We start from the raw sequence: 121,693 nt of genomic DNA, 5'->3' as shown, positions 1-121,693 counted from the left end.
CTACTATAATACTGCTCCTATGTACAAGAATATAACTACTATAATACTGCCCTCTATGTACAAGAATATAACTACTATAATACTGCTCCTATGTACAAGAATATAACTACTATAATACTGCCCTCTATGTACAAGAATATAACTACTATAATACTGCTCCTATATACAAGAATATAATTACTATAATACTGCTCCTATGTACAAGAATATAACTACTATAATACTGCCCCTATGTACAAGAATATAACTACTATAATACTGCTCCTATGTACAAGAATATAACTACTATAATACTGCCCCTATGTACAAGAATATACTACTATAATACTGCTCCTATGTATAAGAATATAACTACTATAATACTGCCCCTATGTACAAGAATATAACTACTATAATACTGCTCCTATGTACAAGAATATAACTACTATAATACTGCTCCTATGTACAAGAATATAACTACTATAATACTGCCCCTATGTACAAGAATATAACTACTATAATACTGCTCCTATGTACAAGAATATAACTACTATAATACTGCTCCTATGTACAAGAATATAACTACTATAATACTGCCCCTATGTACAAGAATATACTACTATAATACTGCTCCTATGTATAAGAATATAACTACTATAATACTGCTCCTATGTACAAGAATATAACTACTATAATACTGCCCCTATGTATAAGAATATAACTACTATAATACCGCTCCTATGTACAAGAATATAACTACTATAATACTACTCCTATATATAAGAATATAACTACTATAATACTGCTCCTATGTACAAGAATAAAACTACTATAATACTGCTCCTATGTACAAGAATATAACTACTATAATACTGCCCCTATGTATAAGAATATAACTGCTATAATACTGCCCCTATGTATAAGAATATAACTGCTATAATACTGCCCCTATGTACAAGAATATAACTACTATAATACTGCTCCTATGTATAAGAATATAAATACTATAATACTGTCCGCTATGTACAAGAATATAACTGCTATAATACTGCTCCTATGTACAAGAATATAACTACTATAATACTGCCCCTATGTACAAGAATATAACTACTATAATACTGCCCCTATGTACAAGAATATAATATAACTACTATAATACTGCCCCCTATGTACAAGAATATAACTACTATAATACTGCCCCCTATGTACAAGAATATAACTACTATAATACTGCTCCTATGTACAAGAATATAACTACTATAATACTGCCCCTATGTACAAGAATATCACTATAATACTGCTCCTATGTACAAGAATATAACTACTATAATACTGCCCCTATGTACAAAATAACTACTATAACACTGTTCCTATGTACAAGAATATAACTACTATAATACTGCTCCTATGTACAAGAATATCACTATAATACTGCTCCTATGTACAAGAATATAACTACTATAATACTGCCCCTATGTACAAGAATATAACTACTATAATACTGCCCCTATGTACAACAATATAATATAACTACTATAATACTGCCCCCTATGTACAAGAATATAACTACTATAATACTGCCCCCTATGTACAAGAATATAACTACTATAATACTGCTCCTATGTACAAGAATATAACTACTATAATACTGCCCCTATGTACAAGAATATCACTATAATACTGCTCCTATGTACAAGAATATAACTACTATAATACTGCCCCTATGTACAAGAATATAACTACTATAATACTGCCCCTATGTACAAGAATATAACTACTATAATACTGCTCCTATGTACAAGAATATAACTACTATAATACTACTCCTATATATAAGAATATAACTACTATAATACTGCCCCTATGTACAAGAATAAAACTACTATAATACTGCTCCTATGTACAAGAATATAACTACTATAATACTGCCCCTATGTATAAGAATATAACTGCTATAATACTGCCCCTATGTATAAGAATATAACTGCTATAATACTGCCCCTATGTACAAGAATATAACTACTATAATACTGCTCCTATGTATAAGAATATAAATACTATAATACTGTCCGCTATGTACAAGAATATAACTGCTATAATACTGCTCCTATGTACAAGAATATAACTACTATAATACTGCCCCTATGTACAAGAATATAACTACTATAATACTGCCCCCTATGTACAAGAATATAACTACTATAATACTGCTCCTATGTACAAGAATATAACTACTATAATACTGCCCCTATGTACAAGAATATCACTATAATACTGCTCCTATGTACAAGAATATAACTACTATAATACTGCCCCTATGTACAAAATAACTACTATAACACTGTTCCTATGTACAAGAATATAACTACTATAATACTGCTCCTATGTACAAGAATATCACTATAATACTGCTCCTATGTACAAGAATATAACTACTATAATACTGCCCCTATGTACAAGAATATAACTACTATAATACTGCCCCTATGTACAAGAATATAACTACTATAATACTGCTCCCTATGTACAAGAATATAACTACTGTAATACTGCTCCTATGTACAAGAATATAACTACTATAATACTGCTCCTATGTACAAGGATATAACTACTATAATACTGCCCCTATGTACAATATAACTACTATAATACTGCCCCTATGTACAAGGATATAACTACTATAATACTGCCCCTATGTACAATATAACTGCTATAATACTGCCCCTATGTACAAGAATATAACTACTATAATACTGCTCCTATGTACAAGAATATAACTACTATAATACTACTCCTATATATAAGAATATAACTACCATAATACTGCCCCTATGTACAAGAATAAAACTACTATAATACTGCTCCTATGTACAAGAATATAACTACTATAATACTGCCCCTATGTATAAGAATATAACTGCTATAATACTGCCCCTATGTATAAGAATATAACTGCTATAATACTGCCCCTATGTACAAGAATATAACTACTATAAAACTGTTCCTATGTGTAAGAATATAAATACTATAATACTGTCCGCTACGTACAAGAATATAACTGCTATAATACTGCTCCTATGTACAAGAATATAACTACTATAATACTGCCCCCTATGTACAAGAATATAACTACTATAATACTGCCCCTATGTACAAGAATATAATATAACTACTATAATACTGCCCCCTATGTACAAGAATATAACTACTATAATACTGCCCCCTATGTACAAGAATATAACTACTATAATACTGCTCCTATGTACAAGAATATAACTACTATAATACTGCCCCTATGTACAAGAATATCACTATAATACTTCTCCTATGTACAAGAATATAACTACTATAATACTGCCCCTATGTACAAAATAACTACTATAACACTGTTCCTATGTACAAGAATATAACTACTATAATACTGCTCCTATGTACAAGAATATCACTATCTTACTGCTCCTATGTACAAGAATATAACTACTATAGTACAAGAATATAACTACTATAATACTGCCCCTATGTACAAGAATATAACTACTATAATACTGCTCCTATGTACAAGAATATAACTACTATAATACTGCCCCCTATGTACAAGAATATCACTATAATACTGCTCCTATGTACAAGAATATAACTACTATAATACTGCCCCTATGTACAAGAATATAACTACTATAATACTGCCCCTATGTACAAGAATATAACTACTATAATACTGCTCCCTATGTACAAGAATATAAATACTATAATACTGTCCCCTATGTACAAGAATATAACTACTATAATACTGCCCCTATGTACAAGAATATAACTACTATAATACTGTCCCTATGTACAAGAATATAACTACTATAATACTGCTCCTATGTACAAGAATATAACTACTATAATACTGCTCCTATGTACAAGAATATAACTACTATAATACTGCTCCTATGTACAAGAATATAACTACTATAATACTGCCTCCCATGTACAAGAATATAACTACTATAATACTGCTCCTATGTACAAGAATATAACTGCTTTAATACTGCCCCCTATGTACAAGGATATAACTACTATAATACTGCCCATATGTACAAGAATATAACTACTATAATACTGCTCCTATGTACAAGAATATAACTACTATAATACTGCCCCCTATGTACAGGAATATAACTGCATTAATACTGCTCCCTATGTACAAGAATATAGCTACTATAATACTGCCCCTATGTACAAGAATATAACTACTATAATACTGCTCCTATGAACAAGAATATAACTACTATACACTACAATACACACCAGTACTCTGTATCTCCCTCACCTCATTGTAGATTGTAAGCTCTCACGAGCAGGGTCGTCTTATTTCGTCTTATTTTGCTTTAATTATTGTATTGTTAGCGTTGTTACTTATGACTTGTGTTTTGAAACTGTTAAACTGTAAAGCGCTGCGGAATATGTTGGCGCTATATAAATAAAGATTATTATTATTATTACTATAATACTGCCCGCTATGTACAAGAATATAACTACTATAATACTGCCCCCTATGTACAAGAATATAACTACTATAATACTGCCCCTATGTATAAGAATATAACTACCATAATACTGTCCGCTATGTACAAGAATATAACTACTATAATACTGCCCCTATGTACAAGAATATAACTACTATAATACTGCTCCTATGAACAAGAATATAACTACTATAATACTGCCCCTATGTACAAGAATATAACTACTATAATACTGCTTCTATGTGCAAGAATATAACTACTATAATACTGCCCCTATGTACAAGAATATAAATACTATAATACTGTTCCTATGTATAAGAATATAACTACTATAATACTGCCTCCCATGTACAAGAATATAACTACTATAATACTTCTCCCATGTACAAGAATATAACTACTATAATTCTGCTCCTATGTACAAGAATATAAATACTATAATACTGTCCCCTATGTACAAGAATATAACTACTATAATACTGCCCCTATGTACAAGAATATAACTACTATAATACTGTCCCTATGTACAAGAATATAACTACTATAATACTGCTCCTATGTACAAGAATATAACTACTATAATACTGCTCCTATGTACAAGAATATAACTACTATAATACTGCTCCTATGTACAAGAATATAACTACTATAATACTGCCTCCCATGTACAAGAATATAACTACTATAATACTGCTCCTATGTACAATAATATAACTACTATAATACTGCCTCCCATGTACAAGAATATAACTACTATAATACTGCTCCTATGTACAAGAATATAACTACTATAATACTGCCCCCTATGTACAAGAATGTAACTACTATAATACTGCCCCCTATGTACAAGAATATAGCTTCTATAATACTGCCTCTATGTACAAGAATATAACTACTATAATACTGCCTCTATGTACAAGAATATAACTACTATAATACTGCTCCTATGTACAAGAATATAACTACTATAATACTGCCTCTATGTACAAGAATATAACTACTATAATACTGCCTCTATGTACAAGAATATAACTACTATAATACTGCCTCTATGTACAAGAATATAACTACTATAATACTGCTCCTATGTGCAAGAATATAACTACTATAATACTGCCCCTATGTACAAGAATATAAATACTATAATACTGTTCCTATGTACAAGAATATAACTACTATAATACTGCTCCTATGTACAATAATATAACTACTATAATACTGCCTCCCATGTACAAGAATATAACTACTATAATACTGCTCCTATGTACAAGAATATAACTACTATAATACTGCCCCCTATGTACAAGAATGTAACTACTATAATACTGCCCCCTATGTACAAGAATATAGCTTCTATAATACTGCCTCTATGTACAAGAATATAACTACTATAATACTGCCTCTATGTACAAGAATATAGCTACTATAATACTGCTTCTATGAACAAGAATATAACTACTATAATACTGCCTCTATGTACAAGAATATAACTACTATAATACTACCCCTATGCACAAGAATATAACTACTATAATACTGCTCCTATGAACAAGAATATAACTACTATAATACTGCTCCTGTTATGATTGAGTCACCGAGGAGGAAAAAACAAAACACAAGCTCAGCCCAGAAAATCAGAGGTTGGAAACTAGCGGATTGCAGACCCCTAATCCTATCACACAACTAGCAGTAGCCGTGGAGTGTTCCTACGGTGATCCTAGACACCTCGTCACAGCCGGAGATCTAAATAAGCCTAAAGAGAGAAAAGAGGAAAACTGACTGCCCCAGAGCAGACCCCAAAGCAATAGACAGCACCCAACATATAATGACGGTGAAACAAGATGAAAACACTAACACAGATAGAAAGATAGGTTGAGCAAACGATGGGGCCCAAGCTAACTAAAAAGGACAGGACAGAAAAGCTGCTGTCTGCAATCCGAGAAAACCCTGCTAAAAATATTACCAACACAACTGATAAGCAAAAAGGACCCTGAAGACACTAGACTTCAAACCCTATATCAGCACTCAGAATATTCTGAAAGCAGAGCAAAAGAGAACACCGATCAAGGAATAAGAATCCAGCACACCCCCGGCCGGGGATGGCTGAACTAAAAAAAAACAAGGTAAACAAAACCTAAACTAATAAGTTCAATAGCAGAGCAAAAACTTATCTTTGGGAAGCAGGAATCAGACTGGTCTCCAAGAATCCAGCAGAGAAATCACCAGCCACTCAGAAGGGCGTCGGCTGCCTTATATCCAGTCTGAAGTTCCTGTTACCCAGTCACAATCCACCTGTTCAGGTGTTTGGTTTCTTTCATCCAAATCAGCCTCCCTACCTTCCTTCACCAGAAGAGGGAGATCCTCGGACACAAAAGGTGAATGAACAGATGAGCTCACAACATGCTCCTATGTACAAGAATATAACTACTATAATACTGCCTCCCATGTACAAGAATATAACTACTATAATACTGCTCCTATGTACAAGAATATAACTACTATAATACTGCCTCCCATGTACAAGAATATAACTACTATAATACTGCTCCCTATGTACAAGAATATAACTACTATAATACTGCCCCCTATGTACAAGAATATAACTACTATAATACTGCCCCTATGTACAAGAATATAACTACTATAATACTGCTCCTATGTATAAGAATATAACTACTATAATACTGCCCCTATGTACAAGAATATAACTACTATAATACTGCCCCTATGTACAAGAATATAACTACTATAATACTGCCCCTATGTATAAGAATATAACTACTATAATACTGCCCCCTATGCACAAGAATATAACTACTATAATACTGCCCCTATGTACAAGAATATAACTACTATAATACTGCCCCTATGTACAAGAATATAACTACTATAATACTGCCCCTATGTACAAGAATATAACTACTATAATACTGCTCCCTATTTACAAGAATATAACTACTATAATACTGCTCCTATGTATAAGAATATAACTACTATAATACTGCCCCCTATGCACAAGAATATAACTACTATAATACTGCCCCTATGTACAAGAATATAACTACTATAATACTGCCCCTATGTACAAGAATATAACTACTATAATACTGCCCCTATGTACAAGAATATAACTACTATAATACTGCTCCCTATTTACAAGAATATAACTACTATAATACTGCCCCTATATACAAGAATATAACTACTATAATACTGCCCCCTATGTACAAGAATATAACTACTATAATACTGCCCCTATGTACAAGAATATAACTACTATAATACTGCCCCCTATATACAAGAATATGACTATTACAATACTACTCCTAGGTTCACATTAGCATCTCAGTGCGCAGCATTTCGTGCGGACCTAAAAACGCATGCAAAAACGCATGTAAACGCACACTTTTTTAGACGCATGCGCTTAACGCATGCGCATAAAATTGCTGCGTTTGCGTTTTTTTGCACATGCATTCGATTGAAAAAAAAAATTTCCAGAAGAAATTCTATGATAACAAACACCACCAATGGGACACAAGTGAGCGTGTCTCATGGGATTTCTGTATATATACCCTTGCAGCGATGAAATCCTCCCATTTTGCTCCTGTATCCTGCATCAAGATGGATCTTCGGATGGACAGTTTGTACCGCAATCTGGATTTGGATGTCGGCTTGTTTCTTGCTTTCATGGTCTCCTCTTGCAGCTTGCCTTACAATTGTCTGTAGAGAAGTGAACTAGCAATGCCCACCCCTATTTTTATATATCTTTTTTTGGGGGATGGCTTTAAACAAGTTCCTGGATTTGTTTAATCAGACAACTCATGCGCACGCTAAAGCAGTCGAACGCATGTGCTTGCGCACATATGCGTTCCCATAGACTGTAATGCGTTCTTTTGGCGCATTCTGTGTGCAAGTGTGCGCATGCGTGTTTTGTTGGAAATTCAGCTCCAGAAAAATGCAACATGTTGCGCTATGCCGGTTTCACATTTGCATCTTTGTGCGCTGCGTTTGCGGCACATCCATGCGCATGCGTCATGCGCCCCTATCTTTAACATGGGGGCGCATGGATATGCGTATATATGCGTTCGCATGCGTTTTCGAACGTATGCATCGTCTGGGCTTGTGCGCCGGGGCGCGGCTAATGCAAGATGTTGCATTTTTCTGGTGCAAAATTTCCGTCAAAAACGGCTCTGTCAGAACATCATGCTCCACCACTTGCGTATGTCCCGTCTACTCCGAGAACAGGTCACGGTTTCCTGCAGCAGTTCTCAACACTATTTCTTATGGGCTGGCAATAGCATCTCTGCAATTGTGACATCCTCCACTTTTGCTTCGGGAACGGACTCCCAGCCAAGGAGCTTCCACCGGTTCACGATCCCGCCACGGCTTTAGAAAATACATGTGGTATACTTGGTGAGCCTTCCTCTGTCCTGGCTGGTGGACCTTGTAATTAACCTCGCTCAGTTTTTTCACCACTTCCTATAGGCTTTGCCAATTGGCTAGGAACTTGCTCTCGACTGTGGGGATAAGCACCAGTACGCGGTCTCCAGAACTGCTTCAGCCTGGCTGATCAGTTATACACCCTTGCCTGTGCCTCCTGTGCCTGGAGGAGATGCGCTTCACGATAGCCAACACTTTCGACATTCTATCCTACATCTGGGCGATGTGCTCAATTATGCTCCTGGTGGGCGCAACCTCCCAGATTTCCTTGGCGATATCCAGGAGCCCTTGTGTATGTCGACCATACAGGAGCTCGAATGGAGAGAAGCCAATGGAGGCTTGAGGAACTTCACTGACAGAGAAGAGCAGAAATGGAAGCAGATAGTCCAAGTCTCGGCCATCCTTCTCAATTACCTTATTGAGCATAGCTTTTAAGGTCTTATTGATGTGCTCCACTAGGCCGTCCATCTGTGGATGGTATACTGAGGAATGCAGCTGGGCAATCTGGAGGACCTCACACAGCTCCTTCATCACCTTGTTCATGAAGGATGTCCTTTGGTCCATCAAGATCTCCTTGGGCAGTGAGGTCCTAGAAAAAATATGGACAAGCTCTTAGGCTATACACTTGGTGGATGAGTTCCTTAGGCCTGTTTCACATTTCCGTTTTTTGCCATCAGTCAAAATCCGCCGTTTTGCAAACAAAATGGATCCGCCATTTTCCGTTCTGGCAGCAGAAAAAAATCTCTCTCTCTCCCTCTCCCTCCCCTTATTGCTGGCTCATGTTCCTTTAAATTTCCACCACTAGCTGATAATGCGGATCCGTCAAAAAAGAAAGTTCTTAGGCCCTAGTGGTGACATCAGTGATTTGAACTGAGTTCATCAGCTAAGAACTCTGCTCACTTATTCACAGCACAGCATGACACTGATGATGCGCTATCACGCGCAGCTCAGTGTCTCTGCTGACCGCTCGCATTATGCCAACATTAAGCATGGCATTTAGATGTAGCAGAGCTAGATTCGTTGTGGGACAACTGGATTGTCATCTCGTCGGACAGGTGAGGAAAATGGTGGTTTATTATTTTTGGTCTTTCAGAGGAGACATGGGCTTCAGTGGATTAGATGTCAAGGTGAGTATAATTATGTTTTATTAATTTTTATTTCAAATAAAGTTGTCAGTGTCTTTATTTCAATGAAAGAACTTTATTCTGGGAGTTGTTTATTTACAATATGACTATAGGGTTAGTAGTAGGGGCGCAGCTTCTAGTTTCCCATGGAAACTATTGAAGCAGGCAAAAAGTAAAAAAAAAATGTTTAAAAAAAAAAATAAATAAATAAAAAAATTATGAAAGTTCAAATTACCTCCCATTTGCCCTATTCAAAATAAAACAATAAAAAAACCCACATATCTGGTGTCGCCGCGTTCAGAATCCCCCAATCTATCAATATATAAAAACAATGAATCCGATCGGTAATGGCGTAATTAGAAAAAAAAATAAAAACGCCAGCATTATGTTTTTTTTTATATGCGCAACATCGCATTAAAATGCAATAGCGGCCTCGTAATGACCTGGAGAATCATAATGGCAGGTCAGTTTTAGCATTTAGTGAACATGGTAAAAAAGCCAAACAAAAAACTATTGCACTTTTTTGCAATCTCACAGAACTTTGATTTTTTTTGCCGTTTTCCAGTACACAATATGGCAAAACCAAGTACAATTTGTCCTGCAAAAATACAAGCCCTCACATGGCCATATTCATGGAAAAATAAAAAAGTTATGGCTCTGAGAAGAAGGGGAGTGTAAAACGGAAAAACCCAAGGTTGCAAAGCGGTTAATAGCCTGGAAAGCTGCATGGGTATTACCCCATTTTCCAGGCTATAAACATCTATCCACAGCTGTTTGCTTTACCTCAGCTGGTTAACAAAATTTCAGGGGAACCCCACACCATTTTTCTTTTAAATTTATTGATTTATTAATTAAATACATGTACAGAAAGCTACACACGCACGGCTCTAATTATATAAATGTCACTGGCATCTTTCTATCTATCTATTCTATTCTGTCGGGTCACACAATGAATTTACTGTAGGCGGCTGATGAATTGTTGGGTTTTCTAGGAGATGGGTGTGTAAAAATTGGACGGCACATGCATGGTCCGTGTGCTGTGCGATTTTTTTTCTCGCTCCCATTGACTTGCATTGGCTATATGCACGGCCAATTGAAGAATGTTTTTTTTCCCAGTCTGGTCTGAGCCTGAGAAAAAAAAAATTGCAGATGAGCAGGGACTCATAGAATAACATTAGTCAGCGTGCAATCTGATTTTTTATTGGATAGCACTTGTCCGTTTTTCTCGCAAATGAGTATGAATCAGACAGCCGTATAACACGGACGATTGTCCCATCGCAATGCTCGGACTGACCGGCGGCTCTCCTGACCTGACAGCTTGTATTTCTGTCACGGTCATGGCAGGAAAGCTGCCGGCCAGTCCGTGCACTGCGATGCGCTTGTAATCAGTCGGTCATCTGACTGTGCACTTAGGCGCCATCCACACATCTGTTTTTTCATGTCCAAGTTTTATTCGTGTTTTTCATGGAGAGAATATTCACCCATTATTATCTATGGTGCGGTTTACATGTCTGTGCTTTTTGTGGGCTGACTGCAAAAAAATAAAAATGGAGACATGTCAAATTTATACTGGATTGAAATCAATGGATCCGTGAATAAAAAGCAGACAATCCCTGTGTGCGATCCATCTGTCATGCAAGTACATTCATACTATTTAATAGGTAGGAGAAGCTTGGAATTTTTTTCTGATTGCATAGCAGAAAAAAAACTCAGAAACAGATTTATGAGGCAAAAATGGCTGAAAATTGGTTCCAACATGCTGCCGAAAAATGTTTTTGTTTTTTTTTCTCATATGTAAAGAAAAAATAAAACACCCAAACGAGTGCTTAAGGGCAAACTTGTGTTCCTATAGATCAGGGTTTTACAAACTCCAGACCTCACGGCCCCCAACATGTCAGGGTACGTGCACACGCTGCGGAATGGGGTGCGGATTTGGCGGCGTGGATTTTGTAAAATCCGCAGGTAAATCTGCAGGTCAAAAGACCTGCGGTTTATCTGCGGATTAGCCTGCTGTTCTGCCCTGCGGTTTTTCATCTCCACAATGGAGGAGATGGCAAACCGCAGCGGAATCCGCAGAAAGAACTGACATGTCAGTTCTTTCTGCGGTTTCAAAACCGCGGAAAATTCCGCACCGTCTGCACTGCGGTTTTTTATTCCCATAGGGAATAATGGTACTGTACACCGCAGCAAAAACTGCTGCGGACCCGCAGCGGCCAAATCCGCTGCAGAACCGCAGCAGAATCCGCAGTGTGTGCACACACCCTCATGGTTTAAGGCTTTTTTTTAGTATTGCACAGGTGGTGGAATTATAAGTCATCATATTCTGGAAGATCTGCTGAGACCATGAGGACTAGAGATTGGGACACACTGCCAGAGATGGCCTGTATACAGTCTGCCAATACATTCCAGATTCAGTGTTGATGATTGTGGGACTTTACCAGGACTGAAGCAGGTGGAAGTGATTATTAAATGTCTGCAGGGTGCGGCACCCGGTGATGGGTCTATGGGACGAGGCGCTATATAAACCCCGGCAGGAAGGTCCTTGGTAGTGTCACTCCTGGGAAGGCTTTGTGTAAGAGACAGGTGAAAGGTGGGGTTGGGTGAGTTGTTAGTCTGCTCCAGGGTTGCATGGTTTCTGATGGCTAATGTTCATTATTTACCTGGTTGTCTGCTCCTATAGAGAAGGGTGGCTATGGTTAGTTTAGTATGAATGTGGGTCTTTAGTCCTTGTTGGCTGTGTATCTGTTGTGCATGTTAAAGTGGTGATTCTTATCTAATCATTTACTTAAAAAAATGTTTCCACTCACACTTTGTACCATTAATTGCACAATGCTTCCCAGACCTTATTTCCACTGTCGCCATTGGGGCTCACAAGTTATAACCCCTATCATGATGTGTGTGAGGAAACCCATGCAAACATGGGGAGAACATACAAAATCCTCGCAGATTACGCTTTTGTGAGGATTTGACCCCAGTAACATTGCTAACCACTGATCCATCATGCTGCCTATAGTTCTTAAAATAGAAACTCTCCAGGCCTCCCTCCAAAAACAGCAGTATTGTCTGACTCTCTGCTTCAGAAAAAAAAATTCAAAAAGCCCTGTGGCCACATCAGTCATGTTCCAGCAATCCTTGTGCTTCTGGATATTTCCTTTCCTTGCAGAATCTTAATCTTGTAGTGAAACCAGCAGCACCGTTCTCATAGGACGAGTACAGAATCCTCCACAAACTGCTGTAATTGTTTTTTTTTGAAAACATGGGGCCTGTGGTTTCTGTATCTAATTTTGGCTGTCTTCAAAATGGTGCACATGAGTCTCTTACGAGTGTGTGGGTGTGGTTTTTTTTTTTTTAAAGGGAAAATGCAAAAGCCTAGTAAAGAACTGGGTTATTTTTGGAGAAATGCACCCCTGTAGATTTTTTGAAGTGGGGGGGGGGGGGGGGGGATGCACACTAAAGTCTTCATGTGAACATATCTTTAGTAAAGAAGACTGTACCCACTTGACCGTCATCCACACTATAGCTCTCGCCTAGTCTCTGGTGACCAGTATGTCTTTGACCTCTTCAGGCTCTGTTAATTAACCATTATGAAGTTCTCCACCGCTGCTGTTGGCAAAATGGAAGCTGGGAGCCAAAGTTCTGCAGAGAGGAAACGCCGTGGGAAGTTTGAGAACTACTCCAGGTTCATGTATAGGGCCTTTAAACAGGTTAGTGATGGTCAAAGGGCAACAAAGTCTTATTTACGCATAAACCCACTATACCTCCAATGAAGCCATATTGGTTTAATCCCCCAGCTTTACTAGACCCCGGCAAGCAGGGCTGGTTTTAGGCAAAATGGGGCCGCAAATGCTAACATACTGCATTTCGGTTGTAGTTATGTGTGCTGAGTTCAGGACGCTAAATGAGTGTGATTGACAATATTGAAATCGTTCAACACTTGTTTCCCGACCTCTTTACACCATCTGAGAAAGAATGATGGGGACAGAATAATTGCTAATAGATCACCATACAGTATCATGTTATCAGCAGCACATCTACAATTTACACCACATAGTCCTCCATATAATGTGCACCCCAGTCCTCCATATTGTACAATGCACACCCCATAGTCCACCATATGGTATAATAAAATACACTGCTCAGTCCTCCACATAGCATAATGCACTCCTCATAGTGCTCCACATAGTATAATGCACCACCATAGTCATCCATGTAGTATAATGCACCCCATAGTTCTTCATATAGTATAATGTATTCCCCATAGTCCTCAATACGGTGTAATGTAGCCCCGTCAGAGTATGATGCAATCACCCCCTCATAGAATATAATACAGCCCACCTCCCCATAGAACATAATGTAGTCCCATCAAAGAGTATGATGCAGTCCTCCCGCATTAAGTCTAATACATAGAATATAATGTAGCCTACATGGTATATAGCACATCCCCCTCCCTCCCCGAATGGCCCCACAGTCCAGTACTCACTGTTATATTAAAAAAAGCCACAATCCTCTCCTCATTCCCGCACTGCTCCTGTCTTGGTGGCTGCACACAGTGAGTGCGCGATGACATCACCGCTCACCTGTAGAGTGGGGAATGATGGGAGAGGGAGTGTCGGCTGATGCTCTCTCCTCCATCATTGCTTTGTACTGTACCAGCAGATGCTGGTATACTTCAATGGTGGGGGGGCCCCCTGCCTCATAGGGGCTGTGTGATGTGCCACTAGCTGGGGGAGCGGCGGCCCCAGGCAGCTGTCTGGTCTGGCTGCCCCTAACTCCGGCCATGGCAGCCCTGCCTGTTTGTATCCCTTGTGATGGCCACCTAGGGTTATCAAACATGGGACAGTGTTAATTACAACTTTTGAGAATGTATTTTCCTAACTATTTGTGGATGAGTGAGGCGAGGTCTGACTGAAGTCTGTATGTACACTCACTCAGGAGCTGTGTGCTTGTAAGGGGGGGGGGGGGGGGGTCTCTTTTGAGCATCTACTAGGGTTGTTTGGCCCATAAATTCCCTCCAACAATCTGCACAGAATTAAAGGGTCTACAACAAGTACTAGTTCTTAAAGTGTAAACTTTGCTTGAAGTGTCTAACAAGATGACACAAATGGAAAGGATCCTGTCTGCATTTACAGAATAAATGCGCAGTGTTGGAGAATGAGGCCCTATATTGTACTGATAACACGATGTCCATCAAGACTGTGGCCACCAATCCATTGTCAATAACTTTCTGGTGTCTGGAGTTACTGGCTACAACGTCTGCTGCTCCTCATGTACTTCTGACCTTGTACTGATGTGGGATTTGCTGTATGAAACGGCCTAATACAAATGTTCCTACAGCTTCACAGAGCTGCTCGTGTGGCCCAGAGCTGTCCCTTACAAAGTGGTATGGGACTGACTTTTGGGTTTTTCCATTTCTGACATAACTTGGTGGCTTTCATGCAGAAATAACATGTAGGCGACAGATCTGCTTTTACTTGTTAATTGCTGGTAATGGCCCTAATCCCCTTATCTAGTTCTTACAAGCCATTCTCACGGTTCAAAAGCAAATTGTTCCCTCCTCAGGCTGGCAAAGGTGCGACAATGGGTGACCTGAGGTACCTTGTTTTGACATGTGCCCATCACTACAGACCAGAAAGATCATCTTTCAACAGGTTTGGTGATGGCTAACTGTAAGAGCCCCCAACTCTAAGGGTCCTCAGTGCGAATTCCATCCATGATTATGGTAGAGATGGCAAAGTACAATCCCACAGGTGGTGATGAGTCTGGGGGACCCACTTATCAATGGGGTTGTGCACTTAATACCATCATACAATTGCTTGGCCTGTGGCTAACTATTTTTTTTGTAGATCTGACTCCTATGGATATGATGCAGATGTGGTGATTAGCAGGCAAACTGGCTGAAAAGTCTAGTATGAAGCACAAGAGGTCCTTGGTGCCAGCTGATATCTACTCGACAGGGGGAAGGCCCTTGTTAATGGCATCAGGTAATCCACCTTTGACTTTATTTATTTATTTTTTCTCTCCCGGCCCCCCAGGGATCTCGGGAGCAGAGTATCTGCCTTTCTAAGGAATCTGACCTGATCTTGTCCATCGCTTCTGAGGCTGCCAGACTGTCACTATATAACAAGAGGAGGACCATCACCAGGCGGGAGGTTGAGTCTGCCGTGAAGAACATTCACAAGGGCAGGAAGGTCTGAACATCACCTTGGACCTGCTGCCACAGAGTGAAAATCTTGTGTAATATGTATTTGTTTGTCTGTAACTTTTTAATTTATTCAAATAAAAGCTTATTTTAAGGAAAAACCTGAAGTCAAAGCAAATGAGCCGTAAGTTAGTGACTGAAGTACAGTGGGCCCACCAGTAGTCCCCAGCAACCAAGCTGTACAATGCCCCCACATTAGCTGCAGCACTATACTATGCCCCCACAATTTGGGGTGGGTGCTTCATCCAATGTTCATGATGCGTGCCCCCCCCCCCCCCCCAACATCAAAAGTTCTAGTTCAAATATGAAGCCTCATACACTCTGGTCCAGAAGAGTCCTCCTGCAAACAGCCATGTGTGTAGGATGTCAGAGGCATGGTGACACTGCGCTGGGAAGCAGACATGCTGCATGGCTCCAGGCACTGGCTCGTCCTGCCCTCTGTACCCCACAGACTTAAAGCAACCTATGGCGAGAGGAAGTGCAGGGACAATGTCTCCCTCTTCTACTGTGGGCTTATGTCAGCAAGCTGCACACACTGATGGTTGAGGGTAGCGCCTCCCCGGGTGGGCCCTTCTGGGGTGACTGCACCCTGTGACACTGCCTGGCAGCTACTGGTGATGTCTTGAGATTATCACAGCATGTTGAATTACTATGGGGCCTCATTAGGGTCACAGTTCTTGGGATAATGTGTCCACACACTGACAAGCATGCCAAAAGCAAAACCACTGTAGGCCTCAAAACTGTAAAGTCTGTTGCCCTTAGCAACCAACCAGAGTACAGCTTTCATGTCATAAAATGAGAGCTGCACAGTGTCTCCAGGGGCAACAGAATTCTTTTTAGAAGGCTTTGATGAATCTGCACTTGTGTATGGAGACTTTAAATTCACTGCAGCAATTTTTGACAAATAAAAACCCTATTACACTAGTGAAAAAAGTAAGCAGATGGCATGCTAGGGTCACATTCAGACATCTGGTTTTCAAGCATAGGACATGTTCCCATTAAATGTCTAAGGGCTATTCACATATCCTAATGACTTGTGCAAATAAAGTGGAGACCTTTCCTTTTAATCAGTCATACAAAACAAGCCTACAACCTGCAGTAACCACCCAAAGTGCTGCACGACCAGCTCTGCCCTCACCTACTGGATCCTCAACCCTCCCTTATAGCGGGGGTGGGGAACATGCTGGCTGTATACAGCCCGTGATATCTGGTGCGACCCACAGCCACTTCGCCTGGTTTTTTTTTTTTTTTTTTTTTTTTTTGCTACAAGGACTCTAATTCTTCAGAGGTGTATGGCCCAGTGCCACCTCCATTGCACATTCAACTTATTGGCATATTTGCTGATACAGTTGAAAGCAGTGATGGAGGAGAGAGCGTCAGACACTCCCTCTCCCATCACTCGCCCTTGTGACTCAGTGGGCGTTTGCTGTCACATCATTGTGTACCAGCAATGGAGCCAGTAAGAGCAGAGCCTGGGGAACAAGGAGGGGTGAGTGCAGGAGCTGCACTATACTGTGTTGGGGGGGGGGGGGGGAGCTGCACTACACTGTGTGTGTGTGTGGGGGGGGGGGGATGAAGCTGCAAGTTATTCAAATGTTTGAATATAGTTGCCAAAATCACCAGTCAAGTTAATAGGCAGGAGCAGTGCAGCCTTGTAACATGCAACTCTCGCAATCTCTCCAGTTTTATGATCCATATTTGCCTGCAAACTTGTTTGTCTCTACATTTGTCTCCTGCTGTCTTAATTTAGTTGTCTTGTTAAGACAAATTAGTGATAGAAGAACAGACATATGAGAGCTTTGGGGTAGCATTTATGCACATTTTATTCCAAGTGCATTTTTTTTTTTTTTTTTTTTCCCCAAAATGCCTGGCAGCTAAATATGGTAGTAAGACATTCAAAGAAACCTACTTCGAGAAAATTTGCATTACAACAATAATTCATCCTATGTATTTGTATAATTTGTATTCTGGCTGCTGCAATCACTCACATGCACCATCCTTACACAAACTCTTTGCACTCCATCAATATCAGCCCCTCTCCTTTGTACAGCACACATGCTCTTTACACAATCCTAAATTGCTCAGATCCACTCCCACCATACAACACAAGAGACGCTCTCACAAATCACATGCTCACTCAATTTATCCTTCTCCTAGTCACGGGAGACATCTCTCCGAACCTTAGCCCTTCTTGTAATAGTAAATCAAACCCCTAATCTACTTCACTCAGAAACCCTGTGAATCTCATTAATATCCCCTGCTTGCCTTCTGTCTCTTTTAGTTGTACCCTCTGGAATTCACACTCAGTATGTAATAAACTCTCCTACATCCCTTAACCTTCTGGCACTTATAGAAACCTGGATCCAGCAGTCAGACACCACTGCTGCTCTGTCGTATGGTGACTATTTTTTCCCACATACGTCCAGACCAGAGAGCAGGCATGGTGGTGTTGGTCTTCTAGTAACCAAATGTACTTTTCAGGTTATTCCCCCAGTAACCTCACTGATCTTCCTTTCTTTTGAGGTCCACGCTGTCAGTCTACCGGCCCTTCTACCTGCACGTGGCAGTTGTGTATCGCCCTCCTCCTGTCAGTTGTTTGATCACTTTGCCTTACACATTTTCAATCCTGTGACGACATCACCCTCATAATGGAGGACTGTAACATAACCATTGGTGATCCCATCTCCCACTCACCTTTTATCTCTAACCACCTCCATCAGCCTTTCTCAGTTTACTAACTCTCCTACACATGAAGACGGGAATACTCTGGACCTGATCTTCTCTCGGCACTGCTCAGTGCATGATTTTACCAACTCCCCTCTCCCGCTATCTGACCACAACCTTCTTTCATTCTCTAAGAACTGTCATTCCGCTCAGCACACCCCCACTTTCCATAATTATAGAAATATACATGCCATTAACACCCAGAAACTTATGAAGTTGCAGTGATCATCGACCACAATCTCCTCCCTCTCATGTCCTGACTTTGCACTGAAACATCCTGAAACAAGGATACACTGCAGAGCACCCTGGGTGAAGCTGCACCTCCTACACATAGAACTTGGCACAGATCGACAACCCTGGCACACGCAGCAAACACGTTTCCTATAGCAGTGCTTCAGGTGTGCCGAATGTCTGTGGAGAAAATCAAAACTGACCAAAGACTCATCATAATGGCAGGTCAGTTTTAGCATTTAGTGAACATGAAAAAACAACAACTGAGGAATTGCACTTTTTATGCAATTTCACCACACTCTCTGTCTTTGAATCAGTTACAGAAGAGATCACGCTCTTTGCATCTTCTCGCCCTACTATCTGCAGTAGTGTCCCTATTCCCTCGCATTTCCAGATTTGGTGTTCGGTACATTCTCTATGCTGGTGGCACCAATTATACACCCTTACTCCTGACATCGCACCTGCATTATTTCAAAACCCCAGTGATTGTCTTACTGAGGTGTCCAACATCATGTCCTCCTATCTGACAAAAACGGATTTATGTAATTATTGTTATTCTGTAATGTCTTTATATTTTAGATCAGACTAGTACAAAGTGCTGCGGCATATGTTGGCACTATAGAAATACAATTATTATTAAGAACAATGGCTCTGGTGCATGGGTTGATAGTGTGCTGTCCTGTAGATGGACCATAATTTGAGAATAAGGCAGTGAATTCATTAAGACCTGACGCAGCGGAGTCTCATGAGTCACTCAGTGAATGGGCCATCACCGCTAATCTGTGGCAATAAAGCCCTTACTATGGGCGCTCTGGGTTGTGTAAGAGGAAGCTGTGGGCTGGTGAGTAGCTGAGATGGATGGTGTCAGGGGTTATCTGCTGGGTAATGTGTGGGTTCCCACCCCACTCATGAACTGACTCCAGCTTTGACATGCGCTCTATTCTGCATATGTCACTGGCCAAAGTAGTCAGGGTGTCATTTATAGGGGTCTGCCATTGTGCCCCACAACTGCATGCAGCATCACGCTTTCTTCCAAAAGCAACAATTGCACCTATAACCTGCTGGTTACTCAGCACTGAATTTGTATTGACTTGTTACATTTTATTCCAGGGTGTTCTGGACTAATACTACAATGTGACACTTGAATTTCCTCCAAACTATTATAGAAACTAAAATGGTCCTTAGAGTAAACAGAATGTGGATGTTTCCCTTTCCGAGACACAAAGTGAAATCCTTATGTAATGCATGCCAACGAAGGTGTAGCTCTGCTGCAGCAAATATTGCATGCAGTCACCATACAGTCGGCCATTGTGGCCATGCACATTAGATGGCTGAATGATGATTGATGCACATAAGGCTACGTGCAGACGTTGCAGATTCTGCTGCGGATCTGGCCCTGCGGACCCGCAGCGGTGTACAGTACCATATTAGCCTATGCAAAACAAAAACCGCTGTGCAGATGCTGCGGATTTTTCCGTGGATTAAATCCGCAGCATGTCAATTGTTTGTGTGGAATCCGCAGCGGTTTCACACCTTATCCTTATGAGGTGTGAAACCGCAGGCATCCGCGCGGAAAAATCCGCAGATCAATCCACAGCGTGTGCACATAGCCGTAGACTTCTTGAATTATTAAATGCAACATTTACGATATATGCCCCCAGACTGAACTCGTGTGGCAGTGTGTAATGTAGGGATGCACGCTTCTTATATTGTACACCTCTATCCACACTTTAGCACTTGGGTTATTTTTGTTATCAGAATGAAGCCAACTGTGAAGGTGAAGTGTGGCTGCAGGACCAGAAGAAAGCAGAAGGGACTGCAGAAACCCAAAAATGATTATAGACATCACCTGGATGAAGTTCTGGGTCAGGTAAAATCACAATGACCGCCTCGTGCATGGGTGGTGCCGATGTATTTCATGGGCTCGATATGTAAAGGGGCATTTAAAAGATTCGTTCAGAATTTTCTTTCAAAAACTGCACAACCCAGATGTGCAGGTTGTGATATTGCAGCTTGGCCCCACTCACTTCAATGGAGTGGAGCTACAGTACCAAACCCGAGTCATGTCTCTTTAATCCTGTGCCCCCCATATTACATAGTTGGAGGGTGGTGGTGCTATTGTTACAGGCAAATCTGCTCAGAGGGGCCCACCCAAATGTCAGCTGTAAGTAAATATATAGAACCCATTACATGTTCTGCAGCACTACCAGTATATGGTCACCATGTGGTGGTAATATCAGTGTTGGTCTTTGTGTAGACATTTGTTTTCAGTAACAGTGCGGTAATTTGCTGAGATTTTCCTATACCCACTATTGGGGTACGCCAGCATAGTTATAATCAGAGTTTTTCTCCCACTCTGAACCCCACCCACAGAGATGAACCCCCAGCTAAGCCTTCGCTTATGGACCATGAATGGTTTTTATGGCAGACTATTGCAGTGGAGAATATTACCACCATAACTTGTGCCTGCTCTGTCCTAGACGAGGCAGCAGTTGTGGGTTCTGGAGGTCTTCACCAGAGAAGTTGACCGTGGTGATATTTACCCGATTGCAGCATAAGCTGCACGACTCATTACAAACCCAAGAGAGCAATCACCGGCCTGGAGATCAGGGGCAGCAAATTCTAAGACTGGTCATATCAGGATTTGTAATGTCTGTTTTATTAAGAACTTATAAATAATTAAAATGTTATATAGTTGGGTTATTTGTATATTTACTATAACCCGAGGGGAGATACATTTGTCATGGGGGGGGGGGGGATGCCCTGCTGATTTTGTCATAATCATAACAATGTAATGTGTTATCCCCCCCAAGCTGAATTTGTGCACATGGGGAAAAAAAGCACATAAAACATCAGTCATTTCAATAATTTGTTTATTCACACAAGTCTCAGGTCAGCACCTTATTATGCACAAGGAAACACATGATGGTTCACATAAGCTAAATGTGACATTCAGATAATCCGGAACACTCGACAGTCCAGATCATATTTCCAGCAGAAAATTGAAAAATCCTCTGAAAATAAAAGATTCTACAATTTTATGTAAATGAAGATCAATGATCACATAATGAAAAGTTCTGCAACTTTCTAATGACCGAGTGCACTTCACCATTTTCAGGATCCTTGATTGCGGCCAGTGAATGAAAAACAGTATTGCAACAAACCTGTCCTGATTCAATTCTTTTCACAGCTGAGGGTTTGCTACAATTGTATCCAGTCTTGATTTGTCTATTACTTTGTAACAAGTTTAAAGTCTCAGCTGTGAGAGATTTGATCTATAAAAGAGCTTTCAGTTTCTATATCTACACAGAAATAATTCTAGTCACCGACAGCAAGCGGAGCTCTTAAAAATATTGGAGAACGAAAGTAGAATAAAAAATTGTCACCATTATAATGTCAAAGCTTTATTTAGACAACACCAGTCAAATAATTCAGATCATCTGATAATCTGGCTCCTGTCTGGGTTCACAGTTTCCGGATGATTAGAATTTTAGTGTTACTTTTGGGATTTTGATTTACTATGAATACAATTACAGTTGTGGCCAAAAGTATTGACACCCCTGCAATTCTGTCAGGTAATACTCAGTTTCTTCCTGAAAATGATTGCAAACACAAATTCTTTGGTATTATCTTCATTTAATTTGTCACTTCAAAAAGCACTAGAAAATGGTTTGAGAGAAAGCACTGGAGACTTCTAAGGTGGCCAGCAATGAGTCCAGACCTGAATCCCATAGAACACCTGTGGAGAGATCTAAAAATGGCAGTTTGGAGAAGGCACCCTTCAAATATCAGGGACCTGGAGCAGTTTGCCAAAGAAGAATGGTCTAAAATTCCAGCAGAGCATTGTAAGAAACTCATTGATGGTTACCGGAAGCGGTTGGTCGCAGTTATTTTGGCTAAGGCTGAGTTCACACGTGGCGTTTTTTTCGCGTTTCCGCGGCAGTTTTAACCGCGCGATTTTGCCGCGAAAACGCGAAAAATAAGCATCCCATGCATTCCTATGGGATTCCGCAATGCTGTGCTAATGCTGCGGTTTTTACCGCGGCGGAATCGCTTCGCGGTAAAAACCGCAGCATGCTCATTAATTTGCGGAATCGCGGCGATCCCGCACCCATAGGAATGCATTGTTCCGCTTACTTTCCGCATGTGGCTGTGCACAACATGCGGAAAGTAAGCAGAACATTTGCGGATGGTACCCACGGTCCGGAGGAGAGGAGACTGTCCTCCGGGCTTTGGGTACCATATCCCTGTAAAAAAAAGAATTTAAAAATAAAAAATATTGTTATTCTCACCCTCCGGCGTCCCGCGCAGCCTTTCCGCTTCTCTTCACGCTCCGTTCCCAGTAATCCTTTGCGAAAATGCCCGCGATGGCGTCCGATCTCACGGGATCGCGAAGTCTCGCGGTCATCGCGAATGACCGCGAGAACTGACGTCATCGCGGGCATTTTCGCAAAGGATTACTGGGAACGGATGCGCGGGACGTCGGAGGGTAAGAATAACACCATTTTTTATTTTTTTTTACATTTTATCTTTTACTACTGATGCTGCATAGGCGGCCTCAGTAGTAAAAAGTTGGTCACACTCGTCAAACACTATGTTTGACGAGTGTGACCAACCTGTCAATCAGTTCTCCAGGCGATGCTACAGATCGCTTGGAAAACGCTAGCATTTTGCAAGCTAATTACGCTTGCAAAATGCTAGTTTTTCCACGGGAAAATCGCGGGAATTTAAATTGCGATTTTCCCGCGGACTGGAATTCCGAAATTCTCGCGGTAATTTCCGCGAGAGTTCCGGTACGTGTGCACTTAGCAAAGGTTGTGCAACCAAGTATTAGGCTGAGGGTGCCAATACTTTTGTCTGGCCCATTTTTGGAGTTTTGTGTGAAATGATTAATGTTTTGCTTTTTGCTTCATTCTCTTTTGTGTTTTTTCATTTAAGACAAATTAAATGAAGATAATAATACCAAAGAATTTGTGTTTGCAATCATTTTCAGGAAGAAACTGAGTATTATCTGACAGAATTGCAGGGGTGTCAATACTTTTGGCCACAACTGTATGTGGGTCAGTACCTTAGATAAGCCACAAATCTACAACAGTAATATACCAGGAGCAGCACCTTTTCAGGGGTCTGAGCTGCCATTTTTCATTACAAACATACCTACTTTTAAGAATTCTTTTTGAAGGATACATCTGATGTGTTGTGTGATTGGAGCACTAGAGAATATGTAAACCCAGCCCATAAGAGCAGTCTATTAATGTGTCTCCAGTAACAGGTCCAGCAGAGCGACCCAATAATCAAGAGCAGGATAACACTATAAAACATTCACTAAAATTCAATGTTAAAATTCTGTTTTCCTGCAACAACTGGGTGGGAGGAGCTCACTGCATACAGATTACACTGTCACCACTAGGGGAAGCTCACTGCATACAGATTATACAATCACCACTAGGGGGAGCTCACTGCATACAGATTACACAGTCACCACTAGGGGAAGCTCCCTGCATACAGATTATACAATCACCACTAGGGGGAGCTCACTGCATACAGATTACACAGTCACCACTAGGGGGAGCTCACTGCATACAGATTTATACAGTCTCCACTAGGGGGAGCTCACTACATACAGATTGTACTGTCACCACAACGGGGAGTTCACTGCACACAGAGTTATACAGCTACCACTTGTGGGAGCTCACTACATACAGATTATACAGTCACCACTAGGGGGAGCTCACTACATACAGATTTATACAGCCTCCACTAGGGGGAGCTCACTGCATACAGATTTATACAGCCATCAATAGGGGGAGCTCACTACATACAGATTTATACAGCCATCACTAGGGGGAGCTCACTACATACAGATTTACACATCCACCACTAGTAGACAATTACTACATACAGATTGTACAGTCACCACAAGGGGGAGTTCACTGCACACAGAGTTATACAGCCACCACCTGTGGGAGCTCACTGCATACAGATTTATACAGCCACCACTAGGGGGAGCTCACTACATACAGATTTATACAGCCTCCACTAGGGGGCGCTCACTGCATACAGATTTATACAGCCACCACTAGGAGGCGCTTACTATATATAGATTTATACAGCCACCACTAGGAGGAGCTCACTACATACAGATTTATACAGCCACCACTAGGAGGAGCTCACTACATACAGATTTATACAGCCATCACTAGGGGAGCTCACTACATACAGATTTATACAGCCACCACTAGGGGGAGCTCACTACATACAGATTTATACAGTCACCACTAGGGGGAGCTCACTACATACAGATTTATACAGCCACCACTAGGGGGAGCTCACTACATACAGATTTATACAGCCACCACTAGAGGGAGCTCACTACATACAGATTTATACAGCCACCACTAGGCGAAGCTCTCTGCATAGAGAACCGACAGCAGCTTCTAATGTGTTAAACAGATGGTATCAGAGGTCTCTGATTCCAGCCATTGCAGCAGGGAGTCAGCTGTTTATCATTGTGTCTACAAGAAAAAGATGCATGAAAGTTATCACAGTTGTGCACACCGTACAACATATTTTGCCAATTTTATTTCATATGTTGTCAACTTTTCTTGAGCAGCACAAATCACTAATACATTTGGCCAAAACAAGTAACAATTCAGTTGCATGACCTTGTATGCAAATTTTTCAGTATAAATCATTTGTGCCATCAGTCTGACCCAATGTAAGCAATATAAACACAAGCAACTAGCTCCCCCTAGTGGCAAATGGCAGCATCCTTCTGCAGAACAGCGCTGTCTGTTTTTTTTTTTTTTATTGCTGGACACTTAAATTTGTGTTTGGACACACATTCTGGGGATCATACACCCTAAAACACAGGTCATAAGATAGTGACCGATATTGGGGGGGGTTTATGATTCACATTTATGGGATTCCTTGACTAAAAGTGTAAGGTAATGGCCGACAGACAGCACCGAAATTCACCCAGTTATTCGGCCACTATGGCTGAGGCAGTTTATCACCACATTTTTGTAATTTTTAACAGCCTCATTTTAAAACTGCAAATAAAAAAAAAACCTGATAAAAAACTGATGCATTTTAATCCTTTGATATGGTGGAGGGGTTATTGTCAGGAGATCATGTGACTTGCTCTAAAAAAGAAAATCAATAAAACCAGATGTAAATCCAGTCTATGACAAATACACTTATGCCATGTGATACGGTTTTCCCATTATATCTGATGTAAAAGCAAACTTATCCGTATAATTACGTGTTATTTTTTTTAACCATACAATAAGATAAATCAAGTAAAACACAAAAATGTGATGAGACGTGGACCTAGGAGCAGCCACTGATGTCAGAAGTATAAAAGTAATGATGGTAGGGGTGGCAGGACCTCTCCCCAGCCTATAATGGCTGATAGTAGGGGACAACAGATTGCAGTTAACACAGAAATTGGAGAGTGGATATCAAATGGCTGATAACAGAAAGAAACAGAATGTATTCAATGCAAAGAGGAGATATTCACTAGGTTTAGCGTCAATTTAGGAAAAATGGGGGTGTGGGGTACCTATAATAATATATTACAATGTACAGTCCTGTAATACGTGAAATGACCAGTACCAACAGGGGGCGCTACTCCAGCGTTAATGATTGAGCCCAGCTTCCATTATTTCATTCCTGTCCTGAAGTCGCCTTGGTCTCACCTGGCACGACCGTGCATTGATCTGGCACAGCGGTGCACAACCATCTTATTTGCAAGAGCCCCCTCCTGAAGACATGCAAGCGCAGCATGGAAATGCACCAAAGTCTTAGTGTTTACCCCCCAAAAAACAAAATAATACTCATCGGGTCATTAAAAGTAAAAAAGTCCCCAAATTCTGCATTTTTTTTTTTTTTTTTGTTTCTTGCTTGTAAATGAGCGATTGTAAATCTCGTCCGATTCCTCAGGAAAGGTTCCAGCTGGACAGACAGATGGGACCACAGCAGAAAACCCCGAGCTGTGGAGGGCGATTCTCCGAGACGTGACACCACTATCTGCCTTTAAACAGATCTTTCCTTCTTCGCACTTCTTCAAGGACCCGAGAACGGAAATGACTCCACTCCTCGTCCGCCCCTCGCTGGAGGTCGAGTGCCATGTGTAAGTCCCTGCAGTGAGTGCGCAGGAATGGATTGTATTCCTTCTCTTCTCCCAGGGTGGACGGACACTGGAGGCACAAACAAGACGACTGTTTAATGTCCACGTTACTCCACAAACATCAAAGAATGAAAAAAAAATAAAAAATCTACCCCGCTTTCAGCTTTTACTGCACACTGCATCAGCGTCTGCACAGAGGCGATTTTTTTTGTGGACTATATTACACATTTATCAAAAATCGTGCAGCTTTTGCTGAAGCTTTATGGCATTTGCTACAGTCCAAATTTATCATTGTGTCCAACGTTTGTTAAATATGGACGTAGCTGCATCACTGCATGATGCTACATGTCCCAAATATTGGATAAAGACAGAATACTGTGTGGAGCAGCAATACATTTAGTGCAATTTCCAACTTGTTCTGCATATTAAGAATGGTTACAACGTTATTGCTCCACGCTTCATGACCTGTCTAGAACATGCAACTTTTTATGTGTCTTTTATGTATAAAAGACAATTCTAAATTAGTTGTACTTCACGCCAAAATGGTTCACCAAGCCCCCTATTCTTGTCAATTTTAAGTTTTGGCAGAGGTACTAATAGGAGTAAAACATCAATTTGGCTTAAACATTTACGACAAACGTTGCAGTTTGCCCACAGATTCTGGCAAATGTCCTATATGTTAGCAGTGGCAGAATTGTGAACGCAGCTCTGGATGAGATCACAATGTAACGTGCCTGAATTAAAAAGAACTAAAATAAAGATGCGCAAGTCCTAAAAACATCCTAAAGCGGGGACTGCTGGCTCATGATCATTCGTCACTCTACTTACCTGAAGCCATGATACCTCGTCTATAATCTCCTTTCCCCAGCTTATATGAGGCTATATACAGCCTATAGGACACCATACACTATAGGGAACCCCTTCCTGCCCCTATAACATCACCCAATGCCTTTGACGGCTCATTACCCACCGTGCACTTCTTCTCCAGCCTCTGCTGAACGACCCACTGAAACTTCATGTCCCGCACGGCGTTATCAGGCTCCACCACCGCCGCAAACATCAGGTTATCCGCTGCGTATTCATGGCCTGTTTGGGGGGGGGGGGGGGGGGGGAGAGAAACATTAGGACCACTCGCTTGTTTCTTCTGATTAGAAAATGTTCGCTTTGTGCTTTTGACATTTTCAAAATGTCTGCTTGCTGTCAATGAATGGAAAAAAGAAACAGATTTATGCTGCTGAGGAGTCCAACTCAAGAATGTTTGCCTACAAAGGACACACAGTAACAAAACCTCAGCTGTAGACCTCAAAACACAACCAAGGCACAGACTTCTATTCTGGGACAAGATACTTCAGGACTGTTGTTGTGCTTAAGGCCCCGTCACACACAGCGATGTCGCCAGCGAGATCGCTGTGTGTGACATGGACCAGCGACCGGCCCCCCTGCCGGGTATCGCTGATTGTGCAGGATCGTCATGGGCCGTTTTCTGATCGCTGGTCTCTCGCTGGCCAGTGCGCATCGCTGCGTGTGGCAGCGGGAGAGCAACGATCAGCCACGCTGGTTTCCAATGTAAACAGCGGGTATCTAGGAGCCACGTGGCTCTTAGATATCTGCTGTTTACATTGGAAACCAGCCTGATCGCTGGAGGGGCTGTCTATGTGACAGCTCACCAGTGATCAGCCTAACGATGTCCCAGCGATCCCATCCACATCGGATCGTTGGTGGGATCGCTGGGACATTGATACATGTAACGGGGCCCTTAGTCAGGGAAACACTCTCTTATCTGTACAGGATAAGTAATGTATGTACACAGTGACCGCACCAGCAGAATAGTGAGTGCAGCTCTGGGGTATATTACAGGATGTAACTCAGGATCAGTAATGTAATGTATGTACACAGTGACTGCACCAGCAGAATAGTGAGTGCAGCTCTGGAGTATAATACAGGATGTAACTCAGGATCAGTAAAGTAATGTATGTACACAGTGACTGCACCAGCAGAATAGTGAGTGCAGCTCTGGGGTATAATACAGGATGTAAAGCAGGATCAGTAATGTAATGTATGTACACAGTGACTGCACCAGCAGAATAGTGAGTGCATCTCTGTTGTATACAGGATGTACCCCATGATCAGTAGGGTGTATCTCAGGATTAGGATCAAATATATTTCCCTCTGTCATTTTTATTTATGGTGTGATGGCTATATATGTCTTTAAAAAAAGTGATGATCTGTAAAAAAAAAAAAAAAAAAAAAAAAAAAAAAAAAGTGAAAAATCAGCACAAAAAACAATCAGGTGCAAGCCTTCCAGGTATGTACCGAACCTCACAAATAGTCCTTCAAAGATTAAAGCAGCACACCATGGTAAATTCAGTTAAAGTGCAGTTTAATTGCCCATCTGGCGACATTTCGGTCCCAAGGATATGGAACTTTTTCAAGCTTGGAAAAGGTCCATATCCTTGGGATCGAAACGTTGCCAGATGGGCAATTAAACTGCATTTTAACTGAATTTACCATGGTGTGCTGCTTTCATCTTTGAAGGTCTATTTAAAACAGGTGAGATATTATTCTTTGGCCACTAGATGTCGCCAAAGCACATTGTTATTTTTTTTTGGCTTTTCTAGCACAGTTTAACCAGATGATTCCAGCACCCTGTGATGAACCTACCAGGCCAGAGCAATGTGTTCTCATTCAGAGAGGCTACAGTATCCAGCGATTCCAGCATGGTGCCAGCCGAGCCCTCGAACATTCTCCCTTGAGAGACAAAACAAAAAGGTGGCTGACCCCACACAAAAAACATCCAGTATTATACCTTGTAGATTGCCAATGCATCACTCCTGGGGGTTGTCAGGCAAAAGCGAAGCGTCAAACAGAATTTTACGATACACTGACATGTCATACATTTTGATCTAAGGAAATTTTTCTGATCTCAAAGCCGCTATTTTATTACAGCTCGATCAACTCATAGTTTTTTTCTTGACCATGGATATCCCGTTTAAATGCTAAAATTCATTTTTGCAGTGGTCGACCGCATTCCCTCCACGTGGCGGTGGGCTGCTCACAGGGGTGGTCACCCAGCTTTCCACAGAACATACAGTAACTGGGGCTTTTATGTAGTCACAAAACTTTCAAAGAAGTTCTAAGACTGTCAGAAAAATTGTATAAAAGAACATCAGAGAGCGCAGCTTTCATTTTACCAGAGTGGTTTAACCCCTTCCCGACTGTGTGGCGCGAGCCTCGCACAGAGCCCGCGCCAGCTGTGTCATGGCTGCCCATAGAAGCCGTGAGCGGCTATTTAACCATTTAAATGACCTCCGCTGCCAAAATCTCAGTACATAGGCTGAGTTCATGGGAGACAGTGATTCTCACTATATATTGCAATATAGCATAGGGTATAAGTGACCACATTTTCATGCTCTCTAGGGAAACAAAAAAGAAGTGAACTTAGCAAAAAGTTTTAAATAGAGAAAAATCATCCCCCACCCTTTTTTTTTTCACAGTTAAAACAGTAAACACACAAGAAAAGGAAAAAAATAAGCATATTTGGTATCATAACCTCTGTAAAAGTCTGATCTATAAAAATATCAAATAATTTAATGTCTAGGGTAAAAACGGTAAAGAAAAAAACAAAACAATAATTGTATATTTTTAAGCCATAGCACCTCTTGCTAAAAGGAAATAAGAGTTTAGAAGAATGTATGTACCCTGTAAGCAAAAACACACGAGAGAGAGAGCCGGGGGGATAGGGATATCACCACGCCGTCACCAATCTGTGATGGTGCTTACACAGTCGCAGCTCTCTGGCGCCTCCCTTACCCTCAGGTCAGTCAGGGAACTGCACCTAGGATAAGTAGTCGCCAGAGAAGCTGCCCTGTCGCGTACTGGTTAACGAGGCACTCTCAGTGAGGGCTGTATATATCACCAGTCCCATGCCGGGAATATATACATAAACCTCCGGTCCGTCATTGCCAGGATCCCCTAATAACACCAGGGCGGTTTGCTGCCACCAGTTCCTTGTTAGATATAAGCCGGGTCTGTTAAGCTTAAATCGGATCAGAAACCAACCTCTTGCAGCGTATAAGTACTAGTCGGACTCATGGATGTGGGAAATCGGGTTTTTACATAAAAGAGCAGCCCAAAATTAACTGATATTTTAATTGCTGAAAGGCGCATTAGATGCTACAAATATATACAGAGTAATATACAGAGGTTACAGCCAGAAGTACAGATAAAGGTAGGGTACAGGTTGGGGATAGCAGTCAGCTGGATGTGTCACGGTACCGTTTCTTATCACTTGTGGATGAGGGGAAGCTCTCGTATCCACAGGCACCTTCTTAGTTTCTGGTCCGTCTCCACACATGACGTGACGTGGCTTCAATGGCAGAACAAAGACGAAGACTAAAGGTGTGTGGCCCAGCTTCTAACCCCTAGCTCGCCCCCTCCCATATTTGCCACCACCCCTCTGGGTTGGACCGAATTCTCCTTCCTTGATCTCCTAGCTGAAATAATTCCCAATATCTAGGATGGGTCAGAACTTCCTAGCAGGAGGGCCCAATGGGACGACTGATGTCTCAACGGGTTCGTTGGGGCTGGACCGATACGGAGAGTCCAAACTTGGGTCGGCTAAGTGGTTCTGCTCGGTATCTGGGACCACTAGAGAAATATGAGACACTGGGGTGTGTGCGGAGGGCTCCCAGGGTTCTGCTTGTATACCGGACTTACGCCTGAGATGCTCGGTACTCTCATAATTCATCTCTAGGTGTCGGTGCTCAAGTGTCTAGAGCTTGCTTTGATGTTGGCTGCCTTGCACAAAAGACAGCAGGGGGTCCTAGCTCTGCCCTTCCTCGCCTTCAGTAACATGTGGTCTCTAATTCTCTGGCCATTTGGCAAAAGTTTTGTTCTTTTGGGGACTTGTGTACTTCTCCCAAGGGTGGGCGCCACTTCAGGAGTGGAGGAAGATCTCTGGACAATATATTGGGCCTGAATTAATAAATCCAAAATGGAGTCTTCCTCGTCCCTCACGTACCCCAAAAACGATACCAATAAAAACGATAGCCCGACATGCAAAAAAATCAATTGTATAGCGCCACCAATGGAAAAATAAAAAGTGACAGCTCTCAGAACCTGGTGGTACAAATTTTTTTTTTTAATAAATGTTTGAATTTTAGTTAACCATAAAATAATAATGAAATAAAAAAAAAAAAAAAAAAAGCAATAACACAAGTTTGGTTTTGCCGTAATCGTTCTGACCTGGAGAATCAAGTCAGGTCATTTTTACTGAATAAACTCCCATGACAAAAAAAAAAAAAAAAAAAAAAAAAAAAGGAGGAATTGCATTTTTTTACACCATGTCACCTCACTAACATTTCCACTTTCTAGGCAGGCTCCCTTCTCCTGGGGATTTATTTTTATTATAGAGGGAAGCGCTTTTCTTAATTTTCCGCAATAGTATCATGAAGACAGACGCTCCCTCTGATCTGACAATAGCTGGGTCAGCGCTCAGCGGGACGGATCGCTCGGCTCCATGGTAACGGCGGGAAATGGCGGATTTGTCAGGGTTTTTGTTCTCGCATCCTATGGCGAGGGTGTTATTGATCCCCTCATCTGCCCTCCCCCCGGGTGTCATCAGGATGAGACGTCGATGGTGATGCGGATTCCACATTTTTTCATTAAATCTGTAGCTAACGATCTCTTCCTGAATACAATAAAAAAAACAAAAAACTCAGGTGCCTGACGTGGAACAGAACAGTCAGATGCTTCAGGGGGCCGCTGTACAGAACGGCTGCCCCCTGTGTCTGTCTAGAGACTACAACATTACAGTGGGAACTAGACAGGAAAGATGTGCATCATTACAGAGGGAACTATAGGTGTTCCAGGAAAGCAACAACTGACAGAGAAAACGTCCACCATGGTGTCCGTAAGGTCAGACACCATCCATCCAGAGCAGCGCGTAAATAATGAATTACAAATCAACTTACAGACCATTGCTCTGTGATCCACTTCTAACTTTGGCTCGAAAAACTGCATAAGGCTATGTGTACACGCTGCGGATTCTGCTGCGGATCCGCAGCTGTTTTGGCCTCCGCAGATCCGCAGCAGTTCCGCAGACAGTGTACAGCACCATGTTTAGCCAATGGGATTTCAAATCCGCAGTGCACATGCTGCGGATTTTTCTGTGCGGTTTTAAATCCGCAGCATGTCAATTCTTTCTGCGGATTCCGCTAAGGTTTGCCACCTGTTCCATTGTCCAGGTGTCAAACCCACAGAGCAAAACAGCAGGCAAATCCGCAGGTCACTTTACCTGCGGTTTTACCGGCGGATCCGTGCGGAAAAATCTGCAGCGTGTGCACGCAGCCTTAAAAACTGCACGTGTGATCGCTCCTCTATAACGCAGCTGCACTATTAGCTGGCGACTTTAAGGTTACTGCCCCTTTAAGATGGGCTAGCTTTGTAAGTACAGAGTGATGACTGAAGTGTTTTTTCTGCTTCCTCTCGGGTCACTGACGTTGAGAAACGCTTCTTTATAACCAGAAAGCAGCAGCTGCGCCAAAGTCAAGAGGAATTAAAGCCCTCGTCAATATCAGCTCCGGGAAGGAAGGGATTAGGATTTATGTTTAGTATAAATCAGAACAAGCTGAAACTTCACAAAGGAACGCCCCCGCATCCCTGACTATAAGAGATAGCAGGAAAGCATCTCCTAATGCCGACAGCTTCAGCTCTGCTACATTAGGGCACGGACCTCACTAGAGTCTCCAGGTGAGCTGCATGGTCGTCTGGAGTCCGGCCTAAAATCCATCAAAACCTCAGGCTGCTGTTTAGGTCTCTCGTGATTTCGATTTTTTGGCTGCTGCCCAATCTCCGCAGGAGGTCAGTGCACGAGAGCGTCAATTATCATTCCAGCAGAGACAAAATACTGAAACTACAAGGAATCGACCAAAAGAAGAATCCGGAATCTATTATGGTTATACTAGGTAAAGAGCCCTGGAAACCTGCTTCATAAAAAAAAGAAAGTGATATAAAAGATAGGAAATAATCTCTAGCCAATCAAGATAAAAAAAATGTATTTGGTTGTTGTCGCCATTTTCTTAGACTCGACTTTTTTTCTATTTTTTCATTAAAAGAGCCGTGTGGGGGGCTAATTTTTTGAGTCCTGAGATGATGCTTATATTGATACCATTTTGGAGTTTGCTTTTTTTTTTTTTTTTAAACTAAAACATTTTTTATAGCATTTTAAGACAGGAGGAATTATGCAGAAATTTAAAAATGGCAATTCTGGAGTTCATTTTTTTCCCAGTGTTTAACACAGGTGTACATAACTTTATATGACTTAATTTCTGATAGATCAGACTTTTTTGGTCATGTCGACACCAAAGATGTTTACTTTAGATTACTCGTCAATGGGAAAAGGAGGCGATTTAAACTGTTATATAAATACAGTGTATCCGTCCCCTGCCATCATGTCCTGGGAAGCCATTGTAAGCTGATGCATGCTCACCGGAGTCATACAAATGCCCACATTGGGAAATTATTAATAAGCAGTAATCGGAGTGCACTCCAGTCGCTGCAGGAACAGGCAGATGTTGGCTGTGTAACGCAGCCCGCATCTGCCTATTATGGTGCATGGCTTAGCATCTGAGCCGACTTCATATTTCCTTAGCCACCAGTAAAAAAAGAAAAAAAAAAATGTATGTCATAGACCGTTAACCAATTAGAGGTATTTTCCAGAATATGCAAAACATGGCTGCCTTTTTCTAAAACTAGCACCATTCCTGTTCTCAGGTTGCTTGCGGCACTGCAGCTCGTTTCTATTTACTACAATGGAGAGACACAACCTGCGGACATTAAAAAAAAAAAAAAAAAAAAGCAGCCATATTTTTGCTAGTCCCAAATTCCTTTATTTTTTTATTGCAGCTTTGGAAGCGACTGGAGCATAAGATGTAACTTAGAATCAGAAAACTAAATCTGGATTATAAAGCCACAGAGGAATTACAGATTATCTGCATCTCCGCACCCAGTAATCAGATTACGCTGGCATGGGCCGTGGTGATGGTGGCAGAAGAAAAGCGCTGGAGACCGGCCAAGCTTCCGCGTACAGGAAACCAGAGCCGTATTATCAAGGCCTGACTGTGTGTGTAATAACCGCCATTGATAAGGGGCGCGATCGTTATCCCGCATGTCTCCCCTCTGCTCCACTCATGAGATGACAATCATTCTGTATCAACTCCATGTTCATATGTCTCTGCCCCAGCTACTGCAGAACCTCTTTGCAAGAATAAAGCTATGGCCTCAGCTTACCACAGCCAGCGAGGAAGAGGAGGTCCCCAGAGAACAGACAGTCCGGTCCGTCTCCAGATTTCCCATCCAGCACGTAAATCATGTGACCCACGGTGTGACCCGGCGTGAAGAACGCCTGAAACTGCAGTCGCCCCACAGCCAGCTGGTCCCTGTCAGATAGAGGGCTGGGAGGAAAAATAGGGGAAAAGTCACAAAGTGTCCGAGTTCGCAACAGAAATACAATCTGAGAAATCACGACTGATGGTTCAGAGATTGGCGCCAACCTCACTTATACTACAGAACACAGTAGGCCTCATTTATCGTCAGGGTCCTGCCTGTTGTCCATAGCAACCAATCAGAGTGCAGCTTTCATTTCCTATTCTGATCTGGTAGAATAAAAGCTCTGCGGTGATAGGTTGCTATAAAAACAAGTCTTTTTAGACAGTGTTTCTTAGGCCCTGTGCACACGGTGCGGTTTCTACCGCGGACCCGCAGCGGATCTGCAGGTGATGTACAGTACCATTATAGCCAATGGAAAAAAAAAAAAAAAAACGCTGTGCACACGCTGCGGATTTTTCCGCGCGGTTTTTGTGCGGTAAAAATAAAGCAGCATGTGACTTCTTTTGTGCGGTTCTGCTGCAGTTTTCCACATGCTCCATTCTACAAATCCGAAGGTGGAAAACCGCACAAAAACAGGAAGAAATCCGCAGGAAAAATGCAGGTTATCTGACCTGCGGATTTCTTAAAATATGAGAGGAAAAATCCGCGGGAGGATCCGCACCGTGTGCACATAGCCCAAATCTGCCTAGGAGAATTGTTTGTTTTTACACCAATACTCTTCAGGTTCACTTATTTCTTGGGTACATTTTCATACAAAAATGAGAGCTGAGTGGATTTATCAAAGCAGATGTATAGCAACCAATCAGAGCGAAGCTAACATGCCTTTCACTGCTGTGGAAATATAAAAGCTGCACTGTGATTAGTTACTATGGGCAACCACACTGAGCTAAGCCTCTATGATGGATTTTCGGTTACTGAGAAATATGAGTGGCAAACAAGATGGCCGCCGTTACATTAATGGTCTCTATAGTAACAAGTAAACGTACAAGAAATCAATGGTCCGCAACACACTTAATCATGCAGATTACAGACTAATTACTGTAAACTCCCGCTTTCAAAACTCTGCGCATCTCTGACGTGCAACCATTTAAAGGGGTATTCATTTTTTGTATGTATTACGGATGGATGCCCAAGTCATGAACGCCTCTTTAACCCCTCAAAAATGAAAGATGCCAGAAGTTGGTGCGGATATATGGAACGGGGTCATGTGCTGATCCCACCATATTATACCTTCTGTGTTATAAAGTCAACACTTGCCTCTAACAGCAGCGACTGTTAGGTGAAAACATATGTACAAAGTCAATGGAATTTTTTTTTTTTTTTAAGATATAAGACAAAAAGAAAAAAGGATCATATAAAGAATGGGAGGAATAGGGCTAAGCAAGAGCACATGAGAAAAAGACTTGGGTGTACTAATGGATCACAGACTGAATATGAGTCAACAGTGTGATGCAGCAGCAAAAAAAGCAAATGCAATTCTAGGATGTATTAACAGAAGCATACAGTCTAGATCACGTGAAGTCATTATTTCCCTCTACTCCTCTTTGGTCGGACCTCATCTGGAATATTGTGTCCAGTTTTGGGCACCACATTTTAAAAAAGACATCAACAAACTGGAGCAAGTTCAGAAAAGAGCGACCACAATGGTGACCGGTCTGCAAACCCTGTCTTATGAGGAAAGGTTGCAGGATTTGGGAATGTTTAGCTTGCAGAAGAGAAGACTGAGAGGAGACTTAATAGCTGTCTACAAATATCTCAAGGGCTGTCACATTGTAGAAGGATCATCTTTATTCTCATTTGCACAAGGAAAGACTAGAAGCAATGGGATGAAACTGAATGGGAGGAGACACAGATTAGATATTAGAAAAAACTTCTTGACAGTTAGAGTGATCAATGAGTGGAACAGGCTGCCACGAGAAGTGGTGAGTTCTCCTTCAATGGAAGTCTTCAAACAGAGGCTGGACAGGCATCTGACTGGGATGATTTAGCAAATCCTGCTTTGAGCAGGGGGTTGGACCAGATGGCCCAGGAGGTCCCTTCCAACTCTACCATTCTATGATCATAATTACCCCAAATTCTCCAAACAAATTTGAATTAAAAAAAAGGAAGCAGCGTATTTGGAATCGCCACATCCATAAAAAATTAAAATTAACCCTACCATAAACACCATAAAAAAATTAACATGGTAGAATTTGCTTTTTCAGTTGCGGCACTTCCCTGAATAAATGCAATAACAAGTGAGTAAGGGTATGTTCCTACAGTCAGTAAACGCTGTGGGTTGGACGCTCCGTACATCCGCAGCATCCAACCCGTAGAGACCATATGTTACAGCATAGTGGATGGGATTTCATGAAATCCCATATCCACTATGCGTGTAGGGATGCCTCCGGCTTCCCTGCGTAGACGCACATGCGGCGCTTCTTTACCGACCGCAGCATGTCTATTTATCTTGCAGAGACGCTCCGTCTCCACACGGTTCAGTGAACACAAGCGGAATCACCTGCGTTCAAAAGCCGGCAGCGCTTTGGACGGAGAGGACATGTCCTGCATCCAAACTACTGCCGGATAATGACCGTGGGGCAATACTCTAAAACAGTGAAAAAAAACCTTATACGTTTGGTATTGCCTGGAGATTGGTGTTTTCAGGTTATTTTTTCTGCACACTTATAAACCCGTAAAGGCAAAAAGAAAGTGAAATAACTTTTTTCTCTTTAGTATTTCACCATAATTGACATTTTTTTCTTTATCAGTCCATTAAATGGCAATAAGAATGGTGTCATCCAAAACTACAACTCTCACTGCAAAAAAAGCCCTAATATATCTATGTATGGAAAAATTAAAAAAAGTTTATGACTCTTGGAAGACAGGTAAAAAAAAAAAAAAAAAAACGGGAGCGAAAAAATGAAGAACGGCCAAATTATTAAGGGGTATTCCCAACCCATGAAGTGATGGAATTTTACTAGGATATGTCTTCACTTTACGATGGTTGGTCTGACCTCTGATGCAACAGAGTGGTCCCTTCAAGGGTTTTCTAGCTCCCCGGCCACATGGCTGTGAAGAGCAGATCTATGCTGCAGTTACCTGGCCAGCACCACGATAATATCGTGTGTGTCCCCATCTTTGTCAAGATGGGTGGGTGTCTCAGATGTCAAAACCCGATTTATCATAGATTCAGGGCAAATTCTACCTTGTATAAGATAGGAATACCCATTTTTAGTGCCTAAATACATGCACAGTGGGGCAGTATTTGATACGATGCAGAATTTGCAAGTTTTCCCACCTACAAAGAATGGAGAAGTCTGTAATTTTTATTGTAGGTCCACTTGAACTGAGACAGAATCGAAAAAAAAAAAAAAAAAAACCCACAGAAAATCACATTATATAATTTTTACATAATTAATTTGCCCATTTACAATGTCCTTACTGAGGGAAGGAGGTTGTTAACTAGAATCTCACACTAGAGAACCCCACTTTCTCATTTGCAGAAAAGCACCCTCAAAGTATGTTGTTTCCCCCACCATGCTTCATGGTTGTGACGGTGTTCTTAGGGTTGTACTCATCCTTCTTCCTCCAAACATGGCGAGTGGAGTTCATACCAATAAGTTCTATTTTGGTCTCATCTGACCTTCTCCCATGCCTCCTCTGGATCATCTATGATGACGTAGTGCGTTACAAACGGTAACGTTTGAGAATTTGGTCCCAGCTATCTTCAGGTCATTGACCAGGTCCCTCCCGTGTAGTTCTGGGCTGATTCCTGACTTGTCTCAGAATCATCCTTACCAAACAAGGCGAGATCATGCACGGAGCCCCAGATCAAGGAAGATTGACAGTCATCTTGTGTTTCTTTCATTTTCTAATAATTGTGCCAAAATGTGTTGCCTTCTCACCAAGCTGCTTGCCTATTGTCCTGTAGCCCATCCCAGCCTTGTGCAGTTCTACAATTTTGTCCCTGGTGTCATTATACAGCTCTTTGGTCTTGGCCATGGTGGAAAGGTTGGAGTGTGACTGAGTGTGGACAGGTGTCTTTTATACAGGTAACGAGGTCAAACAGGTGCAATTAATACAGATAATGAGAGCAGAGGAGGAGACTCCGTGGAGAAAAACTAACAGGTCTGTGAGCCAGAATTCTTGCTGGTTGATCGGTGATCAAAACTTATTTCATGTAATAAAATGCAATTTAATTATGTAAAAATCATACAATGTGATTTTCTGGATTTTATTTTTAGATTCCGTCTCTCACAGTTGAAGTGTACCTACGATAACAATTACAGACCTCTCCATTCTTTGGAGGTGGGAAAACTTGCAAAATCGGCAGTGTATCAAATACCAATTTCTCCACTGTATCCCTTTAAAAAATAAAAAATAAGAATGAATAGGATATTAAAGATCTGACTAATTCTATCCATAAAAAAAACTGCAAAAACAATCCGTACTGTGTCAGTTCTGGAATGTCATCGCAGGAATTCCCGTACACCCGGCAGGACTTGTACAGCTTCTTCAGGGCTTTATTGCCCCCACTGTGATCCCTAAAAGAAAATGTGAGAATGAGGAAAGAATTTAGTAGATAGAACTATACATATTCCTTAAAGGCACACTTAAAGCATTTCAATATTCAGAGGATCAGCTATTGTTCCGTGCTATCAGGTTGCATTTTTTCATGGAGACGAGTAATAGGAATCTGTAATCCTTTCCCCATTGATCCCCATCGTATCATAACGCTGCTGTATGATTATAAGGTGCCGCGACTAGGTCGCCTGGCCCATCTTAATCTTATGTTGTGTAAACGGTTCGCTTTTGGGAACCTACGTAATTCCCGTGTAAAGTGTTACACGCGCCGGGAAATAATGACTGGATTTCCCCTACGTTTATTGTATCAGAGGCGGCAAATGAGGTGGATCGACAGGACTTTCCAGTTCCAGAGATGGTCACAAGCAAACGAGCGGGAAGAATCATAACCCTCCAAATAAGTGTGATTTATTGTAATGAAGAAATCCTGTGAGCTTTCTGCCGGCGGACACATGATTCATCACTACAAAATTCCTTCATGGATTCGAGGTCAGTAGGAGACAAGGAAGAGGCGCAGAATAATCGCTGGGGCACAGATCCTTTCACACTTCACCGCGGTATTCATTGCGTATGGGATAATGTATTATATGGTGCATATAGGGACGCCATTCCCGGCTGTGGGGTGAGGAGGGAGGGGAGCGGGCACAGGGCCAGACCAGAGCAATGCACGATCATGCATTTCCCCTTTATTACCAAGCCAATATTCCCTTTTATTTTTTCTTCCCCTTCATCTAAAAGCCATATCCTTTACTTTTCCATAATCATTCCCATATGAGGGCTTCTTTTTTTGACGGACGAGTTGTAGTTTTGAATGACACCATTAACTTTACAATACAATGTACTGAGAAAAAAAAAGAAACAAATTCCAAGTGGAGAAAAAAAATGCAAAGAATGAGCTGGCAACATGATACTCTGTCTCCGGGCAATTATGGCAATACCAACGTTGCATAGTCTTATTTTTTTTTAGTATTTGAAAAAAGAACTTCGCAAAAATAAAGAATTTATGTTTTGTATCATCATTTTTGAGACCCATATTTTGTTCATTGTTTCATTAATGCGGCTGTGTGAAGGTTTGTTGTTTGGATGCAGAGCTGTAGTTTTTATTGACATCATTGTAAGGTAAATGTATCACCTTCATTGCTTTTCTATTTTTTATTGATGTGAGATACCTAAAAAACACCAATGCAAACGTCGCCATTTTTTCTTTTTACAGTGTTTACCATACACTTTTTTTTATTTTACATTTTGATGGATGTGGTGACACCAAAATGCTTATTTTTTTTCATTTCTTAAATTATTTATGGATTGGGGAAAAAAAACAAGAGGGCAATTCAAAGTTTTATACTTTAACAGGTTTTTTTATGTTTGTTTCTTTTAAATTACGGTAATTTTAATTTATTTTGTAGTCCCCTAATGACGTGGCTGGGCTTCATGGGAGTACAAAGATGACTACGATGGGGGACTTCAGTACTCCCACGGTTGACGTGGTTAACAACTGGCATCCCAGGATTGGATTTGGACATGAACAGGAATCAATACCATTTTAACTATGCTTTCAAAATCTAAATGATTAAACAGCAGTGGTCAGATCAAGCTCCGCTCGCTGCTGGCAGAGGCTGCTCCGTACACCCCAAACCTGACATAGGGCTTCAAAGCAATAGAGGAGGGTGAACAAGAAATAACTGCCCCAGCAAATAAAAAAAAAAAAAAGAAAAAAATTTACACTTTAAAACCATGAGAATTTCATAACGACTTGCAGGTTTACATGATTTGCATAACTCGTACCAGTGTTTATGCGTACACAAGATTGCCTCCAGCATTGCGCCTTCTCGGTCCAAACAGTTCTGTAAAAAAACAAGAAAGACGATCAGGATTTCTACTACCCTATGTCCGGCACTAAAGCTGCCATGTCATATTCATGCTGGGAAAAAAAACAAAAAAACAAAAAAAAAAACCCACTATTGAAACCTATCCCCCCCTCCCAAAAACTAAAAGTTAAACTAATCAATATGAAACGAGTCAACAAAACTTTGTATAAATCAATAGTACAGGTGAAAAACTAAAATTTTGTAACACATCTCAGAGAAATCTGCTTCTTTCTCCACTTATGAGGCGCTTCTCTCCCCTGCCTTCTCAATTCATCAGTCATTCTGAAAACTGGTTAAAATCTGACCTATTAAAGAAAAATCAACCTGTCAAATTCACTGAGTGATCAGATACAGCTGACTACTGGACTTTAGGGAGAAGTGAGGAGAGAGGAGCAGAATGACAGCAAGGCAAAAAGACTGACAGATCATGCGGCTGCTTTCTTTTACTGCTGCTGGATTCGCGACCACCCTGCTCCGCGCCGATTCGCGGCCACCCTGCTCCGCGCCGATTCGCGGCCACCCTGCTCCGTGCCGATTCGCGGCCACCCTGCTCCGCGCCGATCCGCGGCCACCCTGCTCCGCGCCGATCCGCGGCCACCCTGCTCCGCGCCGATCCGCGGCCACCCTGCTCCGCGCCGATTCGCGGCCACCCTGCTCCGCGCCGATTCGCGGCCACCCTGCTCCGCGCCGATTCGCGGCCACCCTGCTCCGCGCCGATTCGCGGCCACCCTGCTCCGCGCCGATCCGCGGCCACCCTGCTCCGCGCCGATCCGCGGCCACCCTGCTCCGCGCCGATCCGCGGCCACCCTGCTCCGCGCCGATCCGCGGCCACCCTGCTCCGCGCCGATCCGCGGCCACTCTGCTCCGCACCGATCCGCGGCCACTCTGCTCCGCGCCGATCCGCGGCCACTCTGCTTAGTACTGCAGTAATTTGTCTTCCATATAGTACAGAGCACAGACATGTGGGATTCCTGCTCTCCTGTCTCTGTTTATGGGAGACATCAAAGCACCTGGTCATAGAATCATAGAATCATAGAATCGTAGAGTTGGAAGGGACCTCCTGGGCCATCTGGTCCAACCCCCTGCTCAAAGCAGGATTCGCTAAATCATCCCAGTCAGATGTCTGTCCAGCCTCTGTTTGAAGACTTCCATTGAAGGAGAACTCACCACTTCTCGTGGCAGCCTGTTCCACTCATTGATCTCTCTAACTGTCAAAAAGTTTTTTCTAATATCTAATCTGTGTCTCTTCCCATTCAGTTTCATCCCATTGCTTCTAGTCTTTCCATGTGCAAATGAGAATAAAGTTGATCCTTCTACAATGTGACAGCCCTTTAGATATTTGTAGACAGCTATTAAGTCTCCTCTCAGTCTTCTCTTTTGCAAACTAAACATTCCCAAATCCTGCAACCTTTCCTCATAAGACAGGGTTTGCAGACCGGTCACCATTCTGGTCGCTCTTTTCTGAACTTGCTCCAGTTTGTTGATGTCTTTTTTAAAATGTGGTCGCCATTCACTAGCGCATAGACTGAAATGTAGAGACAGAGCCTGCAGAGGGGAAAACTAGTGAAAATCCTGGATATAAATCATATAAATAGCCACAGATTGTTCTATTCCTCATGTGTACATCCTTATTACAGGTCTTGGCTGATTTTGCAGCTATAAAGAGGAGGCTATATCAAAACACATCCCCCAAATAAATTGTTTTTAGGGAAAAGAGGATCCATTGCAACAATATATATCTTAAAATGAAATTATTTTATTCAATCATTTTAAAATATGTTAAAAATTCAAGTAGATAGAACAATAGTGGCTTGCTTACAAAAAAACTGAATGAGTGCATCCTATATACAGTAGAGCCTTCATATTAGGGCAAAATAATTCAATGATGCACAGTCCAGGCTCAACCTACCCACAATTCCATGCCACAAAGTTATCTATCTGTATATATAATTGCCTTAAATTGTCCGTCATCCACTTCCGTCTTGATGTCCTCGAATCCCACAATCCACCGCGCCGCATCGGAAGTATGCCGACCGCCATATTGGAATACCCAAGTGATGGGTATTCCAATATGGCACCCGCTGGTGGTACCAGGCCCTTCCACAGCGGGACACCGCCAGGACCCCCACCTCGGACCCCATCAGCCGCCGCCATTGGACCCCCCGTCGCCGGCCCACCCACCCCCGTGCAGTCAAAGCCAGCAGGAAAGACCGCGGCTTGCGACCTGGGCTGGAGATGAGGTGCAGGCGCCCTCTGGTGGCGCCGCACCCCATCTCCAGCACAGGCCGCAAAACACCGTCTTTCCTGCCGGCTGTGAGAGGGGTATAACGGTATGGGTATAACGAGGGGGGGGGGGTATAACGAGGGGGGGGGTATAACGAGAGGGGTGTAATGAGGGGGCTATAACGAGGGGGGTGTAATGAGGGTGTATAATGAGAGGGGTGTAATGAGGGGGTATAGCGAGAGGGGTATAACGAGAGGGGTGTAATGTGGGGTAAGCTGCCCCCATCGTAAAGGAATTGAGGGTAAACTGATTAAATTTGCTGATGACACAAAGCTAGGAGGGATAGCTAATACTAGAGAAGAGAGAGAGAGAGGATTCAAAAAGATTTAAATAAACTGGAGAAGTGGGCAGCAACTAACAGAATGGTTTTTAACAGGGAGAAATGCAAAGTACTACATCTGGGCAATAAAAATGAAAAAAGCATATATAGAATGGGAGGAATAGGGCTAAGTGACAGCACATGTGAAAAAGACTTGGGTATACTAATAGATAACAGACTGAATATGAGTCAACAGTGTGATGCAGCAGCAAAAACATGGATTTTTGTGAGTACTCACCGTAAAATCCTTTTCTCCGAGACGCTCATTGGGGGACACAGAGACTGTGGGTGTGTGCTTCTGCCGTCTGGAGGCTGACACTAAGTATACAAAAAAAGAGTTAGCTCCTCCTCCGCCGCATACACCCTCGCCCCCAGACCGGGCGTAACTCCGTTTAGTGCATAAGCAGTAGGAGAACGCGCCTTAAACTCAGGCAAGAAATTATACGTCTGAAAAAGGGACGACCCTGATCCTTACATAAGGATTTGTATAATTCAAAATAAACAGATGCCAACTGGCTAATAGGGTGGGTGCTGTGTCCCCCAATGAGCGTCTCGGAGAAAAGGATTTTACGGTGAGTACTCACAAAAATCCATGTTTCTCCTTCGTCTCATTGGGGGACACAGAGACTGTGGGACGTTCTAAAGCAGTCCCTGGGCGGGATCTTAGCTCACCCAATCCATGCTATTTTGCGCCCCTGATTAGAGGTACGCAACTGCTGCCTGGAGAATCTTTCTTCCCAGGCTTGCATCCGAGGATGCCTGGGTATGTACGTTATAATGTTTGACAAATGTATGCAAACTGGACCAGGTAGCTGCTTTGCACACCTGTTCCGCTGAAGCCTGGTGTCGCAGTGCCCATGAGGCACCCACTGCTCGAGCCGAGTGTGCCCTGATCCCTGCCGGAACCGGCGTGCCACTGATTTGATATGATTCTTGGACTGTCAGACGAACCCATCTGGCCAAAGTCGCTCTGGACGCAGCGAGTCCCTTCCGCCGCCCTTCTGGAATCACGAATAGAGAGTCTGTCTGGCGGAATGGCGCTGTCCTTGTCACATATCTCCTAAGGGCTCTTACCAGATCCAGGGTGTGCAATGCCTTTTCTACCCTATGCACCGGTGCCGGGCAAAACGAGGGTAAGACAATGTCTTCGTTGATATGGAATGCAGAGACAACCTTCGGCAAGAAGGGGGGAGCTGGCCTTAAAACTACTTTATCCTTATAAAAAGTCAGGAACGGCGGTTTACAAGATAAAGCCGCCAGTTCCGAAACCCGCCTAATAGATGTTATCGCTACCAGAAAAACGACCTTCCTGGACAGGTAAGGTAAGGAGACTTCTTGTAACGGTTCGAAGGGAGGTTCCTGAAGGGCCCTGAGCACTAAGTTCAGGTCCCATGATTCCATCGGTGCCTTATAGGGGGGTACTAAATGTGCGACCCCTTGCATAAACGTCCTAACCTGCCAGACCGAAGCGACCTTTCGTTGGAAAAGCACCGACAGGGCCGAGACTTGCGTTCTGAGCGAACTCGGAGCCAATCCCGCGTCCAGCCCTGCCTGCAGAAAAGCCAGTACGTTGGGGATCGAAAAAACCAGAGGAGCCACTACGCGATCCCTACACCAACGGAAAAACACTTCCCAAGTCCGATGATATACCTTCGCCGAGGAAGGCTTTCGGGCACTCACCATCGTGGCCACCACATCGCGCCTGAATCCTGCCTGTGTTAACAGCCAAGATTCACTGGCCACGCCGTCAAACACAGGGCCCTTAAGTTCGGATGGCAGATCGGCCCCTGGGACAGTAAGTCCGGCCGATCTGGGAGACGCCAGGGTACGTCCACCACTAGTTGAACCAGATCTGCATACCAGGCCCGCCGAGGCCAGTCTGGGGCCAGCAGAATTGCTGGAACCCTCTCTCTCCTTATCTTTCTGATGACTCTTGGAAGCAGAGGTAGCGGGGGGAACAAGTACGGGAGCCGAAACTGGCTCCACGGAAGCACCAGAGCGTCTGCTGCGATTGCCTGCGGGTCGAGGGATCGAGCGACGAATCTTTGAATCTTGGCGTTCTCTCTGGATGCCATAAGGTCCACGTCTGGTGTCCCCCACCGTTGGCAGATCTGTTGAAAAACCTCGGGGTGCAGGGACCACTCCCCTGCCGCGACCCCCTGTCGGCTGAGAAAATCCGCCGCCCAGTTTTCGATTCCCGGAATGTGCACCGCTGAAATTACCACGTGGTTTTTCTCGGCCCAACGCAGTACCAGCCCGACCTCGCGCATGGCTGCCTGGCTGCGCGTGCCCCCCTGATGGTTCACATACGCTACCGCTGTAGCATTGTCCGACTGAACGCGCACCGGCCGGTTTGTCAGCCAACGCTGAAAATGTTGCAGGGCCAATCGTATTGCCCGTATCTCCAGAATGTTGATCGGGAGAATTACCTCCCGAAAGGACCACCGCCCCTGGGCTGTGTGACTCTGGAAAACTGCACCCCAACCCTGCAGGCTTGCATCGGTCGTCACCACCAACCACTGTTCCGGGGGAAAGGGTTTCCCCTGAACCAGAGACGAGTCGCGAGTCCACCACTGGAGTGACCGTCGGACCGGTGGAGACAAACTGCACCGATGATTGAGGGAAAGCAGCCTTCGGTCCCATGCTGACAAGAGCGCATGTTGAAGCGGACGGAGATGGAACTGGGCAAACGGGATTGCCTCCATCGCCGCCACCATTCTGCCCAACACACTCATGCCGTACCGGATGGATCTGAAGCCCGGCTGAAGAAGGTTCCGTACCCCCTGTTTGATCCTTTGCGCCTTGTCCTGAGGGAGGATCACCAGCCCCTGGGAGGTGTCGAAAATCATGCCTAGAAATACGATTCTCTGAGCCGGAACCAAGGACGACTTGTTCCGATTGATCAGCCAACCTAGGCGGGCCAGGGTATCCAGAGTGATACCGACATTCTCTTGGCACGCCTGAAACGACGGCCCCTTTACCAAAAGGTCGTCCAGGTAGGGTAGTACCATTATGCCACGAGCATGCAGGATGGCCATAACCACCGCCATTATCTTTGTAAAGACTCTGGGGGCAGTGGCCAGACCGAAGGGCAGAGCAACAAATTGGAAATGTCGCCCTCCGATCGCAAAACGCAGGAACCTCTGGTGTGGAGGAAAAATCGGGATGTGTAGATATGCATCCTGCACATCGATCGAGGCCAGGAATTCCCCTGGATCCATGGCTGAAATGACCGAACGGAGGGATTCCATCCGGAATCGCCTGACCCTGATAAACTTGTTCAGGATCTTTAAATCCAGTACTGGCCTTACTATCCCGTCCTTTTTGGGGACTGAAAACAGGTTGGAGTAAAAACCTTGCGTCTCTTCGCTTTTCGGCACTGGGACAATGACCCCGTTGCGCTGTAGCGTCATTATAGCCTGCAACAGACCTTCCGCCTGCGATTCTGTTCCGGAGAGCCGGGAACGGAAGAAACGCCGTGGCGGGAGTCCGACAAACTATCTTGTACCCGGACGATATCAGTTCTGCCACCCAAGCGTCGCGTGCCACTGCGACCCAAACGTGGCTGAACCTTAGTGGGCATCCGCCCACTCTGTCGTCCGTAGGTACGAAGTGCCTCGAGTCATTTTGCTGGAGGCTTTTGTGATCTGGCCCCCCTCGCTCTGGGCAAACGGCCCCGGCCTCTACCCAGCGGATTGGCCCTGTAAGAAACTTGCCTTTCTCTAATCTGACCATCATTTGCGGAGGTGGATGCCCTGGCCGAAGTCCACCTCCAGGAGCTACGAAAGGGCCGAAAACGCCTCTGCGTCTGCCTGAATGCCGGCCAACTCTTCTGCTGCGGTAGAAAACTACTCTTCCCCCCTGTGGCTTCTGAGATAAGTTTATCAAGCTTTTCACCGAACAATCGATTGCCTTGAAAAGGCAATGAGGTCAAGGATTTTTTAGAGATAGAATCCGCTTTCCATAATCTCAGCCATAATGCTCGCCTTACGGCGATCGCATTTGCTGCTGCCACAGCAGAACACTCGGCCGCATCCAGAGCGGCGCCGACGAGATAATCACTCGCTCCTGATATCTGATTTGTCACCTCCAAGATTTCCGCGGGCAGATCCCTGTCTTGGAGGGCCCTATGCAGAGTGTCTGCCCATGAAACCATGGCCTTAGCCACCCAGGTAGCCGCAAAGGAGGGGGCCAGAGCCGACCCTGCTGCCTCATACACTGAGCGGGCAAGCCCCTCTATGAGGCGATCAGTTGGGTCCTTAATAGAAGAACCGCTGGGTATCGACAATAGCGATCTTGATGTTAAACGTGACACCGGTGGGTCCACTACTGGCGACTCCACCCACCCTTTATGGAGTTCAGGAGGGAACGGATACTTTGCTTGCAGCGCCTTTTGCATTGCAAAGCGCTTATCCGGGTGTTCCCTATGTTTCTGGACTAGCTCCTCGAACTCCGGATGTGTGGCAAACCTTCTATGCGGACGCCTGGTTTTCTTGAAGGAGACCTTGTGACCTGAGGCCGTGGACACATCATCCTCGATCTCTAAAGTCTGGTTGACCGCCTCAATGAGGCTGTCCACCGAGTCCTGGTATCCCAGGCTTTCTGGATTCCAGGCTTCCTCTTCCTCCTCCTCGCCCTGATCGCTTCCTGAGCTTGGCGACAGGGAACGAGATGCCCTAAAAATCGCCGCCGACTCCCCAGAGGGCCCGGCCGACGGAGAACGAGCTCTCTTACCATGAGCTTGTCTGGTGCTGGAGCGGCCCCTAACGGACGAAGGGTCCTGAGACGTGGACGAGCTGTCTTCCGCTGGCAGACCACCATCCTTGACCCTGCCCGGGCCCCGAAGGGACTCAATTGCCTTCGTAAGGGACATCATAGAATGCGATAAAGACACTGCCCATTCTGGGGGGTCCTGACCCCTGGGCTCTGCAACAATGGGGGGGGCTCCTGGGCTCGCTCCGACTCACAGGCTTCGCAAAATTTACCCGGCTGCGCCTTAGGCAGCCTGACCCCACAGGAAACGCAAACAGCGTATAGGAAAGAGTGAGCTTTCCCTTTGCCAGACATATTGCAGGGTAGGGTAGGAGGAGGAGGGTAACCCCTTCCTTGACAACCAGTGCGGCACTCGAAACGGGGTTGCACTCACCCACCGGTAACGTCCCCCCTCTTCCACGGGGTGCTCTGGACGCAGCGAAAACCCTGAGACGTGGACGAGCTGCTTTGCACACCTGTTCCTTCACGTGCCGTTACTCGCCGGGGGCACTGCGGTGCACTTTGGAGAGAGGCGGCGGGGTTTCCGACCGCACTCCGGCGAGGAAATGCGAGGAGGGGGAGGAGGGCGGGAGCCTCTGGTCACTGTGCGCGCCCGCCGCGCTCCCCGTGCCGCCGGAAGTCAGTGGGCGGGGCTTCCGGCCCCCACCGGAAGCGGCGGGCGGGCGCGGAACTCGCGGCCCTCCCCATACAGCGGGGACCGCGGCCGCCGGCGGAGCTTCAGCCGTACTCCGGCGGGGACCTGCGAGGAGGGCGCGCGCTCCCCGGACACTGCGCGCCCGCCGCGCCCCCCGGGCTGCCGGAAGTCAGTGGGCGGGGCTTCCGGCTACCACCGGAAGGGGCTGGCAGGCCTCGCGCGGCCTTGCGGATCTCCCCATACCGCGGGGACCGCGGCCGCCGGCGGGACTTCTGGCCGCAGAGCGTCTGCTGCCGCATGTGGCACTACTCGCACCGGGTTCCACCGGGGAGAGAGTCGGGCCCCGTGAGAAGAAGTAACCCCGTCGGGCGGGGGAACAGACAGCCCCGCGGCGCCTTCTGGAGGGTCCCGTTCCGGGGGGTGACCCTACAAACAAAGGTGAGCCTGCCGCCGGGGGGCTCTCTTGGGGTGCTCTCAACCCCATCCCTGGGCGGGGAGGGGGAGGCTACTGGGGGTGGATGCTTCGATCCCCTGGCTCACCTGCGCCTCCAACTGCACCCCTGGTGTCACTACCTAGGGGTGGAAGGGGCCAACCTGAAATCCCGCGTTGCAGGAGAGGAACAAAACGTGGAGTCCGTTGGGGATCGCCCATCGCTCACACGTGCTCGCCCGTTGTAGCTCATGGGGAAATCGAATCCTCTCATCAGGATGCGTTGCCCCTCTTTACAAAATAAAAAAGAAAAATGGTTGTCTGGGGAAAAGTCCCAGATGTGTCCCTCGGTGCGGGAGAGAAAACACGTGGAGGACTACTCACACGTGGTCGCCCGTTGGTGATTTGGGGAGATCGGACCCTCTCTATAGGATCCGTCGCCCCTGTCTTATCTTCAAAGAAAGGGAAAAAAAAAAACAAAAAAAAAAACCTAGTCTGGAGCTCCAGACTGCGTGTGCCTCCATCAGACACTAAGCAAAAACTGAGTTACGCCCGGTCTGGGGGCGAGGGTGTATGCGGCGGAGGAGGAGCTAACTCTTTTTTTGTATACTTAGTGTCAGCCTCCAGACGGCAGAAGCACACACCCACAGTCTCTGTGTCCCCCAATGAGACGAAGGAGAAAAGGCAAATGCAATTCTAGGATGTATTAACAGAAGCATACAGTCTAGATCACGTGAAGTCATTATTTCCCTCTACTCCTCTTTGGTCAGACCTCATCTGGAATATTGTGTCCAGTTTTGGGCACCACATTTTAAAAAAGACATCAACAAACTGGAGCAAGTTCAGAAAAGAGCGACCAGAATGGTGACCGGTCTGCAAACCCTGTCTTATGAGGAAAGGTTGCAGGATTTGGGAATGTTTAGTTTGCAAAAGAGAAGACTGAGAGGAGACTTAATAGCTGTCTACAAATATCTAATGGGCTGTCACATTGTAGAAGGATCAACTTTATTCTCATTTGCACAAGGAAAGACTAGAAGCAATGGGATGAAACTGAATGGGAGGAGACACAGATTAGATATTAGAAAAAACTTTTTGACAGTTAGAGTGATCAATGAGTGGAACAGGCTGCCACGAGAAGTGGCGAGTTCTCCTTCAATGGAAGTCTTCAAACAGAGGCTGGACAGACATCTGACTGGGATGATTTAGCGAATCCTGCTTTGAGCAGGGGGTTGGACCAGATGGCCCAGGAGGTCCCTTCCAACTCTACGATTCTATGATTCTATTCTATGATTCTATGACGTCACTGCCCTCCCGATGCGATAGCATCGGGCCCACATCTACTTTTTAAACACATAGTATTTTAAAGCCTAATATGAAGTGCCAGTGCTTAATTCAAAAGTCTGTATATAAAAAAAATCAACAAAGTGCTTCAGGCATTTAAAGTAAGGTGCAAGGTTTTAGGCAAATCAAGCCACGCAGAGCAAAGATACTTACACCGTGCCCGGTGCCTTTAGGATAGGTGCGGCAAGCCACCACCCTTGACGACGCAGTTTCGCTAAAGCTTTCTCAAAAGGGCCCCTTTCGTATTTTGAGGGGTTTTTTTGGCATAAACCAAACAATTTTGGACTGTGTTTTAAAGATAAAGAGGAGGCGTAGGTAACAAATTTAGGAGGGTTGGGTGACACAGCAGGGGCTCACCATCACCTAACAACTGAAAAAAAACAATATCGGCAGCATCGGGTGGATAGGTTTTGTAACAGAAGAGGGTGACTTAAGGACATTTCATATTTGGGCCCTTTTTTTTCAGGATGACCTTGAATATAAATCATACTTACTCAATTTGATTGACAGATCAAACACAGACCTTTACTATTGTCCCCACCCCGATTCCCCAGACGTCCTTTGTGGAGGCGCACATCTATGGCCCTGGTGTTTCTTTCATCGCTGTCTCCTATCTGGGGATCCATTCATCTCGGCAGCCTTTCATGTGCTGCTCGGTGGCGGGCCTCTTCCTGCAGGAGATGTCCGCGGCTTTGTGGCTACACTGATTATAATTCTGGGAGAGGAGGCCACGTCTCCCCGTCCAAGAATAACAGCAGAGCCGGGTGTCACTCAGCTGCTCCAAGATCACAGCACAGGAATAGGTTAGTTCCAATAAAATTTAAAAAAAAATAAAAAAATCACAACTTCCTTCTTCTCGGCCGGAGACAATACCCAGATAATTGTATCCAGGATGATACATTTCATCGACTCGTATTATCACGAGCCGCAATAATACGTGGCGTGGTGACAGATGCGGCACATGATGATTACTGCGTCTTTATGGGTCTCCGAACTGTAGCGGATGGATCCATAATAAATCCTCAAGACAATAGTAACTAACATCGCAAAACGCTTTTATAAAGGGTTAAAAGACTTCCTGTACATAACCTATTATTGCTATTTTTAACTGTGGCAGAGCAAACTCCGATACCTGGCAAGTGAAGAGTTATCTAAAGGAGATGTCGGTTTCGTATCTTATATGACGGACTGTAGAAAAGAATCGTTCCGTTGTCATATTCTGCAGGTCGCAGCACAAGGCGCCGCCACGGATCGCTGATCCAAACAGCAGCCCTATCGGTGTATAGGAGACGGTTGAGTCAAGGTTAGGAGATCCGCGGCCGCTCCGGGCAGCGCAGTCAGTGCTTAAATTGTGAATGTTGGAAGCCTAATTGTAACCTAGATGCCATTTCCAGCAAATGTGTAATTAGCCAAGTCCTAAATTAATGCACCCTGCACATTTTGAGACGACCCGTTCCACCATTCTGCTGTTTCATTAGGGTGAGTGCACACATTGCGGATTCTGCTGCAGAATTTTCCACGTGGATTTGTCTAAATCCGCAGGTAAAACCACAGGTCAAATATCGGCAGATTTTCTGCGGTTTAGCCTGCGGGTTTCCCCTGCGGTTTGACACCTGCCATGGAGCAGATGACAAACCGCAGCGCAATCCACACAAAGAATTGACATGCTGCGGATTTGAAACCGCAGCAAATCCGAGAGGAAAAATCCGCACCATGTGCACTGTGGATTTCATTTCACATAGACTAAAAGGGTACTGCTGCAGAATCCGCAACGTGTGCACACACCCTAGGGTCTCCAATGTCAATTGGACAAACTGTAACCTGTCAATCTGAGTCTCCTTAAGATAATCAGCATCCGGCAAACACTTCTCTCCCTGCATAAAAAAACATCAACTATTATATCTCAGGCCAGACTAAACTGAAGCTGAACATTATAAACAAACTATTGGCAAACTGACTTTTTTGAAAATCTTGGCCCATTCTGTTGAATAGGAAGAAAAGAACATATACAGTTGTGGCCAAAAGTATTGACACCCCTGCAATTTTGTCAGATAATACTCAGTTTCTTCCTGAAAATGATTGCAAACACAAATTCTTTGGTATTATTATCTTCATTTAATTTGTCTTAAATGAAAAAACACAAAAGAGAATGAAGCAAAACATTGATCATTCCACACAAAACTCCAAAAATGGGCCAGACAAAAGTATTGGCACCCTCAGCCTAATACTTGGTTGCACAACCTTTAGCCAAAATAACTGCGACCAACTGCTTCCGGTAACCATCAACGAGTTTCTTACAATGCTCTGCTGGAATTTTAGACCATTCTTCTTTGGCAAACTGCTCCAGGTCCCTGATATTAGAAGGGTGCCTTCTCCAAACTGCCATTTTTAGATCTTTCCACAGGTGTTCTATGGGATTCAGGTCTGGACTCATTGCTGGCCACCTTAGAAGTCTCCAGTGCTTTCTCTCAAACCATTTTCTAGTGCTTTTTGAAATGTGTTTTGGGTCATTGTCCTGCTGGAAGACCCATGACCTCTGAGGGAGACCCAGCTTTCTCACACTGGGCCCTACATTATGCGGCAAAATTTGTTGGTAGTCTTTAGACTTCATAATGCCATGCACACGGTCAAGCAGTCCAGTGCCAGAGGCAGCAAAGCAACCCCAAAACATCAGAGAACCTCCACCATGTTTGACTGTAGGGCCCGTGTTTTTTTCTTTGAATGCCTCTTTTTTTCTCCTGTAAACTCTATGTTGATACCTTTGCCCAAAAAGCTTTACTTTTGTCTCATCTGACCAAAGAACGTTCTTCCAAAACGTTTTAGGCTTTTTCAGGTAAGTTTTGGCAAACTCCAGCCTGGCTTTTTTATGTCTCGGGGTAAGAAGTGGGGTCTTCCTGGGTCTCCTACCATACAGTCCCTTTTCATTCAGACGCCGACGGATAGTACGGGTTGACACTGTTGTACCCTCGGACTGCAGGGCAGCTTGAACTTGTTTGGATGTTAGTCGAGGTTCTTTATCCAACATCCGCACAATCTTGCGTTGAAATCTCTTGTAAATTTTTCTTTTCCGTCCATATCTAGGGAGGTTAGCCACAGTGCCATGGGCTTTACACTTCTTGATGACACTGCGCACGGTAGACACAGGAACATTCAGGTCTTTGGAGATGGACTTGTAGCCTTGAGATTGCTCATGCTTCCTCACAATTTGGTTTCTCAAGTCCTCAGGCAGTTCTTTGGTCTTCTTTCTTTTCTCCATGCTCAATGTGGTACACACAAGGACACAGGACAGAGGGTGAGTCAACTTTAATCCATGTCAACTGGCTGCAAGTGTGATTTAGTTATTCCCAACACCTGTTAGGTGCCACAGGTAAGTTATAGGTGCTGTTAATTACACAAATTAGAGAAGCATCACATGATTTTTCGAACAGCGCCAATACTTTTGTCCACCCTCTTTTTTATGTTTGGTGTGGAATTATATCCAATTTGGCTTTAGGACAATTCTTTTTGTGTTTTTTCATTTAAGACAAATTAAATGAAGATAATAATAACAAAGAATTTGTGTTTGCAATCATTTTCAGGAAGAAACTGAGTATTATCTGACAGAATTGCAGGGGTGTCAATACTTTTGGCCACAACTGTAATACGTACTTTATAAAAAAAAATTATATATATTATACATATATATATATATATATATATATATATATGTTTAAATTGCAATCTCACACTTTTCTTATTATTATTAGAGATGACAATGAGTCATTTGATTTTGAAGAAAAGCGGATAAGAATTGCTTAATCCTTATTCTGAGCAGTTTACATATAAAGAATTCTGGGAAATCATTACAGAACAGCTAAAAAAAGACCATTAATGGCATCAAGTATCATCCAGTGTAATCTGTGTTCCTGCATTATACATAGATTCTTGCCAATTTCCTTCCAGAAAGGTTCTTCTGTTAAAAAGTCAGAAATAAACCCAAAATGCACCAACCTCAACATCTACTGAAGAGCATTAATGAGGTAGAAGGAAAAATGGAAGACGTAAAAGCTATTTACACTACAGGTCTACTTTATAGTAAATACATCAATTACACTAGTACATATGACTATAATACTGCTCCTGTGTACAAGAATATAACTACTATAATACTGCCCCTATGTACAAGAATATAACTACTATAATACTGCCCCCTATGTACAAGAATATAACTACTATAATACTGCCCCATGTACAAGAATATAACTACTATAATACTGCCCCTATGTACAAGAATATAACTACTATAATACTGCTCCCTATGTACAAGAATATAACTACTATAATACTGCCCCTATGTACAAGAATATAACTACTATAATACTGCCCCTATGTACAAGAATATAACTACTATAATACTGCTCCTATGTACAAGAATATAACTACTATAATACTGCCCCTATGTACAAGAATATAACTACTATAATACTGCCCCCTATGTACAAGAATATAGCTACTATAATACTACTCCTATGTACAAGAATATAACTACTATAATACTGCCCCTATGTACAAGAATATAACTACTATAATACTGCCCCCTATGTACAAGAATATAACTACTATAATACTGCCCCCTATGTACAAGAATATAACTACTATAATACTGCCCCCTATGTACAAGAATATAACTACTATAATACTGCCTCCTATGTACAAGAATATAACTACTATAATACTGCTCCTATGTACAAGAATATAACTACTATAATACTGCTCCCTATGTACAAGAATATAGCTACTATAATACTGCTCCCTATGTACAAGAATATAGCTACTATAATACTGCTCCTATGTACAAGAATATAACTACTATAATACTGCCCCTATGTACAAGAATATAACTACTATAATACTGCCCCCTATGTACAAGAATATAACTACTATAATACTGCCCCCTATGTACAAGAATATAACTACTATAATACTGCCCCCTATGTACAAGAATATAACTACTATAATACTGCCCCCTATGTACAAGAATATAACTACTATAATACTGCCTCCTATGTACAAGAATATAACTACTATAATACTGCTCCTATGTACAAGAATATAGCTACTATAATACTGCTCCTATGTACAAGAATATAACTACTATAATACTGCCCCCTATGTACAAGAATATAACTACTATAATACTGCTCCTATGTACAAGAATATAGCTACTATAATACTGCTCCTATGTACAAGAATATAACTACTATAATACTGCTCCTATGTACAAGAATATAACTACTATAATACTGCCTCCTATGTACAAGAATATAGCTACTATAATACTGCTCCTAAGTACAAGAATATAGCTACTATAATACTGCTCCTATGTACAAGAATATAACTACTATAATACTGTCCCCATGTACAAGAATATACCTACTATAATACTGCTCCTATGTACAAGAATATAACTACTATAATACTGCCCCTATGTACAAGAATATAACTACTATAATACTGCTCCTATGTACAAGAATATAACTACTATAATACTGCTCCTATGTACAAGAATATAACTACTATAATACTGCCCCCATGTACAAGAATATACCTACTATAATACTGCTCCTATGTACAAGAATATAACTACTATAATACTGCCCCCATGTACAAGAATATACCTACTATAATACTGCTCCTATGTACAAGAATATAACTACTATAATACTGCCCCTATGTACAAGAATATAACTACTATAATACTGCCCCTATGTACAAGAATATAACTACTATAATACTGCTCCTGTGTACAAGAATATAACTACTATAATACTGCCCCCTATGTACAAGAATATAACTACTATAATACTGCTCCTATGTACAAGAATAGAACTACTATAATACTGCTCCTATGTACAAGAATATAACTACTATAATACTGCCCCCATGTACAAGAATATACCTACTATAATACTGCTCCTATGTACAAGAATATAACTACTATAATACTGCCCCTATGTACAAGAATATAACTACTATAATACTGCTCCTATGTACAAGAATATAACTACTATAATACTGCTCCTATGTACAAGAATATAGCTACTATAATACTGCCCCCATGTACAAGAATATAACTACTATAATACTGCTCCTATGTACAAGAATATAACTACTATAATACTGCCTCCTATGTACAAGAATATAGCTACTATAATACTGCTCCTAAGTACAAGAATATAGCTACTATAATACTGCTCCTAAGTACAAGAATATAGCTACTATAATACTGCTCCTATGTACAAGAATATAACTACTATAATACTGTCCCCATGTACAAGAATATACCTACTATAATACTGCTCCTATGTACAAGAATATAACTACTATAATACTGCTCCTATGTACAAGAATATAACTACTATAATACTGCCCCCATGTACAAGAATATACCTACTATAATACTGCTCCTATGTACAAGAATATAACTACTATAATACTGCCCCTATGTACAAGAATATAACTACTATAATACTGCCCCTATGTACAAGAATATAACTACTATAATACTGCTCCTGTGTACAAGAATATAACTACTATAATACTGCCCCCTATGTACAAGAATATAACTACTATAATACTGCTCCTATGTACAAGAATAGAACTACTATAATACTGCTCCTATGTACAAGAATATAACTACTATAATACTGCCCCCATGTACAAGAATATACCTACTATAATACTGCTCCTATGTACAAGAATATAACTACTATAATACTGCCCCTATGTACAAGAATATAACTACTATAATACTGCTCCTATGTACAAGAATATAACTACTATAATACTGCTCCTATGTACAAGAATATAGCTACTATAATACTGCCCCCATGTACAAGAATATAACTACTATAATACTGCTCCTATGTACAAGAATATAACTACTATAATACTGCTCCCTATGTACAAGAATATAACTACTATAATACTGCTCCTATGTACAAGAATATAACTACTATAATACTGCCCCCATGTACAAGAATATACCTACTATAATACTGCTCCTATGTACAAGAATATAACTACTATAATACTGCCCCTATGTACAAGAATATACCTACTATAATACTGCTCCTATGTACAAGAATATAACTACTATAATACTGCCCCTATGTACAAGAATATAACTACTATAATACTGCCCCTATGTACAAGAATATAACTACTATAATACTGCCCCTATGTACAAGAATATAACTACTATAATACTGCCTCCTATGTACAAGAATATAACTACTATAATACTGCTCCTATGTACAAGAATATAACTACTATAATACTGCCCCCTATGTACAAGAATATAACTACTATAATACTGCTCCTATGTACAAGAATATAACTACTATAATACTGCCCTCATGTACAAGAATATAACTACTATAATACTGCTCCTATGTACAAGAATATAACTACTATAATACTGCTCCTATGTACAAGAATATAACTACTATAATACTGCTCCTATGTACAAGAATATAACTAATATAATACTGCTCCTATGTACAAGAATAGAACTACTATAATACTGCTCCTATGTACAAGAATATAACTACTATAATACTGCTCCTATGTACAAGAATATAACTACTATAATACTGCTCCTATGTACAAGAATATAACTAATACTGCCTCCTATAAACAAGAATATAACTACTATAATACTGCTCCTATGTACAAGAATATAACTACTATAATACTGCTCCTATGTACAAGAATATAACTACTATAATACTGTTCCTATGTACAAGAATATAACTACTATAATACTGCCCCTATGTACAAGAATATAACTACTATAATACTGCCCCTATGTACAAGAATATAACTACTATAATACTGCCCCTATGTACAAGAATATAACTACTATAATACTGCCCCTATGTACAAGAATATAACTACTATAATACTGCCTCCTACAGTGCTGTGCAAATTAATTGGGACAAAGCATTTTTTTTTTTTTTTAAGTAAAATCGTAAGTTGGTTACCAGTCAGTGATCCAAACCAGTTTTAACTGCCTTGAACAGGCACTCACACCTGTTCAAAGCAGTTAAAACTGGTTTGGATCACTGACTGGTAACCAACTTACGATTTTACTTAAAAAAATGCTTTGTCCCAATTAATTTGCAAAGCACTGTATGTAAAAAGAATATAACTGCTATAATACTGCCTCCTATGTGCAAGAATATAACTACTATAATACTGCCTCCTATGTGCAAGAATATACAGTTGTGTGAAAAAGTGTTTGTGCCTTCCTAATTTCCTATTCTTTTGCATGTTTGTCACAGTTACCGTATTTTTCGGACTATAAGACGCACCCCAAATTTTAGGGGGGAAAATAGGGGAAAAAAATAATGTGTCAAATGGGGGTCCGTCTTACAGTCCGAATTCCGTGGGGTGGCTGCGTCCTGGTCACAATATACTTACAAATCTTGTTGCGGCGGTCCCGTGGCGGTGGTCCCAATGCAGCCTCCCTGTGCTCTGTGGTGCGGTGGTGTCGGGGCTCTGTGCTGCGTGGGGGGCTCCGCCTGCATTTCGTTAAAGCCCGAAAGCCCCCCGCAGCTCCGTTGCTGCGACGCAGAAGCCTCCGGACAGATGGCTGCCAGGGGCCTCCGGCAAGATGGCCGCTGCTCTGTTTCAGATCTCTGCAACGAGATCTCGAGACGAGATCTCCTTGCCGTGATTGAATTTGAGTATGCGCCGCTCCCAGCGGCCATCTTTCTGGAGGCCACCGCGCTGCAGCAACGGAGCTGCGGGCGCTTTCGGGCTTTAACGAAATGCCGGCGGAGCCCCCCACGCAGCACAGAGCCCCGCTGCAGCCACACTACAGAGCCCTGACTCCACCGCAGCACAGAGAGGCTGCATTGGGCCCACCGCCACAGGATTTGTAAGTATATTGCAACCATAAGACGCACCCCATTTTCCCCAAAAAAATTTTTGGGGAAAAAAGTGCGTCTTATGGTCCGAAAAATACGGTAAATGTTTCCGATCACCAAACAAATGTAAATATTAGACAAAGATAACACAAGTAAACACAAAATGCAGTTTATAAATGAAGGTCTTTATTATTAAGGGAACAAGAAATCCAAACCTACAGGGCCCTGCGTGAAATAGTAATATCCCCCTCAAAACATAAGTTACCTGTGGTTTATCACATCTTTGGGAAGCTGAATTTGTATTCCCTAGCCACACACAGGCCTCATTACTGCCATATCTGTTTTTTTTTTTTAATTCGTTTATTAAACCATAGACAGGGTATACAATATACAAACTGGTAATGATGAGAAATACCATATAAAGTGTATATGTTTCACTGAGCATTAATGTCAAACAGTGCATGTATACCGGTTCTTTATAGAATAAAACAATGTCAATTACCTCACATTAGTCTGCATGGTATTATTCAACAATAAATCCTGTCAAACCTCTAAACCATTACTATAACTACAAAACAACAACTACTTGCAGCCTGTGTCCACATAATTAGCTCCGTATCCTGCGATATCTCCATCCTACAAAGTGAGATGAGAGGAATTCCACCTCTCCCATATCTTCTCAAATTTACCCGGGCACCCTCTGTTTTGGTACAGCGTACACTCGTATAGTATAATCGAGTTTACCAATTCAATCCAGGCCCTAAGGGAGGGATCTGAACCCCCCATCCACCGCAGTGCCAGCACCTTCCGTGCCATAAACGACGTCTCCCGCAAGAAAATCCCCGTATAGTGTCCCCACGTCTCGTCGTCCCACGCCCCAAACAGACAAACTAATGGCTCAAGGGGAACAGGAATTTGTACCAGGGAGGTTAATAATGAGGTCACCTCTTTCCAATACTGTGCTATAGTTGGACACTGCCATATCATGTGGATAAAATCTGCATCTAATGTATGACATCTCAGACATTCTGAAGACTGGAATCGGCCCATCTTAAAGAGTCGAGTCGGGGTCAAATATGATTGGATTATAATGTATAGTTGTATCATTCTGTTGTTAATGGACGGAGACACCTTAGTTGGTGACTCCAGGATTTCCTCCCGCTCCTCTCCCTGTGTATCAGGGATGAGCCTTTCCCATTTCCCTCTAACCAAGCTTATGGCAGATTCCGCCCCCACTGACCCTGGGGACCCTGTGATTTAAGAATGCCTATCAAGGGTAGAGACGAGATAGCATTATTCACACCCACATATCTCATGTGTGATTGAAAGGCATAAAGAATAGTTTACGTTTGGATTTAGAGTCTGTGTTGAGTATATAATCTTTGGGCAGTCAACCATTCCGCGCTGTTACCGCTAGTTTGATCAGATATGCAAGTGGCCTCTGAATCCCTCAAACGTTGCTCTATCTCGTCATCCTCCCCCAACGTCACCCGTTTGATGTAGGAGATCGTAGAAGATAAGCAACCCCTCAAGTACGCCTTAAGGGTGTCCCAAAATAAGTTAACATTTCGGGGTTCGGGGTGGGAGGAGACGAAGCCACGTAATTGGACAATTGTTATGTCAGGTGACTTTACCAACTTCAGCCAGAAAGGGATCAATTTCCATATTATCCTACTACCCGGTGGGCCATATTTAAGTTTAAGAATGATCGGACTATGATCTGAAATCCTTCTACTACCATGCTCAATGTTATCTACCCACATTACCAGACGGCTAGATCCAAAAATGTAATCTATGCGAGATAAGGAACGCTTAATGGATGAATGGCATGTATATTCCCTCATCTCGGGGTGACACGTTCTCCATAGGTCTAGCCATCCCCTACCTTCTATAAACTGTGACAGTTGGGATGTAGCTGTCGCCGGGGTCCCACCCTGTGTCCCATCATCCAGTCTCAACCTATCAAGGTGACTATTCATAACCAAATTAAAGTCTCCCATACAAATGACATCTGCGTCTGGATAATTCAGAGCAAAACTCAATGCCTTCTGGAGAATTGACATACCAGCTGGAGGGGGATTATAAACACACAAAATAACATATTTCCTAGAGTTGATCAGTGCATACACAAATACGAAACGCCCCTCAGAGTCTCTCCGGGCCTCCCGGACCTCCCATCTAACGTCCTTGTGTATTAGTAGTGAGACTCCCCTGGAGTAGCTGGTATGAAATGCGTGTATAGACCACTGAACCCACGGTTTTTGTACGCTCCGAGCTGTATCTCTGGTCAGGTGCGTCTCGACCAGAGCCACAATGTGATGGTGATAGTGCCTGATTTGTGAGAATACTTTAATCTTTTTCCAGGGGGTTTGATACCCCTCACATTCCATGTCATGCATATTAATTCAGAACCCATCTCCACTTATCTGAGAATGTTGTGCATCGATGCCCGAGTAGAATTCAGGGACATCACATAAATAACAGGATTTCCATTGGCTGCAACTTTTACCTAAGTAACACTTAAAGCTAAAACTAAAGCTTTTGAAAAAAAGAAAGCATAACATAAATCTAACAACATAGGAGCAAGGTCACGCGCCCCTATTGAAAAGTAAACAAGGGGATACCATCACTGAACGCAGTGTCCGGTATTGTAGGTATCTGGGTGCTCGCCAGGAGAGCTCCAATTAAGCCTGTAATTAAAGGATCCAGATGAAAGTAGGCACATTAGGATTCCTTTGCAGGAGATCCTCTATGGGACCGCAGCGACTCGGTAGCCTCTGCTGCATCCGTGAAAAATACGGAGGAACCCCCGTGGACGATCCGAAGTCGAGCCGGGTAAATCATTGAATATACAATGTTCCTTTCCCTGAGCCGCCTCTTGATGTCGATGAATTGTGCACGTTGCTTCTGAAGTTCCATGGAAAAATCCGGGAAGATTGAGATCACAGCATTGTTGAACTTGATGGGACTCTTTTGTCGTGCAAGGCGTAGAATGGTGTCTCTGTCTTTACAGTTGAGGAGACATGCTAGGAAGGGTCTAGGTGGGCCTCCCGGAGGTAGAGGCTTTGTGGGACCTCTGTGGGCTTTCTCAACAGCGAACACTGAGGAGAATTCATCTCCCAGAGAGGCCCTAAGCCAGCCTTCTAAGAATTGCTCAGGGTGCTGACCTTCAGAGCGTTCTGGCAGACCGATGACACGGATGTTATTCCGACGCATTCTGTTCTCTAGGTCGTCTGCCTTCTGCTTCCAGGCGTTCATAGATCCCGCTACCTTGGTTAATTTGGCCTTCATAGGCCTAATGGTGTCCTCCACCTGGGACACTCTTGCCTCCACCTCTGTGATGCATACCCTCATGGCCTGCATATCTTGACGTGGTCTCCCCACCTCAGTGTAGACATCCTCTATTTTCTCCGTCAGAGACGTCCTAGTGAGGGAGATAGCCTGCATAAACTGTTCAGATGCCTGCTTAAGAGTCATTTCTTCCTGCTCAATCTCTTCTCCACTCCCTGAGGGACGATTTTTATGCTGAGGTTGTGAAGAGGTATTCCTTAGAGAACGTGCACTCTCAGAAGGGTCGGGTCTGACAAATTCCTTTAATTTTTCTGCTGCCGTCAATACTTTAGATCGATTCATGGTTAAGAGCAGTGAGATACACCGGTGTAACTAGAAATGTGCAGTCCAGGATTCCTTCCACTGCAGTTATATACACAGCAGGGACCAGGTTTACTAATTGTGGCCTGGGAGCAGTATCCGTGCAGACAAACACCATATCACTGAGGCTTCTTATGGCGGGGGGGAGGGGGAGAGAAATCCACCCTCAGAGACAGCAGCAGTGGGAGGGGGAGCAAGCTCTCCCACAGTAGTGTCACCAACAGGCCAGGGAGTCAGCAGTTAATAAGAGGGAGTAATGCAGGGCCCATCTTTCAGGGCACTCACCGCATATCCCTCTGATTCTGCAGGATACAGGTCGCTGCCCGGAGATGCTGCAGCGCTGGAAACTGGACGACGCAGCTCCCTGTGATAGAGCGCACGTCCAAGATGGCCGCCGCCTCGTGTGGGCCATATCTGTTCTTAATCAAGAAATCACTTAAATAGGACCTGCCTGAAAATGAATTAGACCAAAAGAACCTCAAAAGGTAGACATGCCACAATCCAAACAAATTATGGAACTAATGACAAATAAAATAATTGAGATCTATCAGTCTGGAAAAGGTTCTAAAAACCATTTCTCAAGCTTTGGAACTCTAACGAATCACAGTGAGAACCATTATCCACAAATGGCAAAAACATGTAACAGTGGTGAGCCTTTCCAGGAGTAGCCGGCCAACCAAAATTATCTCAAGAGTGCAGCGACAACTCATCCAAGAGGTCACAAAAGACCCCACAACAACATCCAAAGAACTGTGGGCCTTGCTTGCCTCATTGAATGTCAGTGTCCATGACTCCACCGTAAGAAAGAGACTGGGCAATAATGTCCTGAAGGCAGAGTTCCAAGACGAAAACCACTGCTGAGCAATATGAACATAAAGGCTCAACATGCAAAAGAATAGGAAATCAGGAAGGGGGCAAACACTTTTTCACACAACTGTATCTACTATAATACTGCCCCCTTTATGTGCAAGAGTATAACTGCTATAATTCTGCATTCTACATATTATCTGAAATAGAAGAATACATTCTCAAATCTAAAACGGCTTCCATTTAATTATTAAAAAACAACAAATACCAGGAAATATTCAGTAACACATTTTAGCATTCATTTAAATAAGGTGTCACAGTGATTGCAGAGATTATACACAGTCACATATAATAATCCATACTTTTATTTGTAAAATATGGATTAAAATCAATATTTTTCTGCACTGAAAGGGGTTAAAGCAATTTGCTGAAACAATGCAGATTCTTTCAATCCTCTACTGAAAACAAAGCCGCTCACTTTCCCTTTTTGTTACCCTGCGTGTGATTTTCCAAGCTCTGAGCTTTGAACTCTATTGTTTTCCAAGCCCATAAAGACTGGGATTATACTGATATTAGTGAGAAATCCATGGCTGGATCCAACCCAAACTACACTTTTGGGTGAGCACACTGCCTGTAACCTCCGCACCTCGATCAGAGACCGGGCAGAGAGCAATGCGGGTCAGCCAGATGAACACTGTTGATATTTAATCCTTTGGTATCTAAACATATCAGACACATTCACCAGAATGTAAGGATAGGTCATACTCAAAATATATACATAAAGTCACAAGCTTTATGTCGCCAGTTCTGTATGGACTTTTAGTTATTTTATGCAATTAAAATCCATAGCTGCTTTTAAAATTCCACTGGTCGCCCTTGGAAACAGACAGCAGGAAAGCGGTACTGTTGTCAGACACATGATCAAACAGTTTAGCTGTAACTAATGATGCAACAGATCAACAAGTATAAAAGTGATTGGGATTTATTCTGCAGAATGGACACAACACTGTACAGAACTGTGCGGTTTGTTCCAGACGCCGCGGGACCTGCAAACAGCTCTGGGTCACCAGGCACGGATCCCCACCGAATTGATATTGATAAACTAAAGTAAAGATTGGTCATCAACATATCAGTCACTGACAACCCCTTTAATTGTGGAATTTCTGCCTCTGACAACTACTCTTGTATGCCTCTTTACAATGGCTTATGGGGCCTCTTTATTTGTAGGTACCCACAAGTCCAAAATCAAACAGCAAGGAAAATGCACTGAAATGGGACTGCAGGTACTAAGATAACAGTGTATATTAGTTGATATTAATTGTAATTAAAACAAAACCACGCCTCTATTTTAACCTAAAATCAACCCAGCAAACCCTTGACCCACCATGAAGGAGCAGACCTGACCTGAACTACACAGTACGGCTATAAAAAAAAACAAAAACACAATTATACAGCAATGTAAACCAGACTTTTCACAGGCACAAGATTTTATTATAAACCTACCTGTACAGCGATGGGGTCTGATGGGTCCACAGCCACTGCCAGGTTAGATGTAGTGTCAATGACCAGGTAGCTGTAGTTGTCAGATAATACAGGGATGGGCACCACTTTAACACCTTAAGGACAAAGCAAGCAATGGAATGTTGTTCACAAAAGATAGATCACTGGGCTTTAGTTATACTTTGACAGATTTGGAACTGCCATGGGAACGGTAAATGTGCCCTTATTTACAAACTGTGCTTCAATTTTAAAAATCCAAATGGATGTTCATAACACAACATATATTTACTCAAGCTGTCAAATATTTAGATAAAGTACATAAGTTTGTTTTTACCGAATGTTAAGAAAGGAATTTCTTCGAAGTACAAAACACTGAAATAAGAGGTGGCCACCAAACCAGAGGGCCCCTCCTAGGAAAAGTGACAAGATGTCACTTCTTCTCAAACCCAGGTAATATCTATATGTTCACTGCTTACCTGGTAAAGAGAACACCAGGAGGCAATATGGGAGGAAAACAAGACCGCGGCAACGTGATGATCACAGCAATGTTCTGGGAAACCTTGGGGCACGCACCATCTATTTCAATTAATACCCACTTCAGGCAGTGGCTACTTCAGCAGGATAATGATCGGTCAGAAATTGTCTGAGGAGCATGACAATTATTTCAAGGTGAGGATTTGTCTCCATATCTCACAGATGTCAATCTGACCAATTGTCTGAGTCAGGGGTGGACACATAATTGGTGCAACCTGTGTAGCCACACAGGGGCCAAGAAATAAGTGGAGCCATTTAAACCTCCAAAACAGATGGAATTATTCATTATGAGGCGCTATTGGGTTGCAAAGGGCACATATATTGTTCTTGCACAGGTGCCTCTTCTGTCTGTGTCCGCCAGTGATCTGAGGGACATGCCAGAAAAAAAGTCTGAACCATGGAGACTGCACAAAGCAACTTACAGAACCTAATGGATTTGCTCCCTGGAGTTTGCCTTGGCAATACATTCTGAGCTCAGCATACCAAGAAAAGGGAAGGCAGGCATAGTAACAAAGTGATGGGTCCTCAAGGTTCTTCCACATATCCTCATGGGCCCTGCACTCGGAAAAACCCTTGAGAACATCATACAGCAACAAAAACAATCAGAAATAAAATGTAAGAAAAAAATCTAAAATTATTATTCCAAAATACTCAGGGATCCAAAGAACAGAAAGACTGGAAGGACACAAAGTGCAAAATCCGGTCTTAGCTGGGTAACAATGTTAAAGGACGATCATAATGGTGCTCACCTGGTCGGCATGTGTGCACACAACCACTAGTAACGCTTAAGGCTGCTGCAGACACACGAGGATAACAGTGTAGGTAATGGAGAAACAAATGGGTTAATACTGTGCGGTTGTGTAGGAAGAATGAAGAATCCCAATCCAAGTATATATGGTTTATTTGTCAACGGGTTTCTAAGTACACCAACTTCTTCTTCAGGACAACCACGATCAAGATAAATAAACCACCTATACTCGGATTGGCCTTCTTCATCCTTCCTACACAGCAGCGCAGAATTAACCCATTTGTTTCTCCATTATCTACAAAATACTCCGGAACGATGCAGATCTTTGTGTGTCCCAAAAAGAGTGAACGTTAAGAGTGAATTGGGCACCTTGAGGGTTTACAACTCATGGGCACCAGTGCTACCACCACATCTCGCCCCGTGGCTTCCATCCAGTAACTACTGTAAATATTTACTTATCACTAAATATTTGGAATGAAACGTTTAGGGGGACGGCGACTCTGCTGGGGGGTTATATGGCAAAAACAGAAATAACCTCGGAGCTTCAAGGCCCCATACACAGAGTGAATCCACCAACACTGGCCGGATAGGCCAACAGTCTAACGTGTATGGAGGCCTCCCGACGCTCCCTGCTAGATGATGTGGGGGGAGATGAGCATCCAGTATGTCTGCGATAAGCCATTAGACGAGGTGTCCGACCACGAGTCATGGAAAACACGAGGCTCGGCTGACCCCAGGGCTCCATTGTCTGGAGGAGGCAGAAGAAAGAGCTGCCGCTGAACAAGCAACAGCTATCTATTGTGTTTGGGGGGCTGCAATGTGGCAATCTTAGAAATGCCGGTTTCTCTGCCTACAGATTGTTATTGAGGTTAACGATTAATCATATGAGCAGCGAGGCCCGGACAGTCAGCAACGTGTGACAGAGGTGCAGAAGTTACCGTCCGCCCACAGGGCGATACATTTTACAGTTAATTTCGCAACTTATTGTGACTCTGCAGTTTTCATTTCTTCCTCTGCTTTAATATTAATTATAATGGCAATTCTGGAGCGTGACTTATCAGAAAGGGGGCGACAGGGAGCGTGGCTACATCCTATGGGTTGTCAGAGATAACAATAACAGGTCTGCTTTTTACCACAGCGCCACGTCTGACTTCAAGCCGTATTTGGTATTACAGGCCAGACATTTCTAATCTCTTACCACAAATGCGTACACAACGGGGTCCGCAAGATTAAAGGGGCTTCAGGAGCAGTGCCTGCCCAGATGCCAATTGCATAATGCAGATATCGTGTGACTAAAGCTGGTTTCACAATAGCGGTTTTTTTGCGCAGCGCATCGTGCGCGTCCATGCGCACCTATGTTTAACATGGTGTGCGCATGGTCTTGCGTTTGCACGCGTGCGCATGCGGTTTTTCAAGGTGCGCACCAGACGCAACCTGTTGCATTTTTGGGTCCGCCGAAAGGCGTAAAAAAAAATAGCATGTGCACACTTTCGCACAGAATGTGACAAAATAACGCATTACAGTCTATGGGAACGCAGGCGTGCGCATGGACATGCGTTTGTCTGCGTTTTCGTGTGCATGCGTATTTGGCATAAAAATGTGTAGACACTTGTTTTAACCCCTAGAGAACGAATGCGCATAAAAAACGCAAATACATTGCGCATGATGCGATATGCAAAAAAGCGCTAATGTGAAATTAGCCTAACAGCAGCAAGCAGCGTTTGCTCCATTCAATGCTGTTTAATCATTTAAATCACGCAGCTCCATCAACAGAAAAACAAAAAACACTGCTATAGTTTTGGAAAATGGTGACAAAACTAAAGTAATAAATTTTTTTAAACACTTTTTTGAGAAAAAAAAAAATATTAATAAAAAGACAAAGACAAACATAAAACAGGTTTGATTCCAGGCTGTAATCGTACTGATGTGTGGAGAACCATGACATCAGATCATTGGTACAGTACAATGAATGCTGTAAACAAAAAAAAACCAAAACACTATGGTGGAACTGCATTTGTTTTTCCCCACAATGTAGTTTATATGGTAAAATTAATGGTGTCAATCAAAAAACCATAAGTTGTCCTTTTATGGCAATGTCAACTGAAAAATAAAGTTATGGATGTTGAAGAAAAAAAAAAAAAAAGACTAAAAGGATAAAAATTTGAAAATTAAGATATTTCTTTTTTAATTACTTGGTAATTTAAAATCACATTAGTAATAGTGCTCCCACCTAGTGTCTCCAAAGGTAACTGTGCTACAGTGCCCCCTAAACTAACTGTGGACAAGCAAGCCCAACATTATAGTTCTCCCCACAGTGCCCCTTCAGTAATACCGTTCAGTATCCCCAAAATTAAAAGGCGCACAAGATGCTGTGCGAACTGTGCAGACATTTTGGATCCTGGCTGCAGTCGTGCCTCCTTCAGCAAAGCCTCTGGTTTACATCCAGCAGCGGGTGTGAGGGGGGCAGAACTTTAAGGCTAAGTGCACACGTACTTTTTTGTCCTGTGGATTTTTCCGTGCAGATTTTAAGAAATCCACAGGTCAAATGACCTGCATTTTTCCTGCAGATTTCTTCCTATTTTATTGCGGTTTTCTTGCGGATTTTGTGCGGTTTTCCACTGCGGATTTGGAGAATGGAGCAGGTGGAAAACCGCACAAAAGAAGTGACATGCTGCTTTTTTTGGACCGCGGAAAAAACCGCAGCGTGTGCACAGCGTTTTTTTTTTCCCCATTGATTTACACGCTACTGTAAATCACACTGCGGATTTGCAGCATTTCTGCGCGGTAAAATCCGCTGCGGATCCGCAGGAAATATGAATCGTGTGCACATGGCCTAAATATGAATGTATTCAATGGAACTCAATGCACTGCCTGAATATGACGGACTGCAGACCGATACATTGTCAGAACTGTTCAGGACAGGAGAGGTTTTTGTGCTACTGAAGGGTTTAGTTTTTTTTTTTTATCTGTACCCCAGTATAGCTAAAGCCTAGAGACCTGCTATAGAAGGGTTAATATTTTTTATAAGTTCTATAATGTATGTAGCATTAATTAGTCTCATAATTGGATTACAAATTTTGTGTTTCATATTTGGTCTAATATTTTCTTTTCTCATATATAATATTTTGATAAAACCGTGCTACGGGTCATTTACTGAGAAAGACATAATGGCTACAAATCTCATGTTTGTGAGCAGCGGGTGGGAACTTCCAATGAAACCATATTTGTCTGTAAATGGTGTAAGAAAACGACTCACAGGGTAATAAACAATTGTTTATCCTCACAATGGTGCGCATTTCTTTTCTCGAGTGCTCGTGACAGAGGTTGGAGTCCCACAATTTGGGCTCACTGGTGATCCCATAATCTGAGTCAGAACACAGAGCTACAACAGAACCCTGACATATACCGACTAGAATACAAACTTTTTTCCTCCAAAATTTTTTAGGAAATTTGGGGGTGCGTTTTATAGTTCAGATGTATCTTATAGTCGGCTGTGGCTGTGGTCTGTGGATGGGGTGGAGGGAGTCATCGGAGGAAGGAGTTGGTGGCTGCAGCTTTCACCTGTGCCCACTATTAAAGTACATGACTATTCACTGCTCTCCACGCCCATAAGCCCTTCCACCTCTAGGCACTGAAGCCGGTGCTGAGAGGTGGAAGGGACTATGGGCGAGCGGAGCAGTGAATATTCATTTTCTTTAATAGCAGGCCATTGTTAGCTTCAGCCGCCAGCTCCTGCAGCTGCCGTGCCTGCTATTACAGAGAATGAATATTCACTTCTCCCCTCGCCCATAGTCCCGGGTGTGGGAAGCAGTGAACATTTAGACAGCTGACCTCCACATGTGGGGACGAATGATAGTAACGTCATGTGCTGCTTACACACTGAAATCAGCTGCTGGCATCAGAACAGAACGCCCCGCTGCGAGGGAGCACAGGGAAGGTAAGTAGAATTGCTTGCTTTTTGTGTATGGGGATGAGGGAGCCATGTATTGGGGGGGGGTGTATATCCATATATGCATGGATGGGGGGCCATGTATATAAACACAAAGATGGGGAACATTACCCCTATAAGTGTCAGCAGCAGATCCCCCCCTCCTATAACATTGTGTCATGACCACATTTTTTGCTTCAATTTTTTCTATTTTCTTTCTCTAAAACCTATGTGCGTCTTATAGTCCAAAAAACACAGTCAGTGCATTCACCACCGCACATAGCAGAAATCACTTACCACAGAACACTATGGCCTGCGTGGACGAGTGCCCCTGCGGGTAGCGCTCTCGGGCCTTCTTCATCTGCCTCTTGTAGAAGAGGTAACCCAGTTTGGTGCGGGTGTATAAGCCATACCTGAAAGGACAGAAGTTCATATGTAAGACGGCGTCTGAACATTGTGTATAAGGAAACTTCTGTAACTTTCATTGTCAAGATCTCTGCTTATTGTCAGTAAATAAATCCCGGAACCTGCTCCTTGGCACACAGTTGTTTGTTACAATGTATCAGTGTAGGCAGAAACATCTTCAAAGTGTCCTGGACTCCAGATCCTATATCGATAAATTGTAACAAAACTTCAGCTGTGTGATAAGAAAGTTGCTCAGTTATTTGACTACTCCCTTTATTTCAAGCCAGTCTTGGATATAGTGATTTGAGCCTTGTTCTGACCAATGTAATATTTATTAGAAGGCGTTATCTGGCAATGGTCACTTCCACATCACGAGGCTCATGGTGACTTTCAGCTGCTTGCCAGGTACAGTGGACGGCCGACAGGTGTCGCATACCTGCTCTATTGTATGTGTGCACGATACCTGCCAATAGTGGACGGCACGTTAGCAGCGCCTCTCATCTCTCCATGTGGCAGGTGTAGAAGAGAGGACCAGGCTGCAAGTGCTGCTGAAGCACCAGGTCCGGAACTGCTGGGGCCGAACCTCCTGCTGCAGGGGGGGAAGGAAATTGAGGACGGAAGAGACCCATGACCTGCAGAGAGGTGGCGTGGTGAGTCAGGAGAGTAAAAGGAGGTTGGAACGGGAAAAGAGAGGGGCTTCCCGCTGGAGGGCTGAGTGAGGACCTGCGCCGCGAGCATCGATAGGCAGTGTGGCACCGATAAGGGTCGGGGGCAGTAAGGACCCGGGGAGCATCGCCGAGCATGCAGGTCAGAGGACGCCAAGCATGCAGGTCAGAGGACGCAGAGCGGGAGTTTGTTGAGAAAGGTTCCCGGCCGCAGAACACAGATCCAGGACGGGCGCAGTAGAGACTCACAAGTACCAGCGAGCGTGCAGGGAGACGCGTGCCAGGCAGAGCATCGCGGTGCGGATGTCCAGGTATCGGCTGCTGCACAGAGAGGCGTGCGCCGAGCAGAGCATTGCGGTGCAGACATCCAGGTGTCAGCGGGTACGCAGATGAACACGCGCCAAGTGGAGTCTTCACTCTTCTGCTCTGCGGTTAAATGGACTAGGGGCTCAGCGGACAAAATCAGTGACAGCTTCTGGTGGCAGCGGACGAGACCGTGTGTTGGGCAGGGAAGCCTGAAGATGCAGCACTGTCCTCCGCTGTTACCCCATCACCTGTCAGACCTCAAGAAAGTAACGGACAGCGGAGCTACGATAAACTGAACCTGATAAAAAGACTGTCGAGATAAATAACCATTATTCTGTTGGCATCCCTTTCCCCTGTTATCTCCCTCCGAGGAGTTTATTACTGTTAATTAGGTAAAGAATAGTTAACCCCTGCTCTGCTCCTCTGTGTCACTGCATCCAAGTACCTGTGTTACACGGAAAGTGGCACGGGATGATCTCTTTATGGCCGGTTTCACATGTCAGTGTCTCCGGTACGTGTGGTGACAGTTTTCTCACGTGCCATAGACACTGACACATGTATACCATTCAAATCAATGGGTCTATGTACATGTCAGCGTGTTTTCACGGACCGTGTGCAAAACACACCAACATGTCCGTTTTTTACCCGCAGCACGGTCCGCAAAACGTGCACACTGTCCTCCGTGTGCACGGACGACCGCCGGGGAAGAAGCGGCCACTGTAAGCACTGTTCCCCGGTGGCTGGTGCTGAAACCCGGTTGTCATTCGAGCAGAGGAGAACGATGAGCGGTATATTGAAGTCTGAATGACAGCAGATGGGGCTTTTGGGACTGTTACCCCCATCATCCAACACCTGCTGTCGTTCAGACTTTAATATACCGCTCATCGTTCTCCTCTGCTCGAATGACAGCCGGCTTCAGCACCAGCCACATGTAGTACACACGGAAACGGACATCTCTGGCACCGGAAATATCTGGAAACCAGCCTAAGAGTGAGGAGTCTTTCTGCACGCAGGTGATCAGAATTGATCATTTATAATACAAATGAAACAAAATGAGAAACACTCGTATCACAGGAGGATCATCACTTCTGTAAGCAGTGGGACATTGGCACGAGTCCTGCAGCCGTCACCGCCTTCCTCCACTGACACGTGTGTGTGTGTGTGTTATATATATATATATTTATATATATATGTCCAATGCATCGCGTATTTTATAATCTTCCAGGGGTGCAGGGTGGTTTTGGAGGCGGGGAGGGGACGCTGCAGTTTACCGACCCCGGACATTGCACAATGTTACATTGTGACGGGGGAAGTGAAGCATTATGTAAGCAATTGTTCAATTGTTTTACTCAATGAAGGAGAAAAGTGAAGAGGGCAGCGGGCGGCCGTTCCCACACAACCACACAATGTGCCACATTCTGCACAATCACGGCTCCCAGAGGACCCCATATGTCACGCGGAGGGGTAAAAACGCCTGCAACTTTAGGCCCCATTCATTAATGTATTAGAGCCTGTTTTCATCCATTTTTCCTGGGGAATCATGCAGATATTTGCCTTTTCAGGAGGCCACGATTTGGCCTTGTGTCATCAGCTGCACCATCACCAGTCAGGACCCCAGGCTGATATGAGAACGTGTGCGCATCCCCTTATCCTGGGTGCACACGTCGTGTTTTTCCTGCGTTTTTTTCAGTGCAGGTGTCACAAAACCTGAACGGATCCCTGATGCAGCAAAGTGAACGATGATCCCGCCGTCTCGCGCACACGCTGCTTACTTGTGACTTGCAGATTTGGTGCAGATTTAAATCCGCAGCGCCAATTCTTTCAGCAGATTTTACCCATAATAATAAATGGCAGAAAATATCCACCAAAAACGCATCTCTTGTCAAGAGTTGCAGAAACTTCTGCACCAAACTCTTGAAGTGTTGGCATACCCTTAGGTTATGACAACACACTGCTTTGCTAAACCTGCTCTCTGGACAGTAAAGACGCTGCTTAGAAGAAGCAGCTTTTGCTGCATTTTTTTTGCCTCTTGTGCATGATGATAAAGTTTAGTGCCTTGCAAAAAATCATGATGCAACTTCCTTAGGTTTTTGCAACAAAATTGCAGCAAAACCTCATACCTGTGTTTTTTGCACTTACTCATTGCTTTCTATGGGTGAAAAAACGCTGAAATAAGTGACACGCTGCAGATTTTTTTTCTTCTGACGGATATGGAAAACCAAACAATGTGTGTGAATGAGATTTGTGAAATCTCATACCTTTTGCTGGTTCTATAAAACACAGTTTAAAATTTGCATAAAAAAAGGAGAAATAACAATGTGTGAACACAGCCTTACAGTGTAAGTATGTAAGTATTTGCGGCACACATTTCTGCATCTCTTAGAAGGAAAATCTCTGCGTAAAATAGGCACGTTTTTTGCCGCTTTTTTGGCTGGCATCAAATCTGCAACGTGTGCACAGGTTCTAGTTGTTGTGATTGAACGGAAACATCCTAGAGCAGGGGTCCCATGTGGCTCGCGGGCCCGTGATGTGTGGCTCGCGGCTGCCTGCCAGCTTGGTGCATTAGCACCAGGTGTAACAAACAGCTATTAAGAGTAGATCTCTAGATGGTGACTCCTGTACAAAAGAGCAGATCTGAATGGGGGTGAGATAGGAAACCGTGGAGCTCGGCACACTGCCTTGGTGCGATCTCGGTGGAAAAGCTTTGGTTGTCACTATACCAGTAATGGGGGCTCTGGCTGTCACCACTGTGAGTGGGGAAGGAGCTGGTTGCATCTCCCGACCCTCTTTCATAACTGGATGTGACTCTCAAGGTCAGAAAGGTCATAGAGGATGAAAACCTGTCCATCTCATGCAGCCCTGCGGCTGAGCGTGCGCGCTTGTAATGCACATTTAATAGGTGCACGTAGTACGATATGTGAGAATGTATGTCAGGGAATGCATTTCCCCTCACTGGCAGCGAGCAATTATAAAAACGGAGAAGAATTTGCGGTTTAAATTTGTGGGAAAAACTGATACACTGTTACTGTGCCGAAGGCAGGTCCTGGGGGTGAAACAGAAGGATCCCCCTTTTCTTATGCACTCAGCATAACGCAGTGTATCAGTTGCTTTCAACAAGTTCACAGTTTGCAAAAAATTAATGGTCAAGAAATGGTTAAGTTATCGCATGCGCGGTTCTGATATTTCTCTGGGAAATTAGTGGGATAAGACTGGCAGAAATTAGCGCACTGAGGCGCCTGGCTGCGCGCCACCTCTGGGACTCTCCTCCGCCCCCCACAGGCTTTAATTAACATTCAATTTCAATTACAGTTCTGCAGATAAAGTCCCAACAGGATGAGAAGTGAGCAAACATGGCAGCCCCAGGGAAACCGCTGCCGCCGAGCGCAGGACAGGGGACACGACCCTGCCGGCGACCGCAGAACAGGGCTAACGACCCTGCCGGCGACCGCAGGACAGGGCTAACGACCCTGCCGGCGACCGCAGGACAGGGCTAACGACCCTGCCGGCGACCGCAGGACAGGGCTAACGACCCTGCCGGCGACCGCAGGACAGGGCTAACGACGCTGCCGGCGACCGCAGGACAGGGCTAACGACGCTGCCGGCGACCGCAGGACAGGGCTAACGACCCTGCCGGCGACCGCAGGACAGGGCATACGACGCTGCCGGCGACCGCAGGACAGGGGACACGACGCTGCCGGCGACCGCAGGACAGGGGACACGACGCTGCCGGCGACCGCAGGACAGGGGACACGACGCTGCCGGCGACCGCAGGACAGGGGACACGACGCTGCCGGCGACCGCAGGACAGGGGACACGACGCTGCCGGCGACCGCAGGACAGGGGACACGACGCTGCCGGCGACCGCAGGACAGGGGACACGACGCTGCCGGCGACCGCAGGACAGGGGACACGACGCTGCCGGCGACCGCAGGACAGGGGACACGACGCTGCCGGCGACCGCAGGACAGGGGACACGACGCTGCCGGCGACCGCAGGACAGGGGACACGACGCTGCCGGCGACCGCAGAACAGGGGACACGACGCTGCCGGCGACCGCAGAACAGGAGACACGACGCTGCCGGCGACCGCAGAACATGGCAAACGACGCTGCCGGCGACCGCAGAACAGAGGACACGATGCTGCCGGCGACCGCAGAACAGAGGACACGACGCTGCCGGCGACCGCAGAACAGGGATAACGACCCTGCAGGCGACCGCAGAACATGGCAAACGACGCTGCCGGCGACCGCAGAACATGGCAAACGACGCTGCCGGCTGTGTGAGGCATTTACCCCCATACAAGCAGTACAATCCGAGCTGGAAATATTCTTCCACTTTCAGCTGTTTTCACAGTTAATGCAAAATTAGAAGCAGACGGCAATCAGACAAACGCTGAAAGAATTGACATCCTGAAGATATGAAACAGCTCCAAATCTGCAAGGAAAAAAATAAGCAGCATGTGCACGAGATTTCAGGAATCTCGTTCACTTTGCTGGTTCTCGAAAACACTGAATTCCCCCCCACCCAGGCAAAAAAAATGTGAAAAGAACGTGCCAAAAAGCAGTGTGTGAACAATTCCTAAGAATTTCATCCATTAATTCAGTAGGCAAAATCTCCCACCAAAAAGCAGATTTTAGTGCAGATTTCTGGGCAATATTTCCATTATGTAAAAAGCCGGACTAAGTGGAAATGCTTCAGATCCTCCTCAAAAACACAAAAACAGTTTCTGTTACTAAAAACTACTGCGCACAAATATGTTTCTTTTCACATGTAAGCAGATTTTTCCATCTCTGGATGTTACTGCAGATTTTACTGGCAAACAATTTTAGATGTTTCCCAACATTTTTGTGTAGATGACATTTACTGACATCTCATTAACTCACCTGGCCCGTATGGTATCGTGTTGCAGAGATTTTTCCCCACTGTGTGAACATACCCCAAGGCTATGCTTCTAAATAGAGCAAAAGCTGCATTTTTCCTGCTGATGTGGATTTTTTGTTTGCAAAATCTCCTATGTTTAAACAGTTCATACGAAGTGGGTGCGATTTATAAGAACACATGAAACCCGCAGAGGGGGTTAAAAATGCAGCGTTCCTGCATGCGGGACCATGGGCCAAGTGTAGAAGCTTTTCTATATTAATGTGGACTCCACATCTACAATGCATCGGAGCGGAATATCTGTGTGCAAACTCCAGAGGACTACAATGAGAAGTGAGACTTACACACAGCAGAAACAGAAAAAGAATTTTACCTGCAGCTTGGAATGTGACTAGAGTATAAAGACAAAGTAATGACCACCCCAGGGTGACCATAGAAGAAGCCCCCCAAATATGGACTGGTACCCTATGGGTAGCAGTAATGGAGACGCAGCTTTGGCAGCATTCACACCTCGCTATTTTCTATCAGATCTCTCTATGGCAGAGAGCCCCTTTAATGTTAGAGAAGATTCCACTCCGGAGATTGAAGATTTCATCCGTCTCCTCCAGACAATCGATGGCACATTGTATACATCCGCACTTATCACCGCCCTGCACACATCCGGACGCTGAGACCTGGGCATGGCGAGCTAACCCTCTATAAACCAAGCAATGAGCCGGTACGGAATCGGCGGCAGAACACAATGAGCCGTATCGCTCCATCTCAGGACGGACTGATTGCAATGGAAGAAGCTGGGAATAAACAGTCGCCATCACAAAAGAGGGTCCTTGTGCCAGCTCTGAAAACAGCAGCAGCGGGCACAGATCCCAAGTGACCAGGGAGGGTCCCAGCTGGAAACACTTGACATACGGGGGGCGACCAGCACATAAAGGTCGACTCTCCAAGCTACTTTGTGCTTCAGTCCTCATCTTGTCTAAAGATCTGGTTGCTGTCAGTGAACTGAATGAATAATATTTTGGACGGAAAACCTGTGAAATTCACACAGCTGCCGTTTGGCACAATGCATCAGTGCAGTCAAGAGTCCAAAAATCGATCACCGGTGATCTACAAAACGAGATAAGGGGCAACCCCCAGTGTTGTGCTCGGGACCCCCGCAGACCTTGACTGCGGTTGTTATATGAGCCGCGCAGATCTATAGGTAAATTGTAGGATTCTAACGCAATATTCAGGGTGAGTTCAATCCTCCGGTGAATATATCGGAGCGGTCACGTCCGCACGTTGCGTGCCGAGTAGATGCACCGGTCTGGGCTATAAAGCGACAAGATACGGAACGTGAGCAGATTTTCGTGGCGCCCCCTCTCCCTCCTATGACATCGGGTCATATTTTCCTACAGATTCTGCCTGGAGAAGATTCCTGCAGCCGTCCTACAGTCATCATCACCGAGTGAGAGGAGCAGAGAGATAACAGTATTATCACACAGACCCAGCTCCTACTCTGTCACACCACATATGCCGATAATCGGCTTTCACCAGCCATTAACCCCTACAGCGCTGCGCAGAGCCGCCAACTGCAGAGGGAGCACCAATACACAGGACAGAATGGGGTCCATATGTCCAGGACACACAGACATCCGCAGCCCAACTTTCCTGCAATTTGGCTTATACAAGAAAAAAAATAGTTGCAATGCAAAGAGCTGCATGAACGTTTGACAATTGCTGCCATGTAGCAAATAGAACCGGGTAGCCCCAATCTTCTAGCTGCCATCGTTTCAAAACTGTGGCAAAAATGATAAAACCGTAACATTGCCCTGCAATTTGGCAATAACAGAATCATTACTTGGCAGCAGTGTGTGAACAGAGCCGAAGGCTTTATGCAAACATGCATCTTTATTACTTGGATACATACACATCCATGGCCCGAGTCTTCTCACATGTCTACAGAAACGTCATCTTTGGTGACTGCAGACTAAACTCGCTTATTCTAATAAACGGATCCCGATCGGGTGATTCTTCAGAATGCCGCCGGTCGTCTTACGGATCGGGTGATTCTTCAGAATGCCGCCGGTCGTCTTACGGCTCGGGTGATTCTTCAGAATGCTGCAGATCGTCTTACGGCTCGGGTGATTCTTCAGAATGCCGCCGGTCGTCTTACGGATCGGGTGATTCTTCAGAATGCTGCAGGTCGTCTTACGGATCGGGTGATTCTTCAGAACGCCGCCGGTCGTCTTATGGATCGGGTGATTCTTCAGAATGCCGCCGGTCGTCTTACGGAGCGGCTGAGGCTTCTTCTCCTTCATTTCTACCTTCAGGGTCTATTCACAAAAGACGATCCATCTGCTGCATTAGTCTGAATGGGGTTTGCAGAAATCCATTCACCTCCCACGGACACAACCCGATTTAGATGAACGGAACCCATTTTTGGAATAAATTCAGCAGGAGTGAATAGGCAACAAAATCTGCCGGCACAAAGCCGCGATGGACAGACATAGATTACAGGAGAAGGAAACGGAATTAGAATGAGAGTGCGAGCGAGAGAGAGAGACTGCCAAATCCTCCTACCGCTCGGCAGGAACGGATGTTGTATAACCGCGAAAATTACAGCTCAATATCAGCGAGCGGGAAAGGCAAGAAGAGATAGAAGTAAAAACGCAAATGTGAAGCTGCCAATTTACATTTTTTTTTCCCCATAACTTTTTTTTGTGCAGAAATTTTTATTTCAGGCCTCATTCACACGTCAGAATTTTGGCATCAGGGTTTATAAAATGAGGAGTGGATCTTACTGAGGAAAACTATGGTTGAAAGACTGAAACCTGTTCTGTGTTTTGAAGACGCTCCTCATTTGGCAAACACTGATCAAAAATACCGATGTGTGAATGAGGTTTTATAGTGGCAACAAAACAAACCAGGTTTCTAAAATCTCATTCACAAAAGTACATTTTTTTTTTCTTTTTTTAACATGGCTTATCACATGTAAGGCCATGCACACGGGCCCGATTCATTGTTGCATTTTCGCCTTTTGTTTTTTGCTTCATTTTTAGTGTTTGTCACCCATTTTGTATTCCAAATTCTTTTACTTTGCTCGTACTTTATATTTGTTTGCCCGTGTTATTTTTTTTTATGTTCACCGTGGTGGATGGGGTTTGGAGTTTCTAGAGGTTTTAGGGCAAATCATCAACTGTGACTGTTTAAAAGTTGCATAATTGTTTGAGCAAAATGTACTCCAGCCACCCGCCCAAAGTGATTATATCTATGTCTGAAATCCTAACAAATGCTGTGACATTTAGTGGAACGTGCAACGTTTAGTTCTAAAAACTGCGCCAAAAAAAGACACAAAGCGAGTATTTTTTGGCTTTGCGCCATATTCGTGATCCTTGTGCGCCTTTCTGAAGAATTTGGTGCAAAAACAGTAAACAAAACAGCACCAGACAAAATAAAGTGACTAAATAAAAACAACGCAAATGATTACTCAGACCCTATGTATATAACATAGGACCTGGCAACACTTCTACATGCTGCTGCCCTGGGTAATAAGGTGGGGGGTTTATGTGACGTTGTGGCACTATAATGCAGTTTTGGGGTGCTCTGCGGCACTGCGGGGGTTGGGTTTAAATGGTCACATGATTTGACACTGATCCATAATGTTTTTTGTTCTCATGACCTGAACCAGAAAGTTGAAGAATCATGTATAACCTCGGCTGCGGGGGGTCTTGTCCCCTGTTCCGGGGGACCACTCAGCTTTATTTTCTTTGGGTCCCGTGCAGCCGTTCTTATCGGGACTTCATTGTCCTACATGTCCTGAGAATGATGAGCTCATAATTAATTCCAGCTACAACCAACACGGCAAACATGGGAAAGGAAGATAAGCAAATGGGTGCGCAAACAGCGAAAAGGTGACCTAATGGCTGGAAACAAACGCCCAAGTGTCCAGCGGGAATCCCGACAATCGTTATTAAATGGGGAAGGATCGTTATAAGAGTGGAGTCACAAGGTCGCGTAACACGGCCGAGTCCTGTGTGACAAAACACCGCAGCACTCAGCCCAGTGTTACATGTATTCTATGCGGCAGATCAGATCCATGATCATTTTCTCATACCGAATCAGCAGCATGCCGCGATTGCATCCGAGAATCGGATCGCACGTATCCATAGAAGTCTGAGAAATATTGGAGCGCACTCAGATGTGATCAGAGTGCAGTGCGATTACTGCGGACGCCGGCAGTGGAGGAGACGGAGAAATTACTTTCTCCGTCTCCTCTGCACTTGTGCATACGAGATAATTGGAGCGCAGAGCACCAACAATCGGATCACGCTCGCTGCAGAGCGAGAGCCACGTGTCATTAGCATATCGTATCCGATGCCATACAACGATGTGACCCCGGCCTGAAAGAAAGAAACAGGGCACCGGAATCTGCGCCCTGCACCAGCTCCGACAGTGTACACCGGTCAGGACGAGCAGCAGCCGTGCTGAGGAGGGGAACAGATTCCAATAGCAAATTTGACTATTATCATACGAACGTTTTTTTTAGGTGCAGAAAATGCCTTAGATGCAGGATTTAGAATCCAGTATTTCTGTTGCCTTTTTGGTACAGAATTTGCCTGAGCAAAAAAAAACCAGACGAGTAAGTAAAATAAGTCTAGATTTCAGATCTGCGAATTTTAGAAATCTGAACATAACAATGGCCCCAAATACACAACCTAGCTTTATAGGGGATTTCAGGATTTATGCAACCAAAGATCAGAGTCGGAGTAATGAAAAGTTTTGTAGCTTTCGATTATACTTTAGCTCCAACTCAACCACTTTTCTCAGGAGAAGAGTTTGAAATGTTACAAAGTTTTTGTGCAAATTTGCATTTGGTGACGTTTGTCTCTTTTAGCTCCCAGCCATCGTCTTTGGAAAGTGGGTGAGCATCGTCACGAGGGCAGGTGGCGCAACACGGCCAGCAAGTCCACCATCATTTATACTACAAAAGTGGTGTAAACGACGACAGACATGATGAACTCGTGCGCTTGGCTGGAATAACATTTCTTACAGAGGTGCAAAATTCAATCACAGGCGCACTTCTTAATGAATTTGGGGCATCTTACGCCAGCGCACTTTTCAACACAACTGGTGCGCAAAATAGTCGATAAAGCGGGGCCTGGGTGTTGTAATACACCACTTTTGATTTCTCTTCTTGCAGTCAATGAATGGAAAACAACTTGGATCCAATGACCTGGGCTCTACCGATCAACCAAATTTGTGGACTCGTTTGATGCTGCAGCCATGTTATGACCCCAACCCCGCTCCAATTACTTTCAATTCTATGCAAAGAAAAAAAAAAAAAAAAGTTGTTGCAGGGACAACGGCGTCCAAAACTCACCTAAACCTCCCGGCATTGGGCTGCACTGGATGAGAAGCCGTAGCCTTATATACACTGGCCGGTGGGCATCTTGGTCTTGCTATGACTATTTTTGCCTGTGCTCCAGCGCACACCTGCCGAGGCGGCAGAGGACGAAGCCATTCAATGGTAAGAGGAAGAGATTTACTGTATTGCAGGAATTAACCTCTGCCCTCGGCCGCTCTGGTTTGTTGAGTGCAGGAAAAACAAATGATATAATCTCTCCTGGGCCCAAACAATAAGAGGCCGGGTACTGGAGGCGTCCACAGACACAGGTGCCTCATACACAGGAGACTCGGAGACCTTCCTGTTCATATCCACCCGTGTGGTGGCTGCATGACGTCCGGCTGGTAAATGCCACCCATGCCAGGCGTCACCGCTCATAAAGGCGTCACACGTGGGAACAGCAGAAAGAATCACTTCAATATTCGCCATGCAGCAAGTCTCAGCGCGCCGGCACCAGCCTGTAATTAAACCGCGCTTGGCACCAAAAAAGCATCTGATTAGGCCAACGACAGATCAATCTGCTGCTTCCTCCGGCCCCTGACCCCTGCGGGTGCGTTTAATGATCGGGGGAAGGGAGATGCCTCTCTGCAAATAAAAAATGCTGAATAATTCAATCAAAGGCGCCATTATAAGCGGAGCGAGGCCGATGCCAATTAATCAGACAAAAAAAGGCTTATGATCACTGGTCAATCAGAAAACGGACACCCAGAAAACAAACCGGTGACTACGGAAATGGCTATAAAAATAGTCAATATATCTGAATACAAATTAGTGCTACATTAGATATAACTAGACAGGAACAAAGCAAAGGATTTGTCCCTAAGGCAGATATAACAATATACTGCTGGTACAAAAGGGCCATTGCTTTACCAAGAGTGAAGACCTCAATTCATGGATATTAGCAACAATTTACATTAATCCTGTACTAATACATTACTGATCCTGAGTTACCTCCTGTATTATACCCCAGAGCTGCACTCACTATTCTGCTGGTGCAGTCACTGTGTACATACATTACATTACTGATCCTGAGTTACATCCTGTATTATACCCCAGAGCTGCACTCACTATTCTGCTGGTGCAGTCACTGTGTACATACATTACATTACTGATCCTGAGTTACATCCTGTATTATACTCCAGAGCTGAACTCACTATTCTGCTGGTGCAGTCACTGTGTACACACATTACATTACTGATCCTGAGTTACCTCCTGTATTATACCCCAGAGCTGCACTCACTATTCTGCTGGTGCAGTCACTGTGTACATACATTACTGATCCTGAGTTACCTCCTGTATTATACCCCAGAGCTGCACTCACTTTTCTGCTGGTGCAGTCACTGTGTACATACATTACTGATCCTGAGTTACATCCTGTATTATACTCCAGAGCTGCACTCACTATTCTGCTGGTGCAGTCACTGTGTACATACATTACATTACTGATCCTGAGTTACATCCTGTATTATACTCCAGAGCTGAACTCACTATTCTGCTGGTGCAGTCACTGTGTACACACATTACATTACTGATCCTGAGTTACCTCCTGTATTATACCCCAGAGCTGCACTCACTATTCTGCTGGTGCAGTCACTGTGTACATACATTACTGATCCTGAGTTACATCCTGTATTATACTCCAGAGCTGCACTCACTGTTCTGCTGGTGCAGTCACTGTGTACATACATTACATTACTGATCCTGAGTTACATCCTGTATTATACTCCAGAGCTGCACTCACTATTCTGCTGGTGCAGTCGCTGTGCACATACATTACTGATCCTGAACTACATCCTGCATTATACGCCAGTGCTGTGCTCACATGGCTAGCAGATAGTGAGTGAGGCTCTGATTCAAGGGCAAACATTTCAGTGAATTTGCAGCTTTGGATGTGAATCGAGTACAGAAGATCAGCTACAAAGAGCAGAAGGTTTGCAAAATCAAGCAACACCGAGTGCTCAACAGAGAGGCTTCTGCTAATGGACCGAGTTTACAGATGATGAAAGCAGAATGTAATGTGCAAACCCAAGCAGCAGCGACAACAGTGATGAAGGTGGTTTCATACAAAGTCTTTGGTCTTTTATTTATTTATACACCGTCTTACTTTGTTCAGATCACGAAAAACCCAAGGAAAATCCACCTGTTGAGTTCTTATCTAGACGACAGGAACTCTTTAAGAGCCATATCCTCAGATTGTTCCCGGCCGCACAGCAGGGTCCCTCTGTACTTGACCTCTGTGCTTCCCCCTTCCTCACCATATAGGATCCGCGCAGAGCCGCTGCCGGAGAGCGATCCTCATGTGAGATATGAAACACATTCTTGTACCAATCAGATAATTTTTCCATCAAGTCCCAATGCAGAAGGCTTGTTGCTCTCGCTGATGTCAGACGAGAACTGTATATTCCCTGCGTTTTAATTGGACAAATCCAGATGAGGGAGCAGTATTATAGTAGTTATATTCTTGTACATAGGGGGCAGTATTATAGTAGTTATAATCTTGTATATAGGGGCAGTATTATAGTAGTTATATTCTTGTACATAGGGGGCAGTATTATAGTAGTTATATTCTTGTACATAGGAGCAGTATTATAGTAGTTATATTCTTGTACATAGGAGCAGTATTATAGTAGTTATATTCTTGTACATAGGGGCAGTATTATAGTAGTTATATTCTTGTACAGAGGAGCAGTATTATAGTAGTTATATTCTTGTACATAGGGGGCAGTATTATAGTAGTTATATTCGTGTACATAGGGGGCAGTATTATAGTAGTTATATTCGTGTACATAGGGGGCAGTATTATAGTAGTTATATTCTTGTACATAGGGGGCAGTATTATAGTAGTTATATTCTTGCACATAGAGGCAGTATTATAGTAGTTATATTCGTGTACATAGGGGGCAGTATTATAGTAGTTATATTCTTGCACATAGAGGCAGTATTATAGTAGTTATATTCTTGTACATAGGGGGCAGTATTATAGTAGTTATATTCTTGCACATAGAGGCAGTATTATAGTAGTTATATTCTTGTACATAGGAGCAGTATTATAGTAGTTATATTCTTGTACATAGGGGGCAGTATTATAGTAGTTATATTCTTGTACAGAGGAGCAGTATTATAGTAGTTACAGTGCCTACAAGTAGTATTCAACCCCCTGCAGATTTAGAAGGTTTACACATTCGGAATTAACTTGGCATTGTGACATTTGGACTGTAGATCAGCCTGGAAGTGTGAAATGCACTGCAGCAAAAAAGAATGTTATTTCTTTGTTTAATTTTTTTTTAAATTGTGAAAAGTTTATTCAGAGGGTCATTTATTATTCAACCCCTCAAACCACCAGAATTCTGTTTGGTTCCCCTAAAGTATTAAGAAGTATTTCAGGCACAAAGAACAATGAGCTTCACGTTTGGATTAATTATCTCTTTTTCCAGCCTTTTCTGACTATTTAAGACCCTCCCCAAACTTGTGAACAGCACTCATACATGGTCAACATGGGAAAGACAAAGGAGCATTCCAAGGCCATCAGAGACAAGATCGTGGAGGGTCACAAGGCTGGCAAGGGGTACAAAACCCTTTCCAAGGAGTTGGGCCTACCTGTCTCCACTGTTGGGAGCATCATCCGGAAGTGGAAGGCTTATGGAACTACTGTTAGCCTTCCACGGCCTGGACAGCCTTTGAAAGTTTCCTCCCGTGCCGAGGCCAGGCTTGTCCGAAGAGTCAAGGCTAACCCAAGGACAACAAGGAAGGAGCTCCGGGAAGATCTCAAGGCAGTGGGGACATTGGTTTCAGTCAATACCATAAGTAACGTACTCCATCGCAATGGTCTCCGTTCCAGACGAGCCCGTAAGGTACCTTTACTTTCAAAGCGTCATGTCAAGGCTCGTCTACAGTTTGCTCATGATCACTTGGAGGACTCTGAGACAGACTGGTTCAAGGTTCTCTGGTCTGATGAGACCAAGATCGAGATCTTTGGTGCCAACCACACACGTGACGTTTGGAGACTGGATGGCACTGCATACGACCCCAAGAATACCATCCCTACAGTCAAGCATGGTGGTGGCAGCATCATGCTGTGGGGCTGTTTCTAACCCAGGGGGCCTGGCCATCTGGTCCGCATCCATGGGAAGATGGATAGCACGGCCTACCTGGAGATTTTGGCCAAGAACCTCCGCTCCTCCATCAAGGATCTTAAGATGGGTCGTCATTTCATCTTCCAACAAGACAACGACCCAAAGCACACAGCCAAGAAAACCAAGGCCTGGTTCAAGAGGGAAAAAATCAAGGTGTTGGAGTGGCCTAGTCAGTCTCCTGACCTTAACCCAATTGAAAACTTGTGGAAGGAGCTCAAGATTAAAGTCCACATGAGACACCCAAAGAACCTAGATAACTTGGAGAAGATCTGCATGGAGCAGTGGGCCAAGATAACTCCAGAGACCTGTGCCGGCCTGATCAGGTCTTATAAAAGACGATTATTAGCTGTAATTGCAAACAAGGGTTATTCCACAAAATATTAAACCTAGGGGTTGAATAATAATTGACCCACACTTTTATGTTTAAAATTTATTAAAATTTAACTGAGCAACATAACTTTTTGGTTTGTAAGATTTATGCATCTGTTAATAAATCCTGCTCTTGTGTGAAGTTTGAAGGCTCTAACTTATTTGCATCTTATCAAACCTGCTAAATCTGCAGGGGGTTGAATACTACTTGTAGGCACTGTATATTCTTGTACATAGGGGGCAGTATTATAGTAGTTATATTCTTGCACATAGAGGCAGTATTATAGTAGTTATATTCGTGTACATAGGGGGCAGTATTATAGTAGTTATATTCTTGTACATAGGGGGCAGTATTATAGTAGTTATATTCTTGCACATAGGGGGCAGTATTATAGTAGTTATATTCTTGCACATAGAGGCAGTATTATAGTAGTTATATTCGTGTACATAGGGGGCAGTATTATAGTAGTTGTATTCTTGTACATAGGGGGTAGTATTATAGTAGTTATATTCTTGCACATAGAGGCAGTATTATAGTAGTTATATTCTTGTACATAGGGGGCAGTATTATAGTAGTTATATTCTTGTACATAGGGGGCAGTATTATAGTAGTTATAATCTTGTATATAGGGGCAGTATTATAGTAGTTATATTCTTGTACATAGGAGCAGTATTATAGTAGTTATATTCTTGCACATAGAGGCAGTATTATAGTAGTTATATTCTTGTACATAGGAGCAGTATTATAGTAGTTATATTCTTGTACATAGGGGGCAGTATTATAGTAGTTATATTCTTGTACAGAGGAGCAGTATTATAGTAGTTATATTCTTGTACATAGGGGGCAGTATTATAGTAGTTATATTCTTGCACATAGAGGCAGTATTACAGTAGTTATATTCGTGTACATAGGGGGCAGTATTATAGTAGTTATATTCTTGTACATAGGGGGCAGTATTATAGTAGTTATAATCTTGTATATAGGGGCAGTATTATAGTAGTTATATTCTTGTACATAGGAGCAGTATTATAGTAGTTATATTCTTGTACATAGGGGGCAGTATTATAGTAGTTATATTCTTGTACAGAGGAGCAGTATTATAGTAGTTATATTCTTGTACATAGGGGGCAGTATTATAGTAGTTATATTCTTGTACATAGGGGGCAGTATTATAGTAGTTATATTCTTGTACAGAGGAGCAGTATTATAGTAGTTATATTCTTGCACATAGGGGGCAGTATTATAGTAGTTATATTCTTGTACAGAGGAGCAGTATTATAGTAGTTATATTCTTGTACATAGGGGGCAGTATTATAGTAGTTATATTCTTGCACATAGAGGCAGTATTATAGTAGTTATATTCGTGTACATAGGGGGCAGTATTATAGTAGTTATATTCTTGTACATAGGGGGCAGTATTATAGTAGTTATATTCTTGCACATAGAGGCAGTATTATAGTAGTTATATTCGTGTACATAGGGGGCAGTATTATAGTAGTTATATTCTTGTACATAGGGGGCAGTATTATAGTAGTTATATTCTTGTACATAGGGGGCAGTATTATAGTAGTTATAATCTTGTATATAGGGGCAGTATTATAGTAGTTATATTCTTGTACATAGGGGGCAGTATTATAGTAGTTATAATCTTGTATATAGGAGCAATATTTTAGTATACAAAAACGTTTAGTGTTTGCTCACCTCCTCCTGGAGCGCACGGATCCTGTTGTGCGGCAACTCCATATGTATACCATGAGTGATATATATTAATACTATTATTTGTTTATTGGTTAATTTATACCATGCTTGCTTCCTATTTTTGTCAGTATTATAGTAGTTATATTCTTATAATAGGGGGAAATAAAACTAGCCACATCCAGAGTTGCATTCTGGATTTTTTTTTTTACCTATTTTGGAAATAGCAATTTTTGAATGTCACAAATATTTCCAAAGTCTTAACTCCAAATCATGTGAAAAAATGCTTGGAAATTCTGGATGTGAAGGTGTACAAGTAGGATCCTGATCAAAAGTGGTATGAAACATGCATTTTTGTGAGTACTCACCGTAAAATCCTTTTCTCCGAGACGCTCATTGGGGGACACAGATACTGTGGGTGTATGCTTCTGCCGCTAGGAGGCTGACACTAAGTGAAAAAAAGAGGTTAGCTCCTCCTCCGCAGTATACACCCTCGCCCCTATTGCGGGCGGAAATCAGTTTGGTGCCAAAGCAGTAGGAGGACAACAAATCAGCCTTAATACAGATACAACATGTCCAAAGGAAAACACCACCCTTATATCAAATAAGTAAACACATTTTCATTTAAACAAGAGCCAACTGGCTAATAGGGTGGGTGCTGTGTCCCCCAATGAGCGTCTCGGAGAAAAGGATTTTACGGCGAGTACTCACAAAAATCCAGGTTTCTCCTTCATCTCATTGGGGGACACAGATACTGTGGGACGTCCTAAAGCAGTCCCTGGGTGGGAGATTGACTCACCGATCCAAGCTACATGCACCTCCTGTTTAAAGGTGCGCCACCGTTGCTTGGAGAATCCTTCTACCCAGGCTTGCATCCGCCAAGGCCTGAGCATGGATATTATGTTTGGCAAATGTGTGCAGGCTGGACCAGGTTGCTGCCATGCAAACCTGTTCCGTCGAAGCCTGATGCCGAAGCGCCCAAGAGGCGCCCACCGCCCGGGTAGAGTGCGCTCTGATCCCTGCTGGAATCGGCGTGCCTCTAATGCAGTAGGACTCCTGTATAGTGAAACGAATCCATCTGGCTATGGTCGACTTTGAGGCAGCGAGTCCCTTCCTGCATTCTTCAGGGAGCACGAACAGCGTGTCCGTCTGCGGAAAGGGTGCCGTCCGCGACACGTACCTCCGGAGGGCTCTTACCAGGTCTAACGTGTGAAGAGCCTTCATCCACACGGTGCACCGGTGCTGGTAAAATGAAGGCAAAACAACATCTTCATTGATGTGAAAAAGCGGACACAACCTTCGGCAGAAAAGGAGGGGCTGGTCTGAGGACCACCTTATACCTATGGAAAGTGAGGAACGGAGCTCGGCAGGATAGAGCCGCCAGCTCTGAAACCCGCCTGATGGAAGTGATGGCCACTAGGGGAACAACTTTCCAGGAAAGGTACCTCAAAGTGATATCCTGAAGCGGTTCCAATGGAGCTTCCTGCAGAACACTTAGTACCATGTTAAGAACCCAGGCGTCCATCGGCGCCATATAGGGAGGTATCAAGTGGGACACTCCCCGGATGAAAAGTTTTCACCTGCAAATTGGTATCAACCCTGCACTGGATCAGGACAGATAAGGCCGACATTTGTCTCCTGCGGAAACCTGGGGCAAAGCCCGAGTCTAATGCTCTACCGACTGAGCTATCCGGGCTCTCTGATCCCGACTGGAGATTGAGAATCTTAGCGGAGAAACACCGCGGCCTCGACATCATGCAAAGAACACCTTCCAGGTGTGGCGGTAAATTCATACCGCTAAAGCAGGCCTCCGGGCGCTAATCATTGTAGCGACCACCTTGCTCCCGAACCCTGCCTGAGCTAGAATCCAAGATTCAACGGCCCTGCCGTCAAACACAGGGTCCCTGAGTTCGGGTGGCAAATTGGCCCTTGAGACGGTAGATCTGGGCGCTCTAGCAGGCGCCCAGGAACATCGGCAAGCAGCTGCCTTAGATCTGCGTACCACGCTCGACGGGGCCAGCCGAATTGCCGGCCCCCCTTCCATCTTGATCCCTTTGCTAACTCTCAGGAGTAGTGGCAGTGGGGGAAATAGATATGGGAGGCGAAACTGGTTCCATGGCAGAACCAACGCATCCACCGCGAATGCCTGCGGGTCCCTTGCCCGAGCGACATATGTGGGCACCTTGGCATTCACTCTGGAAGCCATCAGGTCCACATCCGGAGCTCCCCACAGTTGACAGATCTGTTGAAGAACTTCGGGATGTAGAGACCACTCTCCGGATGCAAGACCCTGCCGGCTGAGGAAGTCTGCCGCCCAATTTTCCACGCCCGGGATGTGGACAGCCGAAATCACCGAGTGGTTTGCTTCGGCCCACTGAAGAACGTGCTCCACCTCGCGCATGGTTGTTTTGCTGCGGGTGCCCCCCTGACAAATTATGTAAACCACCGCCGTGGCGATGTGCGATGGAATCCGGACGGGGCGGCCTGCTAGAAAGTGAGGAAACTTCTGCAGAGCCAGCCGAATTGCTCGTATCCCCAATAAGTTGATCGGGAGGCGTGCCTCCTGTGGCGACCACCGTTTCTGGGTTGTGTGTGGTGGCGAAACACCGCTCCCCAACCGAGGAGACTGACGTCGATTGTCATTATCAGCCCATGACATGGGGGGGAAAGGTTCCCCCTAGGCCAGGCCACCAGCCGAGCGACTGCCTGACTTGAGAGGACAGTTTGCACCGCCGATCGAGCGTGAAAGGATTCTTGTCCCAGGCTGACACGAGGCGTGCTGGAGGGGGTGAAGGATGGAACTGGACGAAAGGTATCGCTTCGATTGCTGTCAGTCACCATTTTCCCTAGGATCCTTATCGCGGACCGGATGGTATTAGGGACTGGTTGGCGTAGTGTCCGGACTCCCTGCCGGAGACTAGCGCCCTTTTCTGGAGGGAGAATTATCAACCTTTAGCAAGTGTCGAAGATCATTCCTAGGAAGGAGATCCTCTGAGCGGGCACAAGGGATGATTTCTTTGCATTGACCAACCATCTAAGCGGCAAGGGTATCTAGCATGATGTTGACACCTTCCTCACATGCCCGTATTGACGGGCCCTTGACCAAGAGGTCGTCCAGATAAGGCAAGACGACTATGCCTCGAGAATGCAGTGTGGCCCTGACAATTGCCATAACCTTTGTGAACACTCTGGGAGCAGTGGCTAGCCCGAAGGGTAGCGCTACGAACTGAAAATGCTGAACGCTGATGGCGAAGCGTAGCCGCCTCTGATGAGGAGGAAAAAATGGGAATATGCAGAAATGCGTCCTGGCTGTCAATTGAGGCCAAGTATTCTCACTGCTCCATGACTGAACGGAGACTCCATCCGGAAATGTCTGATCCTGATGAATTTGTTCAGAAGCTTTAGGTCCAAAAACAGGCCTGAGACCCGTCCTTTTTGGGAACCGCAAAAAGGTTGGAATAGAACCCCTGAGCTCTTCCGTGTTCTAGCACTGGAACAATGACTCCGTTGTGCGGGAGCGACTTGATGGCTCCCAATAGAGCCCTTACCTGGGTATCCACCCTGGGAAGTCGGGAAAGAAAAAAAACATCTTGGAGGGTATCTGACAAATTCTATTTTGTAACCTGAGGACACCAATTCTTTTACCCATGCGTCGTGAGCGATGTTGGCCCAGACGTGGTGAAAACAGAGTAGGCGGCCGCCCACTTTGCTGGTGTCGTCTGGTAAAGACCTCGAGTCATTTGGCCGATGATCCTTAGGATCTGGGTCCCCTCGATCTGGCCTGTTGAGCACGCATTCTCCCCAATGGGTTGGCTCTATATGACCTGCCGCTCCCTATCCTGGTTGGGGCGGCCTGAGGTGGCGGAATTGGGCCCCGTAGTCCACCCGGAGTCTTTTAACGCACGACCCCGGACCGGTCTCCTATTCGGGTCCCGGACCAGGCTCAGGCTGCTTAGCGGCCGCCACCTGACCAATGCCGTCATGCCCGGCCTAGAATGGCCGGTGGCACTGCGAAAGGCCCGAAAACGTGCCTGAACCGGGTGACGAAAAAACGATTTAACCTTCTGTTGAGGGAGAAACCCGCTCTTTCCTCCTGTGGAGTCGGAGATAAGTTGATCCAAAAATAGGCGGCCGCACTGATAAGGCAGGGAAGTCAAGGACTCCTTGGAAGTAGAATCGGCCCGCCATGTCCTCAACCATAGGGCTCTTCAGATAGAGATTGCATTAGCGGCAGCAAGTGCTGAACAATTGGCCGCATCCAAAGACGCATTCAATACATAATCTCCGGCTATTGTCATCTGACATGTGACCTCCGAGATCTCTGCAGGTAGATCCTGCTCCTGCTCGACCTTGTTTAATGTTTCTGACTATGATATCATAGCCTTGGCTACCCAAGTTGCTGTGAACGAGGGAGCTAGTGCAGACCCTGACGCCTCATATACTGAACGAGCTAGGCTCTCAATAGGGCAGTCCGTGGGATCTTTAATCGAGGAGACCCTAGGGACAGATAACAGGGTCTTAGTGGCCAGGCGTGAAACCGGAGGATCCACTATTGGGGATTCCATCCATTGTTTACGGAGGTCCGGAGCAAACGGATAACGCGTTTCGAGTGCCCTTTAACCCGAGAAAAATGCCGTTTTGGACGTTCTCGGTGCCGCTGCACTATGTCCTCAAACTCAGGGTGAGAGGAAAAAATTCTGTGCGGCCGCTTCACTCGTTTACATGCCACTTTACGCCCGTAGCTGCTGCAGGATCATCCTCAATCCTCAGGGTCTGATTGACGGCTTCTATGAGGCTGTCCACTGTTTCACGTGACCCTGGAGTGTCCAGGTCAAGGGGCTCGTCTGAGTCGCAATCTGAGGTCTGCTCGCTATCAACCACTGGTGACGGGGAGCGAGAAGCAGATCTTACGGATGCCGAAGGCACCGGATGGACTGGGCGACACCGTGTGGATTCATTTCCCCCGGGTCTGCCTGGAGTGAGGGCGGCCCCTGCAGGCCAGAGGCTCCTGTGAGGTGGAGGTTCCCTCTAAAGGCAGCGAGACACTGTCCCTGCCCCTATCTGGAAGGAAGGGATTCTATTGCTCTCGTAAGCGACGCCATGTACTGTGACAGTGATCGGGCCCACTCCGGGGGATTTGACACATTGGTCGCGGTCGCAGGGGAGGGCTCCTGGGCGCGTTTGGATTCGCAGACTTCGCATAAATGCTTGCTCTGCGCCCGTGGAAACGCAGCCCGACAAGAGATGCATGCCGCGTAAAAGAACGTGTGCGTCTTTGCTTTTTTTCGGACATGCTGTATCTGTCCGCTGCTGGGGATATGGGGAAGAGGTGGCCCCTCGATTTTCCCTATAGCGTGGCCTCTCGAGCAGCACTTACCCCAGTCCTGCGCCCCCCCCGACCTGGATGCTTCCTTTAAATCGCGCGCTGACATCTGTGGCGCGCACCAGCCTGTAAAATCGCTCTAGGGGGCGGTACTCCCACTTTGCGGCCTAGCCCGTGCTCCGAAGCCGGGGCCTCGATTTTTACCGCCGCCGAGTGCTGGGTGGGCTGCCGGAAGTGACACGCGGCCCCCGAGGGCGGAACTTCCGGCCGCGGCCTAGCTCCGGCCTCAATTTTTCCCCTACCCGACCGGGGTGGGGGGGCACGGTACCAAGAGTGGCGCTGCTGACCGGCGCAGCGTTCCTGTGCTGATGGATCCAGCCCTTCTCTTGCATGGCTAGTGGACGCCGCGAGGCGTGCTGCGGCTGTGGGCTCCAGCCCGAAATCTTCGCAGGAGCCCTCCCCGACCCTCTCCTCACCGATGATCCTCTTCAGCCTGAGCGCAGGTATGTGAGGGGGTCTTTGATAAAAAAATAGGACGGTGCAGGCACCCTAGCTCCATCTAACCCCTTCAGGGGGTGAGGAGAGGGACCGTCCGCCACCTTGCAGCACCGCCGTCTAGCGTTGGTGGAGCAGTGGGGGCCGCACAGACTAGTCTTGTGCCTCTGTGCAAGCCCATGATTTCAATACCTAGGGGTGGACAGGGCTAAGTCTGGCGTAATGTCCCACGTCGCAGGAAAGGATACGTGGAGGGATACTCGGACGTGGTCGCCCGTTGATGGTTTGGGGAAATCGGATCCTTTCAATAGGATGCGTTGCCCGTCTCATCTTCATAAAATAACAAACAAAAAGAGAAGTCTGGGGAAAAGTCCCAGATATGTCCCTCGGTGCGGGAAAGTATACGCGGAGACGATAATCAACGCGTGCTCGCCCGTTGATGGTTTGGGGAGATCGGACCCTTTCAATAGGATCCGTCGCCCCTGTCTCATCTTCATAGTAAACTAGAAAAAAATAGTCTGGAGAGATCCAGACTGTGTGTGCCTCCATAGGACACTAAGCAAAAAACTGATTTCCGCCTGCTATAGGGGCGAGGGTGTATACTGCGAAGGAGAAGCTAACCTCTTTTTTTCCACTTAGTGTCAGCCTCCTAGCGGTAGAAATATACAACCACAGTATCTGTGTCCCCCAATGAGACGAAGGAGAAAAGTATACGTGACATTAATAAAAGACTACAACTGAACGTAATTAAAGAAAGGTGGCATATCCAGAAAAGAATAAGGTTTCAGACAAAACCTTCATCAGTCCTCTGGATCATTAGCGACTAGTGTTGAGCATTCCGATACCGCAAGTATCGGGTATCGGCCGATACTTGCTGTATCGGAATTCCGATACCGACTTCCGATATTTTTTCAATATCGGAATTCGGCATCGGAATCGGAAGTTCAAAGTTGATTGACAGACTGACGTCATCATGATGCGCGGTGTGTGCGCATCATGATGCGCCGTCATTTCGGGCCTTCCGGGGGTCTCTGCCGGCCTGCCGGGGGGCTGTGCCGGCCTGCCGGGGGGCTGTGTGGACTGCCCAGGGTCTGTACCGGCCTGCCGGGGGGCTGTGCCGGCCTGCCGGTGGTCTGTGCACCCTGTGGGGGTCTGTACCGGCCTGCCGGGGGGCTGTGCCGGCCTGCCGGTGGTCTGTGCACCCTGTGGGGGTCTGTACCGGCCTGCCGGGGGGCTGTGCCGGCCTGCCGGTGGTCTGTGCACCCTGTGGGGGTCTGTACCGGCCTGCCGGGGGGCTGGGCTGATGTCCGGGGGTCTGTGCAAGCATCGTCCGATGGGACTACAAGTCCCATCGGGCGATGCCTGCTACCATGACAGTGATTGACACATTAGCCAATGATGGGACAGTAGTAGTCCCATCATCCGGCTAATGTGTTAAATGTTTAAAAAAAAAAAAAAAAAAAAAAATACTACATACATACTACATGCTACATACATACTACATATATACTACATACATGCTACATACATACTGCATGCTACATACATGCTACATATATACTACATACATACTACATGCATGCTACATACATACTACATGCTACATACATACTACATACATACTACATGCATGCTACATACATACTACATGCATGCTACATACATACCACATACATACTACATACATACTACATGCATACTACATACATACTACATGCATACTACATACATACTACATGCATGCTACATACATACTACATGCATGCTACATACATACTACATGCATGCTACATACATACTACATGCATGCTACATACATACTACATGCATGCTACATACATACTACATGCTACATACATACCACATACATACTACATGCTACATACATACCACATACATACTACATACATACTACATACATACGACATGCATGCTACATACATACTACATGCATGCTACATGCATACTACATGCCACATACATACCACATACATACTACATACATACTACATGCTACATACATACTACATGCATGCTACATACATACTACATGCTACATACATACTACATATATACTACATACATACTACATACACTCACTGGCCACTTTATTAGGTACACCATGCTAGTAACGGGTTGGACCCCCTTTTGCCTTCAGAACTGCCTCAATTCTTCGTGGCAGAGATTCAACAAGGTGCTGGAAGCATTCCTCAGAGATTTTGGACCATATTGACATGATGGCATCACACAGTTGGCGCAGATTTGTCGGCTGCACATCCCTGATGCGAATCTCCCGTTCCACCACATCCCAAAGATGCTCTATTGGATTGAGATCTGGTGACTGAGGAGGCCATTTGAGTACAGTAAACTCATTGTCATGTTCAAGAAACCAATCTGAGATGATTCGAGCTTTATGACATGGCGCATTATCCTGCTGAAAGTAGCCATCAGATGTTGGGTACATTGTGGTCATAAAGGGATGGACATGGTCAGCAACAATACTCAGGTAGGCTGTGGCGTTGCAACGATGCTCAATTGGTACCAAGGGGCCCAAAGAGTGCCCAGAAAAAATTCCCCACACCATGACACCACCACCACCAGCCTGAACCGTTGATACAAGGCAGGATGGATCCATGCTTTCATGTTGTTTACGCCAAATTCTGACCCTACCATCCGAATGTCGCAGCAGAAATCGAGACTCATCAGACCAGGCAACGTTTTTCCAATCTTCTACTGTCCAATTTCGATGAGCTTGTGCAAATTGTAGCCTCAGTTTCCTGTTCTTAGCTGAGAGGAGTGGTACCCAGTGTGGTCTTCTGCTGCTGTAGCCCATCTGCCTCAAAGTTCGACGCACTGTGCGTTCAGAGATGCTCTTCTGCCTACCTTGGTTGTAACGGGTGGCAATTTGAGTCACTGTTGCCTTTCTATCAGCTCGAACCAGTCTGCCCATTCTCCTCTGACCTCTGGCATCAACATGGCATTTCCGGCCACAGAACTGCCGCTCACTGGATTTTTTTTCTTTTTCGGACCATTCTCTGTAAACCCTAGAGATGGTTGTGCGTGAAAATCCCAGTAGATCAGCAGTTTCTGAAATTCTCAGACCAGCCCTTCTGGCACCAACAATCATGCCACGTTCAAAGGCACTCAAATCACCTTTCTTCCCCATACTGATGCTCGGTTTGAACTGCAGGAGATTGTCTTGACCATGTCTACATGCCTAAATGCACTGAGTTGCCGCCATGTGATTGGCTGATTAGAAATTAAGTCTTAACACACAGTTGGACAGGTGTACCTAATAAAGTGGCCAGTGAGTGTATATACTACATGCATGATACATACTACATGCTACATGCATGCTACATACATACTACATGCTACATACATACCACATATATACTACATACATACAATACATTCATACAATACATACATAGACATACAGTACATATAACATAGAGTAACATACTTACCAATACTTGTCACATTGTTCCCCGAAGCCATTGTCTTTTCCGGAATAAATATTAACATAACAAACCACAAAAATACTCACCCACGATCCAAAGCAGTCCACGAGTGTGTCCCACGACGATCTTGGGTAGAGAACTGCAGCATCAGCTGTTGCTGCCGTTCTCTACGGGCTGCAGGAATCCAATGACGGAAGGTAGGTATCCTTCCGCACTGTATTCCTCCGCCACTTAAAAAAAAAAAAGTCCCTAGTCTCACTTTATGCCATTGCTGCGTGGGAAATTCCCACACAGCAATGGCATAAAGTGAGACTAGGGACTTTTTTTTTTTTTTTAAGTGGCGGAGGAATACAGTGCGGAAGGATACCAACCTTCCGTCATTGGATTCCTGCAGCCCGTAGAGAACGGCAGCAACAGCTGATGCTGCCGTTCTCTACCCAAGATCGTCGTGGGACACACTCGTGGACTGCTTCGGATCGTGGGTGAGTATTTTTGTGGTTTGTTATGTTAATATTTATTCCGGAAAAGACAATGGCTTCGGGGAACAATGTGACAAGTATTGGTAAGTATGTTACTCTATGTTATATGTACTGTATGTCTATGTATGTATTGTATGTAGTATGTATGTGGTATGTATGTAGCATGTAGTATGTATGTAGTATGTATGTAGCATGCATGTAGCATGCAGTATGTATGTAGCATGCATGTAGTATATATGTAGTATGTATGTAGCATGTATGTAGCATGTATGTGGTATGTATGTAGCATGTATGTAGTATGTATGTAGCATGTATGTAGCATGCATGTAGCATGCAGTATGTATGTAGCATGCATGTAGTATATATGTAGTATATATGTAGTATGTATGTAGCATGTAGCATGTATGTGGTATGTATGTAGCATGTAGTATGTATGTAGCATGCATGTAGCATGCAGTATGTATGTAGCATGCATGTTGTATGTATGTAGCATGTAATTTATTTTTTTTTTTTACATTTAACACATTAGCCGGATGATGGGACTACTACTGTCCCATCATTGGCTAATGTGTCAATCACTGTCATGGTAGCAGGCATCGCCCGATGGGACTTGTAGTCCCATCGGACGATGCCTGCACAGACCCCCGGAGCCTGCACAGACCCCCGGCAGGCCGGCACAGCCCCCCGGCAGGCCGGCACAGCCCCCCGGCAGGCCGGCACAGCCCCCCGGAGCCTGCACAGACCACCGGCAGGCTGGCACAGCCCCCCGGCAGGCCGGCACAGACCACCAGAGCCTGCACAGACCCCCTGGCAGGCCGGCACAGCCCCCCGAAAGGCCCGTACAGACCCCAGAGAGGCTGTACAAGGGCAGGAAAGGGTTTTTCTTATTCCGATACCGGAAGTCCCATAGACTTGAATGGGACTTCCGGTATCGGAATCGGCGATACCGATACTTTTTTTAAAGATCGGCCGATACCATCCGATACGATACTTTGAAGTATCGGACGGTATCGCTCAACTCTATTAGCGACTGTAAAGGCAGCGCTGAAGGAGAGTCTGCGCTTCATGTCTAGTGGTGGATGCCGCAGACTCTCCTTCAGCGCTGCCGTTTACAGTCGCTAACGATCCAGAGGACTGAAGAAGGTCTTGTTGACAGTAACGTCTTCTCCTTTTCTGGATATTCTACATTTAAAATATTCCAATTGAATGTATTTAATGAATGCCAAGTACCTTTAACTGCAAATCAGTCTAGGGACGGTAAAGCCAAGTATTCACAAGTCATCAAACGGTTCACGTAGGTGCAATGCTGAGCGGTTATGAACAGGTTTTCCTGTAATTGATGATAACAGCTATGAAATCGGATGGATGGGGACAGGTCATGCATTGCTCGGTTACAGTCATACTGTGACGAGCTTGGCAGCACAGGAATCTGGACAGTCATGTCTCATCTGTCATCATAGAATGTGTCGAATCATTGCTCCGACAAATTTTCTATAAAATATTTAACTCCTACTCATTAATGAAATATGCCAGATGGCAAAAGCCGGTCAGATGTGTTCTTCTCCTCCACAGACATGCACGGCTGCATTAAAGGGGTCTCTGCTGAGCACTAATACTGCAGGCTGAGATGAGGAAACACACGAGGGGACGTCTACAGGCGACTCTCCACCTACTCCGTCCTATATTAATCCTTTAATTGTATAATGAAAAGCTGTGCATTTGTCTAACACACTTTCTTTATTGATCTATCACCATTTTCAAGATCTCTGCTTGCCGTTACTTAAAAAGTGCTTTCACGGCTTACATCCAGGGTATAATCTGTGGAGTGGCGCACCTGTGTGTCCATCACATGTTCAGGGCAGATTTTTACCCCCTGAAGTAATCACAAAAAGTATCTGAATATCAGAAAGCAGAGATTTTGGAACGTTTTAGGAAGGTATAAAAAGGTGTTTATAAATAACGTGGAACTTCTTATTTGACAACAAAACAAACTTTTGCTAAAACAGAAGTAACTTAAGGCTGCGCCCCAGGATTGAGGCCGCTGTTCCAGCAGAAGCGGCACTTTGTGGGCGCAATGTACAAGCGCTGCCTCTAAGTTTGAGTTAAAGAGAGGAGTTGTGATACAGACTCGTTACAATGAATAATGATAAGGTATGTCGTTATACCCTGATGAAGAAGTCTGAAGACTTTGAAGCATGTCGATAATAACAACGCATCAAGTCTACTTTGTATCCTGGATCATACTTTCGGATCTCCATCAGCAGCGCAGACAATCCACATATTAGTTCTCTTCTGGCATATCTAAAAATGGTTGGCAGCAAATCCCTGGCCCCAAAATCATAGGTCTTCTTGTCAAGGATCAATTTGTTCTTAACTGGGTAGGAGGGAAAGGGGCAATGAAAAGTGGCACATCAACTTTGATGCTAATTACTGATCGTCCTTAGATAGTGGATGAAGGAGTGGCGCATGCGCAGCCACAACCCCATTCTAGTGGGGCATTCCACAGCACATTCTCGGGATTGTACACTGCAGTTTATCACCATCTGTGGACAGGAGACAACTCCGTAAGACGGGACTTTCCCTTTAAGGTAACTGTGATCCACGTCTGTGTGCCACTTACTGAGGGTGGCATTCTTCTAGAATACCAGTTGGCAGGCGGGCTCCATCATATCCTCTCCGGTGAAGCAACAATAGAGATCATGTGTAATGATTAGCACCAATATGTCCCAACCTGACAAGTACACACCTGACCTAATTTTTCCAACGCTCCACCCTCATCTGCAGCTCCCAACATACACAAACTGGCACAAGAACTACCGTGAAAGTAGCGACTCAAAGGGATATTCCTTTTTCAGCAAAGAATGAAAAGTGATAGCTTTGTATCGCTTCCTCCTATTACACATCTCTGCTTGATATCAGTGAATAGAATCTATTCCTTTTACTTCCCGCCCTGGTCACGTGCCGCTCACATGTGTGCACAGCTCGGTGCAGGGTACAGATTGAGCTTTTTTGGGATAGATTTATTGTTCATGTTAAGGCTGCAGTGGATCTCTTGACCTGAAGGAAAAGTCTCATATGTGCCAGTAAGGCTGCTAGCTCTGGGAATCCGTGGTCAGCTTGGGCTTTGCAGTCGTAATAAGGACGATAAAGTACAGCTGTGAGAGTGCACCCTTGGTTCCGAGAGTGCACCCTTGGTTCCGAGAGTGCGCTCGATCTTTCGGTCTTCTCTGACAAAGGGGGCAAAGCTTCATGGGAACGGAGCACAACTTGAGATGAAACATTACACGGCAAAGTATTGGTGCAAAGTAAGCCAACTAATGCGTGGTATAAGCACAGAGCAGAGCCTAATGATGCGCTAGAATTATCCACTAGAAGACACATTTCTAAACTAAGTTTACACTGTGTAGAAATCAGGTTAGTAAATCTGCATCAATGTTTGTGAGGAGGGAGGGATTAATTTGCAATAAGTGGCGCGGCTTAGCCAGAAAGATGTGTACGTCTATTTACGTGAATAGCCCCTGTACCGTGGAACCTTCCGACAGCTGACCAGTGTGGAATGCCAAGAATCGAGCACCCATCGTGCTGATTTTGGTGGCCCATCAATATCAATGATTCTGAGAATCCCATATAGGGGCTGTTTTATGACCAGATACAAGCTGTGCGTCCTCCCAAGCTGCAAGCAGAGGTAGCTTTGTCTTCTGCAGCCCTGGAGAACTGCAGGGGCGCGGATGATGGTTGTATCCAGCAATCTGACCAGCTTCAGAGCATAGTTTGTAATCGCTGCGCTTTTTGCCTAGGAGCCCATCCACTGCTGATCGACTGCAGGAGAGGTCGGTAACCTAGGCAACAAAAACTACACAATTAGAAAATCCCTCTGTTCTTGAGAACGGATATGATTTTTAATAAATGGCAAGTTGCTTGTTTTCACAAACAGGTTGCAATTTTATGCATTTAAGAAAATGAGCAAGCCCCTTCTGTTGTTGCTGTTGAAAAACCACAGCAGAATGCGGTGCCCCCAACTGTACGTCTTCATGGTGGATTCTTCTATAAGAGGCACTGACAAATCCATCTCCATCATGGACCCCCCAAAAACACTACCATCTTATGCTGGAGTTTGCCCGATCTTTCTGTGGAGTCCTGAGCATGGAGACATTTTTTGGCTCAAATGATGAGGTGCTCTGAAGCAGATGTGAAGAGTCATCAGGGTTCTTTGCGCTCCATAAACTTTGGATAAAATAGACCTCTTCCCATCCTCGTCCAGTCGGGGGGCCGGTTACACGCACCATGCCATGGGCCCAGGAGCACAAGAATGTGTAGAACACATGAAAGCAAGTGAGAGGCGAGAAACGTCATGTAATGGATCCCTACTGCTGCGGCACCATGACGTTTCCAGAGGCTCCGGCTTCATCACCTGCTGGAGAAGATGAGCGATGGCAGCAATTACAGGGAATTCACAGTCTGTGGTTTCATAATGATTCGCCAATGTGGGTTTCAATATTGCTTTCAGCAAGCGGCTGCTTTTGTAAATAATCAAAAACTCTTTGTAGACCTGTGAGACGCCAACATCTCCAGAGCAGCCGGGAATTAGTACAGGTAGTAAATTAGGGTATGTGCACACGTTGCGGATTCTGCTGCGGGATTTTTCTGCGTGGATTTTGCTAAATCCGCAGGTAAAATTACCTGTGTTTTACCTGAAGATTTAGTGCAGATTCCCTGCAGTTTTTGTGCGGATTTCACCTATATTTTTACACCTGCGGATTGCTATAATGGAGCAGGTGGAAAACGCTGCGGAATCCGCACAAAGAATTGACATGCTGCGGATTCAAATCCATTGCGGTTTCTGTGTGGAATTTTCCGCAGCATGTGCAGAGTGTTTTTTTTACTTTACATTGAATATAACGGTACTACACACTGCAGGAGAATCTGCTGCAGATCCGCAGAAGAATCCGCAACATGTGCACAGACCCTTAATGTGTTGGCGTGAACTTCTTGGGAGCTGCTGGATATAACTTTATCTACTTGGTCCATGGGAAAATCCAAAAGGGACATCCAACTGAGCAGAAAAAGATCGGCTGCATCTGCGGCTTTTGCTGAAAATTTCACCCCATGCTGCAAAGAAAAGAAACCTGCAGCGTAAACTGACAACAAGTTGCAATTTCAAAACCAGCACCTCAGGAGAATTTCTGAATTTACTTTTTTATTTTTTCAGTCTTTGCTTCAGTAGCAGTAAATACATTAAAGTGTTTTTTAGACATCCACCGAGATCTCAGAATCCCCCTAAGATTCAGCTCTGATCAAAGAAAATCTGTCCCTTAAGGAGGAAGTTCCTGGTTATTTACATAAAGCTTAATCACAGCAGAATCTACTTTGCCTCTTCGCTTGGAAACAGGAATTTTACCAATCACTGACAACAAGCAGAGGTTGAAAACCCCAACTCTGTCTCCCCTCCTATTCACAAAGTGAAAGGTTTGTCACAATGTATCGAATCACGAGGGAGATTTGTGCTGCAGTTGTTGCTTAGTCCAGAGGACACATTGTAACGAGCTGCAGCTGTGGTTCTATTACAGTTGACACAGTGTATTTATGCAGCGTCAATCCCGCAGCGTCCAGCTGTCACAGCATAGTGGATAAATCCCATGCCCACTATGTGTCCAGAGACGCCCGCAGCTCACCGGTGGAGACGGACATGAGGCGCGTCTCTCCAGACTGCAGCATGTCAGTTTCTCTTCTGGAGACGCAACATCAATAGAATGTATTGGACGCGGTGAATCCGCACGGATCAGTGATCACAGAGGAGTCACCTGCGCTCAATAGAAGGCAGAGTTTTGGATGCAGCGAATATACGCTGGAAAGAAAGAAAGAAAATTACAATTCGAGAGTAATCATCGTGGACCCCTTTCGATTTTGGATCTTCTCTGTGCAGTTGAGCAAACAGATTAACAGGAGCAGATTCCAAAGGCCACGTCAGCAGTCCGTGGTTGTCAGACCAAAGCCCCGAGAACCTCCCCCTACCTGCAAAAAGGTCTCAGTGCATCGCGGCCCAACAAGGACGTCTTGCTGATCTACGAGAGGCAGAAGTGGTGCCTGGGATGCCAGACAGGTGCCTGGACCACCGACGCGGCCTCTGCACCACCGACGCGGCCTCTGCACCACCGACGCGGCCTCTGCACCACCGACGCGGCCTCTGCACCAGGGGTCTGCAAATCTTTTTGCTCGACTATAATATTCAGGTCAGAGCTTTATGGGTTGCATTGCTGGAGCTCCGAAGAGTCAGACGTCAGCGCCCCAACCTCAGAGGTCAGCTGACCCATGCGACAGGAGACACACCTGCTCCTTTAAGAAACGTTCCGCACCAATTTGGATCTTACTACCTTTTATCAGACTTTATGATCTTCTCGCTGCCCACAAATGTCATCACATATCTAGGTTTGGAGCCGGCCACCCACCACACCGCCTCCACGGCTGACATTATTCTTCACAGTTTACTGTTTGCACAAGCGCACCTTGTACTGTAAAGTCTGTGAATGGACACATTGTGACACACGTGAAAAAAAGATGCTGACCTAACAAAAAAAAAAAAAAAGAAAACAAAAAGCTGCGAGAACACTTGTCCTAGGAGAGTGGTGACTTTTCTGCCCTTTGCTCCTCAGCACTCGGCCCCCCGCTCTGTAATGTTACGGGGTCTCCACTTTGTGGCTGAGTTGCTGCGGTTCTTTCCTCTTCTCAATAATATCACTCACAGGTGATGGAGGACGAAATGGACGGACCTGTTACCCCGATGGCTCCTATTACAGGACCGCACTCGTATCAGGGAGCTCTGCATCCCCGGCCGATCTGTCACAAAAGCAAATGCTATGGCATGGCGGGGGTCCGGAGGTTATAAACCAGGGGTAATGGGGTCGGAGGTTATACATCGGGAGAAACAGGGGAAGAAGGAAAAAATATATTGCCAATTGGCCAATGAACACCATGCAACTGAGGACTGTGCCGAGATTCTCAGATCAGCTCCTGTCCCACATCACAGCTGAGTCATAGGAGGTGAGAACATAACTCTGCAGCGGGTGCTGACAACACCTCTCTTCACTTCACAGATTGATCATTAACACTGAAGCCTCAGGAGTCCGGAGTAGGTTCATCTACGGTAACACGAACCTTCACTGGTTAACACGGCTTATGCCACAGGAAAAAAGAACTATCACAATAAAACGATCTGGAGTTTACTAAGGGGTGGAAAACACTATTAAGAAGTCATCAGTAGTCAATAACACCCAGGGGATAACTTCCCCCTCTCATTGCACCAGCTGTAATGTGTGTACACAGTGACTGCACCAGCAGAATAGTGCGTGCAGCTCTGGGGTATAATACAGGATGTAACTCAGGATCAGTAATGTAATGTATGTACACAGTGACTGCACCAGCAGAATAGTGAGTGCAGCTCTGGAGTATAATACAGGATGTAACTCAGGATCAGTAATGTAATGTATGTACACAGTGACTGCACCAGCAGAATAGTGCGTGCAGCTCTGGGGTATAATACAGGATGTAACTCAGGATCAGTAATGTAATGTATGTACACAGTGACTGCACCAGCAGAATAGTGAGTGCAGCTCTGAGGTATAATACAGGATGTAACTCAGGATCAGTAATGTAATGTATGTACACAGTGACTGCACCAGCAGAATAGTGAGTGCAGCTCTGGAGTATAATACAGGATGTAACTCAGGATCAGTAATGTAATGTATGTACACAGTAACTGCACCAGCAGAATAGTGAGTGCAGCTCTGGAGTATAATACAAGATGTAACTCAGGATCAGTAATGTAATGTATGTACACAGTGACTGCACCAGCAGAATAGTGAGTGCAGCTCTGGAGTATAATACAGGATGTAACTCAGGATCAGTAATGTATGTACACAAGGACTGCACCAGCAGAATAGTGAGTGCAGCTCTGGAGTATAATACAGGATGTAACTCAGGATCAGTAATGTAATGTATGTACACAGTGACTGCACCAGCAGAATAGTGAGTGCAGCTCTGGAGTATAATACAGGATGTAACTCGGGATCAGTAATGTATGTACACAGTGACTGCACCAGCAAAATAGTGAGTGTAGCTCTGGAGTATAACAGGATGTAACTCAGGATCAGTAATGTATGTACACAAGGACTGCACCAGCAGAATAGTGAGCGCAGCTCTGGGGTATAATACAGGATGTAACGCAGGATCAGTAATGTATGTACACAGTGACTGCACCAGCAGAATAGTGAGTAAAGAGCTGGAGTATAGTACAGGATGCAACTCAGGATCAGTAACGTAATGTATGTACACAGTGACTGCACCGGCAGAATAGTGAGTGCAGCTCTGGGGTATAATACAGGATGTAACTCAGGATCAGTAATGTATGTACACAGTGACTGCACCAGCAGAATAGTGAGTGCAGCTCTGGAGTATAATACAGGATGTAACTCAGGATCAGTAATGTAATGTATGTACACAGTGACTGCACCAGCAGAATAGTGAGTGCAGCTCTGGAGTATAATACAGGATGTAACTCAGGATCAGTAATGTAATATATGTATACAGTGACTGCACCAGCAGAATAGTGAGTGCAGCTCTGGAGTATAATACAGGATGTAACTCAGGATCAGTAATGTATGTACACAGTGACTGCACCTCTGGAGTATAATACAGGAGGTAACTCACTATATACATTACTTATCCTGAATTGATCCCAACACAAATGTAGTAATGTAGATTTGGAAATTCAAAAAGATTAAGAGTTTCAGTACAGGTGACCTGGGACATGAGATCTCTGTTTGCTGTCAGTCCCTGTACTTACTGTATGCAATACTTGTGGTGCCCCTGAGAGTTCAGTCGCCACAGAGGTACTGCACCTCAACCAGAGGTGTGGTATCCCACTTCCCAGGTAAGTTGGAGGCATCCGACAGTACTGTTACACTTGAACCCAACACAGAACCTAGAGCAGCAGGGCACCCTGGATGAATCGTATGGGAGGAGGATCTCAACCCTGCCTGGGTGTTAAAGGGTACTGGGAGGTGGGTGGAGCTTGAAGGTTAGTAGGAGCTTTCGATAGAACAGTCTTCCTGTAGGGGAAGAGGTGAACAGACCTGTGTGGAGCAGCTCCTGGTCAGAGAAGTTGCCAGGAAGGAAAGGAAGAGAAGAAAGCTCCCTGTAGAGGGAAGGGATCCTAGAGGCACGGAGCAGCGGCCATACCGCTCGTGGGGCTTGTTCCACGCTGACAGACATCGGGTGGAGGGATCAGGTTGCAGAGGGGTAACGGCCCTCTGGTCCAGTGGGAACAATCATCAGACTCAGCTGGCAAGCTGGAGGTGAAGGCACCTTTAGGTACTTCAGCCACGAGCCACAGTTATCTTCTCCGGAAAGGCAGCCATAAGGGAGCAAGGGAACACAGTGAGGACGTTACCCGACAAGGGCCGCGGCTGCTGGCCTGGGACACTGACTGTGAGGTGTTGGGAAGGAAGAGGTGAGAAATCAACACAGTGAAACGGCCAGGAAAGGCACATACTGAAGGGAGTGCTGGAAAGGTGTGCTTCATCTGCCTGGGAGTTGACAGAGCCCCTCATCTGGAGGACATGGCACCAAGCGGGCACCAGAACTGTGAGGAAAGCTTTGGAACTGCACCCAGCTGTGTCCTCTGAATTCTTTCTGCAACACCCACTCTGCACTGCTACATCTATCATCATCAAATACAACATCTTTTCTATCACCACTACCCTGGGGCAACAGCACTGCCTCTGGAGAGCTCTTCCAACTCTGCTGCATCACACCATCAGTCCCAGAGGATCTACATGCAGCGCTGGTCACCTCTGACCAGAAACCACAGCTGGCGTCACAAACACTTATTACAAACTCTTTATTTTTCCCCTGTAAATATCCCCTTTTATTGGACGCCCAGTGCTACGGAACGGGTCACCGCCGCCACTGTGACACTGCCCCTTTAAGAAGCGGCCCGGTACAGGGTGTCCCCACTGCCCTGGTGGGCGCTCCATACTTCTCACAGCTGGGGGTTTGTTACAATTCCATCAGGCCTAGAATTGTTTGTAGAAAGCACAGACTGATGAACTACAACAATCATGGCAGATTTGAACGATGGAGAAACTTTAATCCCCTGTGGTCAGTGCGGGGTCACTGGCATGTCCCTGGTGGTCACCAGCAGTGCGATTACACAATGTGGGGGGCTCCGTCTCTGCACATTGCTGTGGCTTCACAGTCACGATGTGACCATTGTCCGGACCGTGTGACCGCCACAATGCAGCCTCTGTGCAGATCATCGCTCCCTTCCAGCCTCACAAGACACTTTCAGTTCACATTAACCCTTCGCTCTGCTGCCCAAGGCAAAATTCTGCAAAGGAGAATAGACTTCGCAATCTGATGAGACATTTGTCGGTCGCATTACTGAGGGTTCTGCAGAACATTGCACTCCGAGCAGAAACCTACAGGTCTACTGGGCATCGTGCAGAACGGCCACAGCCTGCTGGACAGGATACTCTGCAGAGCATCACACAGAGCCACGACCAGAATGTAGCACATTGCCAGGTACTCGCACCGGCGTTTCAGGGGGAGAATAGGCAGAATACTTCAGGATCTGCAGAACATTGCAAAGTACAACTTGGCGCAGCTTACCACTGTATACTGTCAGTCTGCAGAACATTGCACCTCTTCAGATCTCCAAGTAGAGCAAGGTATCTATGTAATCTGCACAACATTGCTTTACACCAACCCATCTACCCCAACACTGCCATAATGTAACCTGCAGAGCATCGCACCGCCATATATAGAGCAGCAATACTAGAATGTAACCTGCAGAGCATCGCACCGCGATATATCGAGCAGCATTACTAGAATGTAACCTGCAGAGCATCGCACCGCGATATATCGAGCAGCATTACTAGAATGTAACCTGCAGAGCATCGCACCGCGATATATCGAGCATTACTAGAATGTAACCTGCAGAGCATCGCACCGCGATATACCGAGCAGCATTACTAGAATGTAACCTGCAGAGCAGCGCACCGCGATATATCGAGCAGCATTACTAGAATGTAACCTGCAGAGCAGCGCACCGCGATATATCGAGCAGCATTACTAGAATGTAACCTGCAGAGCATCGCACCGCGATATATCGAGCAACATTACTAGAATGTAACCTGCAGAGCATCGCACCGCGATATATCGAGCAGCATTACTAGAATGTAACCTGCAGAGCATCGTACCGCGATATATCGAGCAGCATTACTAGAATGTAACCTGCAGAGCATCGCACCGCGATATATCGAGCAGCATTACTAGAATGTAACCTGCAGAGCATCGCACCGCGATATATCGAGCAACATTACTAGAATGTAACCTGCAGAGCATCGCACCGCGATATATCGAGCAGCATTACTAGAATGTAACCTGCAGAGCATCGTACCGCGATATATCGAGCAGCATTACTAGAATGTAACCTGCAGAGCATCGCACCGCGATATATCGAGCAGCATTACTAGAATGTAACCTGCAGAGCATCGCACCGCGATATATCGAGCAGCATTACTAGAATAACCTGCAGAGCATCGCAACGTGATATATAGAGCAGCATTACTAGAATGTAACCTGCGAGCATCGCACCGTGATATATCGAGCAGCATTACTAGAATGTAACCTGCAGAGCATCGCACCGCGATATATCGAGCAGCATTACTAGAATGTAACCTGCAGAGCAGCGCACCGCGATATATCGAGCAGCATTACTAGAATGTAACCTGCAGAGCATCGCACCGTGATATATAGAGCAGCATTACTAGAATGTAACCTGCAGAGCAGCGCACCGTGATATATAGAGCAGCATTACTAGATGTAATCTGCAGAGCATCGCACTGTGATATATAGAGCAGCATTACTAGAATGTAATCTGCAGAGCATTGCACCGTGATATATAGAGCAGCATTACTAGATGTAATCTGCAGAGCATCGCACTGTGATATATAGTGCAGCATTACTAGATGTAATCTGCAGAGCATTGCACCGTGATATATAGAGCAGCATTACTAGATGTAATCTGCAGAGCATCACACTGTGATATATAGTGCAGCATTACTAGATGTAATCTGCAGAGCATCGCACTGTGATATATAGAGCAGCATTACTAGATGTAATCTGCAGAGCATCGCACTGTGATATATAGTGCAGCATTACTAGAATGTAATCTGAAGAGCATCGCACCGTGATATATAGTGCAGCATTACTAGAATGTAAGCTGCATCGCACCGTGATATATAGTGCAGCATTACTAGATGTAATCTGCAGAGCATCGCACTGTGATATATAGTGCAGTACTACTAGATGTAATCTGCAGAGCATTGCACCGTGATATATAGAGCAGCATTACTAGATGTAATCTGCAGAGCATCGCACTGTGATATATAGTGCAGCATTACTAGATGTAATCTGCAGAGCATCGCACTGTGATATATAGTGCAGCATTACTAGATGTAATCTGCAGAGCATCGCACTGATATATAGTGCAGCATTACTAGATGTAATCTGCAGAGCATCGCACTGTGATATATAGAGCAGCATTACTAGATGTAATCTGCAGAGCATCGCACTGTGATATATAGTGCAGCATTACTAGAATGTAATCTGAAGAGCATCGCACCGTGATATATAGTGCAGCATTACTAGAATGTAAGCTGCATCGCACCGTGATATATAGTGCAGCATTACTAGATGTAATCTGCAGAGCATCGCACTGTGATATATAGTGCAGCATTACTAGATGTAATCTGCAGAGCATCGCACTGTGATATATAGAGCAGCATTACTAGATGTAATCTGCAGAGCATCGCACTGTGATATATAGTGCAGCATTACTAGAATGTAATCTGAAGAGCATCGCACTGTGATATATAGAGCAGCATTACTAGATGTAATCTGCAGAGCATCGCACTGTGATATATAGTGCAGCATTACTAGAATGTAATCTGAAGAGCATCGCACCGTGATATATAGTGCAGCATTACTAGAATGTAATCTGAAGAGAATCGCACCGTGATATATAGTGCAGCATTACTAGAATGTAAGCTGCATCGCACCGTGATATATAGTGCAGCATTACTAGATGTAATCTGCAGAGCATCGCACTGTGATATATAGTGCAGCATTACTAGATGTAATCTGCAGAGCATCGCACTGTGATATATAGAGCAGCATTACTAGATGTAATCTGCAGAGCATCGCACTGTGATATATAGTGCAGCATTACTAGAATGTAATCTGAAGAGCATCGCACCGTGATATATAGTGCAGCATTACTAGAATGTAATCTGCAGAGCATCGCACTGTGATATATAGTGCAGCATTACTAGATGTAATCTGCAGAGCATTGCACCGTGATATATAGAGCAGCATTACTAGATGTAATCTGCAGAGCATCGCACTGTGATATATAGTGCAGCATTACTAGAATGTAATCTGAAGAGCATCGCACTGTGATATATAGTGCAGCATTACTAGAATGTAATCTGAAGAGCATCGCACCGTGATATATAGTGCAGCATTACTAGAATGTAAGCTGCATCGCACCGTGATATATAGTGCAGCATTACTAGATGTAATCTGCAGAGCATCGCACTGTGATATATAGTGCAGCATTACTAGATGTAATCTGCAGAGCATTGCACCGTGATATATAGAGCAGCATTACTAGATGTAATCTGCAGAGCATCGCACTGTGATATATAGTGCAGCATTACTAGAATGTAATCTGAAGAGCATTGCACCGTGATATATAGAGCAGCATTACTAGATGTAATCTGCAGAGCATCGCACTGTGATATATAGTGCAGCATTACTAGAATGTAATCTGAAGAGCATCGCACCGTGATATATAGTGCAGCATTACTAGAATGTAAGCTGCATCGCACCGTGATATATAGTGCAGCATTACTAGATGTAATCTGCAGAGCATCGCACTGTGATATATAGTGCAGCATTACTAGATGTAATCTGCAGAGCATTGCACCGTGATATATAGAGCAGCATTACTAGATGTAATCTGCAGAGCATCGCACTGTGATATATAGTGCAGCATTACTAGAATGTAATCTGAAGAGCATCGCACCGTGATATATAGTGCAGCATTACTAGAATGTAAGCTGCATCGCACCGTGATATATAGTGCAGCATTACTAGATGTAATCTGCAGAGCATCGCACTGTGATATATAGTGCAGCATTACTAGATGTAATCTGCAGAGCATTGCACCGTGATATATAGAGCAGCATTACTAGATGTAATCTGCAGAGCATCGCACTGTGATATATAGTGCAGCATTACTAGATGTAATCTGCAGAGCATCGCACTGTGATATATAGTGCAGCATTACTAGATGTAATCTGCAGAGCATCGCACCGTGATATATAGTGCAGCATTACTACAATGTAATCTGAAGAGCATCGCACCGTGATATATAGTGCAGCATTACTAGATGTAATCTGCAGAGCATCGCACTGTGATATATAGTGCAGCATTACTAGAATGTAATCTGAAGAGCATCGCACTGTGATATATAGTGCAGCATTACTAGAATGTTATCTGAAGAGCATCGCACCGTGATATATAGTGCAGCATTACTAGATGTAATCTGCAGAGCATCGCACTGTGATATATAGAGCAGCATTACTAGATGTAATCTGAAGAGCATCGCACCGTGATATATAGTGCAGCATTACTAGATGTAATCTGCAGAGCATCGCACCGTGATATATAGAGCAGCATTACTAGATGTAATCTGCAGAGCATCGCACCGTGATATATAGAGCAGCATTACTAGATGTAATCTGAAGAGCATCGCACTGTGATATATAGAGCAGCATTACTAGATGTAATCTGAAGAGCATCGCACCGTGATATATAGTGCAGCATTACTAGATGTAATCTGCAGAGCATCGCACCGTGATATATAGAGCAGCATTACTAGATGTAATCTGAAGAGCATCGCACCGTGATATATAGTGCAGCATTACTAGATGTAATCTGCAGAGCATCGCACTGTGATATATAGAGCAGCATTACTAGATGTAATCTGCAGAGCATCGCACTGTGATATATAGAGCAGCATTACTAGATGTAATCTGCAGAGCATCGCACCGTGATATATAGTGCAGCATTACTAGATGTAATCTGCAGAGCATCGCACTGTGATATATAGAGCAGCATTACTAGATGTAATCTGCAGAGCATCGCACTGTGATATATAGTGCAGCATTACTACAATGTAATCTGAAGAGCATCGCACCGTGATATATAGAGCAGCATTACTAGATGTAATCTGAAGAGCATCGCACTGTGATATATAGTGCAGCATTACTAGATGTAATCTGAAGAGCATCGCACCGTGATATATAGTGCAGCATTACTAGAATGTAATCTGAAGAGCATCGCACCGTGATATATAGAGCAGCATTACTAGATGTAATCTGCAGAGCATCGCACTGTGATATATAGTGCAGCATTACTAGATGTAATCTGCAGAGCATCGCACTGTGATATATAGAGCAGCATTACTAGATGTAATCTGCAGAGCATCGCACTGTGATATATAGTGCAGCATTACTAGATGTAATCTGCAGAGCATCGCACTGTGATATATAGAGCAGCATTACTAGATGTAATCTGCAGAGCATCGCACTGTGATATATAGTGCAGCATTACTAGAATGTAATCTGAAGAGCATCGCACCGTGATATATAGTGCAGCATTACTAGAATGTAAGCTGCATCGCACCGTGATATATAGTGCAGCATTACTAGATGTAATCTGCAGAGCATCGCACTGTGATATATAGTGCAGCATTACTAGATGTAATCTGCAGAGCATCGCACTGTGATATATAGTGCAGCATTACTAGATGTAATCTGCAGAGCATCGCACTGTGATATATAGTGCAGCATTACTAGATGTAATCTGCAGAGCATCGCACTGTGATATATAGAGCAGCATTACTAGATGTAATCTGCAGAGCATCGCACTGTGATATATAGTGCAGCATTACTAGATGTAATCTGCAGAGCATCGCACTGTGATATATAGAGCAGCATTACTAGATGTAATCTAAAGAGCATCGCACTGTGATATATAGAGCAGCATTACTAGATGTAATCTGCAGAGCATCGCACTGTGATATATAGTGCAGCATTACTAGAATGTAATCTGAAGAGCATCGCACCGTGATATATAGTGCAGCATTACTAGAATGTAAGCTGCATTGCACCGTGATATATAGTGCAGCATTACTAGATGTAATCTGCAGAGCATCGCACTGTGATATATAGTGCAGCATTACTAGATGTAATCTAAAGAGCATCGCACTGTGATATATAGAGCAGCATTACTAGATGTAATCTGCAGAGCATCGCACTGTGATATATAGTGCAGCATTACTAGAATGTAATCTGAAGAGCATCGCACCGTGATATATAGTGCAGCATTACTAGAATGTAAGCTGCATTGCACCGTGATATATAGTGCAGCATTACTAGATGTAATCTGCAGAGCATCGCACTGTGATATATAGTGCAGCATTACTAGATGTAATCTGCAGAGCATTGCACCGTGATATATAGAGCAGCATTACTAGATGTAATCTGCAGAGCATCGCACTGTGATATATAGTGCAGCATTACTAGATGTAATCTGCAGAGCATCGCACTGTGATATATAGTGCAGCATTACTAGATGTAATCTGCAGAGCATCGCACTGTGATATATAGTGCAGCACTACTAGATGTAATCTGCAGAGCATCGCACTGTGATATATAGTGCAGCATTACTAGATGTAATCTGAAGAGCATCGCACTGTGATATATAGAGCAGCATTACTAGATGTAATCTGCAGAGCATCGCACTGTGATATATAGTGCAGCATTACTAGATGTAATCTGCAGAGCATTGCACCGTGATATATAGAGCAGCATTACTAGATGTAATCTGCAGAGCATCGCACTGTGATATATAGTGCAGCATTACTAGATGTAATCTGCAGAGCATCGCACTGTGATATATAGTGCAGCATTACTAGATGTAATCTGCAGAGCATCGCACTGTGATATATAGTGCAGCATTACTAGATGTAATCTGCAGAGCATTGCACCGTGATATATAGAGCAGCATTACTAGATGTAATCTGCAGAGCATTGCACCGTGATATATAGTGCAGCATTACTAGATGTAATCTGCAGAGCATCGCACTGTGATATATAGTGCAGCATTACTAGATGTAATCTGCAGAGCATCGCACTGTGATATATAGTGCAGCACTACTAGATGTAATCTGCAGAGCATCGCACTGTGATATATAGTGCAGCATTACTAGATGTAATCTGAAGAGCATCGCACTGTGATATATAGAGCAGCATTACTAGATGTAATCTGCAGAGCATCGCACTGTGATATATAGTGCAGCACTACTAGATGTAATCTGCAGAGCATCGCACTGTGATATATAGTGCAGCATTACTAGATGTAATCTGAAGAGCATCGCACTGTGATATATAGAGCAGCATTACTAGATGTAATCTGCAGAGCATCGCACCGTGATATATAGTGCAGCATTACTACAATGTAATCTGAAGAGCATCGCACCGTGATATATAGTGCAGCATTACTAGATGTAATCTGCAGAGCATCGCACTGTGATATATAGTGCAGCATTACTAGAATGTAATCTGAAGAGCATCGCACTGTGATATATAGTGCAGCATTACTACAATGTAATCTGAAGAGCATCGCACTGTGATATATAGTGCAGCATTACTAGATGTAATCTGCAGAGCATCGCACCGTGATATATAGGGCAGCATTACTAGATGTAATCTGCAGAGCATCGCACTGTGATATATAGTGCAGCATTACTAGATGTAATCTGAAGAGCATCGCACTGTGATATATAGAGTAGCATTACTAGATGTAATCTGCAGAGCATCGCACCGTGATATATAGAGCAGCATTACTAGATGTAATCTGAAGAGCATCGCACTGTGATATATAGAGCAGCATTACTACAATGTAATCTGAAGAGCATCGCACCGTGATATATAGAGCAGCATTACTAGATGTAATCTGCAGAGCATCGCACTGTGATATATAGTGCAGCATTACTAGATGTAATCTGCAGAGCATCGCACCGTGATATATAGGGCAGCATTACTAGATGTAATCTGAAGAGCATCGCACCGTGATATATAGTGCAGCATTACTAGATGTAATCTGAAGAGCATCGCACTGTGATATATAGTGCAGCATTACTAGAATGTAATCTGAAGAGCATCGCACCGTGATATATAGTGCAGCATTACTAGAATGTAGTCTGCAGAGAATCACACCAGCCACACTTAGCTCTGCAGAACATCACTTTTCCCATCACTGGACTGTTTCCATGTAATCTTCAGAGCATTGATCTTTACTGCTTCTTGCATTTCACCGTCCTGCACGCAGAGCATTGCACCTCCATCCTATCCAGAATGACAGTCAGACAAGAAAACAAGCCGTTACACTACATTTCCAGCTGGATCCACGTCCTTAGGAAGCGTCTCCGGTCTCACCCCTCCGCACTATGATGGGATGCAATGTAACCATGACCCTGCGGAACCGCGCGACACGCTGCAGCCATTTTGGTCACGTGACATGAAGGTCGTGGAGGTCACAGTGCAAGGTCACACGTAATGATGACCGTGCATCCGACCGAGTTATCTGAAATTAATAGCGACATCAAAACGCACAGAAAAATCTGTGCAGCGACTGCAGCGAGTTTGGGCTTCTTTACACGCAGCGGTTTTGCTACGTTTAGTTTTTTTTTTTTTTAAAAACTGCAACCAGTTGTTTAGATTTTTTACCCATTCAATGACCGCATGAAAAAACGCAGAGCACGCGGGGCGCAGAGCACGCGGGGCGCAGCCCATGCAGAGCACGCGGGGCGCAGAGCACGCGGGGCGCAGCCCATGCAGAGCACGCGGGGCGCAGAGCACGCGGGGCGCAGCCCATGCAGAGCACGCGGGGCGCAGAGCACGCGGGGCGCAGAGCACGCGGGGCGCAACCCACGCAGAGCACGCGGGGCGCAGAGCACGCGGGGAGCAGAGCACGCGGGGAGCAGAGCACGCGGGGAGCAGAGCACGCGGGGAGCAGAGCACGCGGGGAGCAGAGCACGCGGGGAGCAGAGCACGCGGGGCGCAGAGCACGCGGGGCGCAGAGCACACGAGGCGCAGAGCACGCGGGGCGCAGAGCACGCAGAGCACACGGGGCGCAGAGCACGCAGAGCACACGGGGCGCAGAGCACGCAGAGCACACGGGGCGCAGAGCACGCAGAGCACACGGGGCGCAGAGCACGCAGAGCACACGGGGCGCAGAGCACGCAGAGCACACGGGGCGCAGAGCACGCAGAGCACACGGGGCGCAGAGCACGCAGAGCACACGGGGCGCAGAGCACGCAGAGCACACGGGGCGCAGAGCACGCAGAGCACACGGGGCGCAGAGCACGCAGAGCACACGGGGCGCAGAGCACGCAGAGCACACGGGGCGCAGAGCACGCAGAGCACACGGGGCGCAGAGCACGCAGAGCACACGGGGCGCAGAGCACGCAGAGCACACGGGGCGCAGAGCACGCAGAGCACACGGGGCGCAGAGCACGCAGAGCACACGGGGCGCAGAGCACGCAGAGCACACGGGGCGCAGAGCACGCAGAGCACACGGGGCGCAGAGCACGCAGAGCACACGGGGCGCAGAGCACGCAGAGCACACGGGGCGCAGAGCACGCAGAGCACACGGGGCGCAGAGCACGCAGAGCACACGGGGCGCAGAGCACGCAGAGCACACGGGGCGCAGAGCACGCAGAGCACACGGGGCGCAGAGCACGCAGAGCACACGGGGCGCAGAGCACGCAGAGCACACGGGGCGCAGAGCACGCAGAGCACACGGGGCGCAGAGCACGCAGAGCACACGGGGCGCAGAGCACGCAGAGCACACGGGGCGCAGAGCACGCAGAGCACACGGGGCGCAGAGCACGCAGAGCACACGGGGCGCAGAGCACGCAGAGCACACGGGGCGCAGAGCACGCAGAGCACACGGGGCGCAGAGCACGCAGAGCACACGGGGCGCAGAGCACGCAGAGCACACGGGGCGCAGAGCACGCAGAGCACACGGGGCGCAGAGCACGCAGAGCACACGGGGCGCAGAGCACGCAGAGCACACGGGGCGCAGAGCACGCAGAGCACACGGGGCGCAGAGCACGCGGGGCGCAGAGCACGCAGAGCACGCAGAGCACACGGGGCGCAGAGCACGCAGAGCACACGGGGCGCAGCCCACACAATCTTCCTGCTGTATTTTTCATGCATTAAAAAAAAAACTGGTAATAAAAAGCCCTGTGCGAACGCTCCCCGACTGACCGTGAGAACACTCCCCGACCGCGGGAACGCTCCACCGAAAGCGGGAACGCTCCACCGACTGCATGAACGCTCCACCGACTGCATGAACGCTCCCCGACTGCATGAACGCTCCCCGACTGCATGAACGCTCCCCGACTGCATGAACGCTCCCCGACTGCATGAACGCTCCCCGACTGCATGAACGCTCCCCGACTGCATGAACGCTCCCCGACTGCATGAACGCTCCCCGACTGCATGAACGCTCCCCGACTGCATGAACGCTCCCCGACTGCATGAACGCTCCCCGACTGCATGAACGCTCCCCGACTGCATGAACGCTCCCTGACTGCATGAACGCTCCCTGACCGTGGGAACGCTCCCCGACTGCATGAACGCTCCCTGACCGTGGGAACGCTGCCTGACTGTATATTTTGGTATTGGAGGCGATCAATGACCCAATACACAGACTGCTGAGCCCCGGACGGAGGAATTATTGGATTTCCCATGAAGGTACCGAGTCATTCGGATCCGGCCTCTTCTGACAGACGGAGCATCTCGCTGTTATCGCCGCTCTGACCGGATGGACGGCGGAGACACTGGAGCCAACGACACCGGCAACGTGGAAGCGACAAACACAGCGCGGCGTCCCCACCCCCGGCCCCACTCACGCGATCCTGAAGAACGGCTTCTCGGTCCGGGCCATCAGTGTCCGCGGGAGACAACGACACCGGAGCCGGCGGAGGAGCAGCAGCAGCAAACCGCAGGAACAGCAGCAGCAGACGGCGGCGGCCAGGAGCAGCGCCGGCATCACCGCAGGTGCGCCACGCCCACTCCGCTCATCTACATAGCCACGCCCCCAGCTTCTGTCTCACCGCCGCTGGACGGAGGGAGAGAGCGGCCTCTACAGGACAAAGGCGGTAATGACGGGGGTTTTTATTATTATAATTATCATTATTATTATTATTATTATCATCATCATCATCATCATCAAATAACACTAATATTATTGTTGATTATTTATTGATTATAATCATAATAAAATACACTGATATAATTATTAATGAATTATTAAGGTTGCTATTATTATTTACACCAATATTACTGTTTTTTATTGTTACAATTATTACTATTTTTTATTATTGTTATTATCATCATTTTATTATTAAAAATAAGGTTATATTTCTTCTTACAATTAGTATTATTATCAAATTACATTATTATCAAATGTATACCCCTCCTCACATGTAAAGCGCCATGGAATAAATGGCGCTATAATAATAATAAATAATAATAATAATAATAATAATAATAAATACACTATTACACCAAAATTAGTGTTATAATTGTTATTATAGCCTCATGATTGTTGCTTTTATTATTTTTGTATTATCTCTAATATTAATATTTTATATGCACTAAAAATAAACAAGAACCGCCCCGCGCCCCAACTCCTGCCCTGTCTCATGGCGCTGCTACTGTGTGAATGGCTTGATAATAGCGTCCTCTGGTGGCCACGGTTTGTATTGACATCTACAAGGTATAATCTTACTGCCTTATTATCATCATCCAGGTGGAATAGGTGCAGGGTCGGCATTAGGGCGAGGCAAACTAGGCATTTGTTTAGGGTCCCCA

At 44.7% G+C, this 121,693-nt stretch overlaps 1 protein-coding gene across 2 annotated transcripts; it reads right to left on the bottom strand.

Moving 5' to 3' along the window:
• Positions 1 to 22,067: 22,067 nt before the first annotated feature.
• LOC141049195 (probable hydrolase PNKD) lies at positions 22,068 to 120,908 on the bottom strand. Of its 2 annotated transcripts, none has more exons than XM_073545387.1 (9): positions 120,730 to 120,908; positions 72,323 to 72,438; positions 66,819 to 66,931; positions 42,082 to 42,140; positions 40,164 to 40,256; positions 35,632 to 35,795; positions 30,004 to 30,090; positions 28,313 to 28,428; positions 22,068 to 27,412 (listed from the first exon to the last, which is right to left on the bottom strand). In XM_073545387.1, exons 1-9 carry the CDS (start codon positions 120,867 to 120,869, stop codon positions 27,239 to 27,241), a joined length of 1,062 nt encoding a protein of 353 aa, XP_073401488.1. In that variant the 5' UTR covers positions 120,870 to 120,908; the 3' UTR covers positions 22,068 to 27,238. The 2 variants fall into 2 exon arrangements, with proteins under 2 accessions (XP_073401488.1, XP_073401489.1); XM_073545388.1 differs by lacking the exon at positions 120,730 to 120,908 and adding an exon at positions 83,638 to 83,902.
• Between the last annotated feature and the right edge of the window lie 785 nt (positions 120,909 to 121,693).

The sequence above is a fragment of the Dendrobates tinctorius genome, unplaced genomic scaffold, assembly GCF_039654945.1.
Source record: "Dendrobates tinctorius isolate UK_male_01 unplaced genomic scaffold, ASM3965494v1 ptg000143l, whole genome shotgun sequence".
NCBI classification, from domain to species: Eukaryota; Metazoa; Chordata; class Amphibia; order Anura; family Dendrobatidae; genus Dendrobates; species Dendrobates tinctorius.
Note: the sequence above shows the minus strand (reverse complement) of the source record. Positions and strands in the feature narration are given on the sequence as shown.

Bases quoted from the DNA above. Each gene is read 5' to 3' on its own strand.
- LOC141049195 (XM_073545387.1), bottom strand. From the start codon at position 120,869: ATGCCGGCGCTGCTCCTGGCCGCCGCCGTCTGCTGCTGCTGTTCCTGC. The intron at 66,932-72,322 runs GTAAGTGATTTC...TTTGTCCTTAAG, and splicing joins GCAGGCCATAGTGTTCTGTG to GTGTTAAAGTGGTGCCCATC. The intron at 30,091-35,631 runs GTAAGCTGAGGC...TTGTCTCTCAAG, and splicing joins CCTCTTCCTCGCTGGCTGTG to GGAGAATGTTCGAGGGCTCG.